Source organism: Nicotiana tabacum, chromosome 6 (assembly GCF_000715075.1).
Source record: "Nicotiana tabacum cultivar K326 chromosome 6, ASM71507v2, whole genome shotgun sequence".
Classification (NCBI taxonomy): domain Eukaryota; kingdom Viridiplantae; phylum Streptophyta; class Magnoliopsida; order Solanales; family Solanaceae; genus Nicotiana; species Nicotiana tabacum.
Window position 1 is genome coordinate 146,695,199 of NC_134085.1, and position 144,179 is coordinate 146,839,377.

The window sequence follows — 144,179 nt, forward strand, 5'->3', positions numbered from 1 at the left end:
ATCCTGGCCGTTGGATCAAACGAGACCTATGGCCAGGATCTATTCACTTAGGGAAAACGGTGTCGTTTGAGTTTTGGTAGTGGGTGAGACCGGGTAAGGTTGGATCGGGTCAAAACTGGGCGGGTTTAGGGGAATGGCCTAGGTCCGTTGGATCAAGGGGTTGGACGGCTCAGATCACCTTCCTTAGACGACGTCGTTTGGGGTCGAACGAGTGGCCTGATCGGGACCGTTCGTTTGAGTCAGATCAATGGTTCTAATCAGGGGTACTGATGCGACGTCGTTTGGGGGTCCTGTTGGGGCAGCCTGATTTGGACTGGGTTTTGGTGCTGGTTTGGGCCTGCTTTGTTTCATTTCTTCTTTGGCCCAAACCGGTTTTCTTTCACTCTTTTGCTTTCTTTCTTTTTTTTCATTTTTCTTTTAAAACAAAAATAAAAATAATAGATAATAAAACAACGAAATTAAAACTAAACAACAATGTAACATTTTAACACAATTATCACAAAAATATTTAAGTAAGTTAACTAAAAGCCTAGAACGAACGATGCACACATATATATATTTTTTTTTTTGAATTTTCTTTTACCGACACATAGTTTTGTATTTTTGTTTGATAGTGACTGGATGCAAAATGGGCAGACACACAAATGACCAACAACACATGTTATGGAAAGATCGAAAAATTGTACAGCGAAACCATTTGTCACTATTTTTATTTTCTTTTGGAGCGATCGTCCGTGAGGCAAAAATCACGTGCTTACATGGTGTATTATAGCTCATAAAACTATATTACCCACTCAATACCTCTCGGTCAGAGAGTGGTTTTGCCCAATTTGGATTTCTCAAGACCAAATGGGTATCTACCAAATCGATTGATACAAACTCAAGTCGGATTGTTACTATCTCTAGGTTGAACCCTTGAATTGGGTTAATTAGTTTCTCAATTGACATAATGTAACGACCCGGTCGTTTGTTCTGAGAGTTATAGCCTCATTTCCCCCATCTATGCTTCTTTATGTATTCTTCAGTTGTGTTGAGTTGGTAGGTTTAGGTTCGGAGTAGTTTTGGAGTGAAATGTACACTTAGTCTCTTAGTTAGAAAGCTAAGTTAGAAAAGTCAATCGGAAGTTGACTTATGAGTAAACGAATTTAGATTTGGATTTTTATGATTCAAATAGCTTCGTTGGGTGATTTTAGACTTAGAAGTGTATACAAAATATAATTTGGAGGTCCGTGGAGAATTAGGCTTGAATTGCCGAAAGTTGGAAGTTCAAAAGTTCTTAGGCTTGAATTCGAGGTTGATTTGGTGTTTTGGTGTTGTTTTGTGTGTTTCATAGGTTCGATTAAGTTTGGGTAATAATATGTGATTTGTGAAAAATATTGGTTCAGGTCCCGAATGGCTCGGGTGAGTTTCAGATATGTTTGGATTGTGTTGCGCTCGTTTTTCTTATGTTTCGACGTTGTTTATTCAAGCATAAATGATATCATATTGAACAAATGAGCTCTGATTTCTTTTTTGATTGAAGCATTAGATCTGTATTGTAATTACGGACCCGTAGCAAAAAGATTCGTCAATTTGGACATTGTATAAGGATTTTATGGTTATTTTACTAAGAATTAAGTTGCCAGATTTTTCAGATTAATTACGAAATTGTCACTGACTGCGTATTTAAAAATCTACATTATTTGCAAATATTAAAACCTACATATCTCATTCATTATAATGTCAAATTGAGTGATTCAAAAGCCTAACTTGACTATAATTTTACAATGAATCCATTGGAGGTATAAAATACGAGTTTCGAGATTATTTGATACGAGAAGCGAGGCAGAATAGCTGGCGGAAAAATATATAAAAAAGGGGTTTGTTCATTCGGTCATATTTTGAGTTGGGGAACTTGGATTTGGACGAATTTGGAGGCGATTTTCACCATATGGATTGTGGTAAGTGTTCTTTACTCAATTTTGGTTATATTTCATGAATCCATCATCGTTTTTGGGATTTGATTGATGATTTCAAAGTTAAATTGAGGGAGTTAGGGTTTGAGTTTTGGAGAGTTTTAAGTGAGGATTTAAGGGACCAAACAGAGTTCGATTTTGATAAATTTTATATGGTTAAACTCGGGATAGAACAAGGTTTATTATTCTACCATTTTTTACTAATTCCGAGACGTGGGCCCAAGGGCCGGATTTTGGCCGATTTCGAATTTTTAGCATATTTTGTAGTTTATATTGTGGAATTAGATTCTTTAGCACATGGTGATGGTATTAATATGATTATGGATAGATTCTAAGCTTTTGGAGATCGAGTCTAGAGACGAGGGCATCCCGGAGTAAGATTTTATGCGGTTGAGGTAAGTAATAGTTTTAACTATGGCCTTGAGGGTATAAACCCGAAGAATTTGATATCATGTCACTGTTCGGTGGTCATACCCATGCTAGGTGATGGGCGTGTGGGTGTATACCTCGAGGGATTGAGACTTGGTCCATCCCGTGAGGCTTTGAGGCCTAATAACCATCATCTGTGTTTACATAGTTACTTGTTGTTGAACTTGTCTGCCTTCATGTTAGAGATCATGCTTAGGCTTTATTCATGATCACATTATTTGTACTCAACCATAGAAATTATTGTACGTATTTACCTCAGTCTTTATTATTTGCTAATATGTTGTGATACTTGATGTGGGTTGTGTTCCCTTATTTGATGATGATGGTGAGGCTAGTGAGGTACATGATTGAGTAAGGCGGAGAGCCTGGTTGTGAGGATATTAATACCATATCGTGAGTTTTCCATGTAGCACGTGAGTTGACCGTGCGGGTCCAGGTATTGATACCATATCACATGAGTTATCCGCGTAGTACGTGAGTTGATCATTCAGATCCAAGTATTGATATGATGGCACGTGAGTTGTCCGTGCTTAGTGCTTGGGCTTTGGGAGCTCCTCCGGAGTCTGTACATACCCCAGTGAGCACAGAGTGTTGAGTATATTGAGTGTGGAGTGTTGAGTGTTGAGTGATGGAGTGACATTGTTGTGAAGTTGCATTTACTTTTGATGTTGCTCATTTATCTGTTAAATTTCTTTGTGGTATTTACTGAGTTATGGAATTTACCTGTTTATTCATGTTTATTTTTTTAAAATTGTGAAAATAAATAATTGGACTGTTTTACTTAGCTCGCCACTACTGCTCAGTTCCTTAGTTATTTTTGTTACTACTGAGGTGTTGTACTCATACTACACCATACACTTTATGTGCAGATCCAGGTGAGTTAGAACGTGGTGATTGTTGATTTCAGACCGGCTATCTGTGGAGGTTGCAAGGTAGTTGCCAGCGTCCACAGGACCTTGTTACTCCTTTTGTCATTTCTTCTTTTGGACAGTTAGACAGTTTATATATCTTAGTTTATAGTTTTAGACGCTTATGACTTAGTGACATCCCGATGTTTGGGGCTCGTTTCCATATTTTATATTAATTATATTTAGAGTTGATTTAGTTTATGAGAAATTCAAATATTGAAATAATTTATTAAATTCTTATAATCAAATTAGTAGTAATATTTTGGGAATAGGCTTGCCTTGTAACACGATAGGCGCCATCACGACCATGGTTAGATTTTGGGTCGTGACACCTAATTCCTTGTTAGCTAAGTTAACCTAGACTAGGTCCTTTTTTCTCAAGAAGAGACTAAGTCAAATAGACATGAATAGATGTTTGCAACCATTAATTCTATATTGAAGCATGAACTTAAGTTAAATAATAAACACTCAATCATAAACAAGCATAAAATTAGTCACCCATAAGGTTTACATACTCATGTTGGGTCACAACCCTAATAAAAATCTAGCTACTCATAGTAGGTGTTGAAGAAAACAAAGATAAAAAGATAATAAAACTCATATTGGAAGATTAAAATAGAGAAATCTAATGTTAAAACACCAAAATAAGCTAAAGTTCCTAAAACAGCAAAGAGAAACGACTACAGTACTTAAAAATATTCAAAACATGACAAAAATGACCCTCAGGAGATTTCTGCGGTCGTACAATTCCATGTGCGGTCCGCAAATTTCTTCATTTGTCAGGAAATGGAGGTCTGCGGCCACACATTTCTGAACTGCGACCGCGAGACAACTCTTCTGCAGTCCAAAACGCCTTGCGACCGCACAATTCTTATGCAGTATGCAATTCACAGAGGTTCTGGATTTGGTCATTTTGCACTCTCTCTGATCTTCAACTCTTAGCTCATCTTTGCGGCTGCACAATTCATGTGCGGTGCGCAATCTACGCAATTGTCTGCTAGAGTTTTCTTCTTCGTTTGCGGCTGCAGATGGAATCCTGTTGTCCGCAATTTCTTCTACGGCCGCAGAATTCCTTTTGTGGACCGCACTTTTATGCTTTTGTGCCTTTCATTGCTTTGCGTTTTGAAAACTCCTTTTTGAGTTGGATTTCATCTTGGGAGATCAACTTCCATCATTCCTGCAATGTTGCACAATTTGATCAGTTTCGGGAATAAAATTCAATGCTTTTAGGCTAAAACGAAAGCTAAAAGGCGCTAGTAAATAGTCAAAATCCCAACTTATCAGTGCAGACTGCACATGGAATTGTGCGGCCGCATAACCTCCCATGGGGAATTTTTGTCAGCGAATTTTGGACCACCATAAATAGATGGCAATCACATTTTTTTGGTCAAATTTTTAAGTTCATGCAGTTGCAGCCGTTATAATTTCCCATTTTAGAAAATTTGTGACCATTTTGGGATTAAAACATTATAGTTTATCATTTTAATGTTACATTATTAGTTTAATTAGTATTTCTTCTTTGTTTTCTTCATTTTCTACTATGAATAGCTAGACTCATACTAGGGTTATAACCCAACCCTAGTGTGTAAATCTTATGGGTATTTAATTTAATGCTTGTTTATGATTGGGTGTTAATTATTAGCCTTGTTTATGCTTTAATTTTAGAATTAATGGTTGCAAACATTGATTCATGCCTTTTTGACTTGGTCTTTACTTGAGAAAGAGAGACCTCGTCTACAAAAAACTTGGCTAACAAGAAATTGAGCTAATTAAAGTTTTGATTAACCTAATTAAAGGGTCTGATCTAGAGATAGGAAAAACCCGACTTGAGATCATATCAACTACTTAGCTTGATACTCATTTGGGCTTGAGAATACCAAATTAGAAAAACTCACTCTATGACCGAGAGGTATTGAGTGGGTAACTTAGAGTTGAGAGTTATAATACCCCGATCAATAAAACAAGTGTTAGCGTACTCAACCCATTAGACGAACACCTAGGTGAATGTCATATCCCTAGGCTTTTTAACCATTTGGTAAAAATAACAAAAATAATCATTCGCTTTCTAGTTTCTTCTCATTAGTTTATAATTGTTAGTGTTAGTTTAGAAGTAGAGAACAAAATCACTTGTTTGGAAGCACAATTTAGTTATTTCATTTGCTCTCATCAAGTGTATACCCTAACACCCATATTAAACTTCCTGTGAAAATTGACCCCGACTCTTGTTGGATACTATTTTTCCAATGACTGTTTCCACTCACTATTGAGTGCGAATTGGATATGGATCAACATTTACCACATAATTTATGGGGTGAAGCTCTATTAACTGCATGTTATATTTTAAATAGAGTGCCTTCAAAAAATATGCATATTTCACCTTATGAGATTTGGAATGGTAGAAAATCAAATTTAAATTATTTCAAAGTATGGGGGTATATCTTATTATAAGGTTCCTAATCATCATAGAACAAAATTAGGGCCTAGAAAAATTAAAATTATTTTTATAGGATATGCACAACATTCAAAAGCATATAGACTGTTAGATTTGGAATCTAATGCTATTGTTGAATCCATTCATGTTGAATTAGTAGAAAATACGTTTATAAAGGATACTTCGGATGAGCATTTAGTTGAACCAAATCAAACTGATGTTAGGTGAGTAAGAGGTCATACTCAGAAATTGTTAACAATGAGAAAAGTGACAATACTAAATTAGAATTTGCCAAGGCTTTCGATTTAGTCATTGCGAACTCGAGTTTTATGAAGCGGTATGAACATTTGATTACTTACCAAAGTTCGGTGGCGAAGACTCAGATTGACTATCTCCTCCTCAGGAGATGCAACAGGAGGTTGTGCGAGGACTGCAAGGTTATCCCAGGTGAGACCCTCTCGACGCAGCATAGGCTTTTGGTGATGGACATTTGTATTAGGATAAGGATGAAGAAGAGGTCAGTACAAGGACGCCCCAGGATTAGGTGGGGCGCCTTAACTAAGGATAAAGCTAAGGAGTTGGAAGGAAGGTTAGCGACAATGGGAGCTTGGAGAAGTAGTGGGGACGCAAACACAATATGGTCGACGACGGCGGACTGTATAAGAAAGGCGGCGAGAGAGGTGTTAGGCATATCTACGGGACACAATGGTGGCCACAAAGGGGATTGGTGGTGGAATGCAGTTGTCCAAGGTAAAGTGGAAGCAAAGAAGGCGGCTTACCTGCGGTTAGTAGGGAGCACTGATGAGGAGGAGAAGAGAGAGAACAGTCAAAGATATAAGGTAGCTAGGAAGGAGGCGAAGATGGCAGTGACGGAGGCTAAGATGATAGCTTTTGCTAGTCTGTATGAGGAACTAAGGAACAAAGGTGGGGAGAAGAAGTTATTCCGACTTGCTAAGGCGAGAGAGAGGACAACTCGGGATCTGCATCAAGTGAGGTGCATAAAAGATGATGACGGCAAAGTTTTGATGGGAGATGACCAGATTAAGAGGAGGTGGCAGACCTACTTTCATAAACTTCTAAGTGAAGAAGGGGATCAGGATATTATACTTGGGGAATCGAGGAATGCCGACAGTCACCATGAATTAAGTAATTGTAGGGACATTGAGATCGATGAAGTCATGGAGGCAATGCATAAGATGAGAAGGGGCAGAGCTACCGGGCCAGACGAAATTCCGGTTGAACTGTGGAGGTGTGTGGGTAGAACAGGCTTGGAATGGCTTACTGTATTGTTTAGTGTTATATTCAAGACTAATAGGATGCCTGAAGAGTGGAGGTGGAGTACAATGGTCCCGTTGTATAAGAACAAAGGTGATGTCCAGAGCTGTAACAACTATAGGGGCATCAAATTACTAAGTCATACCATGAAAGTTTGGGAGAGAGTGGTAGAAATGAGAGTGCGAAGGACGGTGTCTATTTCAGACAACCAGTTCGGGTTCATGCCGGGGCGATCTACCATAGAAGCTATCCACCTTATTAGGAGGATGGTGGAACAGTACAGGGATAGGAAGAAGGATCTCCACATGGTGTTTATTGATCTGGAGAAAGCGTACGATAGGGTTCCTAGGGAGGTCTTATGGAGCTGCTTAGAGGATAAAGGGGTTCCGGTTGACTATATTAGGGTGATTAAAGACATGTATGATGGAGCTAAGACTCGGGTTAGGACAGTAGGAGGCGACTCTGAACACTTTCCAGTTATTACGGGGTTGCACCAAGGGTCTGCGCTCAGGCCATTCCTATTTGCCCTGGTGATAGATGCACTGACTCATCATATTCAAGGGGAGGTGCCATGGTGCATGCTATTTGCTGATGACATTATTCTAATTGACGAGACACGAGGCGGTGTCAACAAGAGGCTAGAGATTTGGAGACATGCTCTTGAGTCTAAAGGTTTCAAGTTGAGCAGGACGAAGATGGAATACCTCGAGTGCAAATTTGGAGTTGAGCCGACGGAAGCGGGAGTTGAAGTGAGGCTTGACTCTCAAGTCATTCCCAAGAGGGGTAGTTTCAAGTACCTTGGATCGGTTATTCAGGGGATCGGGGAGATTGACGAGGATGTCACACACTGTATAGGGGTGGAGTGGATGAAGTGGAGGTTAGCGTCGGGAGTCTTGTGTGACAAGAAAGTGCCACCGTTACTAAAAGGTAAGTTTTATAGAGCAGTGGTTAGGCCTGCAATGTTATATGGAACTGAATGTTGGCCGGTGAAGAACTCACACATCCAGAAGATGAAAGTAGCAGAGATGAGGATGTTGAGGTGTATGTGCGGGCATACAAGGATGAATAAGATTAGGAATGAAGATATTCGAGAGAAGGTGGGCGTGGCCCCCATGGAGGACAAGATGCGGGAAGTGAGACTCAGATAGTTCGGGCACATTCAGAGGAGGAGCACTGATGCACCGGTGAGGAGGTGTGAGCGACTGGCTGTAGTGGGCACGCGGAGAGGTAGAGGGCGACCTAAGAAGTATTGGGGAGAGGTGATCAGACAGGACATGGCGCGACTTAGGATTACTGAGGACATGGCCCTTGACAGGGAATTATGGAGGTCGAGCATTAAGGTTGTAGGTTAGGGGAAAGTTGTGAATATTTCTACAGCACAATAGAGTGAGACTAGCTAGTTAGGAGTTAGACTAAGAATGTCATTGGTCGTCTATTGATGCAGGGCTTTACCTGCTAGTTTTACTATACCAGCCATCTATTTCGTATTTCGTATTTTGTATTTCATATCTCTTATATTGCTGTTATTTTATTATGCATTTTATGGTACTAATATATCGGCTCCTATTACCTTTTTGAGCTGAGGGTCTCCTGGAAATAGTCTCTCTACCCTTCGGAGTAGAGGTAAGGTCTGCGTACATATTACCCTCCCCAGACCCCACTTGTGGGATTATACTGGGTCGTTGTTGTTGTTGTTGTTGTAAGAAGTCAAAGAATTAGAATAGAAAACACCTCGATTCTGATTTTATTTCTTCAGATTCTATAATTTTTCTTATGGAAGTATATAGAACATCTATAAGTTAGAAAATGCCCATCTTGTTTAATGTAGAAGATAACCCAATAACATTCCAAGAAGTTATGGCTTCGAGGGATGCTGCTTTTTGGAAAGATGTCATCAATGATGAAATGGACTCAATAATGTCTAATAACACATGGATTTTAGTTGATTTGTCTCCTGGGTCTATACTTATAGGTTGTAAATGGGTATTTAGTAAAAAAAAATATTACACAGATGGTTCTATACAAAAGTTTAAAGCAAGACCAATTGCAAAAGGCTTCACGCAAAAGGAAGGCATTGGCTACTTTGATCATATGCTCCCGTAGCTAGAATAAAATCTATTAGAGTACTTTTATCTTTGGCATCTATATATGATTTGTATGTACATAAAATGGATGTTAAAACTGTATTCCTAAATGGAAACTTGAGTGAAGAGATTTATATGAAACAACCTGATGGATTTGTTCTTCATGGAAATGAACATAAAGTTTGTAAGTTGATAAGGTCTCTCTAAGGATTGAAACAAGCACCAAAGCAGTGGCATGAAAGATTTGATAGTATAATACTATCTAATGGATTCATACATAATCATGATGACAAGTTGTAACGACCCGAACCGTCGTTTCCTGTATTTTTGTCCCGTATTTCCCGTTAAATGCTTATTCATGTTTCAATATGTGTACTTGGTGAATTTGAGTCAATTCGGATCGAGTTTGGTATGAAATTGGACAATTAGTCTCTTTAAAGAAGAATTAGTTTGGAAAAAGTCAACCGGACGTTAACTTGTGAGTTAGAGGGCTCGGAATTGAATTCCGATGATTCGGTTAGTTTCGGGGGATGATTTAAGGCCTAGGAGCGCAATCGGAATTAATTTTGGAGGTCCGATGAAGAAATTAGCTCATTTTGGCGAAGTTAGTATTTTGGCGATTTCCGGTTGATAGGTGAAATTTTGATCCGAAGGTCGGAATGGAATTCCGAGAATTTCTATAATTTCGTTATATCATTTTGAACTTGTGTGCAAAATTTGAAGTCAATCGGACGTGATTTGATAGGTTTAGGCATCGGAAATAGAAGTTGGAAATTCTAACGTTCATAAAACTTGGATTGGAGGTTGATTCATGATTTTAGCATTGTTTGATGTGATTTGAGGCCTCGAGCAAGTCCATAATATATTTTGGGACTGGTTGGTATTATTGGTCAGGGTACCGGGGGCCTCGGGTGTGTTTCGGATGCCCAACGGGTCATTTTTGGAAGATTTTTGCCGTTTTGAGCATAAATGTAATGATCTAAAGGTTCATTTTTAGTTCTAGAGATCCAAATTTGATTTTGAGACTTCAAGAATTTAAATCATGAATTATAGGACTGATCTGAAAATTTTGGTTTAATTTCATCAAGTCGCGATTGGGTTTTTGACGTGAAATGTGAGTTAATTGTTTAACGAGCGAAATGGGTATTGAACTGGGCAAACAAGCTCCGAATTGAGTTTTGATTGAAGGTTTGTGTTCGTATTATTATTTGTGACTCATAGGAACAAAAATCATCTAATTCTGAGTTCGTATGATAAAGTTAGAACCATTTTAGTGAAAAATGGTTGTGCTGCAAATTTCTTTAAAGCTGCTGTATTTTCTGCAGCAGTGAACAGTACCCGCGCGTGAATAGTAACCGTGCGGGTGAACAGTGAACAATGACCTCACGCGCATGAACAGTGCCCTGCGTGAACAGTACCAAAAATTTCTGGACAGATTTAATGTCCAGCAGTCCGAGTTGGTCATTTTTTTTTACTTCCAAGCTCGGATTTTGGGCGATTTTTAGCAAGAAATCTTGAGAAATCTTGAGGTAAGTCACCTGTGATTATTTCTACTCTATAATATTGAATTATCATCGAATAATTCGACTAGATTACATGTTTTTTAGGAGTAAATTGAAGATTTAGGCCTAGGGATTTGAAAATAAGATTTGAAGATTTGAGGGGTCATTTGAACTCCGATTTTGGTAAATTTTATATGTACGAACTCGTGGCGAGACGAGAAATACGGTGATGTGACTTTCGTAATTTTTCGAGAAGTGGGCCCGGGGCTTGAGTTTTGCGAATTTCGTGAATTTCGATATTTTTCGAGTCTTTTCGATTGGGTTATATTCCCTTAGCCTATTGTAATGTATTCGTTGTGGTTTTGACCAGATTCGACGCACGAAGAGGTAAATTCGAGAGGCAAGGGCATAGCGGAGTAGACATTGGACCGTCTTGAAGTGAGTAATGATTTTAAATGATGCACTGAGGGTTTGAAACCCCGGATTGCACAACATACTGCTATGTTGAGATGAGACACGTGTTGTATGACGAGCGCGGGGTCATTTACTATTGGGGATTGTGACTTGGTCCATCCCAGTTGATAGTTTTACCGCGTAATTGATAAAGATTTATTGTTTTTTTACTATGATTGGGCTTATTGCCATATTTGGGCTTCGTGTCAATTATCTGAAATCTTTTGTGAATTTACATCACTATTTTCCTCACGAATTGAAATATTATTTGAACACAGTCCAATTGAATTATATTATTTTGTGAACTCAGCTATATTTATACTCAACTCGAGATTTAATGATATTTATAATGTTGTTGAGCTGAGCACTATTGTTTTACTGATGCCCAAGAGGCTTATGATTATTTTCTGGACTGATTGAGGCCGAGGGCCATACGTGAGGATATGTTGAGTGATGTGAGGAGGCTTTCAGGCCTCGAGTGTTATATGAGGAGGCTTTCAGGCCTCGTGTGTGATGTGTGAAGGCTTTCAGGCCTATTGATATTGTGCTTGGGCTGTAGGAGCCCCTTCGGAGTCTGTACACACCCCCAGTGAGCGCAGAGTACCCAGGTGAGTTGGGAGTAGGCCCGAGAGGCCATTGCTTGTGTGTGGTGAGTTGGGAGTGAGCCCGAGGGGCTGATGTTGTGTGCTGGTAAGTTGGGCAATATAATCTTAAATGCGGTGACTAAACGAAATATTAATATTTTACAAATTATCACAAATTAATCTTTTATGCCTGAATGATTAAACTTGTTAAGTATCTTATTAATGTAATGGGCTTGTGATAAAGTCACTTTATTATCTGCGTTTCTTTTATCCTTGATACCTAAGATTGTATTAATGTCATTCAAGTCTTTCATCTTAAAAATAGAAGTTAAATACTTCTTAGTTTCAGAAATTTAAAGCATATTCATACGAAATATTAATATGTCATCAACATAAAGACAAATTATAACTCCATATTCTTTTACAAATTTAGTCTAAACGTGATAATTTGTATTTACTCTAAATTTGTAAAAGAATATGGAGTTATAATTTGTCTTTATGTTGATGACATATTAATATTTCGTATGAATATGCTTTAAATTTCTGAAACTAAGAAGTATTTAACTTCTATTTTTAAGATGAAAGACTTGAATGACATTAATACAATCTTAGGTATCAAGGATAAAAGAAACGCAGATAATAAAGTGACTTTATCACAAGCCCATTACATTAATAAGATACTTAACAAGTTTAATCATTCAGGCATAAAAGAATCTAACACTCCGTATGACTCAAGTAACAAATTAACTAAAAATTTGGGAAGAACAGTGGCTCAAATAGAGTATGCAAGTGCGATAAGCAGTATGATATATGCAACATTATACTAGACCTGATATAACATTTGCAGTTTGTAAACTTTCAAGATTTACTAGTAATCCAAGTAATGATCATTGGAAAGCGATAATAAGAGTGCTTGGGTATTTTTAAAAAAATAAAGCTCTTGGGTATTTGCTATAGTGGTTTTCCTACCATATGGGAAGGATATTCTGATGTGAGTTGGATTATGAATGTTAATGATAGTAAGGCTACTTCAGGTTGGATATTCACTTTAGGAGGTGGTGCCACTAGTCAGGCATCCAAGAAACAAACTTGTATTTTTCGTTCTACAATGGAATCTGAATTTATTGCATTAGCAGCTGCTGGAAAAGAAGCAAAATGGCTGAAGAACATGTTACTAGTTATTAAGTTGTGGCCACAACCTATGCCAACCATTTTTATATTTTGTGATAATGAGACTCAAATGTGTGTAGCTCATAATAAAATGTATAATGGGAAATCAAGACATATAAGCATCATGAATGCTTATATAAGAGAGTTAATTACCAATGAAACTATAATTATAATATATGTGAGATCAAATAAAAATTGACTGATCCACTTACAAAGGCATTGCCAAAAGAAGCGGTACAACATACTAGTGAAGGAATGTGGTTGAAACCCTTAAATTAAAACACAAGTGATGGGAACCCAACTTTAAGTTAGTATACACTCTAACAATATAAGTTCAAAGGGTAATCAAGTTACTTGTGTTGTTTAAGCACTGATCTTAATTCCAACGTACTGCTTACTGTTATATGAGGAGCTACAAAATTGTTAAGTGCCTGTAATAATAGGGGTACAATGACAAACTCGAAAGTGCAAACTGTTACTTTGAAGAGGTTGAATTAATTCTAAATGGAATTAGCAAATATCTGAGTAACAGGGACATAAAGTCTAAATTCCACCTATATAAATATGAAGTGGTGCCGTTTGGAATAAGACTTAAAGGGTTAGTCTTATAAATATTCTTGAAATCACGGGTAGCACATGGCCATAAAAGTTGTCACGACCCAAAAATCGACCCGGTCGTGATGGCGCATATCATGAAACTAGGTCAACCGACGCAACTATCGAATCAACCATTTCCCAATAAAAGTTGTTTTTATACCATTTATAAATCAATAATCTCATAATGAAATTTTTTTAAAAAAAGAAAAATGCGGAATAATTACACAAGCCCGACATCGGGGTGTCACTAATCATGAGCATCTACCAAGGTCTGAATACAACAAAAGTCTAAAAATATACTAAATACAGTAATGAAAAAAAGGGTAAGTAAAGTAGTGCTGCGAACGTCGTGCAGTCACCTTGCTAACTCCGATGACTCCGCCTCTGAGCAATCAACACCCGCTATCGGGTTCCGAAATACCTGAATCTGCATACGAGGTGCAGGGAGTAATATGAGTACTCTAACCCACTAAGTAATAAGAGTAAATAAAGACTGAGCAGTAAGAAAATGCGTCAACCACATCATGGCACCACAGTGATTACAACCTGTTTCCAAATTAGGATACCACTCAAATCATTTCGTTAAACTCCCACTTCAGTAAAATCCTTTAAAAATTATCTTTCTAACTTTTCAATATAGGTTTAATGAAATATATATCTGAAAAATATGATCGGCCCCTTGGGCGAAACATAGTTCGTATATAGCCTCTCGACAAAACAGAAATTCATACCCATTTCATAACTTAAAACTTCCGTTTAAATGAAAGTTGCTTAAAGCATTTGTTCAACATTTTCAATAGGGCTCGGTCTAAATATGAGTGAAAGCAATAATTAAATCAACATATTCGATAGAAACTCACATTAAGGAGGAGTGATAAACACTAAGCTCATAACCATGCCCCTCAGGCAAGGATCACTCGTGTACATGTATATAGATAGCCCCTCGGGTAAGCCTCTCAGTCACTCGTGACTCAACTCTTACCAGTCAATGTTCACACTCAGCACTCACACTCAATAGGTACCATGTAGTAACCATTGCGACGTACCACCCGATCCATATATTGTTGCGGCGTGCAGCCCGATCCATATATATAGTCGACTGTGCTCACTGGAGGTGTGCAGACTCCAGAGGGACTCCTACAGCCCAAGCGCTATATCGCTGCGGCGTGCAGCCCGATCCATATATATATATATATATATATATATATATATATATATATATATATATATATATATATATATAGCGTGCAGCCCGATCCATAACTATATAATCCTCATAACCAGGCCCTCGGCCTCTCTCAGTCATTAACCTCACAATCAGCAGACCATCGATCTATCTCAGTCATCAACCTCACAATCAGACCTTCGGTCTATCTTAGTCATCAACCTCATGATCACTCTGACCATCAGTAAAACAGGGAACTCAGCCCAAACAATTTTTACATTTTAAGAAGTAAAGTGATAAAACCAAATTTAAATAATAAACAGGTAAAATATGACTGAGGATATGCTTTCAAAATAAATAGAGTGAGGAAAAATAGTGAAAGTACCCCTAAAGGTCTCAACAGGTCGGCTCAAGGCCCCAAACATGGCATACATACAAAATATAATATCAATTTCTAAAATATGGAATATCATAAGATTTTAAATCAAATACATGACTTAACAGTCGTACGGGATGGACCAAGTCACAATCCCCAACGGTGCACGACTCCACGCTTGTCATCTAGCGTGTGCGTCACCTCAAAGTAGCACAACGATGTGAAATCCGAGGTTTCAAACTCTCAGGACAGTATTTACAATCATTACGTACCTTGATCCGGTCCAAACTCTAGTCCGCGATGCCTTTGCCCTCACAAATCGACCTCCGGATGCTCCAAATCTAGTCACAATCACTACATAACTATTAAAATATGCTAAGGGAACAAAGCCCACTCGGAAATCTCCAATTTACATCAAAAATTCCGAAATTGCTCAACCCCCCGGGCCCACATCTCGAATCCGATAAAAGTCACATCAATAGAATCCTCATCCTCTCACGGGTCTATACATACCAAGAACATCAAAATCGGACCTCAATTGCCCCTTCTAAATTCCCAATTTATACTCTCCAAATCCAAGCCTTAATTCCCCAATTTTTAGGCTTTAATTTCCACATTTTCATGATTAAACAAGTAAGAATCAACATAGGATCGAGTATTGAGTTCAAAAATCTTACCTCCAGGTGTTATCTCTTGAATCTCTCTTCAAATCCTCTCAAAAAGCTCCAAAATCGCCCAAAATTGCGGATAATGGCTATTTAAACATTCTGCCCACGCATCAAAAACCTTCTTCGCGAACGCAGTCAACGCCTCGCGTTCGCGAAGCACAAAATAACTTTGACCCAAAATTACTCTTCATGATCGCGACCAGCCACTCGCGAACGTGATGGCTCCTCAGCTTGACCCTTCGCGATCGCATTACCTCTCTCGCGAACGCGATGAATAAAACACCTCAAGCCCAGCTGGCCAATTTCCTCTACGCGAACGTGGAGCTTCACCCGCGAACGCGATGCCCAAACAATCAGCCCTTCGTGAACGCGGAGCCTTCCTCGCGAACGCGAAGGCTAAAATTATAGCCTTCACCAGCTAACCCTTCGCGAATGCGAGGGCCTACTCGCAAACGCGAAGGCCATTTCTCTGCAACACTGATCAGCAATTTTCTGAAATTCCAAACAACATGCAATGGTCCGATTGACCACCCGAAACTCACCCGAGGCCCTCGGGACCTCAACCAAACATGCCAACATATTCCATAACCTCATTCAAACTTGTTCCAATCTTCGGAATGCTCAAAGCAACATCAAAACACCAAAATCACATCGGATTCAAGCCTAAGAATTCAAAGAACTTCCAAATTACGCTTTTGATCAAAAACCCAATCAAACCACGTCCGAATGACCTGAAATTTTGCACACACATCACAAATGACACAACAGAGCTACTGCAACTTCCGAAATTCCATTCCGACCCCTATATCAAATCTCACCTATCAACCGGAAAATGTCAAAATCTCAATTTCGCCAATTCAAGCCTAAACCTTCCACGGACTTCCAAAATGCATTCCGACCACGCTCCTAAGTCTCAAATAACCTAACATAGCTAACCAAGTAATAAAAATTCCGATCCGAGATCATATACAAACAAGTCAAATCTTGGTCAAACCTTTCAAATTTCAAGCTTCAAACTGAGAATTGTTCTTCCAAATTCATTTTGATTACCCTGAAAACCAAAATCAACGATTGACATAAGTCATAATGTATCACACGGAGCAAGTCATGCCCGAGAACTGGCGACCAAAGTATAAATATTCTTGAAATCATGGGTAGCACATGGCCATAAAAGTGCTAAAGCTCTATACTAGAATGTTTCCCTGCTTAATAATATTATGTGTGTGATACTTTCGGTTTGACAAAAAGAGTTACGGTTCAAATCTTTGGATACCAATAATTTCGTCCAACTTTAAGGTATTTACACTAGTGGAAAGTTCAAATCTACACAAGATACTTCCATTATACATGATATTATGATACATATACAAACTAGTGGGGGATTGTTACACATAGTTATGGAGGTAGTACATATATTATGCTAGATATAGCTTGTATATGTGGGGGCTTCCCACATCGGTGACTTCAAGTCACTTTTGAGGCCTTAAAAGGCTAAGCCCACTAAGTCATATAGAATGAGTATTTAACATACTTCTAAAAGTACGTGTAATATATATTATTTTATATATATAATTATATATCTAAATAACTTGGACTTGGGGCTTGGGCGAGGGCCGGGTCGGAGCTTTAAATAAACATTTTATTTTCGTATTTATCTTTATGGAGCAGTTTCTGATTATTTAAATTTCGAATTTAAATTTGAATTTTAAATAAAACAGACATAGTTGTTCGTATATGAGTGTGACTTTTCTGAAAAGTCTTCTTGAATTCTATAAATACAAGGACACCCCAGGAGCAGTGATATTCAATATACAAGTATAATTCTGGCTTTGTTGTATCCTAATAGAGAATTGCTTGTAATCCCTTAAAACATATACGGACAATATCTCTTGAAAGATAATGATCAGCTTTCACGCCACGCCTCAAAGCTATACTTCTCTTTTTATCTTATGCAATTTTTCTAACATCTAGTACTAAACAATAACAACATTTCATTTGGGGAGCAAGCATTAGGTCAATTTAACTAATTATGCTCGTATGGAGGCTACTCTCAGGCCTGTGAAGTACATACAAAAAAGGCATCAGAATTTGGCGTGATAGCCTTCGTCTGAGGAGCTAAATGTTGAGGCAGGGTGCTTGTGGTGTTGTATTGTCAGGGACTCAGAAGCAGAGATAAAATTATAGTTACTAGTTACGGCAAAATTTATTAGCTTTGGACAAAATTTTATATTTATGGAAAGAAATTCACTTAATATGTAAAAATAATTATTCAAAACTCGGTAAGCTATATTTCTAAAATTCAAAACTTATAAACTCAAAATTTTCTCTATTTATGTATATATGACTATAAAACATCAATTATAGCATAACAAAATAGATTTTGTTGAAAGAGACGGTGCAACAACAAGCAGGGCCGTCTCTACCCTTATCAGTAGTAAGGCTGGTGCCTTAACCTTCCAAATTTGGGGGCTCTGTTGTTTACAAATAATAGATTTATAAATATTTAAAAATAATATTTAGTACTTTTAATACAAAAATTAAAAAAAATTATATAAAAGGAAAGAATTTTTTTTAGATATATAAATAAAGTAACATTTTTTTCTTCTTGAAATAAAGTAACAATTTGATTTACTTAAAAATGGGTACATGAATAGTTCTTCCAACGTTTCAATTTGAGTAGAATTGACAATTCCATTTTACTCGTGCATTAGATAACGTGTAAAAATTTTACTCCCCTTTCCCTAGTTTGTCCATGTCAATCTTTCTTTTTCCCATTCTCTTTCATATTTCAAAAATCCATATATATTTTGTCTTTCTCTTTTATATTTTTACTCATCTTCGTTTCCAAGATTTCATTAGTTCAAGTGTTCAACAGTACTTTTAAGATTTCATTAGTTCTATACTTCTATTGTTCTATAAAATCTTACCTAAAATCAACAATGTTTCAAGAAAAAGATTAAATGAGTTGGCTATACTATCAATTGAAAAGGAATAATTAGTGAAAATTGATTATAAAAAAAATATTAACATCTTTGTATGTCAAAAAAAATAGAAGATTAGAATTCAAATAAAAATATAAATTATAATATTCTTTTAAAAATTTAAATCTCACATTAAATTTTAACTTTATAACAAGAAGCTATCACAATGTAGTCATTCGGTTTCCTCGGTCTGTTTAGTCGTAAAGGGAGGCCCAATAACAGTGCAAACCGGCCCAACCCAATCACCTATGTGTTTTTCAACTGTAGTAAAATGTGAACTTAGGAATTCACCACTTTACATTGTGCTATTGCTCGAAATGGTTTCCCTGTTGGAACCCATAGCTCAGCCACTACCATTACAGCTACTCCAGGAGTCTCTTGAATTCAGAGCTTCTAAGATTTCCTTTCACAAATCAAAACCAACTCGGCGACGTGATTTTCCACAACCCATCTCGACGAGCCCGGCCCATTTCTTTCCTTTGGACGACCTCGTAAATTCGAGCACCTATGCTTCAGCGCTTGAGTCCTGCAAATGTCCCAGGCTGGGTAAACAAGTCCATGCGCAAACGCTCAAAAATGGGTTTCACGGTCACGAGTTTGTTGAAACTAAGTTGCTTCAGATGTATGGAAAATGTGGCTGTTTTAACGATGCAGTTCTCTTGTTCGACAAAATGCGTGCTAGAAACTTGTATTCGTGGACAGCTCTGCTTAATGTCTATTTAAGTGATGGGCTTTTCGAGGAAGCTTTTGAGTGTTTTCAACAGGTTCGATTTGAGGATTTTGATTTGGAGTTTTTCTTGTTTCCGGTGGTACTGAAGATTTGTTGCGGGTATGGTGGAATTGAATTGGGCAAACAATTACATGGAATTGTCATGAAGTATGGATTTTCATCCAATATTTACGTCGGCAATGCTCTGATTGATATGTATGGCAAATGTGCGAGTTTGGAGGATGCAAAAAAGTTTTTGAGTAATATGTCAGTGAGGGATTGTGTTTCTTGGAATTCAGTTATTACAGCTTTTGCTGTCAATGGAATGTTAAGCGAAGCACATGAAGTTTTTAAGCAAATGTCTGCTGAGGACAATCTAACTCCAAATTTTATTTCTTGGAGTGCTTTGATAGGTGGATTTTCACAGAATGGATATGACGAAGAGGCCATTGAAATGCTTTACAAAATGCAAGCTGTTGGGTTCCAACCAAATGCCCAAACGTTGGCAAGTATACTTCCTGCTTGTGGTAGATTGCAAATGCTATATTTGGGGAAAGCAATTCATGGATATCTGGCCAGACATGAATTGATGTCTAATTCTTTCGTTGTTAATGGCTTAATAGATGTGTACAGGAGGTGTGGGGATATGGGAAATGCATTCCGTGTATTTTCAATGTTCTCGACAAAGAATGATGTCTCTTACAATACCATGTTAGTTGGATACTTTGAGAATGGAGAAATTTCAAAGGCTCAAGAACTGTTTTATCAAATGCAACGTGAAGGCAAATGGAAAGATATAATATCATGGAATTCAATGATTTCAGGATATGTAAACAACTCTATGTTCGGTGAAGCTTTGAATATGTTTCACAAGGTGATGTGGAAGGAAGAAATTGAAGCAGATACCTTCACCCTTGGCAGTGCCCTTGCTGCTTGTGCTGATATGGGTTTACTACGACGTGGGAAGGAGATACATTCCTGTGCCATTGTTAGGGGTCTGCAAACAGATGCTTTTGTTGGTGGGGCACTTGTAGAAATGTATAGCAAATGTTTGGATATTAAGGCTGCTCAGAAAGCTTTTGATAAGGTGAATGAGAGGGATATACCAACATGGAATGCTTTGATATCTAGCTATGCCCGTTCTGATGAAATGGTTAGTGTTGAATGCACTCTCGAGAAGATGAAAGCAGATGGATGTGATCCAAATATTTACACATGGAATGGTATTCTTGCTGGCCATGTTGAGAATGCCCGTAATGAGTCAGCTCTGCAGCTGTTTCTGGACATCCAGTACTCTGGTTTGAGGCCTGATATTTACACGATTGGAACAGTATTACCAGCCTGTTCAAGGTTAGCGACTCTTGACCGGGGAAAGCAGATTCATGCTTATGCAGTTAGGTGTGGATATGACTCAGACACCCACATAGGATCGGCTCTTGTGGACATGTACGCAAAATGTGGATGTGTCAAGCATGCTAGACTGGCTTATGATAACATTAAAAAGTATAACTTGGTCACAGAGAATGCAATGCTTACTGCATACGCTATGCATGGATATGGGGAGGAGGGAATTGATTTCTTCCGCAGAATGCTGGGGAATGGATTTATACCAGACGACGTAACCTTCTTGTCAGCTCTTTCATCGTGTGTCCATGCAGGTTTACTAGAGACCGGACTGGAGTTCTTCGACCTGATGGGATCTTACAATGCAAAACCGACATTAAAACACTACACATGTATGGTTGATCTTTTAAGTCGAACAGGTAAGCTTAATGAAGCATTGAAGGTCATTAAAGAGATGCCTTGGGACCCTGATACAGTGATCTGGGGTGCCTTGCTTGGAGGCTGTGTTATCCATAAGAATCTTGAGGTTGGTGAAACTGCAGCAAACAAGCTCATCGAGCTAGAACCAGGAAACACTGGGAATCATATCATGTTAGCAAATTTATATGCTTCTGTTGGAAGATGGGGTGATCTTACGAAAACAAGACAACTCATCAACGAGAAGAAAATGCACAAAAGTCCTGGATGTAGTTGGATTGAAGACAAAAGTGAAATACACGTATTTGTAGCATGCGATACATCCCATCAAAGAACAGATGAGATTTATGAAATACTAAATATATTGACAACACAAATAAAAGTAGAACATTAGAACGCATTGTACTTTTGTATAGAACAAATAATTTACAAAAATACACATCGTAAGATATTAATGTCACCAGATATTAATTGATCTTCCTCTTTGAGGATTCTCCATAGCCCATTAGTCGACCCTTGTTACAACTGTTGGTGAAATTGCCACTTCTCTGAGGCTTCTGCTCATTACATAACGACACAAGATGCTGAAAGCCTTACTTGTCAATAAAGGTCTATTGACTCCAGTACCCTACGAGCTTGAATGTGCAAAGCTGTCAACCTCTGTTCTGGATCAAGGGTTGAACCAAATTGACTAGCTGCCCATATCAATGATGCAGATTTCTCACCCAGAAACCGCCTTATGTCTTCATGAATTGTCGCCATGGGAGGCCTCTCCCTCCCGTTTACATGTCCAATCAGAAGCAGTAGAAATTCTCCACACTTAAGCCTGGTGAAATCAAATTTCTCAGAACCATGCAAGCAAAGTGGCGGAGAGAAATCTTGGATTTACGTTGGACAGTGTGCTTCATGGTTTAGCTTTATCTTATGTGTCAAAGGCCACCATAAAATTTTCTCAAAACTCTGTGTGTGTGTGTGTGTGTGTGTGTGAGAGAGAGAGAGAGAGAGAGAGAGAGAGTCGGGGTGGGGTGGGGGGATTCAGCTTGAACTTTATAAGGGGAGAAGGAAAGGGTCGATACACTAGAACTAGCATGCAGGATGATCTTGGATGAAAAGAAGTCACTTTAGTTAGAACACCATGCACATTGCAATTTGAAAGAGACTCTGTGTTATAATTTAGAAAACTGAGTTTGAAGAGATGAAGTACCTTAAATTTTCATCTACTTGTTTGTCTCTAATCAGTATAGCGACGTCTTCAATGCCATTGCAAGCCTCAAAATCCTAGTACGTCACCAGTCAATGTGGATAAAATCACGGGCTTATTTACTAAAGGAAGGAACAATAAAATAAAGTATACATCTTGTAACGCTAAAATAGATATGGAACTGCTTAATTTCTTGAACTAAGCCTATTTATTTAAAACCAGATTTATCTTTTATTTTGCATCCTTCAGTTAAATGAGGAACAATTCTAGATGCAGTCACTTCCTTTTTGGATTGTTTTATCAATAACTGAAAATAGGAAATATTTACTACCAATCTCCTTCCAAATGAATATTACAGGTAAAAAGAACTGGTTCTATATCACTTCTGTCAAAAGTAAGTCAAAAGAAAAGATATCTACCGCCTGATTGGCAGATGAATCCAGCATTATAGCAATCAATGCATCCAAGCACGCACCTTGTCCCAGTACTCCTCGGATTGATAGTATGTTCATCAAAACCTGCTTTTTTAATTATGAAGTAAGGGCGTTTTCATTAATAAGGCATCAAGCAGATGCAATTAAGTAGAAAAGATGTGCAAAAATTAGCTGCTCCAAACAAGAGTATAAAAAAACTATGCTATGACCAGGGAGCTAACAAAGTCCAAAAGTCATCAAGACCTAATAGGGGTTACATTGTTCCAGGAAAAAAGACTAACTAAACGTCTAGCTTTGAGGGTGAGCATAGGAACTGGGATTCCATCAGAACCTGCTTATTTCCAACCAAGTGAAATATATCATCATCTTGAAGTGCCTATTTTCATGAAAACATAAACTTCAATGATCTCCAAAGGTACTGAAAACAGAAAGCTAACCTCTTTTCCAACTACAAAAAGCAGCTATAAAATTGACATGGCAAGCATAATATTTCAGAATCATTTGAACAAGATTATAGTTTCCAATTTTCTGAGCCATGACTAGAAGGAGAAAGTCATCAGATCAAATTCTCTGAGAAGGCATAATAAAATAGGGAACTTTACCGGGATTGCCTTGTGTTGATGGGCCAAATCATTACTCTCGCGATGAAGCAGACAACAACCTTCCAGAACTCTAAGCGCTAGGGCAACTTCAGAATCAGTTGAAGGGCTGGTTATTTCCATAGGTTCCACAGTAAATATGTGGTCTAGGCTGGTTACGCTCTGGTCCTCTATATCTCTCAAGGAATGTTTGAATAGAACTGGAACCACTGTTGCATATGTCATGGTTAATAGCCAGGTCCATTTTCCAAATTAAACAAAGTAGTGTCAGAGTAAAAAATTTTATTATCTCCGTATACACCAGCATCAAAATAATGATAATAAGAACTATACTACTGAAAGTTTCAATCATTTAGCAGAAACTGGATGATTTTACCCTAAAATCACAAAATAAACATCAATGGAGAATGTAAATGTACATAAAGACAGCGGCATCACTGCCCCTAAAATTCCAAGATCAACAAGTTGTTGCCGCATTTCACAAGTATTGTGGCTTCGTCTGTATTCATCGGAAGTTTCACTCTTTTTGACTGTGAAGAAGTCAGAAAAGACAAAATTGTATCACTTGTTTTCACTGGAAGTTAAACAGTAAATAAACATGCTAGCTTTACATGCAAATACCAATTTTAACATAAAAGAGAAAAGAGAACTTCATAATAATAAACCATAACTCCTTAATTCCTATTATACTTCAGAACATACTGTAAAACCCACGAGTAAATCAGAAAGCGACGATCACAGTTCACCAAGTTATAAGTTTGAATACTTGCACCTAAATTCTCATCAATGCTGAACTAGCATTTCAACTCGAGAAGATATCAAACACTCTTTTGTAACCTGCTGATACAGTTGTGCAAACAATCATACAAAAAGATTGAAGCTAAAACAAACTGATTATGACAATAATACCGTCTGAAAGCTTTAGATTTGACACAAAACATTGTCGTAAGAAAATAAAATTCAGCTTAGATTTAATAATTTTGACAATCTTCTAATGAAGCTGACACAAAATGTACACGAGCTGCCTCCAAACCGAAGCCATATCCAATTCCACAAGACCTCATCTGAGGTATAAATGGTTTTCAAACTAGCAAAACTTCTTTTTTCCTAAATTCCTTGTAGCACATTTGACAGAAGATGAACCTCGATTTCATTTCCCCTATTTCCGATTAATGTCATTATCAGAATTTCCACATTCACAACTGCCCTAAGGTCAACTGACGTAACCAATTTCCCACGTCAAACTTTCGGCTAACCAATGGGAGATAAACATTCAGTTATATTCCCATAAATTGCTGCGACTGAGCATAAAGAAAACGAAAAATCATTAATCGGAGAAACCCTAGGGGTACAGAGAATGGAGGAAAACCTTGAAGATCGGGAATGGATTGGCTGTGACAGAAGAGGTTGATTGTAGTGTCGGACTCGGCAACGGATCGGAGAAACTTGAGGATGACGCGGAGGCCACGAATGCGGAGGAAGGAGAACTCTGCACGTGCATCACTGAGTCCTGTGCGCAGTGCGAGTGTCACCTCCCTGTATACTCTCTGCCTTTCAAGCGAACTGATTAGCTCCGTCACCGCTGACGGCGGAGATTCCGTCTGAGATTCAGAGTTCGAATCTTTGCTCCAAAACGGTGCTTTCAGATACATCCCTTCACTCCTCTGTTTTCGCTGTCTTCCACCTTTACGTTCAAGCAGAGAAATCTCTTTTCTCGTTTTTTTCTCTTTCTTTTGGCGGAATTTGGCCAATATTGTCCCTTTTGTTTGCTGGTACGTCTATTTTGGTCTCTCAAATATAACCCTGAGCATATTTAGTCCCTTAAGTAGTTAAGTATGCTAAGGTGGAATACATTTAGTCTCAATGACAAAATCTGCCCAAGATCAATTACGGGGTTAGTTTGAGAACTCACCGTTTTTTTAATTAAATCATCAAAAATATTTTATAAACCAACACTCACTAATAGTACAGAGCTGATAAATTTAAGATTTTAACGTTGAAACTTTTACTTTTAAAAATTTTGGTTGATTTTTCCAAAAAGAAAAGTTGAAATTTGAAAAAATAGAGCTGCCAAGATCACTTCTAGGCATATTATTGAAGCACGAATAACCGAATTGTATTATCACTTTTAGCCCGCACTAGAAACTATTTACATCCGGTAGCCGAAAAAAGTACATAAAATTTGTATAATTTTTATATATTAACATACAAATGTATATATATATATATATACAAAATAATATACAAATTTATATATTTTTTCGGTTATTGTTTTTACAGCGGTTATACGACGTCATTTTCTCATTGAAAACTAGCACATAAGGGGATATTTTTAAGGTCAAAATTTTAGAAGACATTATCTAAAAATGAGGAATTAAAGTGATAATTTGCGTTATCTAATAAAAGGAGAGGAAACGTTTTGTTTCAGAGCAGAAGATTTGCTTCATGAATCAGAGTTGGTTAACACCGTTAGTTTTTGAATACATTCGATCAGTGAGACTAAATGTGCTCCACTTTAGCATACTTAAGGGACTAAATATGCTCGGGGTTATATTTGAGGGACCAAAATAGACCTACCCTCAAAGATAAAAGACAATATTGGTCAAAAACTCTAATTATGTAGAGCCGAGTTAATTTGTGAAAAAAATCCTAAAACAGAGATAAATATTAAATAGTGTCGCAAAATGATTTTAACCAAAAATAATGGTAATAACACATGGACAAAAAAGTTCAAATGTCTACATTGGCATTTCAAAATTGGTGATTTTCTCGTAGAAACTAATCAACTATAGTCACTTATGTAACACTTCTTATTGTGAAACTACATGTGTACGAGTAAAATCAGGGATAATGTCTATCCCGATTTTCTGGTGAGAAAATGGAAGAAGGGCACGGATGCACGCGATTGTAATCGAGGTTAGAAATCCTTCATATCGAGATCAAAGAGTGAACGATGTGATCGTCATCGGGTATGGTAAAACGACGCGCCTTGAACCAAGAATGAGTTCTACGACATCGGGAAACATGGTGAACGGTTACACGCGACGGATAGAGGGCCGTGATATTCGCATCCAACCGGATATCACGGCGCGGATCTCACTCGATGTCGGTTATGGATCAGTAATTAACGGGAAATGAAGATTGTTTTACCTTTTTTAGACTTATGCTAGGAGTAAAACTTTCCTACTATATAAAGGTGAAGTTTTTCTTTTGTAACACACACTTGCGAATCAAAGCAATATAAGTTTATTTTCTGCCTTTTAGCTACAGATAAAGTTCTTGTTCACTTATTATGTTCTTCATTCACGGTTGGGCTCATACCGAGGGTCCAATCGAGGGCAAGGTCACTGTTCAATCTAAGTTCAGGCTTGGTCATAACATCGCAATTGGTTTGAGCACTTATTTCGTCTTTAATTCATTTATCTAATATTCTTAATTATTTGTGTTGAATCAAATCATGTATCCTTAAAACCGCGTACAAATTTAATTGTTATCCAATTTTGGTGTAAACAGTTTGGTGCCCGCCTGAAGCTCAGGATAATAGTGGTGATTTGATACGAACCTCTATAATACACCCTATTTTACGCTTGTTCTTTGAAGTCTTAATTTCAGGTCAGCCCAAAAATGTCAAACTCTCAGTTTGCTCATTTGAACGTTGACGCTGAGTCTGGACATCAAGGCGAAAATAATAATTTGGTGCACAGTAACGAGGTGCCTCCTATCGATCCCAATGGTGTCCCAACTGCCGACCCGATCGATGCTAACTCACAAGTGGTCATCAACATCAATGTGCCAACCAATCCCAAAAATAGTGTTCGCGGGGGACCTCGGCCAACAGCTCGAGAAACGCCCGAAGACGAAGGTGATAGGGTAAGCCTACGGCTAATTTTCGAAATATTGCAGGCTCAACATGCGGCAATAACATAGTTGCAAAATCAAAGACACGCCCCTAATAGGGTCGAGCCTAAACAATCCCGAGAAAGCACCCGAAGAAACAAACAAATCATCGAGAGACCAGGTGAAGCTGAAACCGGAATCAATCCTGAGGTAATGAAAATGCTTGAAGCATTGATGAAACGGGTAGAGTCAGGTGAGAAGAAAATTGAGGCTAATGATAAGAAGGCGGAAAAATACAATTCCAGGGTCGATTAGATCCCGGGAGTTCCCCCGATATTGAAGGGGGCGGACTCCAAAAAGTTTATCCAAAAGCCTTTTCCTCCTAGCGCGGCACTAAAGCCGATCCCAAAGAGATTTCATATGCCCGACATCCCCAAATATAATAGGACCACAGATCAAAACAAGCATGTGACCTACTATACATGCACAATCAAGGGGAACGACTTGGAAGATGATGAAATTGAGTCGGTATTACTGAAGAAGTTTGGGGAGATGTCGAGACCAGAAAGTCAGACCTTTTCAAGGTCAAATAAACCGACAACGAGAGCCTCAGAGAGTTTGTATCAAGGTTCCAGATAGAACGAATGGACCTACCTCCGGTTGTACATGATTTGGTCGTTCAGGCATTCACTCAGGGGCTTAACCCCCGAAGTTCCTTGGCCTCTCAACAGCTAAAATAAAATTTGGTAGAATACTCGACGGTAACCTGGGCTGACTTTTACGACAGGTACCAGTCAAAGATCAGGGTCAAGGACGACCAACTTGGGCCCCCTTTTGGATCTATTTACCCCATTAGGGCCAACGATAGATCTAAGAGAGCTATTGATCAAGAGCCAAGACCGGTCCGGGATCGGTATCAACCATACAGTACGAACCAAAGAGGGAACGAGTCCGGGCATCATCCTACAAGGAATGAGAAGTGAAACAATCGAGGGCCCGGTGACCGAATCCTGATGAGAAAAAATGGGTTTGATAGGCTGCTTGGGAGCAGGGAAGCACCAAGTTTGTCGGAATACAACTTCAACATGGATGTTGCTAGCATCATGTCAGCCATAGGACGCATTAAAAAGACCAAGTGGCCCCGACCTTTGCAGTCAGATCCTACCCAGAGAGATCCCAATTTGATGTGCAAATATCACGGCACTCATGGTCACATGACTGAAGATTGCTGATAGTTAAGAGAAGAAATTTCCCGGTTATTCAACAACGGACACCTCCGAGAATTCCCGAGTGATCGAGCCAAAAACCACTGCAGGAACACGGATGCCAACAAACAGGTCAAACAAGAGGAGCCTCAGCACTTGATCAACACGATCATTAGAGGAGTCGATGTCGCCCAAGGACCAATGATTAAATGCACTAAAGTATCCATCACGAGGGGAAAATGCACTCGGGATTATGTTCCGTAGGAGCCATTTCGTTCACCAACGAAGACACCGAGGGCATCGTACAGCCTTACAATGATACACTGGTAATATTCATACTTATCAATAAATCTCGAGTTAAACGTGTGTTGATTGATCCAGGTAGCTTGGCCAACATCATCAAATCAAGGATCGTAGAGCAATTGGGGTTACAGGACAAAATCGTGTCTGTAGTCTAGGTATTGAACGGATTTAACATAACATGCGAGACCACTAAAGGGGAGGTAACCTTGCCAGTAAACACTATCGGGACGATCCAAAAAACAAAGTTCTACGTGATCAAGGGGGACATGAGGTATAACGCTCTATTTAGAAGGTCGTAGGTCCATAACATGAAGGCGGTACCCTGGGCACAGGGTTAACCCCCGAGCTCAGGAAAAAATACATTGATTTTCTTAAAGCTAACATAGATTATTTTGCTTGGTCCTATCTTGACATGACAGGGATCCCACCGGAGATAACCACTCATAAGTTGAGTTTGGACCCGAAGTTCCGTCCGACTAAGCAGAAGAGGAGGCCACAGTTCGAGATCAAACATGAATTCATAAAGGATGAGGTATCCAAACTTCTTAAAATAAGATCCATCCGTAAAGTAAAATACTAAGACTGGTTAGCTAATGTAGTGGTAGTGCCTAAAAGGGAATAAACTAAGAATGTGTCTAGATTACAAAGGCCTAAACAAAGCATGCCCTAAGGATACTTTCCTTATGCCTAACATCGATCGAATGATCGACGCGACGGCAAGGCACGAGATACTCAGCTTTCTCGACGCCTACTCTAGGTACAACCAAATTTGGATGGACAATCAAGAAAAGACTTCTTTCATCACTAAATACGGCACCTACTGTTATAACGTATGTCATTTTGATTAAAGAACGCTGGTGCCACCTACCAATGCCTAGTAAACCGAATGTTCGAAGAATAAAAAAGGAAATCAATGAAAGTTTATATTGACGATATGTTGGTCAACGCCCTGCGAGCATAGGACCATTTGTAACATTTGCAGGAGACCTTCGACATACTAAACAAATACAACATGATGCTAAACCCAGAGAAGTGCACATTCAAGGTCGGATCGGGCAAATTCCTCGGGTTTATGGTATCCAATGGAGGGATTGAGATCAATCTCGACAAAATAAAGGCCATAGAGGACCTCACCATGGTGGACAATGTCAAGTCCATTCAAAGACTGACCGGTCATGTAAGCGCCTTGGATCGGCTCATCTCGAGGTCCTCGGACAAGAGCCATCGATTCTCTCGCTATTAAAGAAGAAGAATAACTTTTCTTCGACCTTGGAATGACAGCAAGTTTTGGAAGAACTCAAATGGTACCTATAGATTCCCACCCCTGCTGCACACTTTGAAGGCAGACGAACAAATGTACCTCTACTTGGCGGTTTTCGAGGTGGCGGTAAGTGTTGTATTAGCCCGAGAGGAAGAAGTTACACAATTTCCTATTTACTATGTTAACAGAACTCTAGGGGAGGCCGAATCAAGGTATCCTCACCTAGAAAAATTAGCTCTCGCTTTTCTAAGCGCTTATAGGAAGCTAAATCCGTATTTTCAATGCCACCCTATATGTGTCATAACCTCTTACCCATTGAAGAATATCATGCATAAACCCGAGCTTTCGGGCCGGTTGGCCAAATGGGCCGTGAAAATTAGCGGGTACGATATCGAGTATTGGCCTTGCATCGCCATAAAATCTCATATTTTGGCAGACTTCATGGCCAACTTTACGCTAGCCTTAAAACCCAAAGTCGAAAAGGAACTATTGCTAAACTTGGGGACTACTTCGGGAATCTGGACCCTCCTCATGGACGGTGCCTCCAACGAGAATGGGTCCGAGCAGGGTATCATATTAAAACCACCTATGGGAAAGATAATTAGGCATTCTATTAGAACTGTGAAATTGACTAACAATGATGCCGAGTATGAGGTCATAATTGCAGATCTAGAATTAGCTAAGAGCCTCGGGCCGAAGTGATCTAAGCCAAGTGTGACTCCCTTCTCGTGGTAAATCAAGTTAACAGAACGTTCGAAGTAAAAGATGAGCGGATACGTTGGTAGTTGGACAAATTACAGGTAACCCTACACCAATTTAGGGAATGGACCCTGCAACATGTACCCCGAGATCAAAACAATGAGGCCGATGCACTGGCTAACTTGGGGTCGTCGGTCGATTCCGATGAATTCAGCTCGGGAGTAGTAGTGCAACTAATGAACTCGGTGATAGAAGAAGGCCACGCCGAAGTGAACTCAATGAGTTTAACTTGGGATTGGAGAAACAAATATATAGACTACTTGAAGATATGAAAATTGCCTTCGGATCCCAAAGAATCAAGAACAAAGCCGCCAAATTTAGCTTGATCAAAAGGGCATTGTTCAGGAGGACTTTCTTTGGCCCACTAGCCAGATGCTTGGGACCGGGGAGACCGAATACGCCATGAGAGAAGTTCACGAGGGCACTTGTGGGAATCATTCGGGGGCAGAATCCTTAGTTTGGAAGCTAATCAGAGCCGGATACTACTGGACTGAAATAGAGAAGGATGCGAAAGACTTTGTATGGAAGTGCGACGAGTTCCAAAGACACACCCCAATGATCCATCAACCGGGAGAAATGCTCCACTTGGTCCTGTCTCCGTGGCCATTTATGAAGTGGGGAATGGACATCGTTGGTCCCCTGCCATGGGCATCCAATAAAGCTTAATTCATACTATTCATGACCAATTACTTTTCCAAATGGGTCGAGGATCAAAGCATTCGAAAATGTCCGAGAGAAAGAAGTCATTGTCTTTATCTAAGATCACATAATATGTTGATTTGGGATACCGGCCGAGATTATTTACGTCAATGGAAAACAATTCGTCGACACCAAGGTGAGCAAGTTTTTTGAAGATCACAAGATCAAGAAGATAATATCAATGCCTTATTACCCTAGTGGGAATGGGCAGGCGGAATCAACGAACAAGACTATACTCCTAAACCTACAAAAGAAGGTGACCAGTTCGAAAGGAAAATGGAAGGAAATCTTGCCCGAAATCCTGTGGGCATACCGTACGACTTCGAAATCAAGCACCGGGGCCACCCCATTTTTACTGGTCTGCAGATCTGAAGCCTTAATACCAGTCGAGGTGGGGGAACCAATACACAAATTCCAGTACGCTACCGAAGAGTCAAACGGCGCGGCCATGATTACTAGCCTAGAACTGTTGGACAAACGTCGGGAGGTCGCCATGGTCCGGTTGGCCACCCAGAAGCAATGAGTAGAAAGATACTACGACTGAAGAGCCAACCTCCTACATTGTTAAGTCGGGGGACTTAGTATTGAGGAGGGTAACACTACACACAAGGAACCCGAAAAAAGGGAAACTGGGCCCGAATTATGAATGGTCGTATCGAGTTATCAGAATAACCGGCAAAGGCTCATATAAACTCGAAGAGGGAAACAATATACAACTACCAAACAACTAGAATATGACACACTTAAAGTGGTACTATTGCTAAGGTACAAACTCAATTCCTTTTTAATTATGTTATAAATTGGACTAACGTATGAAAGTAATCGGCCAAGGACAGATGTGGCTATTAGGTCTAAAAGCATGTGTTGCACTCTTTTTTTCTTGAACTGAATTTTCCCCAAAGTGGGTTTTTCGGCAAGGTTTTTAACAAGGCAACCGTAAAACGTGCTACCTTAGATTTGAAGACCGGTCTTAGACCGGAATAGATGATCGTTTGCATCATAGCAATAGTATCCAAGCCCTCACTAGTTCCGCCTCGAATATTGGGGGTTGCTACCCCTAGGTTAAGATCTTTAGCAAGGGAAAAGAAAAATTTATGTGCTAAAAGCCAAGACTTGGTGGTTAGGATTCATTGTAAGGGTCAAACGGCCATATGAATCGTGCCCACATAGTCCACTCTAGCCACGACACAAGTTTTATGCGCCTTCGATCATGTGCCTTGCATATTAAGCAATGAAAGAAATTTCTAATTCCCTTACGCTTTGTTAGTGCGCATTTTGCTTCTTCGATCACTGATCCTAAAATCCCACGGGCTACCTCTGCTCGGGGACTGTCAAGCCCATGGGCTACGCCTACTCGGGAATTGTCGCCCCATGAAAATTCGAACGACCCGAGATACCCAATCCTGGAGGCACCAAACCTATTAGGCGGTGCCCAAATATGAAAGGTTATTGCCACCCTAAAAATTTCTCAGAGACGTCCGAAGTCCGTAACCAGAAAGTAAGGCCCTTACAAAAAATTGAAACCCGCTAAAAGTTTACCCTCTACAAAAATATCATCTAAAAATACTTAAGCATCTTAAAGCCATTTGGTTCTACCGAGGATTTGAATTGCAAGTAAATGCTGAAAAAGTAAAAGACACGGTATTGCCAAAACGGGAAAATTTTATATACTCTAAAATATATTTACAAAGGCACGATAGAACGGCCTCAAAATAAACAAAAAATATATATAAAAAAAATTTAAAAAGAACTAAGGCATCTATGCCTGGTCTTCACCAGGGCTCAACTCTTCGCCAGAACCATCGAAGCCTTCGGGACACTCAGGCTCATAGAGCTTTTTCGGGTGCCGCATATTCTTGTCCGAAGGCATCCCGTTCCGTGATGGCCGAGCTCAGTTGTGCCTAGATATCATCATTTAGTCGAGACCACTAATCAGCTTTAATCTTTGCCACCCGGAGTTGGTTTTTGGCCGATATCAGCTCCACTTTTGCAGCTTCTTTCTTTGAAGCCAACAGGTCCATCCTACCCTTCCATACCTCGGTCGTGGTATTGACCTCATCCATTACAACTCAAAACTAGTCGATCAGGTCTATCTTCTTTTGGACCTGCGAAGTTGTGTTGTTAGTCACCACGACTAACTTCTCGTTTTCAGCCTAAAAGATCTTTACCTTGTCAACCAGATTGGCGTGTTCCCGCTTTAAGGTCGAGGCTTCCTTCTAGGCTTTTTCCAGCTTGGTATGGAGAATCAGGAGGTCCTTGAGGGCCTTGTCCTGCTTCTCACTAAGAGCCTTATACATGTCCTTACAGACCTGCTCTTTGAGCTCGAGCTAGAGCTGGCTGATCTCCAAGTGGGACCGAAGAAAGCTTTCATTATGAAGCACTGAAACCTGAAAAAATGATGAAGTTATCAAAACAAATCTAAAGCTAAACAAGGTTCACAAAGGGGTGCGAAGGGTAAACGCTTACCCGGTTCAACGCTTATTGTGCCTCATTGAAAAGGCTCGACGTTCCCACTTCATTCATCTTCACCTGGTCCTCCTCGGTCACCAGGCATCGAAGGTAGCTAGTTATGTCTACCGGAGCGGACAGGACCCGGGCATCCGTCGGGATCGTAAGAACGACCATCCTCTTGTGCTCGGGGTCCATGCTTAGAGCGAGGAATTGCTTCACTAGTTTTGGGCTCGAACTCGGCTCGCCCGCTCTCGTTGGTGCATCCTTTTTAGGGCATAGTCTAGGCCCCGTGCCATCTCGATTGACTTTTCTTTGCCCATATAGGCCTCTTTGAGCATGGGTTCGGTGTAGGAGGGTGTTTCCACGATGTCAATGACACCAGCTACCTCCTTCGAGGACAGAAGCGGCTTCCCGAGAGGTCGCAACCTCCATATCTCTTTCTGCTTCCCGAGCTAGAGGGGGATCCACCTCGTGGTCATATTTACCGAGTGTTGCTTGTTCTCCCTCATTAAGGATCAACTCATGAGCAATAAAAAGGTCGTCATCCTCGTGCTCGTCCCTGAGTCAGTAGAGGTAATTGAAGTCTGGTACCCTAGACTTGGCACTCTTTTTAATTTTTCGGACCTGGATGGTCAGTTTCTTCTTCTTCTCCTCGGCGTTCGGGGAACCCAAGGACTTTCTTTTCATCTTCTTCTCCTCTTTTGCGGCAGCCCCGGGTTGTCCCAAAGCGGAGGGTTCGGCAAGCAAGAAAGGATCCTCGTCCTCACCAAACGGCCTGAGTTCGGTGGTCTTGGGCAAACCTATAAGAAAAAGGAGACTTAGCAATGCGCAAGCCAATAGTACAAAAGTAACTATTCGGAAAAGGGCCTCAATACGGGAACGAGCCTCCTATTTGCCCTTCAAGAGCTTGCACCATGCGCGCTCAGATTATGGAATTTGTTTGCAGATCCCCTCATTCCACTCATTGAAGCATGGAAGTGCATTAGGAACTAGGGCAACAGCTACTCGGCGACAAATATAGGCAATGAGAGAAAGAACAAAAAGAAATGACAAATACTCGAGAAGGAAAATACTCACGGGAAGCGCTACACTTCTGGGAAAACGGTAGAAACTCGGAAGGGATGAGGTCTTCGGTTTTCACCCAAACGAACCTCCCCTGCCATCCTCAATCTCGGTCCTCGTCGATGCTCGATAATGGAGCCTTGCTCGTGGATTTGCCCAAGGCACACCACGTACCTTTTGCAGAAAACAAAGACTATGGGGTCCACTGGGGCGAGCGTAAAGGGGTAAGTATAAACATTTAAATACCCCTCCACGTGAGAAGTGATGCCGTCATTGGATCCAGGGACGACCACATTCTTACCTTCTAGTTACAGTCTGCTCGGACTATGGGTAGAGTTTTCTCAGTAACAAAGCATATGTATCTCCATGCTTCTTTGCCTCGGTCCTATTGACTAGAGGCTTTCTCGATGTTGAAGTCGTTCCCAATAGAGCAGCCCCTAGGTACGAAGTTCTTCATGGGGGTCTCCTGAGCCACCTCGGGAACGACCACATCGACATCTGTGGCGGGGTGGGAAGATGAAGGAGCAGTTTGCTGAGGCACTGACTTGGAGGTTTTTGCCATCGTAATCTGGGAAATATGAAGGTTTGAAGAAAAATATGAAGGTTTGAAGAAAAATATGAAGGTTGGGTTTTAGATCCAAAGAAAATGTATGAGGATTGAAGATGAAGATATGAAGGTTCAAGGAGCAATGTATGAAAATTTGGAGGAGTTAAAAGCAATTAGAGAGTTCGGTGGTAAATTGTAGAATCGGAAAATGGAAGAAGTAAAAAAGGGTCGAAGCTTTTATAGAGGGAAAATAATCAGTGCGCGACGTTTCGCATTCGAGGACAGTCAACCGAAGATTGATACGAGTTCGAAATCAAAACAACGCGACTGATGGGACGTTTCAATTTACCTGTCATCTCGGTTGTAATGTACGAAGGAAGGAACCGGGGTTCATCTATCGCTTCTTATCGTTTCGGTAAACCTTCTCTCCGAAAAATGAGGGGACTATTTGTGTACGGGAAAAATCGGGGGTAATGTCTACCCTGATATTTTGGTGAGAAAATGGAAGAAGGGCACAGATGCACACGATTGTAATTGAGGTTAGAGACCCTCTATATCGAGATCCAGAAAGAGTGAACGATGTGCTCGTCATCGAGTATGGTAAAGCGACGCGCCTTGGGCCAAGAATGAGTTTTAAGACCTCGGGAAACGCGGTGAACGGTTACACGCGACGGATAGAGGGTTGTGATATTCGCACCCAACTGGATATCACAACGCGTATCTTGCTCGATGTCAGTTATGGATTAGTAATTAACGAAAAAAGGAAGATCTTTACATCTTTTAGACTTATACTAGGGGTAAAACTCTCATACTATATAAAGAGAAAGTTTTTCTTCTGTAACACACACTGTAACACGCAAATCAAAGCAATACAAGTTTATTTTCTGTCTTTTAGCTACTGATAAGGTTCTTGTTCACTTATCTTGTTCTTCATTCACAACTGTGCTCGAACCGAAGGTCCAATCGAGGGCGAGGTCACTGTTCAATCTAAGTTCAGACTTGGCCATAACATCGCAATTGGGTTGATAACTTATCTCGTCTTTAATTCATTTATCTAATATTCTTAATTATTTATATTGAATCAAACCATGTATCCTTAAAACCGCGAACAAATTTAATTGTTATCCAATTTTAGTGTAAACACCGCAAACCATCATAATTATTAGGTACTAGATAAAGTTTGATTACAAAAACAAAATAATCATAAGACTAATCATGAGACTATAATGATATCTATAGAAAAATATCTCAAGTTTTTTTTAATATACGTCAATAAAACACCATATCTACTCTAATTAAGATCCTAAAATAGAGCTTAGCAACATAATGTTCGATTACATTAGATTAATATATAAAACTTGTCTAATGTCTATGGAGCTTAGCAACATAACGCAAGCTTTCTTCAAAATAACACCTAAAATATTTGATGACATAAGATGTACTGTATAAAATTTGTGTAATGTCTATAGAACTTCGAAACATACCGCAGCTTTCTTCAAAATGCTATTGAACTTTTTTAGGTATTAATAATAATTATTGTTATTATAAATCTTGGTAGCCCAAGGGAAGCGGCTTCCGTGAACTAAGGAGTAATGGTCACAATCTCATATATAATATAATGTTAAATCATTGGAAAGTTAACTGGTTATGTTGTTATTGTTGCATTAGAAAGTTAACTGACAATTCCTGTTGAAGGCTCAAGATCACTGGTAGAACGATAACATTTCTATTTAGTCTAGCGAAATCTGTACGCATATTATTCTTCAGAAATAACCTGATTAATACTCTAATTAAAAATTAGCTATAATTTTAAAAGTAATCAAAATTTAGCATTTTTCTATATAAAAATAAAATTTGAACAAAAATACTATAAAAAATCCGAAAAAATTCCAGCATAATATGTTAGAGTTCAAATTTTTTTACATATAAGGTTTCAGCATAATGTGCTCAAATTTCATAATATGCTGGAGTTCCAACATAATATGCTAAAAGTTTTTACGCAAAAGCTCCATGATCCAGTACATTATGCTGGAACTTTTCGTGTTTCAGCTAGGGTGTTTTTGTCCAGATTTTATCTCGGCATAAAACAATGGCTATTTTTCAATGACTTTACAAATGTTGGCTATACTTCAATTACCAATGCGAAAACCAGCTAGCCCATGCTATTTTCACATTATTCTAAGAATCCTTTATCAAAACCAGACATATTTCTGAGTATTATTCTAATACAAAAAATCAGAAAATAGCTAGATTTATAACTGGTAATTGAAAAATAGCCACACTTTCAAAAGTAAATGAAATTTAGAACTTTTTTCATGTAAAGATAAAATCTGAACAAAAGCACAATTAAAAATTCGAAAAAATTTCAGCATAATATATTGGAGTTCGAATTTTTAACATATGAAATTCCAGCATAATGTGCTGGAATTTCTAAATGTACCGGAGTTCTAACATAATATGTAGGAAGTTTATATCCAGGAGCTCCACAATCCAGCATATTATGCTGGAACTTTCCATGTTTCAGCAAAATAATGTCTAATTTTTAATGACTTTGCAAACGCGGACTATTTTCCAATTACCGGTCCAAAAACTGACTAGCTCGTGCTATTTTCACTAACTTAATCGCAATGAATTGGTATTGGTTATATAAGGCTTAGGAATTAACTGAAATAAATCTAAAAGCAATATTACGGAGTATTAATTCAACGCGGATGGGTACTTGTTAGTTGCTACTTCTCAACCTTCGAATTAATTCAGAGGGGCATTTAGTTTAGGTGCATATAAATTGGCTTTTTGGTGCCTCTAACCGCTTGATCAAAAAACACAGAATTTTCAAAAAAGAAAAATCAAATATAATTTACATATAGAAGTATCTAAATTTGTTTCCATAATTATTCAGATTTCCTTACATACATAGTTCAAGAATCGAATCCAATACACTACAATGCAAATCTCCTTGCCGCGTATAGGGAACGGCCCAACCAGTTGGTTTAAACTCCTTATTTTCTATGGAAAACTAAATCCATATATATATATATATATATACAAACCTACATTAATGAAGCCTTCCCCCTAGAAGAAAGTTTTCAATGGATGAAAACGATTGGGATTTGTGGGCAATTGTGAGGAGTTGCTACAACGTCAACAGAGCTATTCCTGATGACGATGTGAGAAGTTGCAACAACGTTAATACCACTGCTCTTATCGATCACTGCGTCGATCAGGACACTAGCCATGGTAATTCTGCTGCTAACACAAACACACCAACTTTCTTTCCAGAACAAAGAGATTGGTTTGGTGATTTTAGTGACCTGTTCCCCCCAGAGAACGAGCATTGTTTTGGGTTAGATGAAGTTTGTTGCCTTTCCAAGAATGTGAATACAAATTCTAGAATTGAACCCCACAACCCAGAAAACAAAACTGAAACTATTCCAAACACTCCACTTGTTGTAGAACACGAGGAGAAGAACAAGAAGGCAAGAGGTTCAATGCAATTATCAAGAATTGAAGAAGGCAAGGCGTTTTCTTATCGTGGAAAGAGTACAGAAAGATATGAAATATTGACTGAGAAATTGAGTGAGGCAGATCAATGGAGATGGAGAAAGTATGGGATGAAGAGAACGGGTGGTTCGCCCTTTCTCAAGAGCTACTATAGGTGCAATGAAGTTGAAAATTGTCCAGCAAGAAGACATGTTCAGCAAAGTTCAACGGCTGCAAACAAGGTGGTTGTAACTTATAGAGGCCAACACATTCATCACCCTCCTCCTAACCAACACATTGCAATGGTACACACAAGCCAAAATGCTAATGCACCAGTGCAAGACCCTTCTTTTCCCTCTTCTACTTCTGCTTCTACTTCGTTATTATTCAACTAACTGCTAAGTTTTTGCAAGAGATAGAAAGATGGATTTTGTGCCTTAGTAAGTCAATCAGGATAGTTTCTAATTTGATTATTGTGCTTTAATTCTCCTTCCTCACTATCTTTTCTGAGCCGAGGGTCTCCCAGAAACAGCTTCTCTACCTTCTTATGGTAGGAGTAAAGTTTGCGTACACTCTAACCTCCCCAGACCCCACTAGTGGGATTACATTGGGTTTGTTGTCGTAGTTGTTGCGTGTTACACTGAATGACCCTCAATTTTGTATTGCATATTGCAAGAGGGCTCTTGCAACTGAAGCAGGATATTCTTCTAATCAGAATTTCTAGTACTATTACTTTCTTATGGTAATTAAGCTTTTTCCTTAACATCTCTATGATTTTTCTAGAATCATTAGTATCTCCTTTGTTCCTAGAAGGAGGATGAAGATGTTAGAATGTCCCACATTGGTTCAGGGAACGGGTTATTGTCTACTAATATAGTTTTAGGCAACCATGTCTCGAGAAGTAACGTTTGGAGTTGAGTTGGACCCCGTGCCATTTTCTTTATAAGGAACTAGTAATAGCTAAACAGATACTCAGAAGCAGGTAAGCTAAATTAACCATACAACACATAAAGCCCAGTCAACCTTTACGTGTTTTTCTATGTTAGCCGGTGCACAGCTATCTGATTTAGCACATCTTTTCTTTCTCAAGGGAATGAAAAATTCATTAGATCTTTGGTTTACTTATGCTATGTAGTCGATAAGAGATGACTGGAAGTCAACAAACTTGAAATTGCACTAAAAATAAAGAGAAACTCATAGTAATGACGAGGCATAAGCCTTACTTATAAGACAGATGTACCAAATGTTATAACTTCTGCATACTTCATTCAAGGACAAAAGTCAGCAATCACAAGAAAACCCTTTTAAAGGGCTCTCGGCTTGAACTTAGGGGCACAAAGGGTGCACTCTCTACCACAAGTATACCCTCCTCCTTCCTCCTCTTCTTATATCTACAACTAACCTCTCACCCGAGTTTTAAAGGCACTGCAGCCAGAGCGAACTCAGTCTTGGATCTACCGGCTTAATGCAGAGTGATTTCACAAAGTGTCACTGTGCAAGGGTGGGATTAAGAGCTTCTAGAAGCTTTGGTAATAGGAAATTTAAATAATCATAGCAAGCCGTCTGGCAGTCTCAACCCTTGGTTTCCTGTGACACCAAGAGAACTGGCTGATGCAGACATAATCAAAAACCTAAAATGTTCCCCTAAGGTTGGCATCTTAACATGCAATCTAGAGCGACCGTGTCCCACAATCAGCTCTGATTCATTGCAGAATTACCCCACAAAGTATCGGGGGCTCTTCAAAAACTATATACTGTTCAACGAGAATTGGGAACAAGGGCGGATCTCGAGTATGATATATGGGTTCCCGGGAACCCAGTAACTTTTGCGTAGATTCTGTATTTTTATTAAATATCTATTTGTGAACCCAGTTATTATTGTATATTAATATGAGATTGAGATAGGAACCCATAAACTTAAAATCCTGGATGCGCCTCTGATCGGGAATACAGATAAATTGAAAAAATGTATAGAAAATTGTTAACTAACAGAGTTGCGTATCAATAAATTTTACTATGAAATAAGAGATGGCAGAAATATTCAATTGAGCATTTGCAATTTTTCAGTTTGGAAAGTTCTGTACAGAGATATATATAGATAGGATAAACATTACTTACATTAAGTACTAGAGATAAAGAATCAATAATGAATTGGTGCCGGTCTACCAATTCTCTTTAACGATTTTAGATTTCTCAAGTATGAATTTCCCTTCCTTGTACTTCTGTGTTTGCTCATAAGCTCGTTCATATTTCCAGCCCAAAACCTCATTGCAATCCCCACAGTATACATCAGCAACAGTATGAAGACCAGTCATGAGATGTCTGTCTTCTTTAGCTCCAACGTTAATATTCATCACATGAGTAAACAGAAAAGCTCTGCCATTTCTTCCCTGAAAATCAATATTTGTTTTCTTTGGACGATTCTCAGAAACAAGATGACCACAAATAAACTAACTAGTTAAAAATTATCGGACACTTCAGCTTAATGTTAAGACTTGACTAATTCTTGAACTAAAAGAAAACAATAATCATTATTCATTACATCCCATGAAGGATGAAGTCAAGAAGTGGTCAAAAGCATCAATAAGAGTGAGCTAATTTCACCTTATTTTTCTTCGTTTCTCATTTAGTTTTTTCCTTAACTACGAGTGAAAGTCATCCTTTACTTTGAGTTCAAGACAAATGAGGGATTTAGTTAATAAAACTCATCTGAAAACACTGGTTTTAAGCTAATGAAAATTGGGAACTAGTACTGAGTAATAAGAGATCAGCACAAAGTTTGACCTCTACTCATTCCGAACAGGTGCAAGCATAATAAATAACTTTGATGTTCGCATGAAAATAATATTATTGCGACGTAAACCACCATATACAAAACACTAACAGAAAAGTACAGTATTTAGACATGAGAATAACTAAAAGTTAACAAGGCACATACGGAATCAATTACCTGAAACGCCTTAGAGACTATATCATCATGAAGAGAAACATGATTGTGACATTTATAGCAGCTGTACAAGCGAGGTCCGACCAATTCATCCATTCAACAAAAATCCAACGATAAATCCCTCACTGATAACTTACCTCAGAAACCCAAATGACCAAATCCTACAGGAAAAAGTTATACAAGGGAACTCAACAAAGGTAACAACTTTAACAAGAGGAGCAAAAGCTAAAGCATAATCCATCAATCTGCAGAGAGAAAGTAAAGAAAACAACAAAAAATTACCTTAGAAGAAAATGCAGACGACCCAGAATTCTGCTCTACAGGATAATAACAACCCCGGATAGGTTTAACTTGCACGGCCGTGATAATAACTTTTATACGGAATTGGGTGAAAGTATCAATCACGAAACTTGGAAAAAAAAATTAAGCTGCTTTGACAAAGACAGGATTACTTTTCATCAATTAACAATACATAAAATTCAAATTAAAATTTTAGTCAAGTAAAGAAAGCTACAAATTACAACAATTCAATATGTAGGATATGACAAGAATCTGAGCTGTAAAAACCGATACAAAACCATCACTGAGGACAATTAAGTTTGTTAAGAAAAAGCAGAAATGGAAAGAAAATGAGTAAAGGCTTTTTATTCTTTGCTTGGACTCACCTACCAATACGAAAATCAGATACCAAACAACTATTTTAATGCTTTGAATATTATACTAACCTGTTCAGTGCGCACTCATGTTCATACTTGCCATTCTTGATTAGAATTAAAGGGTAAGTTAATTAAGAAGATATGCTCCTGGTTTTGAGTTGATTTTGTTGGAAGAGGGAGAGTTCACTGTTGTATACAGCAGTTGAGTCATATCGTGGCCGCCCTGCCGCCCTCTCATTTTGGGTCGAATCTTTATTGGGCCGAACATTTATTTGATGGGTATGACTCATGAAAAAGGTAAAAATAGTACGGACTAGCCAGTATTCGGACTGGTCATTCAAAAATAGTCAATATTTGTAAAGTCATTAAAAAATAACCATTATTTTACTGCAACACGAAAAATTCCAGCATAATATGTTGGAGATCGGTGCACCTGAGTATGAACTTCTAACATATTATGCCGAAACTCCAACACGCGAAAAGTTCCAGTATAATATGTTGGACCGATATATTATACTGGAACTATACTGGAATTCCAGTACACTTATGCTAGAATTTTAGTATATTATACTGGAGTATTTTTCCGGATTTTGAACAGTGTTTTCGTTTAGATTTATCTTTAAATGAAAAATGACAAAAATTTTATTACTTTTAAAATTGTAGCTATTTTTGAATGATCACTTATAAATCTAGCTATTTTTGAATTTCTCTTGTGAACAAGCCCAACAATGGTCCCATTCTAACGAGTCTCGACTGATGGCGTTTTCTTTCTATTTTAATTATTTTAAAATATTTTCTAGTGTCCCAAATTGATTGTCATATTTTTTTAAAATTTTGAGTTGCTAAAAAATATGTTCACTATTTTTGAAAATTAAAAAGTTCTACAATTTTCAATATTTTTCTTATGTTGAAGATAAATATGTCATATCTAAAAGGAGGAGGGCATCAACTTATAAGATGCAATGTTCTACCCGAAGCCTATTGGTCCACCGAAAGAAACAAGCTGTGTTGATCCATTATCCAATTTTACCAAAACGAAGACCATCATTTTCAGCTATATTTCGGATCTTATACCTCATGGTCCACATATAATTAGACTTCCAAGTCTCCCAAGGTTGCTTAAAATGTTAGATTATCCACACTTTTAATGGAAGATATGGCATATAATTGATTAGACCACAAATATCATCTTATTAACCCTTCCTCATATATTAACAGTAAAACAAACATTCACGCTTCCAAATAATATTAAGACAGTTCTTGTATGATTATGCTTGCAATTAGACAAACTGCTTCTTGTATTATAAAACTTACCCAGTTATTACATATCAGGAGCAATGTAGCATGAAAAAAGAGAGATTAAAACTTAAAAGTAGGTTTTTAACGTCGATATTTACATGGCCAGAAATTTTATTAATTTACAGATGAGTACTGATCATCAATATTCTTTGAGAATTTTGGCAGTCTCGATAATGAAGCGGCCTTCCTTGTACTTTTGGGAGGGATCATAAGCTTTAACATACTTCCAACCCAACTCCTCCCCACACTTGCTGCAGAATATATCAGCAACGCTGAAGTAACCCGTCATTAGTTGTCTATCTTCCTTTTTCCCCACCACTACATTCATTGCATGCTTGAAAAGATATGCTCCTCCTGATTTTGCCTATGTAAATTAATTTATCAATTCAATTGAAATCAATATACAGTTAATAATCTAACCAAAAATAATTGTTTCGATCCAAAAAAAATGACCTTATTTTCCTCGTTAGTTGATTTAAGTAAAATGACGTTTTTCTATATTTAAAATTAATTTAACTTGAACTCTTCATTTTAACTTTGATTACAAATTATTATAAGTATACAAATATTGTGACATATTTAAAATACAAGTTTCAAATTTTTTATAGCCACATAGGTAATTTTCAAACCTATTAGTTTCAAAAATCTTACTTTATTTCTTTTTTTCTTAAATTTTATGTCAAGTCTAACTATAATTTAGGTGATATAAATTAAGACAGAGGAAGTGAAATTTTAGAGTAATTACCACAAAACGTTTAGAGAGAAGATCATCTCGAAGAGCAATCGGATTCCGGCAACTCCTGCAGCTAAACAAAGGGTGGCTGTAGGAAGCGTCCGCCATATTAATTAGTAGTTGAACAAAAAGATGACTAATATAGTACCGTACTAATTTATAAGGGGAAACAAAGAGAGAGAAGGGCTAATTTAGTTGAGTCTGATTATTGTATGTGACGCTTTTATTTATAGGAGTATAGGAAATGGAGGAACAAGTAAGAGGACATGACCAAATGCATAGCTTTATGCTGTGGAAAAGTAGTACTACTATACCTTCGCAAGGAAGATGGCTTTTTCTTGGCAACTGCTCTTGACAAGGATAGAGGATAGGGGTTGGAAACTTTGAGATGGAGACTTTTTTGTCTTTATTTGTGGAAAATGAAGACCTTAATGAATGAATGCTCAACTCCATTGACTTGATTTATTAACTTTATCTGCTTCAGTTTATATAATAAAGAAATATGATATACATTTTAAACATACTATAATTGTCACATAACAAAAAATAAGGAAATAATGTACTATCTCAATTTCAAAATTTCCCGTAATATTAGTGCAGTCACTAACTTTTGCCCTTGAGAAACAGAAGGTGAGCATAAAATTAAAGTCATGGGAAACCTCTCTATGGGATGTGCTCCACCTTCGTAAGCACAATCAGTGCTTTCATTTGGCAAATAGCATCAAAACTAGTCGACAATTCATTACAAAATAAAAATAATGAGAGCAAGGCCTAAATTAACAACTATTTATTTATGGAGAATATTATTTGGCATTATACAATTGTTGACAACCTCTTGAGAGGCCAACTCGTAGCAGCTCGCCCCTTGTCCCAAACAAAGTATACATCAAATGAGTCACTAAACCAATTTTAGAAGTAGGGCAATTATAGAAGGAACAGTGAGAAGAGACACTGACAGTCGACAAAAAAAAGGATGAGCAAGAGATGTGGTAGAAAATGCGCCCCCCCCCCTCCCCCACAAAAAAGAAAAAAAAAGAAAAAAGAAAATCAATAGAATGTAACACACAAACAATTTTTCTTCGAACTCTTCTTTTTTTACTCTACCTCTTTCATTCTTTTTTCTTGCCTGATAATGATGGAATTCGATCGCCATTTCACCATTGTAGCTCCTCAATTTTGACAGAAGAACAAGCAAATGAAGAAGAAAGAGATAAGTCAAAGAGTTCGGAGTCTTCGATGTGTTTGGCAAAGTTATCAAACAAAACAATTAAAGGGTTGATTGATAAAGAGCCACATGTTCAAATCGCAACGGGTTGATAAATATTTTGATTGATCAAATCAGAACCATCTGATTAGAATCCAAGGAAGACTAAAGAATGATAAATTCTGGAAGCTTCCCACACGGTAAAAGACTCTACATGTGAGAGGAATAAAAGTTGGTTAGGTTGTTATTTTTGTAGCCAATATAAACAATACACATAGGATAGACATCATTCTTTTTCTTTTCTTTACTAGAGATATAGTTTGTATTTATATACAGTCCCTGCAGAGATTAATTCATTCAATTCAATGAAATACACAGAAAATTTTCTCAAGTCTCGTCTATGATTTTCCAATATGGTATCAGAGCATTAGAGTAGTTCTCTAATTCTTTCTTTTCCAATCTAAGCTTTCATCATTATCATCATGGCACCTTCTTCAACTGTCGATGACACATCTTCAGGAACATCTACAGGAACAACTCTTGTTTCCATTGATACAACTCATCCATATCTTCTTCATGCCTCTGATGCTCCAGGAATGGTTCTAGTCAACACTCCCTTTGATGGACGTGGTTATCCTGGATGGAGGAGATCCATTTTGATCTCCCTTTCAGCAAAAAACAAGCTGGGGTTCATCGATGAGTCTTGTCCAACTCTAGCTCTCACTGCCACTGATTTCAAAACCTGGAGCAGATGTAACGACATGGTTACATCCTGGTTGTTGAACTCTCTCTCCAAGGTAATAGCTGACAGGGTTCTCTACTCAAAGATTACAAAAGACCTTTGGACAGATCTGGAGCATAGGTTTGGTCAACCTAATGGTGCTAAGCTATATCACCCGCAAAAAGAACTTGCAGATTTAGCTCAAGGTTCATTTGACATACCTGGTTACTTCACAAAAATAAAAGGTTTATGGGATGAGCTGGACACTCTCAACAGCAATATGATTTGCTCTTGCGACTATAATTGTGGTGGAAAACAAAAAATGTTTCAATTCAAAGAAAATGAAAGGCTCATTCAATTCCTTATGGGATTGAATGAGACCTATGGACCAACAAAAAGTAATATCCAAATGATTAACCCATTACCAACTGTTAATCATGCCTATTCCCTATTGATACAAGATGAGAACCAAAGAGAGAAACATGTCAACACACACTTCTCAGGAGATGGCTCTTCATTTCTGGCAGGAAGTCCACAACATACTACACAACTATCTTCAGGAAATCAGTTTAGCACACAGCAGAAAAATGGAAATGTTGCTAACAAAGGAAATAATGTCTACAAAGGAAATAGAAATGCTCAGATATGTTCCTATTGTAAGATGACCAATCATACAATTGAAAATTACTATAGACTCATAGATTTCCCAACCAATTTCAAGTTCACAAAGACTAAGAAATTTCAATGTCATGTGAGGGGAAATTCTGCTGCAGCTATGGATCAAACAAAGGGAGCTAACAACAACATCACTGAAGGTCCTTAGTTTGCACAACAATTGTCATCAGAACAATTCACACAGCTGGTTTCTCTCTTAAACCAGATTCAAGTAGGAAAACCTACTAAAGTTAATGCAAACTCAACAGCTGGTATATTCCTTACAAACTCTGTCTTTTATTATTCTTTAGCTAATTCAAATTCAAGTTCCTGGATCATAGATTCTGGAGCATCTGAGCATATGTGCTTTAATTCTGAGTCTTTTCAATTATGTTTCCCCTTTCTACTTCATTACTAGTCAAGCTACCTAATTCTTCAAAGGTAAGAGTCACTCATGCAGGGAATGTTTCTTTTTTTCCAGGGTTAGTTTTAACTAATGTTTTATATATCCCCAATTTCATATATAATCTACTTTTTGTTCATAGACTTTGCCATAGGTTCAAATGTCTCTTAGCATTCACTTCTTTTGGGTGTATTTTGCAGGGCCCTCTCATGAAGAGCCCTCAAGTTTTTAGTAAAGCTCAGGATGGTCTTTATCTTTTGGAGCCTAGTATAACAAAGTCTAGTAGTCACTCTTCAGCAACTGTAGTTCCTTTACCTAAAAAATGTCATTCTCATTCTGTTTCAGTTAGTTTACCTATTTCTGCAAGAACAAAATCTGATGTAAAGTTATGGCATGTAAGACTGAGGTATTTGCCTTTTCAAGCAATGAAATACATCAGTTCTATTTTATTTCTGCCCAATCTTGTTTGTTCTTGTGATATATATCCTTTAGCTAGACAATCTAAGTTGTCTTTCCCAATCAGTCAAATCAAATCTAAAGGCATTTTTGATCTAATACACATTGACACATGGGGGCCTTTTCGTGTTCCTACTTATAATGGTTATAAATATTTTCTCACGATTGTGGATGATTTCAGTCGAGGAACTTGGACCTATTTGCTGAGTACTAAGAGTAATGCCTTTCCAGTTTTAAAAGCTTTCCTTAGTATGGTGGAAATAGAGTTTGCTTCAAAGGTTAAAGTTATAAGATCAGATAATGCTTTAGAATTAGGGAAAGGTACATTAGAATCTACATTTCTGAATTCATAGGGCATTTTGCATCAAAGATCATGTGTGGCCACACCTCAGCAGAATGGGGTTGTTGAGAGGAAGCACATGCACCTTTTAGAGATTACTAGAGCATTATTATTTCAATCTAAGCTTCCTATTTGCTACTGGGGAGAATGTATTTTGACTTCTACTTTTCTTATCAATAGATTTCCTTCTAGGGTTCTTCAAGGCAAAACTCCTTATGAAATACTGTTTTCTGAGCCACCCTCTTTATCATTTCCTCAAATCTTTTGGATGTTTGTGTTATGTTTTCACTTTATCTCACAACAGGAGCAAATTTGAGCCTAGGGCAAAGGCTTGTGTCTTCTTAGAATATCCTACAGGGCAAAAGGGATACAAAGTGTTGGATGTGGAAACTAAGAAGGTTTTTGTTTCAAGGGATGTCAAGTTCTGTGAAGACATATTTCCCTTTTCCTCTTCCTCTTCTGACATTGCTTCACTTTTGTTTACCTCCCCTGCTCCCTCAGATAATTCTGCCCCTCCTACTCCATTTTATTCTATTTCTATCTCACACCCAAGCTCACCCCCCTCACCTGTACATTCTCCATTACCTTCACAACCTACTTCCCCACCTACTTCCCATATTTCTCCCATATTTCCTAGTCCCATCTCTCTTCTCCACCATTCACCCAGCCTGTTGGGCTCAGAATATCTCAGAGACCTAATTTAGGTACTAAGCCTGGACATCTAAATCATTATGTTTGCAGTTACGTATACCTCACTGATCTTACCACCTGTTGCCTTGCTACTACATGTACACCTCTTGTTTTTTCTTTTCATGCTCTCTCTACTCAGAGTCAGCATATTCTCACTTCTTCTTCACCTATCATGGAACCTACTAGTTATTCCCAAGCTAGTTCTCATGTAGGATGGAAACAAGTAATGGATGCAGAGAATTAGGCTTTAGAATCTAATAAAACATGGGATGTTGTTCTTCTTCCTCCTGGTAAGAAAGCTTTATCATGCAAGTGGGTCTATAAGGTGAAACAATATGCAGATGGGAGTATTGAGAGGCTTAAAGCTCAACTAGTCATCAGGGGTGACATACAAAGAGAAGGGATCGATTACACTGAGACATTTTCTCCTGTCGTCAAAATGACAACTATCAGGTATCTTCTCTTAGTTGCTGTAAAAAAGGAGTGGACTATTTCTCAATTTGATGTTAGCAATGCATTTCTCCATGGGGACCTGCAGGAAGAAGTTTACATGAAGTTTCGTGCAGGTTTGTCCCCACCTAGTCCTCACCATGTTTGCAAATTAAAGAAATCTGTCACGACCCAATCCCCGAACCCGGTCGTGATGGCGCCTCTCGCGGAAACAAGGCCAGCCAGACCAAAACAGAACACCTCTTTTAAACAGTTAATCATCATAAACAGTAGTAACATATAATATAATATTCATAAATTGCGGAATTTAACGATAATAACACCAGGAACCATCCCGACATAGCCCAAACCGGGGTGTCACAAGTCATGAGCTACTACAAAATCTGCTATAGGTCTACAAAGTACGAAATCTGATACAACAGTCTGAAGAAAACATAAATGATAGAGGATAATGGAGACAAGGGGCTGCGGACGTCAACAGCTACCTCGTAACTCCAAATCACTGCCTAGCCTGGAAGGAATCAGCGCTCAGGTGCGGCCTCTACTATACTTGAATCTGCACACACGGTACAGGGAGTAATGTGAGTACTCCGACTCAGCGAGTAATAATTACAAATAATGGCTGAAAGTATGAAAACACGTAAAAGCACAAAGCAATCCCATATCAAGTAGTAAAATCACTTAAAGCAGTAAATTAGTGAAGAAATCAAATGATATTCCTTTTTAAAACAAGTAAAACAGGTAATTTAACAGGTAATTAACAAGTAGAAATCCGCACCTCGGGCACAGTATCAATCGCTCAACATAGTATCAGCCCTTCGGGCTCACTCTCAGTACAGTATCAGCCCTCGGGCTACCTCACAATCACTCAGCATAATGGTCAGCCATTGTTACCTGACCAAATTGCATCAAACAGTGTTATTGTTACCACTGTTTCAAATCACATGGGTACTCGCGCTCGTTGTGGGTGTGCAGACTCCGGAGGGGCCCCTTACGGCCCAAGCGCTATATCAAGCCACCTCGTGGCATCATCACTCAGCATATCCTCACATCACTCAAACCACCACATGGCATAAATAGTATCTCAGGCCCTCGGCCTCATATCACTCAGCATATCCTCACATATGGCCCTCGGCCTCACTCAGTCCAGAAATCATCATAAGCCCCTTGGGCATTAGTAAAACAGTAGTTCTCAGCCCAAAACATGATGTAGAAATATCATTTAAGTTTCAAATCTGAGTAAAAGTGGCTGAGTTTGTAAAACAGTAGATATCAACAGGACTGAGTTCAAATAATAAGTCAAGCAGTAAGGAAACAGTGATAAAAATCCCCGAAGGGTCCAAATAGTTGGCACGAAGCCCAATTATGGCAATCAGCCCAAATCATGATGGTAACAAATGAATTTCAGTCAAATATTCGGTAAAATCATCAATCGGGATGGACCAAGTCACAATCCTCAGTAGTAAAAGATCCCACGCTCATCATCCAGCGCGTATCTTGCGTCAATATAGCACTACAATGTGCAATCCGGGGTTTCAAACCCTCAGGACATCATTTACAACCATTACTCACCTCGAACTGGCTAATTTTCTAGCTCGCGATGCCTTTGCCCCTCGAATTGGGCTCCACACATGTTGAATCTATCCAAAATCAGAACGAATACATCACAATATGCTAAGGGAACAAAGCCTAAGCGAAAACATTCGAAAAATATCAAAAATCTCGAAATTAGCAAAACCCGAGCCCGGGCCCACGTCTCGGAATCGGGTAAAATTTATATTTTCAGAATCTTCATACCCTCATGAGTCTAACCATACCAAAATTATCCAATTCCGATACCATTTGGTCATTCAAATCATCATTTTACATTAGGATTCAGGCCTAAGAGTTCCAAGAACTCTTAAATTATGCTTTCGATCAAAAGGTCTATCAAATCTCGTCCGAATGACCTAAAATTTTGTACACACATCCCAAATGACACAATGAAGCTACTGCAACTCTCGGAATTCCATTCCGACCCCTATATCAAAATCTCGTCTATCAACCGGAATTTGCCAAAATATCAATTTCGCCAATTCAAGCCTAAATCTTCTCTACAACTCCAAAACCCATTCCGATCGCGCTCCTAAGTCACAAATCACATCCCGAAGCTAACCGAGCTATCAGAACTCACTTATGAGCCTTCTAACATATAAGTCAACATCCAGTTGACTTTTCCAACTTAAGGCTTCTTAAAAGAGACTAAGTGTCTCATTTCTTACCAAATCCTCTCCGAACCCAAACTAATAAACTCGATCACATAAAACATGGATAACAAAGCATAAATAAGCTGAAATGAGGGAAATGGAGCGGTAACTCATGAGACGACTGGCCGGGTCGTCACAAAATCCCTCTATGGTCTGAAACAAGCCTCGAGGCAATGGTATGCACGACTTGCAGGGGCACTTAACTTTAAGGGTTTTTCTTCATCTCTTAATGATTACTCCTTATTTTTCAAGAAGACTAGTGATTTCATTTCTATTGTTGCCGTCTATGTTGATGACATTCTCATAACAGGAAATCATCCTAGTGAACTTTTTGAGCTCAAATCATTTTTGCATTCTGAATTTAAGATTAAGGACCTTGGTCGATTGCACTATTTCTTGGGTATGGAAATTTTAACAAAAAAGGAAGGGCTCATTGTCACTCAAAGGAAATTCACAGAGGAATTACTTACAGAGTTTGATTTCCCTGATCTTCCAATTGTTTCTTCTCCGCTGGATCTCTCCTCCAAACTCACTGCTGATTCTGGACCTCCTTTAGCTAGTGCCACTATTTATCGCAGACTTGTGGGCAAACTCAACTACTTGACTCATACTCACCCTGATCTTTCTTTTGCTATGTTGACTCTCAGTCAATATATGCAAAGTCCATGTCTTGGTCACTTCACTGCTGCTTTAAGGGTACTTCACTATCTTTGTGCAAATCCAAGGCAAGGTGTGTTCTTGAATGCCAAATCTTCCTTTTCTTTGTTAGTTGGGCTACCTGTCGTGACACTCGCCGGTCCATTAGTGGTTTCTTCATCAGTTTGGGTGGATCCTCTATCTCCTGGAAATAAAAAAAACAAGCCTCTATTTCTTTATCCTCTACCGAAGCTGAATATCGATCAATGAGATGACTAGTTGCCAAACTCACTTGTCTCACTCGTCTCCTTATTGATCTATCTCTTCCTCCACCCGTTCCGGTGCCCATTTACTCTGATAGCAAGGCTGTTATACATATTGCCCGGAACCCTGTTTTCCATGAATACACTAAGCATGTTGATCGCGACTGTCATTTTGTACGTCAACAATTCCTCTCTGGACTGATCTCTCTCTCATTTGTGCCTTCACGCTCACAACTTGCCGATTTGTTCACTAAGCCTTTGTCCGGTCCTTCTCACAAATTCATCCTTGGCAAGTTGGGGGTTTCTTCGATTTCCTCCAACTCGAGGGGGGATGATGGAATTCGATCTCCATCTCACCATTGTAGCTCCTCAATTTTGACAGAAGAACAAGCAAATGAAGAAGAAAGAGATAAGTCAAAGAGTTCAGAGTCTTCGATGTGTTTGGCAAAGTTATCAAACAAAACAATTAAAGGGTTGATTGATAAAGAGCCACGTGTTCAAATCACAACGGGTTGATAAATATTTTGATTGATCAAATCAGAACTATCTGATTAAAATCCAAGGAAGACTAAAAGAATGATAAATTCTGGAAGCTTCCCATACGGTAAAAGACTCTCTACACGTGAGAGGAATAAAAGTTGGTTAGGTTGTTATTTTTGTAGCCAATGTAAACAATACACATAGGATAGACATTATTCTTTTTCTTTTCTTTACTAGAGATATAGTTTGTATTTATACACAATCCCTATACAGATTGATTCATTCAATTCAATGAAATACACTGAAAATTTTCTCAAGTCACGTCTCTGATTTTCCAATAGATAAATAAATATGGACTTTCTATTTTACTTGAGTTTTCAAAAAACCCCGAGTCCATTACAAACTCTCTATTTGAGAATGAAGTGAACGATCATTGATTCGGGCTACTAAGATTACTTGAACAGTTGAAAGAAAGATTATACTATTAATATACTTTTTTGACAAGAAAAAAGGCTAAATTTTTTTTTCCACAAATAAATAGAATTTTATATTTTCCGTAAATTAAGTGTATTTTAGAATAGTCTTATTATTATTTTGAGTCATATCTCAAGAAACTAAAATATGACTTAAAGAAAGATTTTGAACTTTAATCAACATTCGAGTAAGAACTTTGAAACGGACCCGTGCATCCGAGATATTAACATGAATGGAACATCATCATATTAGCAAGAAGTGGTAATATAGAACAAGAAAATATTCCCTCCATTCACTTTTAGTTGTCTACTTTTGACTTTAAACTTCTTTTAAGAAAAAATAAATGAAGTAGTGTATACGGTCGAAATCAGGTATGCCCGATTTCACGGGTTCGAAGAGTCACTTCAAGCTCGAGTTCAGGATGGGTCGAGTTCGAGGCCGATGGACTAAGCCTGAGCTCGATGACAGAGTACAGGGCTCGAAGATCAGAGTATGCGGCGTGCACCGAAGCCGAGTATGACCAACCCTGAGATTATGAGTGAAATCAATAAGTCCATAAACAGACCTTTCAGGCAAAACACCACTCATATGCATGTATATATCTATCGCCCCTCGGGATAGCCTCTCTGTCACTTGTGACTCAACTCTTACCAATCAATACTCGCACTCAGCATTCACGCTCAATTGGTACCATATAGTAACCATTACGGCGTGCAGCCCGATCCGTATATCTCTCACAATAACTGAAATCAAAGTAACCGCTGCGGCGTGCAGCCCGATCCATGTATCGCTGTGGCACACAACCCGATCCATATAAATAGTCGACTGCGCTCACTGGGGGTGTGCAGACTCCGGAGGGGCTCCTATAGCCCAAGCGCTATATTGTTGCGGCGCGCAGCCCGATCCATATAAGTATCACTGCGGCGTGCAGCCCGATCCATATACATACATATACATACATATATATACATACATATACATACATATATATACATACATATACATACATATATATACATACATATACATACATATATATACATACATATAATATCAAGCCATCTCGTGGCATCAAATCTAGGCCCTCGACTTATATCAATGTCAGTATAATACTGCTGTGACGCGTAGCCCGACCCATATAAGCATTGTTGCGGCGTGCAACCCGATCCATAGATATATAATCCTCACAACTAGGCCCTCGGCCTCTCTCAATCATTTACCTCACCATAAGACACTCAATATATCTCAGTCATCAATCTCACAATCAGACCCTCGGTCTATCTCAGTAAAATAGGGAACTCAGCCCAAAACAGTTTCCACATTTTTAAGAATGAAGTGATAAAGCCAGATTTGAGCAATAAGCAGGTAAAACATGACTGAGGATGTGCTTTCAACCAAATAGAGTGAGGAAAGATAGTAAAAATGCCCCTAAGGGTCTCAACAAGTTGGCACAAGGCCCCAAACATGGCATACAACCCAAAAATATAATAATGTCAAACAATTAACTATCAAATACGCATTAAAATATTCGTTCGGGATGGACTAGGTCACAATCCCCGGCGGTGCTCTACCCCACGCTCGTCATCCAGCGTGCAAGTCACCTCAAAGTAACACAACGACGTATAATCCAGGGTTTCAAACCCTCAGGACAGTATTTACAATCATTACTTACCTCGAACCGGCTAATCCTCTAGCTCGCGATGCCTTTGTCTCTAAAATCGACCTCCGAATGCCTCGAATCTAGCCACAATAATTCGATTCAGTTAATAAAAATTATAGGAATTAATTCCATATGAAATTCTACATTTTCCATTAAAAATCCGAAATTGCACTCAAAATTCGCCCGTGGGGCCCACATCTCGGAACCCGACAAAAATTACGGAATATGAAACTTCATCCAACCATACCAATTTTACTAAAATCCGACATCAACTCGACCCTCAAATCTTCAAATTAAACCAAGAGGGTTTTCAAGATTTTCCCAACTAAAATTACCAATTAAATGCCAAAACTAGTAATAGATTCGGGTAATCTAACCAAATTTAATTAAGAACACTTACCCCATTGTTTTCTCTGAAAATCTCCTGAAAATAGCCTCTCCCCAAGCTCCAATTTGGTAAAAATGAAAAATGGGATTCGTCCCATTTTCTAGAACTTAACATTCTGTCCGGTACTGTTCACACTGTTCACGGCTGTTTGCGGGGTACTGTTCACAGGGTACTGTACACGGTACTGTTCACACAGGTGCGGTCATTGTTCACACATGCGAAAAATGCAGAAACTGCCTAGAAAATTGCAACAGCTTTTCTTTTAACTAAAAAGGCTCTAACTCCATCATACGAACTCGGAATTCGATGATTCTTGTTCCTATGAGTCACAAATAATAATACAAACATACCCTTCAGTCGAAACTCAATTCAGAGCTCATTTGCTTAGTTCAATACCCATTTCACTCGTTAAACAATTAACTTATGTTCCGTGTCAAAAACCCAATCGCAACTTGATGAAATTAGACCAAACTTTCCAGATCAGTCCTATAATTCATTATCAAAATTTTGGAAGTCTCGAAATCAAATTTCGATCTTTAGAACTAAAAATGGATCTTTGGATCATTACATGCTTATGCTCAAAACGGCAAAATCTTCCAAAAACTCTTCCAAAACTTATCTGAGACTCATGGGACCCCGACCAAACATGCCAACACACCCCATAACATAATTCAAACTTGTTCCAACCTTCAGAACACTCAAAACAACATCAAAACATCAAATCACCCTCGGATTCAAGCCTAAGAATTCCAAAACTTTCGAAATCCGAATCCGATCAAAAAGTCAACCAAACGACGTCCAAATGACCTGAAATTTTGCACACACATCAAAAATGACATAACGAAGCTATAGCAACTCTCAGAATTCCATTCCGACCCTCGGATCAAAATCTCACCTATCAACCAGAATTCGCCAAAATATTAACTTTGCCAATTCAAGCCAAATCCTTCCACGGACTTCCAAAATGCATTCCGATCGCGCTCCTAAGTCATAAATCACCCAACGAAGCTATCCAAATCATAAAATTTCCGATCCAAGCTCATATACAAATAAGTCAACTCTTAGTCAGACCTTTCAAATTCAAAGCTTTCAACTGAGATTTTTCCTTCAAATTCATTCCGATTTTTCCTGAAAACCAAAACCAACGATCTACATCAGTCATAATACGTTACACGGGGCAAATCATGCCCGAGAACTAGCGATCAAATTGCAAAAGTTCAAATCGACCGGTCGGGTCGTTACATCTACAAAGCCTCTAGGATTTATTTTGACATCGAATGGGATAGGGTACCGTCCTACCCATAAACATGTAGCAAAACTCTGACACAATGACTTATAGACTCGGCTGCACTTCGAATGAGGTGGAGTCTTACCAATCCTTCGCTGAATGCTAACCTCGCCTACTATGAGGGCTCGTCAAACTGATTGTCTATACCTACAGGCATGAAAACAGCATCCCCAACAAAAGAATGTCAGTACGAATAAGGTACCGAGTGTGTAAGGCAGAACTGAAACATAACAGTAAGTCAACATTAATTAAGGACATAGAATAAATGACTCAACCTATAAGTCTAGATAGCTCTGTAAATAATGAAATATTTCTAGTATCATTCATATGCGTATAAATATCATGTAATGCATAGGTTTGTACGTACATAACATCATCAAGCCTCTGAGGGTATCCCATCATATCATTTCAGCCACTGTAGGTAACATCATCATCGTATACTACCTGATCAGGTGGTGGTGCGTATATAACGCCGTAACCTTTTCCCATATCTCATATATATATATATATATACTGTCACACCTCCTTTTTCCGCACCCGGGGGGCGCAGGGGGAGTTTTTTCCAATTAAAGGACAATCGAAACGGGATTCGTTTATTTATTTCAGAGTCGCCACTTGGGAGATTTAGGGTGTCCCAAGTCACCAATTTTAATCCCGAATCGAGGAAAATAATGACTCTATATTATAGTCTACAGATTTCCAGCCTCTCAAAATAATTTGAGTTACCAACAAGCCCATATTCAAATGATTAAACCCATATGTTAAAATTAGGACAAGTCTAAATCATTGAATACACAGGTTTTGGATTTTAGAAAACACTCCCCATTCTCACAAGATAGAAACGACCACAATTTTATATTCCAAATGGGTATACTTTGATCCACATAGGCTATTACTTCGGATGATTAACTAGCCAAACATTTCTCTACTCTTGCCACCTAGATAAATGACTTATGAGTCATTTGGCTAAGGAGTGGCTTGTTGCCACGTGGGGGTGGGGTGAGAAATTTTAATCTTTATCCACTTATTATATAATTAGGTGATGTCCCGTTATCCGATAATTAATCAATTACCCGCATAATTAAGTATTTTCTCAAATTACTTAAAATTCTACTTACTTTTAACACTATTTAAGCTAAAATAATTTTTTCCCCGGGTAGTTCAGACTTGAAATATTCTAATTCAAAAAAGTTAATTTCCAAATTACTCACAAAGTTCAGTTGATAGATATGCATGTACCCAAGGCTGTTTAATGATATTGTACCCATTACGTGGTAAAAATGATGCTTATGTAAGTGTTTGAAGTAGGGAAAAATAACAAAATGATGTAAATACAGTACTTACGTTTATCTTGTGATCAGAACATTATTTATGTTTATTTAATAGCAACCAAAAAAATAAAACTAATTTTATACTCCCTCCAACATAGAAAAAATTCCATTCCTACCAGTACTTGCATATGCAAAAGGGAAATCAACATGGAAATGAAAACCTTTCCGGAGCAATCATGTCGAAGACATTTATCTGAAATTGTCATGCTGCAGCGCCATTGCAGGTTCAAATATACAATTTCCAAAGAATATATTTCTGGAAATTTGCAACTAAAATGACAGTTTCTTAAGAACATAAGTAGAAAAGAGGCGTATGAACAAGTAGCACATAATTTTTCTTAATCTCATATAAAGAGTACAAATTTTTCGTACACTTTAATTTTTAAAATGGTAAAAAGATAATCTTCTTTTCTTGTGAGAAAATAATTTCTATTTTTACAATAAAGAAAATCTCATAAACTATATCATATTATGTGTAAAATTTAAAGCATATTCGGAAGTAGTACTATTAATAACTATATAAAATAATATTTTTTTTTAAAATTTTACAAAAATATTCCACTCGAAATACCACATCAAACATATATAACGGTGTGAATGTGTTTAAAATCACGGGATATAACATCCTTCCCCCCTTTAGAACATTCGTCATCGAATGTTAACTCTTAGAGATTTTCAAAACTTCCACTAGCGTCTTCTCTGTAACTAAACTAAAACCCAATCTCTCTCTGAAGTCGGCTGTTCACAACCTTTTCTACTTGAGTATCTCGTATCTTCTTCATCTTTACTTTACTTTCATCTTTCTTCAGTTCTACGATAAACAAAAGTTGCACAAGAAGAGACAGACCATGAAAAGGAATTGGTGTAGGAAAGAGTTAAGGTAGCTCTGTGATGAGTAACTTGTATATTCCCCTTAATAAATAATTCTCAATTCTCTTTTTCATAGTAGAGCAGCAATTTATACTCGATAATGAAGACCGACCAACTCAAGAACCAAATAATAATAACAGAACTAACATATTTTGTGGGGAATCAACTAGATACTGAAAGAACATGGCAACAATAGCACCATTTTTTTTTATCATTAGAGCATCTTATATGTCTTGCTATGTAAGAATAAATACACTAAAAGCTTACTACCACAAACAGAGAAAGACCAAAGAATCATGAAAATATTCTACTTGCGAACCCTGAATAGAGCTGATGGCAAATAATGGACCAAAAATTAAAGCCATTATATATTTTGGAAAACTAAGTGCAAATGTAACGAACAATAATCCTAGAGAAGTCATACATTCTAATTACATGATCATACTATTACAGAAGAGCTGCAGAGAAAATAATATTGCGATTACATGGAACAGCGAGACACGCTGCATGTTGCCATGCCAAATTCCGTTTGCGTAAATTCAACATTTCCAAAACCCCTCCCTCTAACGTAGGTGGAGATTGCTCCCTAAAACTCTACCATAATACCTGTACCTCTGGTGCATACAAAATTTGGCGAAAATTTCATATTTATCTGTTACAACTCAGCTTTATGGCACGATCTGGAAATAAAAGAAGGGTAGCATTTCCTAAATGCCCTATAGCTTCTCAATTATAAATGTGGCGCGCAACACACCCATAAGTGAGACTCTACTAGGCACGACTTTGTAGACTCCCTAGGACACAACCCGCTCTAATACCACTTTGTCACACCCCAACCTTGGGAGGCGTGGCTGGCACCTAGTGCCGTACTGGCCCGAGCGAACCACTCAGTAACTCATGATCATTCGACCAAAACTTGAACATACATAGGTCGAGTTAGCTGAACTCATTCCTTTCGTAACTATTATGGGCCCACATGGCCACAACTCTTAATGTACAGCTGTACGTGGAAAACACTGCATATCTAATTTTTTTTAAAACATGAATACATATGGACCGTCAAGGCCTCTGATATACTGTACAAAATAAACCTCTATCTACAAAGCCTCTAAGGTTTTTTAACATCAAATGGTTCAGGGTACCAGCCTCCTACCCATAAGCATGTAGCAAAGCTCTAACACGATGGTTTATTGAATCGACTGCACTCCGAATAAGGTGGAGTCTTACCGATCCTTGGTTGAATGCTAACCTCACCTACTATGAGGGCTCGTCAAATAGATTGTCTATACCTACAGGCATGAAAGCAGCGTCCCCAACAAAAGGACGTCAGTATGAATAAGATACCGAGTATGTAAGGCGGAACTGAAACATAACAGTAAGTCAACATTAATTAAGGACATGGAGTAAAGGACTCAACCTATAAGTCCGGATAGCTTTATGAATAATGAAATATTTCTATGTCAAGACCCTAAACCCGGACCCGATCGTGATAGCGCCTCTCGTGAAGGCAAGGCCAACAGACACTTCCCATTTTTCATTTATTAACAATTAAGCATTTAGAAACAGTCTAAACATGAATAAATAAACCAAAGTTTAAGCAAATGATAGTATAATATGAGGAATACAACCCAAACACAGCTCGATATCGGGGTGTCACTAGTCATGAGCATCTAGAAAAATGGAATAGTCCAAATATAACTACAGAGTTTAATATAGAAAACTAAGAACATGAAGGACTAAGATAGGGAAGAGCTCCGGGCTGCGAACGCCAACAACTACCTGGAGACTCCTCGGATCTGCCTGAGCCGGAAATGATCAACACTCGGGAGCGGGACCAGATACGCCTGAATCTGCACACAGGGTGCAGGAAGTAAAGTGAGTACTCCAACTCAGTGAGTAATAATCATAAATAACGACTGAAAGTAGGAAATCACGTAAGGCACAAAACATGCTATAATGAAGCAGTAAAACCATTTAAAATAGTAAAGATAGGTAAAATCCTTTAACTAATTTTAACTTCATGAAAAGCCTTTTTCAACAATTAAACAGGTAATTGACAGTCAATTATGAAAATAAACACATAAAGGTTCGCCCCTCGGGCACAATATCAACAAATCCGCCCCTCGGGCAACATCTCGGAACAATACCAGCCCCTCAGGCAATCACATAGAACAATACCATCCCCTCGGGCTCAATCTCACATCACAATGGGTACCCGCGCTCACTGGGGGTGTACAGACTCCTAGAGGGGCCCCTTACGGCCCAAGCGCAATATCAAACCATCTCGTGGTATCATCACTAGGCCCTCAGCCTCATATCAATCAAGCCACCTCCTGGCGTACATATCTCAGGCCCTCGACCTCATAATCAGTATCAAATGTTTCCTCACAACATAGGCCCTCGGCCTTACTCAGTCAAAATCCTCACAAGCCCCTCGGGCAACAGTAAAACAGTGATTCTTAGCCTAATTATCATTTAAAAGATCATTTAAGTATTTAGAACATAGTAAACATGGTTGAGTACGAAAACAGTGAAATATATCATGACTGAGTTCAAATATAAAGTTAAAACAGTGAGGAAATACTAGTAAAAATCCCCGAAGGGTTCAAGTAGTTGGCACAAGGCCCAAATATGGCATTCCGCCCAAATCATGATGATAGCAAATAGATTTCAGTCAAATACGCGGTAAAATGGTCATTCGGGACGAACTAAGTCACAATCCCCAATAGTGCACGACCCCACGCTCGTCATCAATCATGTATGTCACTTCAATATAGCAATACGATGTGCAAGTCCGGGGTTTCATACCCTCAGAACATCATTTACAATCATTACTCACCTCGAACCGGTCAAATCTCTAGCTCGCGATGCCTTTTCCCCTCGAATCGGCCTCCACTCGCGTCGAATCAATCCAAAATCATAACGAGGACGTCAAAATATGCTAAGGGAATGAAGCCCAAGCGAAAATAATCAAAATATGACACAAATTCTGAAATTACCAAAACCCGACCCCTGGGCCCTCGTCTCGAAATCCAATAATTTTTACATCAATAGATTCCTTATCTCCCTACGAGTTCATACATATCAAAAGTTCTTAAATCCGACCTCAAATGGTCCTTCAAATTCTCAAGCAAAGGTCTAAGTTTTCAAGCCCTATTTTTCCCAATTTTAGCCCTTAAATTCCCTTAATCATAGCTCTAATTCGTGAAATAATATTATAGGAATGAGTTTTAGGTCCAAATTCCTTACCTCAATGAAGTTCCCTTGAAATCCTTCTTCCAAATTGTCCAAAAAGCTCCCAAGCCGAATTAGAAATGGTGAAAATAGCTCAAAATCGTGAAGGACACAATTTATACCTTCTGCCCAGGCATTTTCGCATTTGCGTCCAATATCTCGCTTCTGCAGTCAAACAACCGCATCTCTGGTCCTCACTTAAGTTACCAAAACTGCATCTGCGGTACATTTCTCGCATCTGTGCCTTCGCAGGTGCGGTCCCACAACCGCATCTGCGGTTCCTGCCAACTCCTCCAGATTCCGCTTCTGCGACATCTCTTTCGCATATGCGGCATCTCACCTGCGGTCCCCAATCCGCAGGTGCGGAAATACCAGAAGCAGCAAAAGTTTTGCAGCTCCCCAAAGTCTTAAACTCCCTGTCAACCATCCGAAGTCACCCCGAGGCCCCCGGGACCTCGACCAAAAGCACAAACATATCCTAAAACCTTATTCAAACTTGTACCAATCTTTAAAACACCTCAAACAACATTAAATCAACCAAAACACATCAGATTCAAGCCTAAGTTTCCAAAATCTTCCGAATTCCACTTTTGATAAAAAACCCAACCAAACCACATCCGAATGACCTAAAATTTTGCACACACATCCTAAATGACACAACGGAACTACTGTAACTCTCAGAATTCCATTCCGACCCCTACATCAAAATCTCACCTACCAACCGGAAATCGCCAAATATCAACTTCGCCAATTCAAGCCTAAATCTACTTCGAACCTCCAAAACTCATTCCGATCGCGCTCCTAAGTCCCAAATCACCTCCCGAAGCTATCTGAACCATCAGAACTCATATCCGAGCCCTCTAACACATAAGTCAATATCCAATTGACTTTTCCAACTTAAGCTTCCTCAAAAGAGACTAAGTGTCTTAAACCTTACCAACATTATTTCAGATTCGATCCGACCAACCTGATACCACATAACACGGATAAACAAAGCATAAAGAAGTAGAAATGGAAAAAACAAAGCGACAACTCATGAAACGATTGGCCGGGTCGTCACATTCTAGTATCATGTATATGCATATAAATGTCATGTAATGCATAGGTCTGTACGTACATAATATCATCAAGCCTCCGAGGGCATCCCATCATATCATTTCAGCCACCGTGGGCAACATCATCATCGTATACCTGCTGATCAGGTGGTGCTGCGTATATAATGTCGTAACCTTTTTGTATATCTGAATATCTCTGTGAATCATTTAATATTATAATGTCATGCATATACATATAAATGTCATACCATGCATGGGTATATGCGTTCATAACATCATCAAGCCTCTGAGGGCATCCCATCATATCATTTCGGCCACTGTGGGCAACATCATCAATGTATACCAGATTATCAGGTGGTGGTGCGTATATAATGCCGTAATCTTTTTCCATATCCCATATACATATATATATGCATATATAACATCGTCTGAGTCATGGGTAAATGCACATGTAAATGAATGCAATGCATGAGCAGTTCGAAACTAAAATCTCTCGGAATGTCATAAAATTCAATATACCTTTCGGATAAACTTTATCAAATACGTATTTTTCTGAGACACATGAACAGAAGATATAATAATAATTCGCATGAGGAATCAAGAATATAGACACCCCTAGTATTTCTATAAATAGAGTCATTTATGAAATTTGTATATTTTGCTCGTTTCATTCGTATTATTTGGATCATGTCAAAAAGAAAGAAAGGATAACCTTAATATACCTGAGTCGATTCTCTTGACAGTCTCTCCAACACATGTCTTTTACATAGAACACATAACGACGGATCGAGCAGGCAAAAAATATGTATTATATTCTTAAATTAAAATCAACTAGAACTTTTAACTAGATAATTCTTCACTGTGTAGCCACCATAGGCTGTTGATACTGCCTTCGCTATTTACAGATTTGGAACTTCATCAGGGGCACATTTTCATACAGATACAAACTAATAACAAAAAGAAAGGAAGGAAACTCAAGTAATATAAATCCTACAGATTTCCAGCCTCTCAAAATAATTTGAGTTACCAACAAGCCCATATTCAAATGATTAAACCCATATGTTAAAATTAGGACAAGTCTAAATCATTGAATACACAGGTTTTGGATTTTAGAAAACACTCCCCATTCTCACAAGATAGAAACGACCACAATTTTCTCAAATTAGATAATTAGGTGATGTCCCGTTATCCGATAATTAATCAATTACCCACATAATTAAGAATTTTCTCAAATTACTTAAAATTCTACTTACTTTTAACACACTTTAAGCTAAATTAATCCCCCCCGGGTAGTTTACGCTTAAAATATTCTAATTCAAAAAAGTTAATTGCCAAATTACTCACAAAGTTCAGTTTGATAGATATGCATGTACCTAAGGCTGTTAATGACATTGTACATATTAAGTGGTAAAAGTGATACTTATGTAAGTGTTTGAAGTAGGAAAAAACAACAAAATGATGTAAATACAGTACTTACGTTTATCTTGTGATTAGAAAATTATTTATGTTTATTTACTAGCAACCAAAAAAATAAAACTAATTTTATACTCCCTCCAACATAGAAAAATTTCCATTCCTACCGGTACTTGCATATGCAAAAGGAAAATCAACATGGAAATGAAAACCTTTCCGGAGCAATCATGTCGAAGATATTTATCTGAAAGTGTCATGCTCCAACACCATTGTAGGTTCAAATATACAATTTCTAAAGAATATATTTCTGGAAATTTGCAACTAAAATGACAGTTTCTTAAGCACATAAGTAGAAAAGAGGCGTATGAACAAGTAACGTATAATTTTTCCTAATCTCATATAAAGAGTACAAATTTTCGTACGCTTTAATTTTTTAAAATGGTAAAAAGATAATCTTCTTTTCTTGTGAGAAAATAATTTCTATCTTTATAATAAAGAAAATCTCATAAACTATATCATATTATGTGTAAAATTTAAAGCATATTCGGAAGTAGTAATATTAATAACTATATAAAATTATATTTTTTTAAAATTTTACAAAAATATTCCACTCGAAATACCACATCAAACATATATAACAGTGTGAATGTTGTTAAAATCACGGGATGTAACATCCTTCCCCCTTTAGAACATTCGTCATCGAATGTTAACTCTTAGAGATTTTCAAAACTTTCATTAGCGTCTTCTTTGTAACTAAACTAAAACCCAATCTCTCTCTGAAGTCTCGACTGTTCACAATCTTTTCTACTTGAGTATCACGTATCTTCTTCACCTTTACTTTACTTTCATCTTTCTTCAGTGCTACGATAAACAAAAGTTGCACAAGAAGAGACAGACCATGAAAAGGAATTGGTGTAGGAAAGAGTTAAGGTAGCTCCGTAATGAGTAACTTGTATATTCCCCTTAATAAATAATTCTCAATGCCCTTTTTCATAGTAGAGCAGCAATTTATACTCGATAATGCAGACCGACCAACTCAAGAACCAAATAATAATAACAGAACTAACATATTTTGTGGTGAATCAACCAACTACTGAAAGAACAAGGCAATAATACTACCATTTTTTTTATCATTAGAGCATATTATATGTCTTGCTATGTAGGAATAAATACACTAAAAGATTACTAACTCAAACAGAGAAAGACCAAAGAATCATAAAAATATTCTACTTGTGAACCCTGAATGGCTGATGACAAATAATGGACCAAAATTTAAAGCCATTATATATTTTGGAAAACTAAGCGTAAATGTAATGAACAATAATCCTAGAGAAGTCATACATTCTAATTACATGATCATACTATTACAAAAGAGCTGCAGAGAAAATAATATTGCAATTATATGGAACAACGAGACACTCTGCCTGCTGCCATGCCAAATTCCGTTTGCGTAAATTCAACATTTCCAAAACCCCTCCCTCTAACGTAGGTGGTGATTGCTCCCTAAAACTCTACCGTAATACCTGTACCTCTAATGCATACAAAATCTGGCGAAAACTTCATACTGATCTGTTACAACTTAGCTTTATGGTACGATCTGGAAATAAAAGAAGGGTAATATTTCCTAAATGCCTTATAGCTTCTCAATTATAAATGTGGCGCGCAACACACCCATAAGTGAGACTCTACTAGGAACGGTTTTGTAGACTCCCTAGGACACAACCAGCTCTGATACCACTTTGTCACGTCCCAACCTTGAAAGGCGTGGCTGGCACCCGGTGCCATACTAGCCCGAGCGAACCACTCTGTAACTCATGATCATTCGACCAAAACTTGAACATACATAGGTCGAGTTAGCTGAACTCATTCCTTTCGTAACTATCATGGGCCCACATGGCCACAACTCTTAATGTACAACTCTAAGTGGAAAACACTGCATATCTTAATCATTGTTTTCTTAAAACATGAATACATATGGGCTGTCAAGGTCTCTGACATACTGTACAAAATGAACCTCTGTTTACAAAGCCTCTAAGATTTGTTTTGACATCAAATGGGACAGGGTACCGGCCTACTACCCATAAGCATGTAGCAAAGCTCTGACACGATGACTTATAGACTCAGCTACACTCCGAATGAGGTGGAGTCTTACCGATCATTCGCTGAATGCTAACCTCGCCTACTATGAGGGCTCATCAAACTGATTGTCTATACCTGCAGGCATGAAAGCAGCAACCCTAACAGAAGGACGTCAGTACGAATAAGGTACCGAATATGTAAGGCAGAACTGAAACATAACAGTAAGTCAACATTAATTAAGGACATAGAGTAAAGGACTCAACCTATAAGTCTGGATAGCTCTATAAATAATGAAATATTTCTAGTATCATGCATATGCGTATAAATGTCATGTAATGCATAGGTCTGTACGTAAATAACATCATCAAGCCTCTGAGGGCATCCCATCATATCATTTCAGCCATCGTGGGCAACATCATCATCGTATACCAGCTGATCAGGTGGTGCTGCGTATATAATGCTGTAACCTCTTTCCATATCCCCCCCACACACACGCACACACAGACACATATATATATACACACACACACTTATATATATACGTATATAACGCCATAACATCATCAAGCCTCTGAGGGCATCCCATCGTATCATTTTCGCCATTGTGGGCAACATCATCTTGGTATACCAGCTGATCAAGTGGTGATGCATATATAACGCTGTAACCTTTTCCCATGAATGCATATATAACGCTTGTAAATGAATGCAATGCATGAGAAGTACGTAACTAAAATCTCTCGGAATGTCATAATATTCAATATACCTTTCGGATAAAATTTATCAAATACATATTTTCTGAGACCCATGAACAGAAGATATAATAATAATTCACATGAGGAATCAAGAATATAAACACCCCTAGTATTTCTATAAATATAGTCATTTATGAAAGTTGTATATTTTACTCGTTTCATTCATATTATTTGGATCATGCCAAAAAAAGAAGGGATAACCTTAATATACCTGAGTCGATTCTCTTGACAATCTCTCCAACACACGTTTACAAAGAACACATAACGACAGATCGAGCAGGGAAAAATCCGTATTATATTCTTGCATTAAAATCAACTAGAACTTTTAACTAAATAATTCTTCACTGTGTAGCCACCATAGGCTATTGATACTGCCTTTGCTATTTAAAGATTTGGAACTTTATCAGGGGCACATTTTCACACGGATACAAAATAACAACAAAAAGAAAGGAAGGAAACTCAAGTAATATTGATGCTACAGATTCCCATCCTCTCAAAATGATTTGAGTTACCAACAAGCCCATATTCAAATGATTAAACCCATATGTTAAAGTTAGGACAAGTATAAATCATTAAATACACAGGTTTTGGATTTTAGAAAACACTCCCCATTCTCACAAGATACACACGACCACAATTTTTATATTTCAGATGTTGATCCACATAGGCTACTACTTGGGATGATTAATTAGCCAAACATTTCTCTAGTCTTGCCACCTAGATAAATGACTTATGAGTCATTTGGCTAAGGAGTGGCTTGTTGCCACGTGGGGGGTGGGGTGGGAAATTTTAATTTTTATCCACTTATTAGATAATTAGGTGATATTCCGTTATCCGGTAATTAACCAATTACCCATATAATTAAGAGTTGTCTCAAATTACTTAAAATTCTACTTACTTTTAGCACACTTTAAGCTAAAATAATTCTCCCCCGGGTAGTTCAGGCTTGAAATATTCTAATTCAAAAGAGTTAATTGCCAAATTACTCACAGAGTTCAGTTTGATTGATATGCATGTACCCGAGGCTGTTTATAGCCTGTTTGGCCAAGCTTCTCAAGAGAAAAAAGTGCTTTTTTCCCAAAAGCACTTTTTTTTTTCTAATTTGAGGTGTTTGGCCAAGCTTATTTGGGAAAAAAAGTGCTTTTGGGAAGAAGCAGAAGCAGTTTCAGAGAAGCAGAAAAAAGTAGCTTCTTTCCAAAAGCAGAAGCAGAAGCAGTTTTGGCTTTTCTTCTTACCTAAAATACCCTTAACAAAATATAGTATACACCAAAATAACCCTTAAACCTAATACTTAGGATATTAATTTATAAATATTTCTTCTTATTTTTAGGAAAACTTTCTAATATATAGTGACTTTAGGGGTGAATGCTTTTATATTTGTTGAAAGAATTTTAATATATTAAACTTATATTAAAAGAATTAAGTACTTTTTAATTTTATTTTCATATTTTACTTAAATAAAATGATTTTTTTAATTATTGCATGTAATAATAAAATTTTGATATTATTTATTTACTTATAATATTAATTATTAAGTAAATCTATTCATGTCCTTATTCGTAATTTGACACTTAAAAGAACTTTCTAAAAAGCTTGGCCAAACACAAATTATTTCTCAAAAGTGCTATTCAGACTGATTAGCCAAACACAAACTGCTTCTCTCCAAAAGTACTTTTTTCAAAAGCACTTCTCAAAATAAGTTGATTTTTCCAGCTTGGCCAAACAGGCTATTAATGACATTGTACCCATTAAGTGGTAAAAGTGATGCTTATGTAAATGTTTGAAGTAGGGAAAAACAATAAAATGATGTAAATTTAGTACTTACGTTTATCTTGTTATCAGAACATTATTTATGTTTATTTAATAGCAACCAAAAAATAAAACTAATTTTATACTCCCTCCAACATAGAAAAATTTCCATTTCTACCAGTACTTGCATATGCAAAAGGGAAATCAACATGGAAATAAAAACCTTTCCGGAGCAATCATGTCGAAGACATTTATCTAAAACTGTCATGCTCCAGCGACATTTCAGGTTCAAATATACAATTTCCAAAGAATAAATTTGTGGAAACTTGCAACTAAAATGACAGTTTCTTAAGCATATAAGTAAAAAAAAGTGTAACGACCCGATCGATTGTTTTGAGCTTTTGCACTTTGCTCGCTAGTTATCAGGAATGACTAGCCCCGTGTTATGTATTATGACTTATGTAAATCGTTGGTTTTGGTTTTCACGGTAATCAGAATGGATTTGGAAGAATAGTTCTCAGTTTGAAGCTTAAAATTTGAAAGGTTTGACCAAGTATTGACTTGTTAGTATATGATCTTGGATTGGAATTTTTATGATTTGGTTAGCTCCGTTAGGTAATTTGGGACTTAGTAGCGTGATCAGAATGTATTTTGGAGGTCCGTGGAAGGTTTAGGCTTGAATTAGCGAAATTGAGATTTTAGCGATTTTCGGTTGATAGGTGAGATTTTGATATAGGGGTCGAAATGAAATTTTGGAAGTTGGAGTAGGTCCGTTATGTTATTTGTGACATGTGTGCAAAAGTTTAGGTCATTCGAACGTGGTTCCATAGACTTTTTGATCGAAAGCGGAAATTGGAACTTTTCGGAATTCTTAGGCTTGAATCCGATGTGATTTTGGTGTTTTGATATTTTTTGAGCGTTTCAAAGGTTGGAACAAGTTTGAATGAGGTTATGGGATATGTTGGCATGTTTGATCGAGGTCCCGAGGGCCTCGGGTGAGTTTCGGATGGTTAAACGTATCAATTTTGGACTTGGCAGTTTTTGCTGGTTTTTGTTGCAAACGATTTGTTCTTCGCGTTCGCGGTCAGGGACTCGCGTTCGTGAAGGGTGTTCTCTAAGGTGTTGAATTATGTTCTTTGCGTTCGCGCTTTGAGTGTCATGTTCGCGATGTATTGATGTTGTATTCTTCGCGTTCGCGCTTTAGATGTCGCGTTCGTGTAGTTATGTCCCTAGTGGGTATCGCGTTCGCGTGGCTTTTGTCGCGAGCACGTAGAGAAATTTTGGGATCCGGTATTTTTATTCGTCGCGGATGTGATGGTTTCCCCACGTTTGTGAAAGAGGAAGCCTGGGCAGCTTTATAAAGTACTCTATTTCGAGGATTTCAGCCATTTTTGCATATTTGGAGCTATGGAGCTCGGGAGAAGATGATTTTGGAGGGGATTTTCAGAGAATGGATTGGGGTAAGCGTTCTTCACCCAAATTTGGTTTAATACCATGATTTTGTCTTAATTTTTATCATTTAACTTGGGAAATTGGGATGAAAATTTGAAGAAAAATTGGAGAGTTGAATTGGGGATTTGAGAGGACATTTGAGGTCTGAGATGTTCTTGGTATGTATAGACTCGTAGGAGGATGAGGATTCTATTGATGCAATTTTTTTCGGGTTTCGAGACGTGGGCCCGGGCATCGGGTTTGGCCAATTTCGGGATTTTTGAGTTAATTCGATTTTTTTTTGCTTGGGCTTTGTTCCTTTAGCGTGTTATTAATGATGTGGAACTGATTTTGGTTAGATTCGGAGTAATTGGAGACTGATTCGAGAGGTAAAGGTATCGTGGGCTAGAGTTTGGACAAGATCGAGGTGAGTAATGATTGTAAATGTTGTCCTGAGGGTATGAAACCCCGAATTTTATATCATTGTGCTATATTGAGGTGACGCACACACTAGATGATGAGCGTGGGTCGTGCACCGTTGGGGATTGTGACTTAGTCCATCCCATGTGAATGTTTTACTGCGTATTTAATTGAAAACTGTTTACTATCATCATATTTTGGATTGAATGCCATATTTGGGCCTCGTGCTAACTGGTTGGATCTTTAGGGGTTTTTTACTGCTATTTCCTCACTGTTTTGATTTTATATCTGTACTCAGTCATGCTATATTCTACTATTTTTCATAACTCAGCCATGTTTACTCTGTTTTAACATTTTAAATGATATTTGGGCTGAGCATTATGTTTTACTATGCCCGAGTGGCTTTTAGAGATTTCCGACTGAGTAGGGCCGAGGGCCTGTGTTGTGAGGATTATTATGGGATCGAGATGCACGCCGCAACAGTGTTATACTGATTATGATTATGAGGCCGAGGGCATGAGTTGTACGCCACGAGGTTGCTTGATATGAGGCCGAGAACCTATTGATTATGCCACGAGATGGCTTGATATTGTGCTTGGGCCGTAAGGGGCCCCTCCCGAAGTTTGTACACCCCCAGTGAGCGCGGGTACCCATTGTGATATAAGATATACGAGGGGCTAGTGTTGTTCCATGTTATTTCCCGAGGGGCTAATTCTGTTGACATTGTGCCAGAGGGGCAGATTTTATGTGTTTATAATTTCTAGCTGCTTCTCATTTACTTATTTAACTGTTAAAAATGTGTTTTAAAGAAGCTTATTCTGAACTAAGGTGTTTTCATGAGATTTTACTGTTTCATTGCCTTTTACTGGTTTTGCACTACTTCTTTATAGCATGTTGTTGTGCTTTACGTAATTTCTTATCGCTCAGTCTTCATTTATTATTATTACTCACTGAGTTGGAGTACTCACTTTACGCCCTACACCCTGTGTGCAGATTCAGGAGCTTCACGTCCCGCCAGTGAGGGTTGATTGCTCAGCAGGCTATTCAGAGTCCACTAGGTAACTGCTCTGCGTTTGCAGCGGAGTGTCTCTCCCTCCTATTTTATTTCCCTTGTCATAGTTATGTAATAGATTGTGTAAACTCTTTTAGACTTTTTTGTTGTATTCAGACCTTAGTAGATGCTCGTAACTTTTGAAACCCGGATGTCAGGCTTGTATATTATTTCTGCACTGTTTATTTAGACTTATATTATGAAACATTGTTTAAAATTAAAGGCTTAAACATGATTCTTATTAATAAACGGTTAATTTGGGAGTTGTGTCTGCTGGCCTAGTTTCACGATCGGCTCCATCATGACCGGGTCAGTTTTAGAGTAGTGACAAGTTGGTATCAGAGCCTAGGTTACATAGGTCTCACGAGTCATGAGCAGGTTTAGTAGAGTCTCGCAGATCGGTACAGGGACGTCTGTACTTATCCTCGGGAGGCTGCAGAACCTTTAGGAAAAACTTCACATTCTTGAATTCTTATCGTGCGTCCTTGATTCTGCTTGAAATGTAACTCTTTGAATTCTTTCCACACATTCGTATGCGCGCACGAGCGCTTAATATCAGATGTGCATCGATGGCTTGTGATTCCCTAATCGAGGGGCGAGATGTGATCTCTGTGTGTTGATGTTGGGTCAGTCTGGAGGACTTGAGGCCAGGTTTTTGCCTATAGCTTGAGCACTGAGGCGTGGATTGTGTGAGCACGTGCTTTTAGATTTGTATGTCCGATAGTGTCTCTATTGGTGGGAGTGATGACTGGATAGTTGAGTATGATGTGACTGCAAGATGTGTGTATATGATTTGAACAAGACGAGAAGGGTCTGCTTGGGGGTAGTAAGAACTATTTGGTGCTTGATTTCCATCTTGATTTGATGTATAGCCCGAGTTATGGGAGTGTGAAGAATCTTTTCATGTTTTCTAGTTGAGGAGTGAAGTAAATTTCATGTTGCGATATGAGTTCAGGATCAAGAAGATTAAGTGACTGCGTAATGTTTATGATGGTGGAAGGGTGTAAAGAGATGTTAGTTTGAGGCAAAGCAAGTGGGTTATCTCCTGCGGGTGTTCTGAAGTTTGTGCGATCCTTATGTTGTCTGTTGGAAGATCTCATTTACTAGTAAAATATGTGTGATGCGATTTGAATTTGGGTCGCTTAAGAGAGTAGGTTTAACTGTTACGAGAGTGAATGTGAGATTTGCAGAAGATTTAAAGTACTAGATGGTCTGTGTTTTACGAGCTTATGAAGGATTGAGTTTAATCTCACTATGGTATTATGGCAGTAATAGAGTATATGCATTATGAGTTATTGTGTGTTTTGATCTATGGCTTCGAGCCAAGTGGGGGAGTCTGCTATTGATTAGTTGGTTGCATGGTTATGTACTATGTTGGTTTCAGTTTGAGGCGTACTAGTGAATCAATTGTGGCTTGTAAAGGTTGAGATTGAGAATGGTTCGAGTAAAGGGAATTTTAATAAAGGTTATGTTATGATTTATGGGTATACGAGAATCATGGAATGACTTGAGTTGTTATGAGTAAAGTGTGTATGGTGCATAGAACATGAAGTTTCTTGGTTGCATTAAGGTGAGGTTACATTCGGCGGTGTCGGAGTGCTAATGCAGCACAAGTCATCCGGTCCATTTGATCGGTATAATTACACTTTGAGTAGAGTGGAGGGCTCTCGGAAATGGTTCTAATGGGTTCAAGATTTTACACATAATAATTGGAGATTTTCAGATTGTATGTTTGTCTAGAAACTAAGGTTTGCAATGGAGGGTATCAAGACTTGTGGCATTTCTATACCAATTATGGGATTCTATATATTAGTATCAGGAAGGTGAAGGTAATGACTTTGGATTCGCAGGAAGTCCTTTCAGGGTAGGTATTTTGAATGTGGTACTTTTGGGAATATTTAAGAGAGTATTCAACGGCTTATGAGCCTTAGACGGTGTGGTTTTATGCTTAGGTCTCATATGGTGAGTCTGGGTTGAGGAACTATGGTGTTACAACAAGAAAGAGTATCAAGTTGAAGGTAAATCAGAAGGAAACTTGGATAGATGGGTGTCACGACCCCAAATACCAGTCGTAATGGCGCCTATCACATTACTAGGCAAGCCAACTAATCAATTTACCATAACCCTTTTTCCTTTAACATTTAAGCATTTCCTAAAGCAAGTTTTAAATACCAAATTCATTATAAGCGTTTAAGCAACAGAAATATGCGGAAGTCAAGATAACAGGGAAGCTACATAGCCCCAACAATCTGGTGTCACGAGTCTAGAGCCTCTAATACAAGTTTGATTACCTAAGACATCAATAGTCTAGAAAATGTGGAAAATAATAAGATAGGAGGGAGAGAACAGAGCTGCGGACGCCAAGCAGCTACCTCGAAGTCTCCGTCAAATGCTGAAACAGCTGAAAGCCCTCACTCGGCCGCTCGGGCACCTAGATCTGCACACAAGGTGTAGGGAGTAGCGTGAGTACGCCAACTCAGTAAGTAACTAAAGTAAATAAGGACTAAAAGCAGTGACGAGCAGTTCAAAACATATAGCTTAAAAATCAATTCCGTCATAAAAATCATCATTTCCATTTTAAACATTGAAATCAATTGCTTAGCAATATATCCAACAGAGGCTTATTTAAAAGAAGAGTGAAATTAGTGAAAACATCCTAATAGGGCCCCTCAGGCAAGGAATCACTCAGAATATGGCCCCTCGAGCAACCTTTCAGTCACTCGGTTCATTATATCTCATAATAATAATACAAATCATAGTAACCGCTGCGGCGTGCAGCCCGATCCATATATTTATAGTCAACTACGCTCACTAGGGGTGTGCAGACTCCGGAGGGGCTCCTACAACCCAAACGTCATATCGTTGCGGCGTGCAGCCCAATCCATTATATATATCGCTGCGGCGTACAACCCAATCCAATATATATATCGCTGCGGCGTGCAGCCCGATCCATATAAGTATTGCTGCGGCGTGCAACCCGATCCATAAGTCACATATATACAAATATCCTCACAATTAGGTTCTCAACCTCTCTCAGTCATTAACCTTACAGCCACTCGGGCTTATCAATAGAGATTAGGGAACTCAGCCCAAACAGTCCTCACAATTAAGAGTAGAGTGATAAAATCAGTTTTAATCATTTAATCGGGTAAAACAATACTGAGGATATACTTCTAGCAAGTGAAGTGAGGAAAATAGTCAAAATTCCCCTAAGGGTTGCTATAGGTCGGCACAAGGCCCCAAACATGGCATACAACCCATAATACAATATAAATATCCAAAATACGGGATAACATAATATTTCCAAATCAAATACGCGACATAATAGTCACTACGAGACGGACCAAGTCACAATCCCTACCGGTGCATGCCCACACGCTCGTCACCTAGCATGTACGCCACCGCATTTATAAAAAACTAGTCAAATACCGGGGTTTTGTACCCTCAGTTCCAGATTTACAATGGTTACTTACCTCAAACCGGTGAAAATACTACTCTGCAACTCCTTTGCTACTCGAATCGGCCTCCACTCACGTCGAATCTATTCAAAATTAGAATCACGACATAAAAATATGCTAAGGGAACGAAGCCCAAGCGAAAACAATCAAAAAATACCAAATTCAAATTTTTTTTACATCAACGAATTCCTTATCTCCCCGCGAGTTCATACATACCAAGAACATTAAAATCCATCCACAAATGACCCTTCAAACCCAAATGTTTGGTCTTCAATTTCAAGCCCTAGTTCTTCAATTTTAGGCTTAGATTCCATGATTTTCTAGGTGAAATTCACCTAATAATCGAGTTTCTAGACCAAGAATCTTACCTCCGAACGTTTCCCCTTGAATCCCTCTTCAATGTCCTTCAAAAATCTCCAAAAAACGAGCAACTATGGAGGAAAATAGACCCACATTCGTGGACAAGACGACCTTTTAAACATTCTGCCCAGGACTGAAAATCCTTCTTCGTGAACGCGGTCAAAGCCTCGCGTTCGCGAAGCACAAAAATTTCGTTGACCAAATTCTTCTTCGCGAATGCGATCCCCCCATCGCGAACGCGATGCCTCAGCTTCACCAACCTACGCGAACGTGATCCAGACTCACGCGAACGCGATGCCTACCAAATCCAGCACTTCGTAAATGCGGGACTACCCTTCGCGAACGCGAAGGCCAAACATGACGCCTCCCTTTCTAGCCTTTCGCGAACGCGAAGACCAAATCACCTTCAATAGCCGAAACCATTTTTCTACAATTTCTCTTAACTCAAAATGATCCATTCAACCCTCCGAAACTCACCCCGAGGCCCCCGGGACCTCAACCAAAGGCACCAAAATTTCCTAAAACCTCATTCAAACTTGTTCCAATCATCAAAACACCTCAAACAACATCAAATCACCCAAAACACCTCGGATTCAAGCCTATGCTTCTAAAATCTTCCAAATTCCGCTTTTGATCTAAAACCCAACCCAACCACATCCCAATGACCTGAAATTTTGGACACATATCCCAAATGACACAACAAAACTACTGCAACTCTCGGAATTCCATTCCGACCCCTATATCAAAATCTCACATATTAACCGAAAATCGTCAAAAATCTGATTTCGCCAATTCAAGCCTAAATCTGCTCCGAACCTCCAAAATTCATTCCGATCACGCTCCTAAGTCACAAATCACCTCCAGAAGCTATCCGAACTATCAGAACTCACATCTGAGCCCTCTAACACACAAGTCAACATTCAGTTGAATTTTCCAACTTAAACTCACTCTAAAGAGACTTTTTGCCTCAATTCTTACCAAATCCTTTTTGAATCCTAACCAATCAACCCGATGGCATATAGAACCATAATAAAAAGCAATTAGAAGCAGAAATGGGGGAAACTGAGCGGTAACTCATGAGACAACTGGCCGGGTCGTCACATCCTTCCCAACTTAAACAAACGTTCGTCCTCGAATGAGTCAAGAAACATACCTGAAGCCTCAAATAGGTGAGGATATCTACTCCGCATCTCCCGCTTGATCTCCCAGGTAGCCTCCTCCACGTGCCGGCCTCTCCACTGCACTTTCACTGAAGCTATATCCTTTGATCTCAACTTCCGAACCTGACGACCCAAAATAGCTACTGGCTCCACATCATATGTCAAATCATCATCCAACAGAACCGTGCTGAAATCCAAAACATGAGACGGATCCCCAATGTATTTCTAGAGCATAGAAACATGGAATATCGGATGCACACTCGACAAGCTGGGTGGCAAAGCAAGCTCATAAGCCACCTCCCCAATCCTCCGAAGCACCTCAAAAGGCCCAATGAACCGCGGACTCAATTTCCTTTTCTTCCTAAATCTCATAACACCCTTCATGGGTGAAACCTTCAATAGAACCTTCTCGCCAACCATGTAGGAGACATCTTGAACCTTCCTATCAGCATAACTCTTTTGCCTTGACTGCGCTATACGAAGCCTCTTCTGAATCACCTTCACCTTCTCTAAAGCATCCTGTACCAAATCAGTCCCCAATAGCCTAGCCTTACCAGGTTCAAACCAACCAACTGGAGATCTACACCGCCTACCATACAAAGCCCCATATGGAGCCATCTGAATACTCGACTGGTAGCTGTTGTTATAGGCAAACTCTGCAAGCGGTAGAAACTGATCCCATGACCTCCGAAATTAATGACAAAAGCATGCAACATGTCTTCCAATATCTGAATAGTGCGCTCAGACTGCCCGTCCGTCTGAGGATGAAAAGCTATGCTCAGCTCCACCTGAGTACCCAACTCTCTTTGCACGACCCTCCAAAACTGCAAAGTAAACTTAGTACCTCTATCTAAAATGATGGAAAATGGGACAACATGCAAACGAACAATCTCCCTGATATAGATCCCTGCCAACCGCTCTGAAGAATAGGTAGCACACACAGGAATGAAGTGTGCGGACTTGGTCAGCCGATCCACAATCACCCAAATAGCATCGAACTTCCTCAAAGTCCGTGGAAGCCCAACAACAAAGTCCATAGTGATCCTCTCCCACTTCCACTCGGGAATATCCATCTGCTAAAGCAAGCCACCCGGTCTCTGATGCTCATATTTCACCTACTGACAATTAAGACACCGAGCTACAAATCCCACAATGTCTTTCTTCATACTTCTCCACCAATAATGCTGCCTCAAATCTTGATACATCTTGCGGCACCCGGATGAATGGAATACCACGAGCTATGGTTCTCCTCCAGAATCAACTCCCGAAGCCCATCCACATTGGGCACACATATCCGACCCTGCATCCTTAACACCCCATCATCACCAATAGTCACATATTTGGCATCATCGTGCTGAACTCAGTCGCTAAGGACAAGCAAATGCGGATGATCATACTGGCGCTCTCTGATGCTATCATATAAGGAAGACCAAGAAACCACACAAGCCAATACCCGGCTGGGCTCCGAAACATCTAACCTCACGAACCGATTGGCCAAGTCCTGAACATCAACTGCAAGAGTCTCTCCTCAACTGGAATGTATGCCAAACTCCCCATACTCACCATCTTTCAGCTCAAAGCATCGGCCACCACATTGGCCTTTCCCGGATGATATAATATAGTGATATCATAATCCTTAAGCAACTCCAACCATCTCCGTTGCCTCAAGTTAAGATCCTTTTGTTTGAACAAATGCTGAAGACTACGATGATCAGTGAACACCTCACAAGACACACCATACAAGTAATGTCTCCAATCTTCGATGCGTGAACTATGGCAGCCAACTCCAAATCATGAACATGGTAGTTCTTCTCATAGGGCTTCAACTAGCGAGAAGCATAAGCAATAACTCTACCCTCATGCATTAACACACAACCAATCCCAACTCTCGAAGCATCACAATACACGGTATATAAACCTGAAGCTGATGGCAAAACCAACACCTGGAGCTGTGGTCAAAGCTGTCTTGAGCTTCTGAAAGCTCTCATCACACTCGTCTGACCATACAACTGAAGCACCCTTCTGAGTCAACTTGGTCAAGGGCGATGCGATAAATGACAATCCCTGAACAAACCGGCGATAATAGCCTGCCAAACCAAGAAAGCTACAAATCTCTATAGCTGAGGACGGTCTGGGCCAACTCTAAACCACCTCTATCTTCTTCGTATCAACCTGAATACCCTCGTTGGACACCACGTGCTCCAAGAAAGCCATTGAACTGAGCCAGAACTCACTTTTGGAGAATTTTGCATAAAGCTTCTCCTCCCTCAATCTCTATAACACAACTCTCAAATGCTCCGCATGCTCCTCCTGACTACGCGAATACACTCGAATATCATCAATGAAGACTATGACAAACGAATCAAGATAAGGCCGGAACACACTGTTCATCAAATGCATGAACGCTGCTGGGGCATTGGTCAGCCCAAAGGATATCATCAAGAACTCATAATGACCATATCGGCTCCTGAAAGTCGTCTTAAGAATATCTGAATCCTTGATCTTCAACTGGTGATAGCCCGAATGGAGATCAATCTTGGAGAACACTCTCGCTCCCTAAAGATGGTCGAATAAATCATCAATGCGAGGCAAATGATACTTGTTCTTAATTGTTACCTTGTTCAATTGCCTATAATCAATGCACATCCTCATTGTGCCATCCTTTTTCTTCACAAATAGAACTGACGCACCCCAAGGTGACACACTAGGCTAAATAAACCCCTTATCAAGGAGTTCCTGAAGTTGTCCATTTAACTTCTTCAACTCCGTTGGTGCCATATGATACGGCGGAATAGAAATGGGCTGAGTGCCCGACACCAGATCAATACCGAAATCAATATCCCTATCCGGTGGCATGCCCGGTAGGTCTGCAGGAAACACATCTAGAAAATCCCTCACAACTAGGACAAAATCGATACTAGGAGCCTCAGCTCCAACATCCCTCATGAAGGCTTGATACGAAAGGCACACCTTCCCAACCATACGTTGGGCCTTTAAGAATGAGATCATTCTACTGGGAACATAATCGGTCAAGCCTCGACACTCGATCCATGGCACACCCGGTATAGCCAATGTAACTATCTTAGCATGACAGTCCAGAATAGCACGACACGGAGATAGACAATCCATGCCTAAATGACATAAAAATACACCATGCTCAATAATAATAGATCCACTTGGGTCTCTAGACCCCCAATAGTCACCACACACGATCGGTACACAGTCTACAACAATGGTATCGCCCACCGGGGTAGATACATGAACAGGTAAGGCAAGAAACTCACAGGGCGTATCCAAATAATAAGAAAAATATGAGGACACATAAGAAAAGGTGGAACTAGGATCAAATAATATAGAGGCATATTTGTGGCAGACTGAAACAATACCTGAAATCACGGCATCTGAAGCAGCAACATCTGATCTACCTAGAAGGGCATAGAAACGAGCCTGACCACCACCTGATCGACCTCCCCCTCTAGGGCAGCTCCTGGCTGCCTGATCTCCACCCCTAGCTGGCTGGGCGGGTGGTGAAGTAACTGGAGCAGAAGTCGAGGGATGATCCCTCTGCTGAGACTGACCATCAGGAAGACGAGGACACTTCCTCCTCATATACCCAAACTCTCCACACTCATAACAACTCCTCGGTGCTGGAGATGGGGACTGAAGGGAACCCCTAGCACCGGAATGACCAGTAGAAGGACCTGGGATGGAGGAACCCTGGACTGATAGAGCACGAGACGAGTTCTGAGCTGGAAGGGCACTAAGTGATGAGTGGCCCTAATGAGAACTGTGAAGCCATGACCTGATGATGCTCCACAGTTACCTGGGCAAGCCGAATGTGCCTGCTTGAATGAACGACCTCTGCCCTACTAGAACTGACCCCTCGAAGGAGCATTGCTAAAACTACCAGATCCCCGAGGCCTCTTGGCCTCCCTCTCCTCTCGCTCCTACCAGCGAACCGACTCAACTCACGGGAAATATCAACAACCTCCTCGAAGGTAGCACCTATCACCCTCTCCCTAGTCATGAGAATCCAAAGCTGGTACGTGAGGCCATCAACAAACCTCCTGATCCTCTCTCGATTTGTGGGAACCATCCAAATTACATGGCGAGCTAACTTAGAGAACCGCATCTCATACTGCATCACCGCTATCTCCCCTTGATGCTGCTGCTCAAACTACCTGCGTAGCTCCTTTCAGCATGATTGTGGTACATACTTCTCTAAGAAGAGAACAGAGAACTGCTGCCAAGTAAGGGGCGCTGCACCAACAAGCCTAGACCTCTCACACACCTCCCACCAAGTGAAGGCAGCCCCAAAAAACTGAAAGGTAGTAAATGCCACACCACTGGTCTCAAGAATCCCTGCTGTACGAAGCATCCGCTGGCACTTATCCGAGAAACCCTGGGTATCCTTTCCCTCTGCACCGTTGAATGTCGGGGGCTGGAGTCTACCAAACCTCTCAAGTCGACGCTGCTCATCATCTGTCATAACTGGTACCACAAACTCCTGAGCTGGTGCAACCGGCTAGGATAGAGGTGCCCATGGTGTCTGGAGTCCCTTTACAACTTGCTCAGGTGTGCGAGTAATGGAAGTCTGGGTGCCTCCCCCGGCCTGAGAAGTAGCTGCGACCGTAGTAACTAAAACCGCCTGAGCCAAACTGGTACACACTGATAAGATCTGAGCTAAAGCCTCCTGAAGGCCTGGAATCACAATGGGCACAGCTGGTGCCTGAGTTGGTGCTGTTGTAGCGTCCACAACTAGGACCTGATCCTGAACTGGGGCAACTGGTGGATATGCAGGTGCTGCCCTAGCTGCTCTGCCCCTACCACGGCCTCGACCGCGTCCTCGGCCTCTGGTGACCCCAACTGGTGGAACGGTGGCCGTCCACCCTACCTGGTAGCACGTGTCCTCACCATCTATGAGAGAATAAGATAACAGAAGTTTAGTACTCGGATCAACAAATTCACACGACAAGAATTTCAAGAATATGAAGTTTTTCCTAAAGGTTCTGCAACCTCTCAAGGATAAATACAGACGTCTCCGTACCGATCCGTGAGACTCTACTAAACCGGCTCATGACTCGCGAGACCTACGTAACCTAGGCTCTGATACCAACTTGTCACGACCCCAAATATCGGTCATGATGGCGCCTATCACATTACTAGGCAAGCCAACTAATAAATTTACCATAACCCTTTCTCCTTTAACATTTAAGCCATTTCCTAAGCCAAGTTTTAAATACCAAATTCATTATAAGCGTTTAAGCAACAGAAATATGCGGAAGTCAAGATAACAGGGAAACTACACAGCCCCAACAATCTGGTGTCACGAGTCTAGAGACTCTAGTACAAGTCTGATTACCTAATATATCAATAGTCTAGAAAATGCGGAAAATAATAAGATAGGAGTGAGAGAACAGGGCTGCGGACGCCATGCAACTACCTCGAAGTCTCCGTCAAATGCTGAAATAGCTGAAAGCCCTCACTCGGCCGCTCGGGCACCTGGATCTGCACAGAAGGTGTAGGGAGTAACGTGAGTATGCCAACTCAGTAAGTAACTAAAGTAAATAAGGACTAAAAGCAGTGACGAGCAGTTCAAAACTATAGCTTAAAAATCAGTTATGTCATAAAAACCATCATTTCCAGTTTAAAATTGAAATCAATTACTTAGAAATATATCCAACAGAGGCTTATTTAAAAGAAGAGTGAAAACAGTGAAAACATCCTAATAGGTCCCCTCGGGCAAGGAATCACTCAGAATATGGCCCCTCGGGCAGCCTCTCAGTCACTCGGCTCATTATATCTCATAATAATAATAGAAATCATAGTAACCACTGTGACGTGCAGCCCGATCCATATATTTATAGTCGACTACGCTCACTAGGGGTGTGTAGACTCCGGAGGGGCTCCTATAGTCTAAGCGTCATATCGCTGTAGCGTGCAGCCCGATCCAATATATATATCACTGCGGCGTGCAGCCCGATCCATATAAGTATTGCTGCGGCATGCAGCCCGATCCATAAGTCACATATATACAAATATTCTCACAATTAGGTTCTCAACCTCTCTCAATCATTAACCTCATGGCCTCTCGGGCTTATCAATAGAGATTAGGGAACTCAGCCCAAATAGTCCTCACAATTAGGAGTAGACTGATAAAATTAGTTTTAATCATTTAAATGGGTAAAACAAGACTGAGGATATACTTCTAGCAAGTAAAGTGAGGAAACTAGTCAAAATGTCCCTAAGGGTTGCTACAGGTCGGCTCAAGGCCCCAAACATGGCATATACCCCATAATACAATATAAATATTCAAAATATGAGATAACATAATATTTCCAAATCAAATACGCGGCTTAATAGTCGCTACGGGACGGACGAAATCACAATCCCTACCAGTGCATACCCACACGCTCGTCACATAGTATGTGTGCCACCACATTTATCAAAAACAAGTCAAATACCGGGGTTTTGTACCCTCAGTTCCAGATTTACAATGGTTACTTACCTCAAACCGGTGAAAATACTACTCCGCTCTGGGTTTCCCCCTCAAATCGGCCTCCACTCGCATCAAATCTATTCAAAAGCAGAATCACGACGTCAAAATATGCTAAGGGAATGAAGCCCAAGCAAAAACAATCGAAAAATACCAAAAAATCCTGAAATTGGCCAAACTTGACCCCCGGTCCCACATCTCGGAATTCGAATTTTTTTTACATCAACAGATTCCTTATCTCCCCACGAGTTCATACATACCAAGAACATCAAAATCCATCCACAAATGGCCCTTCAAATCCCAAATGTTTGGTATCCAATTTCAAGCCCTAGTTCTTCAATTTTTAGGCTTAGATTCCATGATTTTCTAGGTGCAATTCACATAATAATCGAGTTTCTAGACCAATAATCTTACCTCCGAACGTTTTCCCTTGAATCCCTCTTCAATCTCCTTCAAAAATCTCCAAAAACGAGCAACTATGGAGGAAAATAGACCCATATTCGCGGACAAGACGACCTTTTAAACATTCTGCCCAGCCCTAAAAATCCTTCTTTGCGAACACGATCAATACCTCGCGTTCGCGAAGCACAAAAATTTCGTTGACCAAAATTCTTCTTCCAGAACGCGATCCCCCATCGCGAACGTGATGCCTCAGCTTCACCAACCTACGCGAACGCGACCGAAACTCACGCGAACGCGATGCCTACCAAATCCAGCCCTTCGCGAATGTGGGACTACCCTTCGCAAATGCGAAGGCCAAACATGAAGCCTCCCTTCCTGGCCCTTCGCAAATGCGAGGGCCCTATCATGAGCGCGAAGACCAAATCACCTGCAACAGCTGAAACCATTTTTCTGCAATTTCTCTTAACTCAAAATGATCCATTCAACCCTCCGAAACTCACCCGAGGCCTCCGAGACTCAACCAAAGGCACTAACATTTCCTAAAACCTCATTCAAACTTGTTCCAATCATCAATACACCTCAAACAACATCAAATCACCCAAAACACCTCGGATTCAAGCCTAAGCTTCTAAAATCTTCCAAATTCCGCTTTTGATCTAAACCCCAACCAAACCACGTCACAATGACCTAATATTTGCACACACATCCCAAATGATGCATCGAAACTACTACAACTCTCGAAATTCCATTCTGACCCATATATCAAAATCTCACCTATCAACCGAAAATCGCCAAAAATCCGATTTCGCCAATTCAAGCCTAAATCTACTCCGAACCTTAAAAACTCATTCTAATCATGCTCCTATGTCCCAAATCACCTCCCTAAGATATCCAAAACATCGAAACTCATATCTGATCCCTCTAACACACAAGTCAACATCCGGTTGACTTTTCCAACTTAAACTCACTCTAAAGAGACTTTTTGCCTCAATTCTTACCAAATCCTTTCCGAACCCTAACTAATCAACCCGATCACATATAGAACCATAATACAAAGCAATTAGAAGCAGAAATGGGGGAAATGGAGCGGTAACTCATGAGACAACTGGCCGGGTCATCACAATAGGATAGCTTGGTAGTAGGTTGGATCGACATGGTAATGGGTATGATTAGTTCTTTGGGTGTTTATGAGGTAATAAGTTTCTACAGGTGTTTTGTGGAAATGATCTTAGGTTTTTATGGCTTGTGTAGCTTGGTTGAGTTAGAGGAGTCAGTCCTAATGGTTTAGTTTCGTGCAAATAGAATTCGGAGAGCTCTTGATGGTTTCTACCACGGTTAGAGATGTATATTTTCTACTGGCGTGAGGAGCATGATATGTATAGTGATTTTATCCTAGATGGGGGTCAAATGGAAAGTCTTGGCTAGTTGAGTACGTAGTTGCTTGTGGCTCGAAATGGATATGAAGTTCTCATGTTTACCCTAGGATGGTATGGTATATGCGGTATGATGTGTAGGATGGAGATCGACATGTGTAAGGTCATGGTTCAGTTTTGGAAGAAAGGTCACAAATCCTTAGGTGGCATGGACAGTTTCAGATGACTAGATAAATGAAATTCACTGATTGGTATGGCTTGATGAGGGTATACGTTTTAGAAAAAGGGTAATGTGATTGAGTTGATGATACTTCATTAATATTACGACGCTCTCTTGATGGATCGACTGCTGATATTCGAGTTTTCTTGGTAGCACAGAAGAACTATAGGAGTACCTCTCGTGGGATGATTGGGTATTAGAGTTATGCTGTATATTCAGATAGCGAAGTTGGGATCGGATATGGTGATTCGCGTGCTATATGGATTTGGAGACAGGGAGTTCTCATAGACAAGTTAGGTCATGGTTGTGGACCATATCGGTCTTGTGTGGTAATTATGGGAGGTTTAGAGGCCCGAGTGGATCTTTGTTGTTTGGTATGTTAGGTTTTAGAGGTGATACTGGGTATAGACTGGTTGTTTTAGTATTGTGTCATTCTGGACTATTACGCTAAGACAACGACATTGGCTATACCGGGAATACCACGAAGTGAGTGGCGAGGTCCGACGAATTATGTTGTCAGTAGGGTGGTTTTATATTTTGAAGATTTAGCGGATGGTTGGGAAGGGTTGTCTTTCTTAATTGGCTTCTATGATGGATGGCAGTGTAGGGACTTCTACCATTGATTCAGTTCTGATGGTGAGGGATTTTTCGGATGTGTTTCCTACTGTCAGGCATGTTGCCGGTCAGGGTTGTTGATTTCGGTATTGATTTGGTGCCATGAACCGTATCGTATGGCACTAGCGGGGTTGAAGGAATTGAAGAAGCAGCTTCCAGAACTCTTGGTAAGGGGTTCATTGGTAGATCAAAATGGATGTGTTTTCTACATCGAGTCGGCTTCATTGACTTCGAGTCGTATTGTTGAGGGATGTATTGATTCGATTGTTATTGAGCTTATTAGTGATCTGGGGAGATCTATGAGTTACTTTTTTGTGTTGCGAGGTATTGGGATTTGTTGGTTATAGGCACATGTGGTGCAGTCTTATTGGGTTCTCTTAGTGGAATTCGAGCGGAAAGAGCATTGGGTTTTGCTTGGCGAAGGGTGTATCGGTTGTGCCCCCTTCAGGTTTGTGTAATGTTATGTCAATTTTTTCGATGTGGTTATGATGATTTGCTTTGGTTCTAGACATCAAATTGCGCGTGGTTGTTGATTTTGAGCATAGTGACTTGAGGCGATTCATTTGGATCAGTGTTTGAATAGGATCGCGCATTGCAGCGAGGTTAGGTGGAGGTATAATCCTTCGGGTTAGATTCATGCATTCTATTTCTATGATGTGTGATGAGCTCTCAGCATTTTGTTGTGGTGGTAATGTCGAGCTTGCGGTACAGCTCTCTCATTTGAGTCATTCTCATGATTTGAGTATGTTCGGATGGTTGCTTATTGGTGCGTGGATTGCATTGTGGTTTTAGATAGTATTGATATGTCATGTCACCAGTGTAGTTGTGTTGGATTAAATGAGATCGTTGGGGACCTGGAATGAATACAAACGGATTCGGTTTCAGCATGTTGGAAGGATAATATCGAGGTTCAGCTTAAAAATTTACTATAGTTCTTGCCAAAGGAGAGGGAGCTTCATGAATGGTTGGTTTGAGAAATGATTATGAATCTACGTGTTTCTTTTATCATTGGCAGTATACAGAAGTGTTGGAATGAGGCTTTATTTGATAAGAGGCTTATTATCAAAATTCAGATGTTCTGAGCAACGACTGTGATCAGAAGTTATCGCTACGAGTGTTGGAGTTATGTGGTATATTATGTAATGGCATTTGAGTCTACTGGTATGGTTTGTTTCAGCTTGTTCAGGCTTATTCAAAGTATAGATGTGAAGTACTGATCTTGTAGATGGTTTCAAAAGTGGAAGTGTGGTTCTAAGGTTTATGGGTTAGGTTGGATTGTGAAATTTCAGTTACATTGTGTTATCAGACCTATATGAGATAGGGTGACGTGGGATCACCCCGGGGTATGTGCATGGTAAGGTTTCACAGCGATTTGATAGTTTTCGGAACAATTCTAGGCATGTTCGAGGACGAACGTATGTTTAAGTGGGGGAGGATGTAACGACCCGACCGGTCGTTTTGAGCTTTTGCACTTCGCTCGCCAGTTCTCGGCCATGAATAGCCATGTGTGATGTATTATGACTTATGTAAATCGTTGGTTTTGGTTTTCAGGGTAATCGGAATGGATTTGGAAGAATAGTTCTCAATTTGAAGCTTAAAATTTAAAAGGTTTGACCAAGTTTTGACTTGTTAGTATATGATCTCGGATTGGAATTTTTATAATTTGTTTAGCTCCTTTAGGTGATTTGGGACTTAGGAGCATGATCGGAATGTATTTTGGAGGTCTGTGGAAGGTTTAGGCTTGAATTGACAAAATTGAGATTTTGGCTTTTTCCAGTTGATAGGTGAGATTTTGATATAAGGTTCGGAATGGAATTCCGGAAGTTGGACTAGGTCCATTGTGTCATTTGTGATGTGTGTGCAAAATTTCAGGTCATTCGGATGAGGTTCGATAGACTTTTTGATCGAAAGCGGAATTTGGAAGTTTTTGGAATTCTTAGGCTTGAATCCGATGTGATTTTGGTGTTTTGATGTTGTTTTGAGCGTTCCGAAGGTTGGAACAAGTTTTAATGAGGTTATGGGATATGTTGGCATGTTTGGTTAAAGTCCCGAGGACCTTGGGTGAGTTTCGGATGATTAAACAGATCAATTTTGGACTTTGGACTAGCAGTTTTTGCTGGTTTTTATTGCAGACGATTTGTTCTTCGCGTTCACGGTCAGGGACTCGCATTCGTGAAGGGTGTTCTCTAAGGCGGTGAATTCTATTCTTCGCGTTCGCGCTTTGAGTGTCGCGTTCGCGATGTATTGATGCTGTGTTCTTCGCGTCCGCGCTTTGGATTTCGAATTCGCATAGTTATGTCCCTAGTAGGTATCGCATTCGCATGGCTTTTGTCGTGAACACGTAGAGAAATTTTGGGAGCCGATATTTTTCTTCATCACAGATGCGATGGTCATCCTGTGTTCGCGAAAGAGGAAGCCTGGGCAGCTTTATAAAGTACTGTATTTCGAGGATTTCGGCCATTTTTGCATTTTTGGAGCTATGGAGCTCGGGAGAAGACGATTTTGGAGGGGATTTTCAGAGAATGGATTGGGGTAAGTGTTCTTCACCCAAATTTGGTTTAATACCATGATTTTGTTTTAATTTTTATCATTTAACTTGGGAAATTGGGATGAAATTTTGAATAAAAATTGGAGAGTTGAATTGGGGATTTGAGGGGCCATTTGAGGTCCGATTTTGATGTTCTTGGCATGTATAGACTCGTGGTAGGATGAGGATTCTATTGATGTAATTTTTTTTGAGTTCCGAGACGTGGGCCTAGGGGTCGGGTTTGGCCAATTTTGGGATTTTTGAGTTAGTTCGATTATTATCGCTTGGTCTTTGTTCCTTTAGCATGTATTAATGATGTGGAACTGATTTTGGTTAGATTCAGAGCAATTGGAGACTGATTCGAGAGGAAAAGGCATCGCGGGCTAGAGTTTAGACCGGATCGAGGTGAGTAATGATTGTAAATGTTGTCCTGAGGGTATGAAACCCCAGATTTCACATCGTTGTGCTATATTGAGGTGACACACACTAGATGACGAGCGTGGGTCGTGCACCGTTGGGGATTGTAACTTACTCCATCATGTATGACTATTTTACTGCATATTTGATTGAAAACTATTTGCTATCATCATGTTTTGGGCTGAATGTCATATTTGAGCCTCGTGCCAACTGTTTGAACCCTTAGGGGATTTTTACTGCTATTTCCTCACTGTGTTGATTTTATATATGTACTTAGTCATGCTATATTCTACTATTTTTCATAACTCAGCCATGTTTACTCTGTTTTAACATTTTAAATGATATTTGGGCTGAGCATCATGTTTTACTTTGCTCGAGTGGCTTTTAGAGATTTCTGACTGAGTAGGGCCGAGGGCCTTTGTTGTGAGGATTATTATGGGATCGGGCTGCATGCCGCAACAGTGTTGTACTAATTATGATTATGAGGCCGAGGGCCTGAGTGGTACGCCACGAGGTGGCTTGATATGAGGTCGAGAGCCTATTGATTATGCCACGAGATGGCTTGATATTGCGCTTGGGCCATAAGGGGCCCCTCCCAAAGTTTGTACACCCCCAGTGAGCGCGGGTACTCATTGTGATATGTGATATAGCCCGAGGGTCTGGTGTTGTTCCTTGTTATTGCCCGAAGGGCTGATTCTGTTGACACTGTGCCCAAGGGGCTGATTTTATGTGTTTATCTTTTCTAGCTGCTTCTCATTTACTTGTTTAACTGTTAAAAAGGTGTTTTAAAGAAGCTTATTCTGAACTAAGGTGTTTTCATGAGATTTCACTGTTTCATTGCCTTTTACTGGTTTTGCACTGCTTCTTTATAGCATGTTGTTGTGCTTTACGTGATTTCTTATTGCTCAGTCTTCATTTATTATTATTACTCACTAAGTTGGAGTACTCACTTTACTCCCTGCACCCTGTGTGTAGATTCAGGAGCTTCAGGTCCTGCCAGTGAGGGTTGATTGATCAACAGGCTATTCGGAGTCCACTAGGTAGCTGCTCGGCGTTCACAGCCTAGTGACTCTCCCTCCTATTATATTTCCCTTGTCCTAGTTATGTAATAGATTGTGTAAAATCTTTCAGATCTTTCCATTGTATTCAGACCGTAGTAGATGCTCGTGACTTGTGACACACCGATGTCGGGCTCGTATATTATTTCCGCACTGTTCATTTAGACTTATATTATGAAACATTTGTTTAAAATTAAAGGCTTAAACATGATTCTTATTGATAAATGGTTAATTTGGGAGTTGTGTCGGCTGACCTAGTTTCACGATAGGCGTCATCACGACCGGGTCGGTTTTAGAGTCGTGACAAAAGAGGCGTATGAACAAGTAGCACATAATTTTTCCTAATCTCATATAAAGAGTACAAATTTTCGTACGCTTTAATTTTTAAAATAGTAAAAAGGTAATCTTCTTTTCTTATGAGAAAATAATTTCTATCTTTACAATAAAGAAAATCTCATAAACTATATCATATTATGTGTAAAATTTAAAGCATATTTGAAAGTAGTAATATTAATAACTATATAAAATCACATTTTTTAAAATTTTTACAAAAATATTCCACTCGATATACCACATCAAACATATATAACAGTGTAAATGTTAAAATCACGGGATGTAACATCCTTCCCCCCTTTAGAGCATTCGTCCTCGAATGTTAACTCTTAGAGATTTTCAAAACTTTTGTCTTCTCTGTAACTAAACTAATACCCAATCTCTCTCTAAAGTCTCAACTGTTCACAACCTTTTCTATTTGAGTATCTCGTATCTTCTTCACATTTACTTTACTTTCATCTTTCTTCAGTGCTACGATAAATAAAAGTTGCACAAGAAGAGACAGACCATGAAAATGAATTGATGTAGAAAAGAGTTAAGGTAGCTCCGTGATGAGTAACTTGTATATTAACCTTAATAAATAATTCTCAATGCCCTTTTTCATAGTAGAGCAGCAATTTATACTCGATAATGAAGATTGACCAACTCAAGAACCAAATAATAATAACAGAACTAACAGATTTTGTGGGGAATCAACTAGATACTGAAAGAACAGGGCAACAATAGTATCATTTTTTTAATTATTAGAGCATCTTATCTGTCTTGCTATGTAGGAATAAATACACTAAAAGCTTACTACCATAAATAGAGAAAGACCAAAGAATCATGAAAATATTCTACTTGTGAACCCTGAATAGCTAATGGAAAATAATGGACCAAAATTTAAAGCCATTATATATTTTGGAAAACTAAGCGTAAATGTAATGAACAATAATCCTAGAGAAGTCATACATTCTAATTACATGATCATACTATTACAAAAGAGCTGCAGAGAAAATAATATTGCAATTATATGGAACAGCGAGACACTCTGCCTGTTGCCATGCCAAATTCCGTTTGCGTAAATTGAACATTTCCAAAACCCCTCTCTCTAACGTAGGTGGAGATTGCTCCCTAAAACTCTACCGTAATACATGTACCTCTGGTGCATACAAAATCTGGTGAAAACTTCATACTGATCTGTTACAACTCAGCTTTATGGCACGATCTGGAAATAAAAGAAGGGTAACATTTCCTAAATACCCTATAGCTTCTCAATTATAAATGTGGCACACAACACACCCATAAGTGAGACTCTACTAGGCACGACTTTGTAGACTCCCTAGGACACAACCCGCTCTGATACCACTTTGTCATGCCCCAATCTTGGGAGGCGTGACTGACACCCAATGTCGTACTGGCCCGAGCGAACCATTCTGTAACTCATGATCATTCGACCAAAACTTGAACATACATAGGTCGAGTTAGCTGGACTCATTCCTTTCGTAACTATCATGGGCCCACATGGCCATAACTCTTAATGTACAACTGTACGTGGAAAACACTACATATCTGAATCATTTTTTTCTTAAAACATGAATATATACAGGTCGTCAAGGCTTCTGACATACTGTACAAAATCAATCTCTATCTACAAATCCTCTAAGGTTGTTTTTGACATCAAATGGGACAGGGTACCGGCCTATTACCCATAAACATATAGCAAAGCTCTGACACAATGGCTTATAGACTCAGCTGCACTCTGAATGAGGTGGAGTCTTACCGATCCTTCGTTGAATGCTAACCTCGCCTACTATGAGGGCTCGTCAAACTGATTGTCTATACCTTCATGCATGAAAGCAGCGTCCCCAACAAAAGGACGTCAGTACGAATAAGGTACCGAGTATGTAAGGCGAAACTGAAACATAACAGTAAGTCAACATTAATTAAGGACATAGAGTAAAGGACTCAACCTATAAGTCTGGATAGCCCTGTAAATAATAAAATATTTCTAGTATCATGCATATGAGTATAAATGTCATATAATGCATAGGTCTGTACGTACATAACATCATCTAGCCTCTGAGGGTATCCCATCATATCATTTTCAGCCACTGGGGGCAACATCATCATCGTATACCAGCTGATCAGGTGGTGCTGCATATATAATGTCGTAACCTTTTTTCATATTCCATATACATATATATACATATATACGCATATATAACACCATAACATCATCAAGCCTCTGAGGGTATCCCATTATATCATTTTAGCCACTGTGGGCAACATCATCATGGTATACCAGCTGATCAGGTGGTTATGTGTATATAATGTTGTAACTTTTTCTCATATCCCATAAACATATATATACATATATATGCGTATATAATCTGGTCTAAGTCATGGGTAAATGCACATGTAAATGAATGCAATGCATGAGAAGTACGTAATTAAAATCTCTCGGAATGTCATAAAATTCAACATACCTTTCGGATAAACTTTATCAAATTCGTATTTTTTTAGACCCATGAACAGAAGATATAATAACAATTCACATGAGGAATCAAGAATATAGATACCCCTAGTATTTCTATAAATAGAGTCATTTATGAAAATTGTATATTTTGCTCGTTTCATTCGTATTATTTGGATCATTCCAAAAAGAAAGAAGGGATAACCTTAATATACTTAAGTCGATTCTCTTGACAATCTCTCAAACACACATGTTTTACAAAGAACACATAACGACGGATCGAGCAGGGGAAAATCTGTATTGTATTCATGCATTAAAATCAACTAGAACTTTTAACTAGATAATTCTTCACTGTGTAGCCACCATAGGCTGTTGATACTGCCTTCACTATTTAGAGATTTGGAACTTCATTCGGGGCACATTTTCATACGGATACAAAATAACAACAAAAAAGAAAACTCAAGTAATATTGATCCTACAGATTCACATCCTCTCAAATTTGAGTTACCAACAAGCCCATATTCAAATGATTAAACCCATATGTTAAAATTCGGACAAGTATAAATCATTGAATACACAGGTTTTGGATTTTAGAAAACACTCCCCATTCTCACAAGATACACACGACCACAATTTTTATATTTCAGATGTTGATCCACATAGGCTACTACTTGGGATGATTAATTAGCCAAACATTTCTCTAGTCTTGCCACCTAGATAAATGACTTATGAGTCATTTGGCTAAGGAGTGGCTTGTTGCCACGTGGGGGGTGGGGTGGGAAATTTTAATTTTTATCCACTTATTAGATAATTAGGTGATGTCCCATTACCCGGCAATTAACCAATTACCCGCATAATTAAGTATTGTCTCAAATTACTTAAACTTCTACTTACTTTTAACACACTTTAAGCTAAAATAATTTTTCCCCGGGTAGTTCAGGCTTGAAATATTCTAATTCGAAAAAGTTAATTGCCAAATTACTCACAGAGTTCAGTTTGATAGATATGCATGTACCCAAGGCTGTTTAATGATATTGTACCCATTAAGTGGTAAAAGTGATGCTTATGTAAATGTTTGAAGTAGGAAAAAACAACAAAATGATGAAAATACAGTACTTACATTTATCTTGCTATCAGAACATTCTTTATGTTTATTTAATAGTAACCAAAAAAATAAAACTAATTTTATACTCCCTCCAACATAGAAAAATTTCCATTTCTTCCAGTACTTGCATATGCAAAAGGGAAATCAACATGGAAATAAAAACCTTTCCGGAGCAATCATGTCGGCGCCATTGCAGGTTCAAATATACAATTTCCAAAGAATAAATTTCTGGAAACTTGCAACTAAAATGACAGTTTCTTAAGCACATAAGTAGAAAAGAGGCGTATGAACAAGTAGCACATAATTTTTCCTAATCTCATATAAAGAGTACAAATTTTCGTACGCTTTAATTTTTAAAATAGTAAAAAGGTAATCTTCTTTTCTTATGAGAAAATAATTTCTATCTTTACAATAAAGAAAATCTCATAAACTATATCATATTATGTGTAAAATTTAAAGCATATTCGGAAGTAGTAATATTAATAACTATATAAAATTATATTTTTTTAAAAATTTTACAAAAATATTTCACTCGAAATACCACATCAAACTATATAAAATCATACAAAATTCCATGTCATCGAAGGCGACATGAGATATAATGTACTACTCGGGAGGTCATGGATCCACAACATGAGGGCAGTATCTTCGACCCTTCATCAGATGATGAAATTCCAAACAGTGGATGGTGTGAAAACGGTTTACTGAGAACAACACGTTGCAAAGGAAATATTTGCAGTCGATGAGGTGACAACGATACTAGTGCCTTCGACCTCAGTAAAATTATGCATCAAAGATAAGCAGGTAGCCAAATAGCAATCACCGTCCCTAGCCTCGACCGAATCGGAGGAACAAGTAATCGAAGAAGAAGAAGAGGATTTCCTTACTCCTCGAATTTTCGTTGTTCTCGAAGAGTCAGATGCAACAAAGTCAACGGTTGAGGAACTGGAATAGATCATACTGATCGAGTACATGCCCGAGAGTAAGGTATACCTGGGAACGAGGTTAACCCCCGAACTCAGGAAAAAACTCCTTCATTTTCTTATTGATAATATGGATTATTTTGCTTGGTCCCATTTAGACATAACAGGGATTCCACCAGAAATAACAACACACCGGTTGAGCCTCAACCCCAGGTTCAAACCAGTGAAGCAAAAAAGGAGGCCCCAGTTCGAGGTGAAGCATGCATTCATAAAGGATGAGGTAACTAAACTTCTTAAAATAGGGTCCATTCGGGAGGTAAAATATTCCGAATGGTTAGCCAATGTAGTTGTAGTCCCTAAGAAAGGGAAAAAACTTAGAATGTGCGTAGATTATAAAGATTTAAACAAAGCATGCCCCAAAGACTCTTTTCCACTGCCTAACATCGATCACATGATCGATGCCACAGCCGGCCACGAGATCCTTACCTTTCTCGATGCGTACTCCGGGTATAATCAAATTTAGATGAACCCAGAGGACCAGGAGAAGACCTCATTTATCACTAAGTTTGAAATATATTGTTACAATGTAATGCCCTTCGGGCTAAAACATGCTGGAGCTACATACCAACGCCTAGTTAACAAAATGTTCGAGGAACAGATAGGTAAATCAATGGAAGTTTACATTGACGATATGCTAGTTAAGTCCTTGAGTGTAGAGGACTATTTGACTCATTTGCAGGAAACATCCGAAATCTTGAGAAAGTACAACATAAAGCTTAACCCAGAAAAATGTGCCTTTGGGGTCGGCTCGGTCAAGTTCCTCAGCTTCATGGTATCGAATCGGGGAATCGAAATAAACCCCGACAAGATCAAGGCCTTCGAAGATATCATTATCATAGATAGTGTGAAAGCTGTACAAAGGCTAACAAGCCGGATAGCCGCCTTGGGCCGATTCATCTCGAGGTCATCAGACCGAAGCCATATATTCTTTTCCCTACTCAAAAAGAAAAAGGATTTCTCCTGGACCCCGGAATGCCAGCAAAAATTGGAGGAATTGAAGTGGTACTTATCGAGCCCACCTCTACTTCACACTCTGAAAGTAGAAGAAAAGCTTTACTTGTATTTAGTAGTGTCCGAGATAGCGGTAAGTGGGGTACTGGTTCAAGAAGAGCAAGGTACGCAGTTCCCTGTCTATTACGTAAGTCGAACTCTAGGAGATGCTGAAACTAGATATCCGCACTTAGAAAAATTAACACTTGCATTAATAAGGGCATCTAGAAAGCTAAAGACATGTTTCCAGCGTCACCCGATATGTGTGTTAACCACTTATCCTCTCTGAAATATTTTGCACAAGCCCGAGTTATCAGGCTGATTGGCCAAATGGGCCATCGAACTTGGCGGGTACGATATCGAATATCAACCAAGAACAACCATCAAGTCTCAAATATTAGCTGACTTCATGGCTGATTTTACACCAACCCTCGTGCTCAAAGTAGAGAAAGAACCTCTGCTAAAATCGGGTACATCATCGAGGGTATGGACCCTCTTCACGGATGGTGCCTCAAATGTGAAAGGATCCGGGCTTGGCATCGTTTTGAAGCCACCTACAGGTAGCACCATTAGACAATCTATTAAAACTTCTAGGTTGACTAATAATGAGGCAGAGTATGAGGCCATGATTGCAGGTCTCAAGCTAGCTAAAAGCTTGGGAGCAGAAGTCATTGAAGCCAAGTGCGATTCTCTGTTGGTGGTAAACTAAGTAAATAAAAGCTTTGAAGTTCGAGAGGATATGATGCAAAGGTATTTAGGCAAGCTGCAGGTAACCTTGCACCTCTTCAAGGAGTGGACTCTAGATCACGTGCCTCGAGAACAAAACAGTGAGGCCGATGCACTTGCTAACTTGGTGTCATCGGTTGAAGAAGATGTGATGTTCTAAACGTCAATACCACACAAGAGGGGGTGATTTGTGTGGTACCCAATTTTCGCTTTAGAAGAACCTGGTTCTTCTAGGTGTTCTAACTATTATTGTTTGCGGAATAAAGAGTACATAAAATAAAGAACACAGAGATTTTTACGTGGAAAACACCTGGCTCAAAAGGTGAAAAAACCACGACCTATTACTCAGTAGGATTTTCCCAAACTTCCACTAAAATCACTGAGCCAAAACAGTATTTACAAAAACACTTTGTAAACCTAAGGATTAACTCTAATCCCGTTGTGGCACACAGCCTCAACTGTTGCGACAACTTCAAGTTAGCTTATAACTTGAACACTCAAAGTACCTAATACAATTGCTTCTATGAAAGCTGAAAGGCACAACTTTAAACCACCTACTATAATTGAACTAGAATAAGAAAAAACACAATGGAACTGGTTCTTCTATCTCGTTCAAGTAGCTTCAGGAGTGCACACTCAAATCTCACACAAATTACTTGCAAAATTGCCTTTCTCTTTTGCTTTCAATTTAGTTTAACTTCTGCGTTCGTGCAATACCTGTAAAAGAGAACAATCACTGTCATTTAATAGGTTAGAAGTCAGAGTTTGATTGGGACTCAATTTCTGATCTTCTATCGTAGTTGAGTCCTTGAAGATATCAAACTCTAACACTCTTTTTATCCTGATTCTGTTCTCTTCCTATAAGGAGACTTTCTCTCCTTATCCAATATGCAACTTTTTCGATCAGATCAGGAGATATTACTGCTTGATCAGTAGGACTTATCTCCTTCACATGCATCTCACTTGTGTAGGTTGATCATGCCAGTGCTTCACAAGATGGACCTAGTCCATGACTGAGTTCATTTGTCATTCTTCAAAACTTCACCTGTTCTTGGGCCAACAAGATGATATTCTCCCGGGGATTGTCATCCAATTATTATGATCAGTGGTCGAGGAAGGTCATGCTGAGATAAATTCTACAAGTTGGACTTAGGATTGGAGGAATAAGTATATCGAATATTTGAAATATGGAAAGATCACATCGAATCATAAAGAGTCAAGGGCTCTACGAACCAAGGCTGCTATGTTCACATTGGATGAAGATGGAACATTGTACAGGAGGACGTTCGATGGACCATTGGCGGTATGTTTAGGGTTGGGGGAACCGATTATGTTATACGAGAAGTCCACGAAGGCACTTATGGGAATCACTCCCGTGCCCAGTCCTTGATTCGCAAAATTATTAGAGCATGATATTACTGGGATAGCATGGAGAAAGACACTAAGGAGTTTGTTAGAAAATGCGATAAATGTCAAAGGTTTGCACCAATGATTCATCAGCCCGGAGAGCAACTTCACTCAGTCATGTCCCCGTGGCCTTTCATGAAATGGAGAATGGATATCATCGTCCCTCTACCAACGACCCCAATTAAAGCTAAATAATTCATTCAACCGGAAACAGGCACAGGGACCACATCATGTGTCGATTCGGGATACCTGCCGAAATCGTATGCGACATCGGCAAATAATTCATCTACATCAAGTTAATGGAGTTCCTCGAGGTACACAAAATAAAAAGGATTTTATCAATGCCATATCATTCAACCAGAAACGGGCAGGCCGAATTAACAAATAAGACTATCATTTAAAATTTGAAGAAAATGTTGAACTATGCTAAAGGGAAATGGAGAGAAGTTCTGCCCGAGGTTCTTTGGGCATATCGAACAACATCGAACTCCAGCGTGGGGGTAACCTCGTTCTCCCTAGTATATGGCTTTGAGGCTCTGATTCCAGTCGAGGTTGGGGAACCCAACACCAGATTTCGACATGCACCGGAGGAATCAAATAACGAGGCTATGAATACTAGCCTCGAGTTATTTGATGAAAAACGAGAAGTTGCACTTGTTCGGATGGCCACGAAGAAGCAAAGGATCCAAAGATATTATAATAGAAGGATTCAGAATCGAGGACTGGACTTAGTTTTACGGAAAGTCACCCTCAATACTCGATACCCAAATGAAGGAAAATTAGGTCCGAATTGGGAAGGACCATACCGAGTCATTGGAGTTATCGGTAAAGGATCTTACAAACTTGGCACGATGGAAGACGAACAATTGCCAAACAATTGGAATGTATCACTACTCAAACGATATTACTGCTAAGGTATGACCTTCTCTTTTTTCCATTTGAATTTAAGACTAACTCATTGCAGGTGTTCGATCGAATATGTCGAGGGCACCTTTCTACACAAAGACCTTAGGATTTGAAGCACGCGTTGCACTCTTTTCCCTTAGATCAAGTTTTATCCCAAATGGGTTTTCTGGCGAGGCTTTTAACGAGGCAACAACTATGTGCTACCTAAGGAGAAATCAACAATATCCAAGGCTTCTTTTTAATTAACCTCGAATATTGGGGGGCATCACCCTCGGAGGTTATATTTTCGAGGAAAATACTTCACGCCAAAGAGGGCATCGATAGGAAAACTTTGTAATGGGCCAAGCGGTCAGATGAATCGTGCCCATATAGAATAGTCGAGCCCCGATGGCAAAACATGTACGCATGTATCAATTATTCAAAGAAACATTCTTTCTATATCAAAATACTTTATGTCTCAAAGAAATTTGTTACTATATGAACATCATACTTGTGATTCTATGAGAAACGACTCAATGGCCAAAACGCGAATACACCTGGAATACTCGGGGACTGACGTCGACAGTCAACACATTCGAATATCTAAACTCAAATTATAATACCTCAAAGAGGCATCCCCCGACTCAAAGTCCAAGGCCATCATACTCGGGGACTAACCTTTCAGACAAGTTCGAAAGGTTATCGGGAAACAAGTCTGTCATGACCCTAAACCCGGACCCGGTCATGATGGCACCTCTCGTGAAGACAAGGCCAGCCGACACTTTCCCAATTCATTTTAAAGTAATTAAATAATACAAATTAAGTCTTAATCATAATAATAATCCCAAAATATGGTGAATAATACAATTTGCGGAAACAACACTGCCCGACATAGGGGTGTCACTAGTCATAAGCATCTATCAATATAATACAAGTCTGAAGGGTCTACACAACTATTACAGAATCACTAACAAGAGAAAAGAAATGAGATAAGGGGGAGAAGCACGGGGCTGCGAACGCCGAGCAGCTACCTCGTGAACTCCAGAATATGCTGGAAGCTCTCAACCCTCGCCAGTAGGACCTGATGCGCCTGAATCTGCACACGGGGTGCAGGAAGTAAAGTGAGTACTCCAACTCAGTGAGTAATAATCATAAATAAAGACTGAGAAATATGAAATCACATAAGGCACCTCACAGGCTATAAGGAAGCAGTAAAAGCTAATAAAAAACAATGAAACAATGAAAATATGTAAAGTCATTCTAGTTCAATTTAAACTTCATGAAATGCCTTTTTAAACAATTAAGCAAGTAAATGATAGGCAACTAGGAAAGATAAACACATAAAGGATTGCCCCTCGGGCACAATGTCAACAAACTCCGCCCCTCGGGCAATATCATAGAACAACACCAGCCCCTTGGGCTATATCTCACATCACAATAGGTACCCGCGCTCACTGGGGGTGTGCAGACTCCTGGAGGGGCCCCTTATGGCCCAAGCACAATATCAAGCCATCTTGTGGCATCATCACTAGGCTCTCGGCCTCATATCAACAAGCCACCTCGTGGCGTACAATCTCAGGCCCTTGGCCTCATAATCATAATCAGGTGTTTCCTCACAACATAGGCCCTCGGCCTCATAATCATAATCAGGTGTTTCCTCACAACATAGGCCATCGTCCTTACTCAGTTAAAATTCTCACAAGCCACTTGGGAAACAATAAAACATGATGCTCAGCCTAAAATATCATTTAAAATATTATTTAAGTGTTAAAGCAGAGTAGACATGGCCGAGTTATGAAAATAATAGAATAGCATGATCGAGTATAAGTATAAAGTCAAAACAGTGAGGAAATATCAGTAAAAATTCCCTAATGGTTCAAATAGTTGGCACGAGGCCCAAATATGGCATTCAGCCTAAAACATGGTGATATCAAATAGTTTTCAGTCAAATACGCGGTAAAACAGTCATTCGGGATGGACTAAGTCACAATCCCCAACAGTGCACGATCCCATGCTCGTCATCTAGCGTGTGCGTCACCTCAATATAGCACAATGATGTGCAATCCGGGGTTTCATACCCTCAGGACAACATTTACAATCATTACTCACCTCAATCCGGTCCAAACTTTAGCCCGCGATGCCTTTGCCCCTCGAATCGGCCTCCACTCATGTCGAATCTATCCAAAATCAAAATTACGACGTCAAAATATGCTAAGGGAAAAAAGCCCAAGCGAAAATAATCAATTTATAGCAATCCTGAAATTACCAAAACCTGACCCCCAGGCCTACGTCTCGGAATTCGATAAAATTTACACCAATACATCCCTTATCTCCCTACGAGTTCATACATATCAAATGTACCAAAATCCGACCACAAATGATCCCTCAAATCCTCAAGACTAGGTCTCCAATACCAAGCCCTATTTTCCCCAATTTTAACCCTTAAATTCCATTAATTACAGCTCTTATCCATGAAATAATACCATAGGAACGAGTTTTAGGTCCAAAATCCTTACCTCAATGAAGTCCCCTTGAAATCCTTCTTCAAATCGCCCAAAAAGCTCCAAAAACTGACTTAGCAATGGTGGAATAGCTCAAAAATCGCGAAGGAACTAATTTATACCTTTTGGCCCAGGGATTTTGCAACTGCGGCCAGATTCCCGCTCCTGTGGTACCGCTTTTGCGGTCCATGAAACGCATCTCCGGTCCTCACTTAAGTCGCCCAGCTTCGCATCTGCGTGCTAAATCCGTACCTATGCCATCGCAGGTGCGGTTCCTTGACCGCTTCTGCAGTTCCAGCACTCCTAGCCCCTTTCCGCTTCTGCGACCACAATCTCACTTCTGCGAGACCGCACCTGCGGTCCTCTAGCCGTTGGTGCGGTTATGACAGCAATGGGAAACTTCAGCTGTCACAACCAACTCCAAATCTTTCTGCCAACCATCTGAAATCACCTCAAGGCCCCCGGGACCTCAACCAAAAGCACCAACATATCCCATAACCTTATTCAAACTCGTTCCAACCTTCGGAATGCTCAAAATAACATTAAAACACCAAAATCACATCAAATTCAAGCCTAAGATTCCAAAATGTTCCGAATTCCGATTTTGATAAAAACCCAACCAAACCACGTCCGAATGACTTGAAATTTTGCGCACACATCCCAAATGACATAACGGAACTACTGCAACTCTCAGAATTCCATTCCGACCCCTATATCAAAATCTCACCTAACAACCGGAAAATGCCAAAAATCCAATTTCGCCAATTCAAGCCTAAATCTACTCCGGACCTCCAAAATACATTCCGATCACGCTCCTAAGTCCAAAATCACCTCCCGAATCTATCCAAACCATCAGAACTCACATCAGTGCCCTCTAACCCATGAGTTAACATTCGGTTGCCTTTTCCAACTTAAGCTTCCTCAAAAGAGACTAAGTGTCTCAAACCTTGTCAAAACCTTTACGAACCCGAGCCAACCAACCCGATCACATATAGAACCGATAGACAAAGCAATAAGAAGCATAAATAGGGGAAACAGAGCGGTAACGCATGAGACGACTGGCCGGGTCATCACATTCTCCCATTCTTAAACAAACGTTCGTCCTTGAACGAGTCAAGAAACATACCTGAAGCCTCAAACGGGTGAGGATATCTGCTCCGCATCTCCCACTCGGTCTCCCAGGTAGCCTTCTCCACGGGCCGACCTCTCCTCTGCACTTTCACTGAAGCAATATCCTTTGATCTCAGCTTTCGAACCTGACGACCCAAAATAGCTACTAGCTCTACATCATAAGTCAAATCATCATCTAACTGAACCGTGTTGAAATCCAGAACAGGAGACGGATCCCCAGTATACTTCCGGAGCATAGAAACATGAAATATCGGATGCACACTCGATAAGTTGGGTGGCAAAGCAAGCCCATAAGCCACCTCTCCAATCCTTCGAAGCACCTCAAAAGGCCCAATGAACCGAGGACTCAATTTACCCTTCTTCCCAAACCTCATAACACCCTTCATGGGCGAAACCTTCAACAGAACCTTCTCACCAACCATGTAGGACACATCTCGAACCTTCCTATCAGCATAACTCTTTTGTCTCAACTGTGCTGTACAAAGCCTCTCCTGAATTACCTTCATCTTTTCTAAAGCATCCTGCACCAAGTCTATCCCCAATAGCCTAGCCTCACCCGACTCAAACCAACCAACTGGAGATCTACAATATGGAGCCATCTGAATACTTGACTGGTAGCTGTTGTTATAAGCATACTCTACAAGCGTTGTGCTCAACTCCACCTGAGTACCCAACTCTCGCTGCACTGACCTCCAAAACTACGAAGTAAACTGAGTGCCCCTATCTGAAATGATGGAAACTGGGACACCATGCAAACGAACAATCTCCCGAATATAGATCTCTGCCAACCACTCTGAATAATAAGTAGTACACACCGGAATGAAGTGCACGGACTTGGTCAGCCAATCCACAATCACCCAAATAGCATCGAACTTCTTCAAAGTCTATGGGAGCCTAACTACAAAGTCCATGGTGATCCGCTCCCACTTCCACTCCGGAATATCCATCCGCTGAAGCAAGCCACCCGGTCTCTGATGCTCATTTCACCTGCTGACAATTGAGATACCGAGCTGCAAATCCCACAATATCCTTCTTCATTCTTCTCCACCAATAATGTTGTCTCAGATCCTGATACATCTTCGCGGCACCCGGATGAATGGAATACCGCGATCTATGGGCCTCCTCCAGAATCAACTCCCGAAGACCATCCATATTGGGCACACAAATCCGGCCTTGCATCCTCAACACCCCATCATCACCAATATTCACATCTCTGGCATCATCGTGCTTAACTCTATCCCTAAGGACAAGCAAATGCAGATCATCATACTGGCGCTCTCTGATGAGATCATATAAGGAAGACCGAGAAACCACACAAGCCAATAACTGGCTGGGTTCCGAAATATCTAACCTTATGAACCGATTGGCCAAGGCCTGGACATCAACTGCAAGAGGTCTCTCCCCAACTGGAATATATGCCAAACTCCCCATACTCACCGCCTTTAGGCTCAAAGAATTGGCCACCATATTGGCTTTCCCCGGATGGTACAATATAGTAATATCATAATCCTTTAGTAACTCCAACCACCTCCGCTGCCTCAAATTAAGATCCTTCAGCTTGAACAAGTGCTGGAGGCTACGATGATCAATAAACACCTCACAGGACACACTATACAAGTAATGCCTCCAAATCTTCAACGCGTGAACTATGGTAGCTAACTCCAAATCATGAATGGGGTAGTTCTTCTCATAGGGCTTCAACTGACGAGAAGCATAAGCAATAACTCTACCCTCCTGCATCAATACGCACCAAATACCAACTCTCAAAGCATCACAATACACGGTATATAAACCTGAAGCTGATGACAAAACTAATACTGGAGTTGTGGTCAAGGCTGTCTTGAGCTTCTGAAAGCTCTCCTTACACTCTTTCGACCATACAAATGAAGAACCCTTCTGAGTCAACCTGGGTCAAGGGCGATGCGATAGATAAGAATCCCTGAATAAACCGGCGATAATAACCTGCCAAACCAAAGAGGCTGCGAATCTCTATGGCTGAAGATGGTCTGGGCTAATTCTAAACCGCCTCTATCTTCTTTGAATCAACCTGAATACCCTCGCTGGACACCACGTGCCCCAAGAAAGCCACTAAACTGAGCCAAAACTCACACTTGGAGAATATTGCATAAAGTTTCTCCTCCCTCAATCTCTGCAACACAACTCTCAAATGCTCCACGTGCTCCTCCTGACTACGCGATTACACTAGAATATCATCAATGAAAACTATGACAAACGAGTCGAGATAAGGCCGGAACACGCTGTTCATCAAATGCATGAATGTTGTTGGGGAATTGGTCAGCCCAAAAGACATTACCAAGAATTCATAATGACCATATCGAGTCCTAAAAGTTGTCTTAAGAATATTCGAGTCTCTGATCTTCAACTGGTGATAACTTGGACAGAGATCAATCTTAGAGAACACTCTCGCTCCCTGAAGCTGGTCGAATAAATCATCAATGTGAGGCAAAGGATATTTTTTCTTAACTGTTACTTTGTTAAATTGCCTATAATCAATGCACATCCTCATAGTGTCATCTTTCTTCTTCACAAATAGAACTGGTGCACCCCAAGGTGACACGCTAGGCCTAATGAACCCCTTATCAAGGAGCTCCTAAAGCTGCTCATTTAACTCCTTCAACTCCGCTGGTGCCATACGATACGACAGAATAGAGATGGGCTGAGTGCCCGGAACCAGGTCAATACCAAAATCAATATCCCTGTCCGGTGTCATGCCCGGCAGGTCTGCAGGAAACACATTGGGAAAATCCCTCACAATTGAAACGGAATCAATATTGGGAGTCTCTGCACCGACATCCCTCACAAAGGCTAGATATGAAAGACAACCCTTCCCAACCATACGTTGGGCTTTCAAGAATGAGATTACTGGGAACATAATCAGTCAAACCTCGCCGCTCAATCCGTGGCACACCCGGTATAGCCAAAGTCATTGTCTTGGCATGACAGTCCAGAATAGCATGACACGGGAATAACCAATACATGCCCAAGATAATATCGAAATCCACCATACTTAATAGTAAAAGATCCACTCGGGTCTACAGACCCCTAATAGTCACCACACATGACCAGTACACACGGTCCACAACAACAGTATCGCCCACCGGGGTAGATACATGAATAGGTGAAACAAAAGACTCACAGGGCGTACCCAAATAACGAGCAAAGTATGATGACACATAGGAAAAGGTGGAACTGGGATAAAATAATATAGAGGCATCTCTGTGGTAGACTGAAACAATACCTCTAATAACAACATCGGAAGCAATAACATTGGGTCTAGCTAGAAGTGCATGAAAAAGGGCTTGACCGCCATCTAATCGACCTTCCCCTCTAGGACGGCCTCTAGCTGTCTGACCTCCACTCCTAGCTGGGTGGGTGGGTGATGATGAAGTAACTGGCACTAAAGCCGATGGCTGATCCCTCTGCTAAGATGGACCCACAAGATGATGAGGACACTGCCTCCATATATGACCCATCTCTCCACACTTATAACAACTCCCGGGTGCTGGAGAAGGGGACTGAAGGGAACCCCTAGCTCCAGAATGACTAGCTGATGCATCTGGCATATAAGAGCCCTGAACAAATGGAGCACGAGACGAACTCTAAGCTGGAAGGGCACTAAGTGATGAATGGCCTTGATGAGAACTGTGAGAACCATGACCCGATGACGCCCCACGATAACCTGGGCGAGCTGGCTGAGCATGCTTGAATAGACAGCCTATGCCCTGCTAAAATTGACCTCTCGAAGGAGCACCACTATAACTACTAGATCCTCGAGACCTCTTGGCCTCCCTCTCCTCTCGCTCCTGGCGACAAACTAACTCAATCTTCCGAGAAATGTCTACAACCTCCTCAAAGGTAGCACCAGTCACCCTCTCCCTGGTCATGAGAATACGAAGCCGATGAGTGAGGCCATCAACAAACCTCCTAATCCTCTCTCTATCTGTCGAAACCAACCAAATAGCATGATGATCTAACTCTGAGAACCTCATCTCATACTGCGTCACAGTCATCTCTCCCTGATGCAACCACTCAAACTGCCTACACAGCTCCTCTCTGTGAGACTGCTGCATATACTTCTCCAGAAAGAAAATGGAGAACTGCTGCCAAGTAAGGGGTGTTGCACCAACTAGACTACACCTCTCAAAAGCCTCCCACCAAGTGAAGGCAGCTCCAGAAAACTGATAAGTAATGAAAGCGACCCCGCTGGTCTCCAGAATACCTGCTGTACGAAGCATCCTCTAACACTTATCCAGGAAACCCTGGGCATCCTCGCCCTTTACACCACTGAAAGTCGTAGGCTGAAGTCTACCAAACCTCTCCAACCTACATTGCTCGTCCTCTGGCATGGCAGGAACTACATAGTCCTGAGCAACTGCAACCGTCTAGGCTGGATGTGCCCCCGGTGTCTGAAGTCCCTGCACGACCTGCTCAGGTATGCGAGCGGCGGGAGTTTGAGTGCCTCCCCCGGCCTGAGAAGTAGCTGCGGCTGTAGTGACTGAAATCGCCTGAGCTAGGCTAGTGCAAACTGATAGGATCTGATCCAAGGCCTCTTGAAGACCCGGAATCACAATAGGCACAGTTGGTGCCTGAGCTGGTGCTGCTGGAGCATCCACAACTGGGACCTGATCCTAAACTGGGGCGGCTGGTGGATCTGCAGGTGTTGCCCTAGCTGCTGTACGGGCCACACCCCTACCCCTACCACGACTGCATCCTCGACCTTTAGTGTCCACAGTTGGTGGTACTGGTGGTCATCCATCCTGACCGGTAGCGCGTGTCCTCACCATCTATGAGAGGATAGAATAACAAAAGTTTAGTACTCGAATCAACAAATTCGCACTACAAGAATTTCAAGAATATGAAGTTTTTTCTAAAGGTTCTACAGCCTCTCAAGGATAAATACAGATGCCTCCGTATCGATCCGCGAGACTCTACTAAACCTGCTCATGACTCGTGAAACCTATGTAACCTAGGCTCTGATACCAACTTGTCACGACCCTAAACCCGGACCCGGTCGTGACGGTGCCTCTCGTGAAGACAAGACCAGTTGACACTTTCCCAATTCATTTTAAAGCAATTAAAAAATGCAAATTAAGTCTTTATCATAATAATAATCCCAAAATACGGTGAATAATACAATTTGCAAAAACAACACTATCCGACATCGGGGTGTCACTAGTCATAAGCATCTATCAATATAATACAAGTCTGAAGGGTCTACACAACTATTACAGAATCACTAACAAGAGAAAAAAATGAGATAAGGGGGAGAAGCACGGGGCTGCGAAAGACGAGCAGCTACCTCGTGAACTCCGGAATATGCTGGAAGCTCTCAACCCTCGCCAGTAGGACCTGATGCGCCTGAATCTGTATACGGGGTGTAGGGAGTAAAGTGAGTACTCCAACTCAGTGAGTAATAATCATAAATAAAGATTGGGAAATATGAAATCACATAAGGCACCTCACAGGCTATAAGGAAGCAGTAAAAGCTAGTAAAAACAGTGAAACAGTACAAGTATGTAAAGTCATTCTAGTTCAGTTTAAACTTCATAAAATGCCTTTTTAAACAATTAAGCAAGTAAATGACGGGCAACTAAGAAAGATAAACACATAAAGGATCGTCCCTCGGGCACAATGTCAACAAACTCCGGCCCACATGCAATATCATAGAACAACACCAGCCCCTCGGGCTATATCTTACATCATAATGGGTACTCGCACTCATTGGGGGGTGTGCAGACCCCAGTAGGGGCCCTTTACGACCCAAGTGCAATATCAAGCCATCTCGTGGCATCATCACTAGGCTCTCGGCCTCATATCAACAAGCCACATCATGGCGTACAATCTCCTACCCTCGGCATCATAATCATAATCAGGTGTTTCCTCACAACATAGGCCCTCGGCCTCATAATCATAATCAGGTGTTTCCTCACAACATAGGCCCTCGGCCTTACTCAGTCAAAATTCTCACAAGCCACTCGGGCAACAGTAAAACATGATGCTCAGCCCAAAATATCATTTAAAATATTATTTAAGTGTTAAAGTAGAGTAGACATGGCTGGGTTATGAAAACAGTAGAATATAAAATGACCGAGTACAAGTATAAAGTCAAAACAGTTAGGAAATATCAGTAAAAATCCCCTAAGGGTTCAAATAGTTGGCACGAGACCCAAATATGGCATTCAACCCAAAACATGGTGATAGCAAATAGTTTTTAGTCAAATACGCGGTAAAACAATTATTCGGGATGAACTAAGTCACAATCCCCAACAGTGCACGATCCCACGCTCATCATCTAGCGTGTGCGTCACCTCAATATAGCACAATGATGTGCAATCCGGGGTTTCATACCCTCAGGACAACATTTACAATCATTACTCACCTCATTCCGGTCCAAACTTTAGCCTGCGATGCCTTTGCCCCTCGAATCGACCTCCACTCGCATCGAATCTATCCAAAATCAGAATCACGATGTCAAAATACGCTAAGGGAACAAAGCCTAAGTGAAAATAATCAATTTATAGCATAAATCCTGAAATTACCAAAACGTGACCCCCGGGCTCACATCTCAGAATTCGATAAAATTTAAACCAATAGATTCCTTATCTCCCTACGAGTTCCTACATATCAAATGTACAAAAATCCGACCACAAGTGGTCCCTCAAATCCTCAAGACTAGGTCTCCAATACCAAGCCCTAGTTTTCCCAATTTTAACCCTAAATTCCATTAATTACAGCTTTAATCCATGAAATAATACCATAGGAACGAGTTTTAGGTCCAAAATCCTTACCTCAATGAAGTCCCCTTGAAATCCTTCTTCAAATCGCCCAAAAAGCTCCAAAAACTGACTTAGCAATGGTGGAATAGCTCAAAATCATGAAGGAACTAATTTATACCTTCTGGCCCAGGGATTTCGCATCTGCAGCCAGATTCTCGCTCCTGTGGTGCCGTTTTTGCCGCATCTGCAGTCCTCACTTAAGTCGCCCAGCTCCGCATCTGCGATGCTAAATCCGCACCTATGCTATTGTAGGTGCGGCTCCTTGACCGCTTCTGCGGTTCCAGCACTCCTAGCCCTTTTCCGCTTCTGTGACCACAATCTCGCTTTTGCGAGACTGCACCTGCGGTCCCCTAGCCGCAAGTGCAGTTATGACATCAATGGAAAACTTCAGTTGTCACAACCAACTCCAAATCTTTCTGCCAACCATTCGAAATCACCCTAAGGCCCCCGAGACCTCAACCAAAAGAACCAACATATACCATAACCTTTTTCAATCTCGTTCCAACCTTCGAAACGCTCAAAATAACATTAAAACACCAAAATCACACCAAATTCAAGCCTAAGATTCCAAAATCTTCCGAATTTCGCTTTTGATAAAAAATCCAACCAAACCACGTCTGAATGACCTAAAATTTTGCACACATATCCCAAATGACATAACGGAACTACTGCAACTCTCGAAATTCCATTCCGACCTGTGTATCAAAATCTCACCTATCAACCGGAAAACGCCAAAAATTCAATTTCGCCAATTCAAACCTAAATCTACTCTGGACCTCTAAAACACATTCTGATCATGATCCTAAGTCCCAAATCACCTCTCGAAGCTATCCGAACCATCGGAACTCACATCCAAGCCCTCTAACCCATGAGTTAACATTCGGTTGACTTTTCCAACTTAAGCTTCCTTAAAAGAGACTAAGTGTCTCAAACCTTCTCAAAACCTTTCCGAACCCGAGCCAACCAACCCGATCACATGTAGAACAGATAGACAAAGCAATAAGAAGCAAAAATGGGAAAAATGGAGCGGTAACTCATGAGACAACTGGTCGGGTCGTTATAAAGTCCAAGAGACACACTCGAAGGCTATGGCCATATTAAAGACTACGGTCATATAAAAAGGCTACGACCGAAATAATGCAGCTCAGAGACGTTCGACTTCCGCCATAAGTTAAAATCCTTCAAATACTTTGAAAAACCAGTTAAATAAGGCTACCCTCGGCAAAGAAAATAAAAAAGGGCTTCGATAAAATCAGCCCTCGAATAATTTGAAGGCTTTGATAATATCAGCCTTCGAAAAAGCCTCAAGAGGTACTGACACAAACGGGTTCTAATCAATTGAACCGTCGTAAAATCCAACGGGTACGAAAAACGCATGCTAAGGCATAAAGAAATTTTCACTAAGTCTTTTAGCCGAAAAGAGGGAAAAATTATAGCCATTTTAGAGGCCGAATTGGCCCAACTTAAAGAGCCTAAGGGCAAAAACATATAGAGTTCGAGACCTTGCTCTCACTCAACTCGGACCCAAGAGTCCCATCATCCTGAGCTCGCATCAAATCGACTTAAGCACAACTTGAGGGTTATAAAAAAACTTTAAGAGGTATTCTATTATAAGTTGAAAGATCGCCTATTGATCACTAAAAAACCTAAAGGTTTGTTCTATTCGAAGTCCGAGCCAGTACTCACTTGATTATTGAAATTATAACATTAAAAAAATTTCACAAAATGAAGACAAAGCAGAATTCAATACAATCGGAGATGAAGTGGAAAAAAAAGGAATTCCTTATATTTATAAAAGGTATCTACAGTGCCCACGAGGGGCCTTGTCGCACACCCTTTTTTCCATCCGTAGAGAGAGGTCCGAGTTTCGACATTCACGGGGCGTAATAACTCATTTCCTTTTGGGAATTGGGTATTTGAAGAGTCGCCACCTAATGAGTTATGGTGCATTAGGGCACCTAGTGTGACTAACTCTTGGTTTGGTTTGCATTACCAGAGATTAGGGTAATGGCTCAAAATGACCTCGAGGGGAAGGTGTTAGGCACCCCTCTTGGTCCACAACTGTGGGTTCCGGCCAAACTTATATTTACTAATTAGTCCATTAATCAAATAAATAGTTGAATCAAATAGGTTGCAAGTAAAGCACATTGGATGACTCAAATAAGATAACGATTTTGAAAAAGTTGTGTAAAACAAAGTTTTAAATAGAAAAAGAATTTTGGAAAAAGAGTAGTCCTAGTTTGGTTAGCCTATAGGATCGCCCCACACAATGTCCGGTAAACACTTCTCAATGAGGGGCTACACGTGACATTAGCGCGTAGTCATCATATCTCATATTTACCCTTCCCATCCCTTTAGTGGTCATTTAAAACGAGTGTTGGTCAGCGATCTCTATTGTGTGTTGTTACCCATCCCTTCTTAATGGTCCTGGAGGGATTTAGGACCTCTACCTATAGGTGGTTCTAAACAGACCCCTAAGGTTTAAAAGGTGAAAATACTAAGGCGACAAGCAATAACACATAGGACTCTTAGCAAACAAGAACATGAAGGAGCAAATAAGAGGCTTAGTTTACCTCCACAGATAAGGCATGTAAACAGCACGACTCAAACACAAATAAAGGCCTTTTTGTTAAACAGTATCCTAAGGCATGATGTATGAGTGAATATACAGAAGACAAGCAATTTATTTTATAAACTCAGAAGTAATGACCCTAACAATTGCCTACTGATTTTCAAACCTGTTAAACCAGAACAACATTAAGTCATAGAAACAATTTCAGAATTGCAAGTTTTGGAAATGCCCTACAGGCTTGCCTATACAGGGAATACTGATGACTACATTTTATATAGTGAAACAAGACAGGTTTTGAAACGGACTCTTTAATCCCTATAGGCATGCTGTCTAATTATAAATTGAGGCAGTTTTTGAAAGAGCTCGTTTCAGGAAAATAGACCATTAATTAAACCAGTTTAGAAGTGAGCTAATCGTTAACCGGATTGATTTATTTTAAAACTAAGCTAGTTTAGATCTATAGGCAGAATTCTGGTGTTGTTCCCTATAGGCATGATATCTAATTTTAATACTGATTTTAGAAACTTACAGGCATGATGACAATTGAAAATAATGTAAACACTTGTTATAACAAAAGCTGGATTGAATTATATCATATAGGCATGGCATCTACTTGTGAAACTGATTTAAGACCTATTAAACATTATTTCTATTATGGAATCAATTGAGACCTATAGGCATGATTTCTAACATAACAAGATACAAAAGTCCTATATGCATGGTTTCTACTTATAAAGGCAAACACATCAAATTGTAAAGTCCTATAGGCATGGTTCCTACCCGTATTATCCCACAAACATGTAACTACCCACCCTTTTCACTAGTCACCCCAATATTCGTTATAAATTATTACAGACCATATGAATGAATTACATAAGTAAATAAGAAAATAAGAAGTTATTCTATAGGGAGCCTACAGATAGGCCCAGATTTCCAAAGCCTCCAATAGCCTCAAATGCCTCAATTCCATAGACAACGTCATAGTCTAGGTGCATCAAAGTTTCCTAAGGATCTCAAGGATCCCGGGCAGTGCTTACACCTAGGCTTAGTAACCAAATTGAATAAGTGCAGTGTGGAAGGTTCAGCCTCAGTATGCCAGAGTTTAGAGGATTCTCAAGATGAGGCAGTACACACATTGGATGGGGCAGATTCTATTGACTTAGGAGTAGAGTGGGAGTGCTTGACACAGTTTGAAAGGTTTTAGTAGGAAAACAGTATTGACAGAATACTTGAAAATAATTTTGTGAAACAACAGAGGAGTTATTCAATGAGATAGTTTTGAAAAGAGTAGGGTAGTCAATAAATAATAGACCAGTCTTAAAACCCTAGCAAGTTCAGCATTACACATAGAACAAAGAAAGTTTAACACCACAAGCCTTCACACAGAGGTAAATGGGAATTGGGGACAGGGGAAACACATAATGGTAAACACACAGTAGGCAGAAGTCTTTGGAATTATGCTCAAAAACACTGTTTAGACATAGTCATAGAATCAACAATGCTTAAGGGAGTTTAGTATAGGATCCACATGTTTTGATCAATCCCACAACCATACCAGTTTAGGAGTGCAGACTACATAGAGGGGAGGGGTAACATGTTCATACTTATCCTAAGGAAGGGGAGTACATAGCATGCTAATCATGTAATCATATTAACTGCAAGTTTCACAACAAAATCATAAGTAAAAGCAAACTAGAAACAAGATGAACTGAAGCAATAAAAGAACCATATTATTTTGGAACTTGAATTGAAATTAGAACATACCAGTAAAGAAGACAGTGAGCAAAAGTGAAAGAGTAGGAGAGCACAATAGTTAGCCTTAGCTTGCAGCCAGTTAACTCAAAATAGTAGCAAATAGCACAAAAGAGAGAGTAGAAAGTTTAAGTGTGTGAGACAGAGTTTTTGAACCAAAGTGTTCGTGTGTTTGTGTTAATGAGAGAATGTGTATATATAGTAGTTCGAAATTAGATAAAAATATGGTAAGAATCATAGTAGCATAGTAATTATGGAGCTCAGAATTAATTAGAGCAAAATCAGGACAAGTACTCCCTTAAGTTAAGGGAATTAATTCAAACAGTAGGAACAAGTAACAAATAAGGAAAGAAATTAGTGTATGACTAATAAGGAAAGATTCAAAATTAGTAAGTATAGGGTAAACAATTAGGGCTAAGTTCAGATCACTCTAATTAAGGAAATAGCCAGTAAGAATAAAGTACCACAGTAGACAAGGTAGGCGAATCAGTTAATTTGAATAGAAGAGGTAGAAATTGAGGGTTTAAAGGAAGGTCTTTCAATCAAACCCAAAAAATAGGGAATCCAGAATCAATCAAAGAGGGAGTGATGATTCTATATTCATCATATAAATAGAGAAGATAAGAATAACCAGACATAGCAAATATGCAGGTTAAATAATATCAATAGAAAGAGGCAAGTCTGAACAATCAAGATGGACATAAGCATATAGAGGTGATATAAGTTAGGCTAAAAACTCAATAAAAACATATTTGAAGCAAGATAGTCACAGAAACTCAAACAAGAAACGAACAGTCATGCTAATATACAGAACCAAACAAAGAAGTCTAGAAAATTAGAGCTTTCAACATAGGCGAGTTGAAAAGGTAATAAAATCATAGAATCAGTCGAAATATGCAAGAGATGGAAGTTTAAACATAAGGAATCAGTTTAAACAAAGTTTTAAAAGGAGTTCCGAAAACCCTAATTTTAGAAGAAGGTGAAAACCCTTTGAAATCGATGATTCTTGTAAAAGAGTCCTAAGAATAGTGTAAAATACTAAAGAAACAAACTCAAATCATTTTAAAATTGTACATATAGAAGATGTAGGTAGAAATTAGGGTTATAGAAGACACTCAAATAGAGATAAAGGAACCTCTCTAGAATCCCAAGGATCGTATCAAGCACAACATGATTTTGCTTGAAATCACACTGAAGTAGCCAAGAACAGACAAATAGCAAACCATATATGCAAGTCGACGTGGCCCAGGGCCCTTGAAGACCTTAGAGAAGGCAAGCATAGCATTAGAGGAGCCATTGGAGGCTTAGGAGTTGAAAGGAGATCACCGGAGAAGATCAGAGAAGAAGGTCGGTAGTTGAAGGAGCTAGGGTTAGGTTGAGTGGTTGAGAGAGGAGAGGAGATGAGAGAATACAGAGGCGGCGGTATCTGAATAATGAGCTAGGGTTAGGGGTCGTTGGAATTAAAAATGGTAAGAACAGACGAGGGTCGTTGATCTTTTAGATCAACAGCCATGATTTAATATGGCTTTGGGTCGGGTAGGCAGGTTCAGGGCATGGGTAGGGTATTTTTAATACGAAATTGGGCTGGGGTTGGGTTTAAATTGGGCTACAATTGAAATGCAAATCTGGCTATATTTTAAATAACCAATTTTCCCTATATAATTTATAATAAATAATTTTTGAAAAATAATTTTGTGTACTAAAATGATTTAAAATAGATATTTAATATTTTAAAAATATAGGAGATCAAATTTACGCATATAAATGTAATTATATATTAATGAGGCTAATATTGCAATTATATGCAATTTAGCTTTAAAAATACAAAAATGCAATTATAAAAATGCATAAAAATATCTTAACCATATTTTGGCATAAATATAGAAATTATATTACTAAATCACCACAACACTAATTTGAGGGATAATTATTGGGGATTTTATGAATAAAAGGGAAGGAAATAAATCAATTTAAATCCTTAAAATTATGGGAAAAATTATAAAAACCTTGTGCATGCTTATATATGCATATATATGTTATTTTGAAGGTATTTATGCATATAAAAAATATAGAAAAAATTGAATATCAACAGCTGCCCCTCTTTACCTAGGAAGGATAAAAGAGTTTTTGGGTAAAGAAATGATGGCGAATTTTGATCGGCGGGATATTTTGAAGGACAGAGGCCGGACTCTTGTCTTTGAGTTGCCTACATATCCTTGGTTTTACAGGAATCAGGACATGTGTAGTTCTGGACTCATCGACGGAATATGCCGATGAAGTCATTGCGAGAATGGACACGAGGTGCCGAAGCGGCTATAGTGAGTAGTTAGGGTTCAGGACTGTTGAAGGAATTGGAGCGAGATCACTCCTTCTAGGATGGTGGTTTCTTACTGGTTACCTGCATATAAAAGATGCTACAAATGTATTTGTGAAAATTTAAACATGATGCAAATTCCCTTTGGACCATGAAGGTTGTCTTCAGACGGTTAAAAGATGACGTCATGGGCCATGAATTGTTTAGTGAGGGATTCATAGGCCATGAAATGATGTTCTCGGGCCATGACAATGGTGCCTCCAAACCATGACGCCTTTGAATAATGATATGCGAATTTGAGGGATCCTCAGGCCATGGCATGCTATCATCCGGCTATGCGGATGATGCCTTTAGACTATGATGCTTTTGGATAGATTTGCGATATTTTAGTCCATGATATGCAATAGTCATGATGTTATCAAGACAATGATAAGTCTTGTGAAATGGAGGGCAGAGCTTAGCCCGATTGGAACAAATAGATAGTAAAATAGAGCAATATTTGTGCGAAAAGGGACAGTGCTTAGTCCCATGCGAATGTGGAGGAAAGGATTAGCCTCATGTAGGTATGGAGGCAAGGATTAGCCTGCAAATATGGAGTCAAGGATTAAACTCATGCAAGATGGAGTCAAGGATTAAACTCATACGAATGGGGAGGCAGGGATTAGCCTCATGCAAGTATGGAGTCAAGGATTAGCCTCATACAAGATATGGGGGCAAGGATTATCCTCATGGAGTCAAGGATTAGACTCATGCAAACAGAGAGTCAGGTATTAGACTCATGTAGGTATGGAGGCAAGGATTAGCCTCATGTAGGTATGGAGGCAGGGATTAGCCTCATGTAGTCAAGGATTAGACTCATGCATACAGGGAGGCAAGGATTAGCCTCATGCAGGTATGAAGGTAGGAATTAGCCCCATGGAGTCAAGGATTAGACTCATGCAAATAGGGAATCAGGGATTAGACTCATGCAGGTATGGAGGCAGGGATTAGCCTCATGGAGTCAAGGGTTAGACTCATGCAAATAGGGAGTCAGGGATTAGACTCATGCAAATGGGGAGGCAAGGATTAGCCTCATGCAAGTATGGAGGCAAGGATTAGACTCAGGCAGGTATGGAGGCAGGGATTAGCCTCATGCAAATATGGAGGAAAGGATTAGCCTCATGCAGTTATGGAGGCAAGGATTAGTCTCATGCAAGTATGGAGGCAGGGATTAGCCTCATGTAGTTATGGAGGCATGGATTAGCCTCATGCAAGTATAGAGGCAAGGATTAGCCTCATGCAAATATGAGGGACAGGGATTAGTCCCATGCAAAGAGCGAGTAGCAGATAAGAGTAGTGTATTTCTTAGCTGGAGATGTATTCGATGTCTGATGGCCTGATTGATAGTGAATTATCTTTGTGTATACATGTTTTACGAGTTCTATCATTACGTCAAGTGTGCCTGCGTTCAAAGAAAAATTGTAAATTTTGTGAGGGGAGGTTGGTTCTTGCTTCATCTTCCGACCTTGCTCTACTCCGTTCTGAAAGCCTTTTGCGTTCCCTTAGGTGACACCTGACTATAATGGAAGTAGAGTTTTCGAAAATATGCAATATTCTTTTTAGAAAAAATAGAGTTGTTTTAGAAACGTATTAATATATTAAGTAATTTTGATGAACTAGTGACTGTGACACATCTCAAAGACGTTGCAGCTCTCTTATGGAATTTTGAGGGTCCTCCTCAAAATTCTACCCCAGTTTGGTAGATGATCCTTTGGCTATTTGCGGATAATAGGCCTTGCTGAACCTTCTTCGGAATTTTGAGAATCCTTCTCAAAATTCTGCCCCAATTTCTTAATTGATTACTGACCCTCTGACACATGTTGGCGCTAGCTGGATTTGCTCCGGAATTTTGAGGACCCCAGTTTCTAATCTTGGGGGAAATGAAAATTTTTTATTATAATATGACCGAACCCATAAGGCTGCCTACGTATCCCCTCTTAAACGGGTATCAGGTCAAGCGTAGTTCAATTACATCAAATGAGGAAATGTAAAATATCTAAGAATAGTATCTCTTGACTGCGTCTGAATTGATCGGTTTTGGCCAGACTTCTCCGTCCATTTTTGCAAGTATGAGTGCTCCTTGCGTTAGTACTCTGTGAACCGTGTACGGACCTTGCCAGTTGGGAGAGAATTTACCTTTGGCTTCATCTTGATGCAGGAAGATTTTCTTCAATACCAGCTGCCCTGGTGCGAACGGTCTTGGTTTGACTCTTTTGTTGAAAGCTCTAGACATTCTGTTCTGATAAAGTTGACCGTGACACACTGCATTCATTCTCGTTCCATCGATAAGGGCCAATTGTTCATAACGAGTCTATATCCACTCTGCATCGCTAAGTTCAGCTTCTTGTATGATTCTTAAAGAAGGAATCTCCACCTCGGCTGGGATGACAACCTCGGTACCATAAATCAATATGTAGGGAGTTGCCCCAGTTGATATGCAACTGTGGTGTGGTACCCTAACATCGCAAAGGGTAACTTCTCATGCCACTGTTTGTGGTTTTCTACCATTTTCCTTAGTATCTTCTTAATGTTTTTGTTGGCGACTTCTACGGCTCCATTCATTTGAGGTCTGTAGGCTGTGGAATTATTATGCTTGATTTTGAAAGTTTCACACATAGCTTTCATCAGATCACTATTGAGGTTTACGACATTATCAGTGACAATGGATTCAGGAATACCGAATCGGCAAACAATTCGATCCTTGACAAAGTCCACGACGACTTTCTTGGTCACAACTTTGTAAGATGCAGCCTCTACCCATTTTGTAAAGTAATTAATGGCTACCAGAATAAACCTATGCCCATTTGAAGTAGTGGGTTCGATTGGACCAATAACATCCATTCCCCAAGCGACGAATGGCCAAGGTGAGTTTGTTGCATTGAGCTCATTCGGCAGCACTTTTATCATATTGGCAAGCACTTGACATTGAAAGAATTTGTGAACATACTGAATGCAACCCGTCTCCATGGTCATCCAGAATAACCTGCCCTAAGTATCTTCTTAGCCAAGATGAAACCATTCATGTGTGGGCCACAGGTCCCAGCATGCACATTCTCAAGTATCTTAGAAACTTCCTTTGCGTCAACACATCTTAGTAGGCCCAAATCGGGAGTTCTTATGTACAAGTTCCCCCACTATGGAAGAAGTGATTTGACAATCTCCAGAGCGTGCGTTTCTGGGTGTGATTTGCGTGCTCCGGGTATTCTCCTTTTGATAAGTATTCTTTGATGTCATGGAACCAAGGTTTCTGCTTCTTCCTCGACATGAGCACAGTATGCCAGCTGATTATGGATCCTCACCAGAATGGGGTCAATGTAGTTCTTATCTGGATGTTGTATCATGGATGACAAAGTGGCCAATGCATCGGCAAACTCATTTTAAATTTTAGGCACATGTTGGAATTCTACCTTTGTAAACCTCTTTCTCAATTCCTGCACATGGTGCAGATATGGAAATATCTTAGAATTCTTGGTGGACCACTCTCCTTGCACCTGGTGCACAAGCAAATCTGAATCACCGATTACCAACAGCTCTTAAATGTTCATGTTGACTGCCATGTTGAGCCCTAGTATACAAGCTTTATATTCTGCCATATTTTTGGTGTAAGAAAATTTGAGTTTGGTAGATACCGGATAATGCTGACCCGTTTGTGATACCAGAACTGCTCTGATGCCTACTCCTTTGAAATTTTCGGCTCCGTCAAAGAACATCCTCCAACCGTCATATGCTTTAGTAATGTCTTCTCCTACGAATGATACTTCTTCATTAGGAAAATACGTTTTCAAGGGTTCGTATTCTCCTCCCATCGGATTTTCAGCAAGGTGATCTGCCAATGCTTCTCCCTTGACCGCCTTCTAAGTTACATAGACGATATCGAACTCACTTAGCAGTATCTGCCATTTGGCCAACTTTCCAGTCGGCATAGGTTTCTGAAATATGTACTTTAAAGGATCCATCCTGGATATGAGATATGTAGTGTAGGCACAGAAGTAATGCCTCAACTTCTGGGCCATCCAGTTCAAAGAACAACAAGTACGTTCGAGCAGAGAATACCGTGCTTCATCAGGTGTAAACTTCTTACTCAAGTAATATATGGCTTGCTCCTTCCTTCCCGTCTCGTCATGTTGTCCCAAAATACATCCGAAGGCTCCATCCAATACGGACAAATAAAGTAACAAAGGTCGTCCCGGTTTTGGCGGGACCAGAACTGGTGGTGTGGACAGGTACTCCTTGATCTTAATGAAAATTTTCTGACAATCCTCTGTCCAGCTTGTTTCAGCATCTTTCCACAGCATTTTGAAGATAGGTTCACATATGACTATGGATTGTGCTATGAATCGACTGATATAGTTGAGACGCCCCAAGAAGCTCATCACATCCTTTTTGCTCTTAGGTGGTGGTAACTCCTGAATAGCTCTGACTTTAGATGGATCCAGTTCGATCCCCCGACGATTGACGATGAATCCCAGTAACTTTCCTACGGGAACCCTGAATACACACTTTGCAGGGTTCAATTTCAAATTGTACCTCCTTAGCCTATCGAAGAACTTCCTCAAGTCTGCTATGTGATCTGCGACCCTCTTGGATTTGATAATGACATCGTCCACATACACCTCAATTTATTTATGTATCATATCATAGAAGATAGTTGTCATGGCTCTCATGTAAGTGGCTTCAACATTCTTCAAACCAAATGGCATCATCTTGTAACAATATACACCCCATGGTGTAATAAAAGTTGTCTTCTCTGCATCTTCTTCATCCATCCAAATCTGGTGATAACCCGCGAAGCAATCTACAAAGGATTGGAGTTCATGCTTGGCGCAGTTATCGATCAGGATGTGTATATTTGGCAGTGGAAAATCGTCCTTAGGACTTGCTCTGTTTAAATCTTGATAATCAACACATACTCTGACCTTCCCGTCCTTCTTCGGAACCGGCACAATGTTAGCTAACCAAGTCGGATATTCAGCTACCCTGAGAACATTGGCTTTGATCTGCTTGGTAACTTCCTCCTTGATTTTCAGGCTCATGTATGGTTTGAACTTTCTGAGTTTTTGTTTTACTGGCGGACACATGGGATTAGTAGGCAACTTGTGAGCTACTATGGAAGTGCTCAAACCGGTCATGTCATCATATGACCATGCGAAGATGTCCTCATATTCCTTTAGGAAACGAATGTACTCTTCCTTTTCTGTTGGTGACAAGTGAATGCAGATGAGGGTCTCCTTGATGGTCTCGGTGTCTCCCAGATTTACTAGTTCGGTTTCGTCCAGATTGGACTTAGGCTTATTCTCAAAATTTTCGACCTCCTTGACAATTTCCTCGGGTATCTCGTCTTCCTCATCTGAACCATTATTCTCATGTTGTGTTGCCTCATTACATGTCACAGTCACTGGTTCATCAGAAAAAGTAATAATAACGTTGTGGAAAGAAAAAAGTGTAAAGATAGTAGTGAATAATAAAGAGCAAATTCATTTGATTAAAACTTGAAAAATGGTTCAGACAAAGCACGGCTCGATGAATCGGGCATTTATTTTGAAACAAGGAAAGCTTAAAATGAAACTACAGGAAATCTTAAATGCCTAGAATGGCTATAAAGGTAAATTCTGCCAAGCTACGGAGGGACTCGGTGGGCTCGAGATGGTGTGGCGGTCCAGTTTCTGAGAACAACTCCCTTTGCCACAGTCTTAATAGTGAGGCCTTCTTCCTCTTCTTCCTCCTCCTCATCAATTATGGCACTACAGTCCATGTCCTCATCTTCCAAGAACAAATTCTTCAACCCAGCTAGTGCTTCTTCCTCTGCAGTTCCCCATATTGTGTCAGCCTGGTGGAAAGCTTGTTCCAAAAGTGGCACTGGCTGCTCAAGAGGGTAATACGGTCCATACCATGGAGGCAACCAATTCTTGTACTCTTGCTATGTGTACTAGTATCCGAGCCCAAAAGTGGTACCATAATTTTTTAGTTGTATTGGTTTGGTGATGCCCTGGAGGTTCTTTTCCAAACCTTTGCTGGATTTATATCCGGACCATGCTAGGATGTTTTCTATTTTGCTACTCCACCACTTATCCTTCTCAATGGCATTGAACCGTTCGATGTGATGATAGGTTTCCCCTCTTAGCCTTCTTCTATGTCCTATGGCCAGTATGGTTTGACTGGTGTAAATGGGGTTACTTCCATATCTGTGAATGATTACCTCTTGACGATTCCATTCAAACTTCACGGCCTGATGTAGTGTGGAAGGCACGGCTCTAGCAATATAGATCCATGGCCGGCCCAACAAAAAATTATATGAGGCTGGTATGTCAAGCACCTGAAATTCAACGTCGAACCAAGTTGGCCCCATCTACAATCAAAGGTTGATTTCCTCGATCGTGGCCCTCTAGGACCCATCGAAAGCCTTTACATTCATGCTTCCAACCCGTATCTCATGGAAACCTTTGTCTAACCTCTTCAGAGTGTCCAATGGGCAAATATTTAGGCTCGAACCTCCATCAAGCAGGACCCTAGCAATGAACTTGTCTTCAAATTGCACTATGATATACAATGCTCGATTGTGATTCAAACCCTCGGGCGGTAGCTCATTTTTGTGAAAGATAATCTTATGGCTCTCCAGCACTTGCCCAACCATGTTGGTCATTTCTCCACCAGTGATGTTATTGGTCACATAAGCCTCGCTCAGCACTTTCATTAAGGCATTCTTGTATGCCTCTGAATTCTGCAATAGTGACAGGATAGATATTTGAGTAGGGACTTTGTTCAGATGGTCAACAACAAAGTAATCCTTTGCTTGAACTTTCCTCCACAGGTCATCTGGCCCGGTCTCAATGATAGGATGCCTAGTAGTGGCCTCCTTACTTGAACATCCCAGGTGTTCAGGTGTATAGACTCTTCCAGTTCTAGTCATTCCTTATGCGGCATCAGATTCTTCTATCTTAGTCTTCCCTTTTCGCCGAGTCTCGGCAACATAATCCCAGGGTATTGCTTTTGAGTTGAATGGGGGTGTGGTTGACATTGTCACAGTAAAAGGTGTGACCACTTCTACTTCAAATAGAGCGGAGGTGGCTGCGGGTGTCACACCTCCTTTTTACCTACACCCCCCGGAAGGAGTGTATAAGGGAGTTTTTCCAATTTAAGTGACATTATTCGAAATGGGATTATTTTATTTATTTCAGAGTCGCCACTTGTCACACCTCCTTTTTCCGCGCTCGGGGGGCGCAGGGGGAGTTTTTTCCAATTAAAGGACAATCGAGACGGGATTGGTTTATTTATTTCAGAGTCGCCACTTGGGAGATTTAGGGTGTCCCAAGTCACCAATTTTAATCCCGAATCGAGGAAAAGAATGACTCTATATTATAGTCTGCATACCAGAAATCCGGATAAGGAATTCTGTTAACCCGGGAGAAGGTGTTAGGCATTCCCGAGTTCCGTGGTTCTAGAACGGTCGCTCAACTGTTATATTTGGCTTATTTATCTGATTTTTAATACAATATGAACTTATGTGCAAATTTATCTTTTAACCGCTTTATTATTATTGTTTTTACAAGAATGTGAACATCGCTTAAAACACGTCTTTGGACTGCGCCACATGAAATGCACCCACAATCCGGAACGCATTTTATTTGATGTTTTGAGATTTGGATTTGGGTCGCATGAAATGCACACCCGAGCTTAAGAAAGTAAATTATTAAACGCGCGCCTAAAGAGACTATCGCGTTATTATTTTGCGGAGGCCATGAAATTCGCTAAACGACCCTCCCGAATTCTAAGTAATTTTAAACAAGTATTTACTGAGGGCCCCGCAATTTGTGTTTTTATTCGGCGAGGCTCGTCTCCTTCTTATTTTTTAAGGGATTTGCAACGTCATGGAAATGCATCTCGGGCCACGCCATAATCAATATACCCGTGATTAGAGACACATTTCGAGTCCGTTGAGATTTAGATTTGGGTCACATAAATGTGCACCCGAGTTTAGGAAAATTAAATTATTAAAGGCGTGCCTAGAGCAACTAGCGCATTATTATTTTTGGGGTAGGGCCGTGAAATTTGCTAGACGGCCCGTCTCGGAATCTAAGTATTTAATATATACATTTAGAGGGCTCCGCAATCTGTGCATTTTTCATTTGGCGAGGCTCGTCTCATTTTTATTATTATTATTATTTTTTTTATATATAAAAGGGTAAGCCTAAACCAACTACAATTCTCTAATTTGTTTGTCTCTAAAAGGAAACACTAACTCATTAATTTAACAATGGATGGCTAGTAGGATGTATGACTAATAGAGAGTGTTTTAAGCTTGACAAACTATAATTAATTATGAGCATACGTTAGAACTAACCCATGTGGCAACCAACAGGATAATGACTAGCAAAATCTTGATAGGACTTATTAAATCAATCCGGCTACAAATTCGGCAAATTAGTCACGATCATGAAAAAAAACTTTTGCACAACTTTTCGTCTAGCACGCCAATTTGAGATAGCAGTAGCATAAACACAAAAAACTAAAACTCGATAGATTTCAACAAAAATTTCAACATAACATGTGTTCGAGCTCGGACATGATAGTAGCCGATATCTACTCAAATAAAGATTAGAAACTAACCTCTAATGACAAACACTGCTGGAGGTTTACAATTCATTTATCGAACCGAAATGGAACCATAGTCAGCGAGATGACAGCAAACGAAACCAACGAACTAGAACCTCACATCGGCACTCGAACGGACTTCGAACGGGAAGCCATAGAAACAGTCCTCAAAGCTCAAACGGAATAGCTCGCACCATAAACTCGAACGCGAAGGGACGGAGGATGGGTCATGGCTGCTGTTGATGTTTCCAGGTGATCGTTTGGATATGAGGGGTTGAGCTGTTGGTCGTGGTCAATGGTTATAGCGTTGATGGAGGTGGTGAGACGGAGGGTTTGGACGACAGTGGGTCGACGGAGAAGCTGGAGGGAGTTGGGTTGCGACGGAGTTTGGGAGGAGACGGGCTCGTCTGGTGCTTGGTAGTGCACGCCGGTGGTCGACGAGGGATTTTCCAGTAGTTTTTTTTTTGTTTTTTCAAAGAAGACGGAGGAACAGTGGTTTGTTGATGGTGTTCGGTCGACGGTGATGGGGGAGCTGGTCGGGACGGAGTGGTCATTTGGTGGTGGTGTTTGGTCGACGCAGGCGAGGCGGAGGAGGGTCAGCTTGGCCGGGACGGGGTGGTGGTGTCCGGTGGTAGTTTTGAGACGGAGAGGGTGGTTGGGTAACGCAGCAGCAGCTGCCGCTGCTTGACCTGGAATGAGGGTGGCGTTGGAGGAGTGGTTTCACGGTGAAGGGGGGGTCCGGTGGTCGTGAGGCCGGTCGACAGTAGGGTTTTTCTCTTCTTCCTTTTGAGGAAGATGATCAACAGTACACCTTTTCTTTTTCGTTTTTTTTTTCCTTTTTTCTCTGACCAAAAGTCCAAAAATTCCTCCTCAGTCAAATGTGTTAGTCCGTGTATTTGACATGGTTTGCCCAGAAAAATGAGCCCACGCGTGGTGGGATTCAAGGCATATGTCCCCCACACGTGGTGGGGTTCTCCATGTGTCCTGGACACGGTTTATTATGGGCTAGGTCCGAAAATTAGGCCTAAAACCGGGTAGTTTGAACCCGAATATTATTCTTTTGCCCGGACCCGAGAAATAGAAAAACGTTGCTTAACTAATCCTATGTAAGCAAAATAACTACCAAAAATAAGACTAGTATTTAACAAAACTATATCTTTTTTTTTTTAAAATATTTTTAAGGATTTAAAATAGCTACAAAATATTAATAAAACTATTTTTTGTAATTTTCGTAAATATTAAGATAAAATATGAAGTAATATTTTTGTATTTTTCAAAGTTTAAATAACTATAAAATATTAATAAAACTAATTTTTGTAATTTTCGTTTTTTTAATAAAGACAAAAAATATGAAATAATATTTTTTTTGTATTAAAACGACTTCAAAAAATTAATAGAATTATATATATTTTTTGTAATTTTCGAATTTATATAAAGTACCAAAATAAAGTACAATTTTTTTTTTTTGTATTTTTCAAGTTTATGAGAAATACATAAACTAAAATTATATATATATTTTTTGTGATTATTTTTCTTTTTGCAACGAAATAAAGTAAAAATAGTTAAAATAGCTATACTAGTCCTAAATTAGATATTTAAGCTTAAGAACGTAAAAATTCCCGGGGAGGGTCAAAAATCACGTGCTTACACCACTTGGGATATTTTAATGGTGTCCCAAGTCACCAGTTTCAAATCCTGAATCGAGGAAAGATTGACTCTGTTATACAGTCCGTGAACACAGAAATCTGGGTAAGGAATTTTGTTAATCCGGTAGAAGGTATTAGGCATTCCCGAGTTCCGTGGTTCTAGCACGATCGCTCAACTGTTATATTTAGCCTATTATCTGATTTTAAAACAATTTTGAACCTATGTGCATTTTTAAACTATTAAACCGCTTTTTAAATCACTTGATTTATTCGTAAATAAAGAATTGAGTTACGCGTACGTATACTCTTTCCCTTTGGCGCGTCAAAAATCATGTCACGCGAACGTGTCCATAATTAATAACGCTTTTGTTTATTTAAGAAAATTTTAGTTGAAGCTGCGCGAACGCATCCCTCGAGTCTTTTTTTTAGAGTTAAATTTGCAATTATGTACGCAAGCGTACACCTAATCACCATACTAATCTAAATCGGTTCTAAAGCAAACTACGATCATTCAAAATAACAAAAGAAATTTGCGGAGGCCATGAAAAATTCAATTGATGGCACACCCGATTTTAAAAGACTTAGTATTAATTATCTGAGGGTCATACATTTTGAGATTTTATTTGGTATGGTGCACATCGATTCTAGTTTTCTAAAGGAAATTCAAACTACACTTTTGAGGGCCATAACTACATCTTGCCTAATATGGCGCACTTTCAAGAGCCCAATTACTTAATTAAGGAAAGGCTTAAAGAAATTATAATTACTTTCGTCTAAAGTTTAAACTTAATTTGAAGTCGCCTAGGCCTCTACTTGACCAATTGATCTATTTGGCCCAAACGATATTGAATACATGACTGAATTTGCAATGTTCGAATTTAATGCTTAGTCTATTCCCAGCAGACGCCTTCAAATAAATTTAAATCAAACAATGACTCCTGCTTGAACAGTACATTGCTCTGGGCTTCCCTTTTAAAAGACATTATGTAAATAACCAAGCCAAATTTCATTTTTTTTAAAAAAAGATACACATGCTTATTCCTGCTAAGTGTCCACATATTTGCACCAGTTAGGATAGCAACCATGAAACTTTCATCCCTTAACTAAGTGGTCAACATTTTCGACTGAATATATCCACACCATTAAGGATCAATATGACAAACTGAGAGTACAAAAGAAACAGCAGATGCTTTTAACCATAACAATCTTCTAGCTTCTAAGAAAAAGAATGACTAGCAAAATCAGCAAGACTCATGAGTTTCCAATTAGTATTAAGCTTAAGAATCAATACACAAAACAGAGGGGCTCACTCCAGTCGAACACACGATCCATCTGAAATCTAGAGGCTATTTTCATGGCTTAATGCTTATTAACAACTTGAACACATATGAATTCATTCTCAAATTCCCACATAGAGGCTTGACATGCCTTAAACAATATTATTTTAAAGTTTAAAGCAGTCCGTTCATTTACATAGAGTTCAAACAATATTATAACCCCAGTATTCTGAAATTATACACTAGACTAAATAACTACATCACACTAAGTTGTTAACATGAATCAACACTTAACACAAACCAAAAGTTAAATCAAACGAGATGAAGCATCTCATTCACATATAATGGTAAGAATTAACAATAGCCACATCAGAACTTTAAGAAGTCTATTCAAATTTCAACTTGAACTTCCAAAGCTCCCTACATGCTAATCAATGCTCAATTCCATGATAAGTTTTGATAATGTACCTGGATATTACAAAAGGAAAAAGGGATGATCACAGTAAACAGCAGCAGCAGTAGCATTCGACACCAAAAAATGAACTAGCAGACTAGTTTTGAAACCAATTGATGAGATACAATAGTCCAGACCCTAATTTCAGTCTCAATGAATCAGCAGACCCCGAACCAGACTCGAATTAAACCCTTTTTAGTATCAGCTAACCAGAAATTGCTTCCATACTAGAGAAAAACTTCAGAAAATACCAAATGAGCTCAATGAAACAGTGTTTTTTCCTAAAATTCTGCAACCGTTTCTGATTTTTTTTTGATTTCTCTCTCGTAGCTCTCTTTTCTATCAATGTATATCACTCTCTATTTTTTAGTATTTTTCAGAAAGTGTTCTTCTTCTTTTCAAGTATTTCAGAATCTCTCTTGTCCGTCTCTCAAGACTTCTCAAGTTCAGCCTTTTTATAGGCATTCATTTTAGTGTATCCTCCATTATCAATTCACCTTTTCATTTTTAACTACCCACTAGCTTAGTGCTTTCTTAATTTAAACAGCTATTGCAATCCTAACCCTACCACTATTAGAATCTTCTTAAGTAGTTAAACACTTGAATTACACTTATATTAATCAGTTCTTATCAACATAATTAAAGAAGTTAAACCAAACTATTGAACTAATCCTAATTATTCTGACTAAGTGATTAACGAGATACAATTTCACAGTCTTAAAACAAGCTGATATCCTAATTATATGAAACAAATCCACAAAACCAAATCTTAAAGAAACAACAGTGAACAGAAATAATTTATACCAAAGAACTGATTGAATTTCAATTGAAATTGACCAGAAAAAGAAAAGGAGACGAGGAAGACGAATATCAGAATAATACTAATGAAAATAAACAAAAACTAGGAAAGAACTCACTAGACAGGCTCAAACTTGGATTTGGCACTCTGAATCAACCCAAAATAATACCAAACGTTTGTTCCTGATGCAGAACAAACGAGCGTTATTATTTTGTGATGAAGCAAGCTTGAATAAGCCCAGAAATCCAACCAAATGATCTTTCATGCACTGGTCGGAATTTTAGGGTTCTAAGGCCCAAACTCAGATTCAATATTTGAGGAGTTCTGGATACATTCAAGGGAAACTAATGATATATTGCGCATGAGGGGGTTGTGGAGGTTATGGGGTGTTAGTTTGGGGTCGATTGGGTAAACTAGGGTTTGGGTTCGATCTTTGATCTGAAATTTGAGGTATTCCAGGGATATTTGAGAGATAAGTTTGTGGATTCGGAAAGAGGGGAGTGAGGGGATTCTATGGTGTAAAGATGGGTGATTTGGGCCACCGGAACCGCCGTGAGGCGATTTTCGGTGGGCGGAAGGCGGCGGTTCATGGTGGCATTATATTGGGTATCTGAAGAGATTAGGGGAATGAGATGGGAAGGTCCGGGTTTGAGGGGGTTGATATATTGAAACATTTGATTTAATTAGGGCCGTTGGATGATTGGAATCCAATGGCTCTGATTAAATCGTAAATGGGAAACAGGGTCATTTTGGTTTCATGGGGCAAGACCGGTTCAGGGCGGGTCAGGATCGGATACGGGCGATGGGGTGAAGTTTTGGTCGTTGGATGTAGATGAATGGACGGTTGAGAGTTGTTGAAATCGAAACGACGTTGTTTTGTCCCTATACTACGTCGTTTCGCTAGTCTCAGAGACCTGAAAGTTTGGATCGGGTGAAACATGGTTTTTGGGCTGATTTTGGTGGGTATTTGATTTGGGCCTGGGATTTTAAATTAAATTGGCCCAACTTCTAATTTACTTCTCTTTAATTCTTTTTCTTTTCTTTTCTTCCTTTTTTTTCAAAAAATTAAGACTAAAATCCTAAATTAAATTATAAAACCAAATCATCCTATCAAAAATACTACTAAATTCTAAATAATAATTATTACACATAATTATATCAAATTAAAAGAAAAATTGCAAAATTTTGACATTAAACACTAAAATGCAAAAATACGTTATTTTTTGTGAATTTTTCATTTTTGTAAAACAACATTTTACTAAATTAACCAAAAAATGTAAAATCAAATCCTAAATGTAGATGCTATATTTTTTTTGTATTTTTAATGCATTAATAAAATTAGATATGCACACAAAGATATGCAAACGATCAGAAAAATCGCACAGTAATTTCTAGAATAACACATAATTAAAGAAAAAACCTAATTTTGGGAATTCTTTTGGAGTAATTCGTGTGAGGCAAAAATCACGTGCTCACAGCTGCCCCTCTTTGCCCGGAAACACGAAGAGTTTTCGTGCAAAGATAAAGTGAGCGGATACGAGCGATTTTTGCCCGTTTGAATACTCCGTGGGAAGCATTTTTTGAAAGATTTGACCAAACCTCTGCTTCAAAGGTTTCCTACATATCCTTGGCTATAAAGGAATCAGGTCAATGTAGTTCGGGAAGTTTCGGTAGCTGGGACTACCATGAAGCTATGATTTCACTGTTACTGATGATGTTGCTGATACTGCTTACTGACCTCCTTATTACACCATGACAAAATGAAGAAGCTAGACTAAGCTATAATATATGCTTTACAAAGATTTATTTTCAAACTTGATCTTGTGACTGTTGTTGCCTTGTTGACTTGTATTTTCTTCAGAAGTTCCTTTGTTGCTGACTTGAATTGTATTTTTTGAGATGCTTTCCCTCTCTTCCAGGCGGGTACCTGATTACTGAACCTTTTAAGTGTCTTCCTTTGACTATTGTTTCCTTTCCTCTGTTCTCCAGGCGGGCGCCTGATTACTTGAAATTTGAATTGTATTCCCTTGCTCTCCAGGTGAGCACCTGATTGCCGAAACTTGAAGTGTATTCCCTTGCTTTCCAGGTGGGCACCTGATTGCTGAAGCTTGAATTTCATTCCCTTGTTCTTCAGATGGGCTCCTAACTGCTGAAACTTGAAATGTATTCCCTTGTTCTCTAGGTGGGCTCCTGATTTCAACAAAAATAGACAAAACAAAGAAAATTTTTTGCCCCAATTTGGTGGCTGTGCACATATGTGAGTGTAAACTAAATTATGTTACCAAATATCAGTAAGAACTTGAAAGCTGAAACTTGAAATGTACTCCCTTGCTCTCCAGGTGGCCGCCTGATTGCTGAAACTTGAACTATTGTTCCTTGTTCTCCAGGTGGACGCCTGATTGCTGATACTTCAACTATTGTTCCTTGTTCTCTATATGGACGCCTGATTGCTGATACTTCAACTGTTCTTCATTGTTCTCCAGGTGGATGCCTGATTGTTGATACTTCAACTGTTCTTCCTTGTTCTCCAGTGGACACCCGATTGCTAGTACTTGGTCATGCTCTTATCTTTAACATCCGCATTGTTCTCCCTATTCTTTAGATGGGCACCTGACTTCAACAAAAATAGACAAAACAAAAGAAAATTTTCTGCCCCAGTTTGGTAGCTGGGCGCATCTGTGAGTGTTAAGCTGAATCATATTACCAAATATTACTAAGAATTTGAAAGCTAGGTCCCATTATCCAGGGGGATCCCGACAACTCTTAACTAAATGACAATTTCAAAGCTAAATTATATCTACTGAAGGTATGTCTTATGCTAAATCTTGTTATCCAAACCAGTTTTAAACTACGTCCTATTATTCAGGAGGGTCCTGACAATCAAAAATCAAGTCTTATCTTAAGGGTGACAATTTTACGGCTAAATTGTACTCTCTTATAACAACACTTACTTATCTAGTGGAATGCTTAAAGTTATGTCCCATTATTCAGGTGGGTCCTAAAAACTCTTATGCGAACTTTAAAGCCAACTTATATTCCTTTTGGTGCACATTTGTCCTATATTTACTACTTATGATCGTTTTGGAGTTTAACCTAGGTCCCATTTTCCAGGAGGGTCCTAAAATTTCGAATTGAGTCTTGTCTTAAGAATGAAAACTTCATACCAATTTATATTTTCACGAAGTAGAGCTTATGCTAGATCTTGTACTCATGAATGTTTTGAATTAAAGCTAAGTCCCATTTTCCATGAGGGTCCTGAGAATTCTACGATCAAACCTACATGGTACTTGTTTTCCTTACAGGGTGCTTCCTGAAAAAAATGCCATCTTTGCCCCTGTTTCAAATCAAAGAAAATCTTGTCAGTTTAAAATGTGGCAGTTAGTTGTGGCATTCTTGCTGGGGGTGATTTTCTCTTTTCCATGCTTTGCTTCGTCCGACTGCCTTGAATTGGTTGAAAAGACTGTTTTGACCTTCTGATTGATCCTTGACTGCAGGATCCCCCAACTATTATTCTCCCCTCCTGACCTTTCTGCCTGAACCCGTACATCTCCCACGACATTACTGAACCATTCCACCGATATAACCTTTGCTTACACCATATGCCCCATTTTTCATCATATTATCTTTGGCATGTTCTAGACGCATTTTGCTTTGTGCAATTTTGAATCTGGTAGTACACTCTGACATTCCTTCTTATTTGTTGAAATAAGGCTAACCTTGGAAGAGCTTTAGAGGAGTAAAATTAATAGTAATGAAATGCAACGATTTTGAGAATTAAGAATAAAGAGGAAAATCCAAATTTGGATGACTATTGGAGATAAGAAAAGAAACTTATCTGAGTGGATTCACTGGCACCAATGATCATGATATGCATTTTGGATTAATCAACCCATTCTATTTAACCAATCTCCTTTCCAATTATTTTACTTTGTTCTCCAAGATTTCCACAACCCAATTTTACTTTCCGCCAACTTACGGACCTTGTTCGACTTGCAGCGCCCTGAAGGGTTTTTACCGGCAAACTTCTCTCATTTGTTTGTTCCTTAACTCCTTGTCACCTTATGGTGCCTGCAAAGGTTTTCACCAATAAGACTCTCTCATTTCTTTTCTCTCGGTTTTCGTCGCCTCATGGTGCCCTTGAGGGTTTTTACCAATAAGACTCTCTCATTTTTTGATATCTCTTGCTTAAACTGGAGTGTTGCCCCTGATATGAATTCTTTTTGCATTGCTTGACTTGGCATCTCTCGAAGACTGATCAGGAGGTCTTTCTTTGGACAATAATGTGGGTTCTTGGAATGTGTTTGGAAAGAAAAGGGTATAAAACGGGCTCAAAACAACTTCAAAATAGGTTAAATTACAAATTTTGGAATCACATTTCTTATTACATTCACAACTTCTGCCCCAGTTTCTTGCTTGGGGATCTTTTGACTTTTATTTACTATGATTGAGTCGTAAGGCTGCCTATGTATCCTTAACATGAATCAGGTCAAACATAGTTCACACTTGAATTTCCTTGTTGTTATACTTTCTCTTTTCTCTTTTCTCTCTTTTTCGTTATTGATTCCAAAAGAGGGGTATGAAAGAAATAAATAAAGATCAAAAGGGGGAACAAAGGGTAAAGTGTTTAGATAGCAGAACAAATTGCCTTCGTCATTTCAATCTTCGAAACAATGCCAGGTACAAACAATCAACAATTATAACAAAGAAATCATACATAATATCTCTTGACCGCATCAGAATTGATAGCCATGTCTATGTATTTTCCTTCGATATCTGTTAAACATAAAGCACCATTGGACAATACTCTGGTTATAATAAATGGCCCTTGCCAATTCGGGGCGAACTTGCCTTTTGCTTCAACCTAATGTGGAAGGATACGTTTCAGCACTTGCTGACCCACTTCAAACTTTCGGGGACGCACCCTTTTGTTATATGCTCTTGCCATTCTCTTTTGATATAACTGGCCATGACATACTGCTGCCAATCTTTTTTCATCAATCAAGTTCAACTGCTCCAAATGGGTTTTGACCCACTCATCATCATCAATCTCAGCCTCACCGACAATCCAAAGGGAAGGGATTTCAATTTTTGCAGGTATTACTGCTTCAGTGCCATATACCAACAAATAAGGAGTTGCACCTACCGAAGTACGGACAGTAGTGCGATATCCCAACAACGCAAATGGTAATTTTTCATGCCATTGCCTCGAACCTTCTACCATTTTCCGAAGTATTTTCTTTATGTTTTTGTTGGCTGCCTCGACTGCTTCATTCGCCTTGGGATGATATGGGGTAGAATTGCGATGTGTAATCTTAAATTGTTGACATACCTCTTCCATCAAGTTACTATTAAGATTAGCACCATTATCTGTGATGATTACCTTTGAGATTCCGAATCGATAGATGATATTTGAGTGAACTTTTTTTTACCACTACTTTCTTGGTCACCGATTTGAAAGTTTTGGCCTCAACCCACTTGGTGAAATAATCAATGGCTACCAGATTGAACCTGCGTCTGTTGGATGCTGCTAGCTCAATTGGTCCTATGACATCCATGCCCCAAGCAACAAAGGGCCATGGTGCTGACATTGTGTGCAATTCTGATGGTGGAGAACGAATCAAATCTCCATATACTTGGCACTGATGACATTTGCGCACAAAACTGATACAATCTCGCTCCATGGTGAGCCAATAATAACCTGCTCGGAGAATTTTCTTTGCCAGCACATATCCGCTCATATGTGGTCCGCAGACACCCAATTGTACTTCGAACATGACAGTCGTAGCTTGTCTAGCATCTATACATCTTAATAATTCAAGGTCTGGTGTTCTTTTATACAAAACTCCTCCACTTAAGAAGAATCCACTTGCCAACCGTTGAGTCATTCTCTTTTGATCCCCCATGGCTTGTACTGGATATATCCACATTCTGATGTACTCCTTGATATCGTGGAACCATGGTTCGCCATCAAGTTCTTCTTCAATCATGTTACAATAAGCATGCTGATCTCGGACTTGAATATGCAGAGGATCGACATAAGCTTTGCCCGGATGGTGCAACATTGATGCTAGGGTAGCCAAAGTATCGACGACCACATTATGGACCCTTGGAATATGCCTGAACTCCACTGATCGAAACCGTTGACAAAGATCATGCAAACATTGTCGGTACGGTATGAGCTTCAAATCTCGCGTTTCCCATTCTCCTTGAATTTGATATACCAGAAGATCCGAGTCTCCCAAGACCAAGACTTCCTGGATATCCATGTCTGCAGCTAGCCTTAGACCCAAAATACAGGCTTCATACTCAGCCATATTGTTGGTGCAATAAAACCGAAGTTGAGCCGTAACAGGATAGTGATGCCCTATTTCAGAAATAAGCACAGCTCCTATTCCGATTCCTTTCATGTAGGCAGTCCCATCAAAGAAAAGTTTCCAGCTTGGTTTTTCAATTTGCTCCAGTTCATCGATATGCATCACTTCTTCATCGGGAAAATAAGTTCTCAATGGCTCGTAATCTTCATCAATCGGGTTTTCGGCCAAATGATCGGCCAATGCTTGGGCTTTCAGCGCAGTCCAGGTCACATAGATGATGTCAAACTCTGTGAGCAAGATTTTCCACTTCGCAAGTCTTCCTGTCGGCATAGGCTTTTGAAAGATATACTTCAACGGATCCAAGCGTGAAATGAGGTAAGTAGTGTAGGATGACAAATAATGTTTCAATTTCTGAGCCACCCAAGTTAGGGCACAACATGTCCTTTCCAGATGAGTGTACTTAACCTCATAAGCCATGAACTTCTTGCTAAGATAGTAGATGGCCTGTTCCTTTCTACCGGTGATGTCATGCTGCCTCAGTACACAACCAAATGAATTTTCCAAGACTGTCAAGTAAAGAATTATAGGTCTCCCTGGTTCTGGCGGAACCAGCACGGGTGGGTTAGACAAGTATCCTTTTATCTTATCAAATGCTTCTTAACACTCATCAGTCCACTTGACCGCAACATCCTTCTTCAGCAACTTGAAAATAGGCTCACAAGTTGTCGTGAGCTGAGCAATAAACCTGCTGATGTAGTTCAACCTCCCTAACAGACTCATCACTTCAGTCTTGTTCCTCGGGGTTGGAAATTCTTGGATGGCTTTGATCTTTTATGGGTCCAACTTGATGCCTCATCGGCTGACTATGAACCCCAATAGCTTTCCGGATGGAACACCAAATGCACACTCGGCAGGGTTAAGCTTGAGGTTGTACCTGCGAAGTCTCAGGAAGAATTTCCTCAAATCCCCAATGTGGTCGGCCTGATACTTTGATTTTATGATAACATCATCCACGTATACCTCAATTTACTTGTGTATCATATCATGAAACACAGTAGTCATTGCTCTCATGTAAGTTGCCCCAGTATTCTTCAAACCAAATGGCATTACCTAGTAGCAGTAAGGCCCCTATGGTGTGATGAATGTCGTCTTTTCTGCATCTTCTTCATCCATTAGAATCTGATGATACCCTGCATAGCAATCCACGAAAGATCCTATCTCACGCTTGGCACAATTATCGATCAAAATGTGGATATTGGGTAGTGGGAAGTTATCCTTCGGACTTGCTTTGTTGATATTGCGGTAATCGACGCATACTCTGATCTTGCCATCCTTCTTCGAAACAGGCATGACATTAGACAACCAAATAGGATATCGAGTGACCTGAATAACCTTTGCATCCAACTGCTTGGTGATTTCTTCTTTAATTTTCACACTCATATCAGTTTTGAATTTCCTCAACTTTTGCTTGACGGGAGGAAATGCTGGATTAGTGGGCAATTTGTGGACAACTAAATCAGTGCTCAAACCCGACATGTCATCATACGACCATGCAAAAACATCTTTATATTTGATGAGTGCTTTGATTAACTCTTCCCGGATCTTTGGCTCGAGATAGACACTTATTTTAGTCTTTCTGATATTATCTGTCCCCCCTAAATTGACAGTTTCTGTTTCATTCAGGTTGGATTTGGGTTTTTCTTCGAAGTCAATTAACTCCTTACTAATCTCTTCGAAGGCTTCATCTTCATCGTATTCTGATTCGTAGTCACAATCTACTTCTTGAACTATTATTTCGAAATTAGATTGATTTTTAAGACTGGCTTGAGGATTTCTCATGCATGCCATGTCATTAGAACCAGCATAAAAAGAACTGTACGTAAAAGAAAAGAAAAACAAAAGAAAAACTATCAGGAATGATAAAGAAAGGGAAACTGCATTTCATTGAATGATGAAAGATAACAAGGTTTGCACACTTCAAATAGACTGAAAGATAAAAAATCTGGATTACAACCCTGGAATAACCCAGACAAACTGAAGGAAACTCAAAATAAACTACCAAGACTCCTTCCGAGTGGGGAGAGGAGTAGCCTTCCAATTATTAAGTTTTGTTTTTGGCCCGACAAATTGCACTTCCGCATTGCTAGACCCCTCTCCAATTTCCACCATGTTCACACTATCGAACAACTTCTCAAATCTTTCAATTAACTCCTTTCCAGGATCAATCACAGAACTGGGAATTGCTGTTACTGGGCGACTTCTGGTACCGAACTTGACAAATGATTTGGAAAAACGTGGGAGTGGCTTTGAAAGGACCCATGCCTTCTATTTTAGCTTTCTGGCCTTTCTTATGTCTGTGGCAGTGGGATTGAATCCCAAACCAAATGTTCCCAAGTTTTCAGGAAGGGACACCGGCTGTATGATGCCTTGCAAAGATGAGCGCAAACCTTTACCGAGTACAAAATCATTTTTCAACATCTCATAGGCTACCATGATTGATGCGGTAGTTATCTTTGGATTTGGGATGTATTTCCCCTCCAGAACTTTATCTACCAACATCGTGTCAGAAACCTGGTAGACCCATGGTCCCTGGTCATCTTCCACTTTAAGGACCGGTACAGTGGCATTGCTGCGAGCACATAAACTGTCTTCCCCATGCACAACTATTTCTCGTCTATCCCATTCAAATTTGACTACCTGGTGTAGTATTGATGGGACTGCTTTAGCGGCGTGGATCCATGGTCGACCCAACAGCTAATTATATGAAACAGCTATATCCAGCACCTAAACTCCATTGTGAACTCAACTGGCCCTAGCGTCAGCTCCAGCACTATGTCCCCAACTGAATCTTTACCTCCGTCGTCAAATCCCCGCACGCAAATATTGTTCTTATGGATCCTCTCATCTTCTATTTTCAACTTGCTTAGAGTGGAGAGAGGGCATATGTTTGCTCTTGACCCGTTGTCAACAATACCTGGGTTACAACAGAGTTCTCACATTTTACTGTGAGGTAAAGAGCTTTGTTGTGCTCAGTACCTTCTACAGGCAATTCATCATCGGAAAACGTGACTCTGTTTGCTTCGAAGATTTTGTTGGCTATTTTTTCCAAGTGATTCACGAAGATCTTATCGGGAACGTGTGCCTCATTCAAGATATTCATTAAAGCTTGACGGTACTCATCCGAATGGATCAATAATGACAATAGGGAAATTTGAGCAGGCGTCTTTCTTAATTGTTCCACGATAAAGTAGTCCTGTAACTTCATCTTCCTCAAGAATTCTTCTGTTTATTCTTCAGTTACGGCCTTTTTTACTAGTGCTGGATTATCTTTAGCTCTTCTCAACTCCTCGGGAGTAAAACACCTTCCCGAGCGAGTCAAACCCTATACTTCAAAGATTTCTTCTTTAACTTCCTTCCCTTTGTACATCACTGTTACCCGTTCGTAATTCCATAGAATAGCCTTGTTGTTGATTATTGGTAACTGGGTTACCGGCTTGATAATAACCTGATCTGCGCGGGCACCTTCCACGATTATGACGGGTTTGTTGGCCCCCTGGTACAATCACCTTCACCTCTTCCTGTTTCGTTGTAACTTTGCTTAAAGACCTCTTTTCAACTGCCACAGATGGCTCAACACTCTTTTTGCTTGGCTTGATCACCAACTTCTCACCTGCTGATTGTCCATCTGTCTTGACTCCACTAGACCGAATCATCATGACGGTCTGTGATGGCTTCTTGGGCTCTCCCTCCGCATGCACTATTTCGATCATATTTGCCTCCCGATGGGCTGGCATTGGATTCTTGTTAATATTGGGCGCCTCGGGAGCTTGAACTTCAATTCTATTGGTATCAATAAGCTCTTGTATCGCACTTTTCAAGTGCCAGCACTTTTCTGTATTATGACCCGGAGTACCAGAACAATACATGCAGCTGATAGTATAGTCAAGATTCTTTGGAGGAGGATTTGGCAGTTTGGACTGTATCGGCCTTAGCATATCTAGCTGTTTTAGCCTGTGGAATAGACTAGTGTATGATTCTCACAACGGAGTAAAGGTTTTCTTTTTCTGCAACCTTTCACCCTTAAATGCTTAACTAGGCTGGAAACTTGGTCTGGGAGTGTTTTGGTAGGCTCATGGATGTGGATAAGTATTTTGTAGGATGAGAGTACGCCATTGAGTGTGGGCAGGAGGTTGGTTGTATGCTTGTGCATGGTGAACGTAAAAATGAGGTTCTGGTGGGGGATAGTAGTATTTGGGTGGATTGTGGTGATAAGTTTGTTGGTGGGGTCAAGGTTGATTGTAGTGGTAAGGTGAACCTCGGGATCCGGACCAAGTTCCTGAATCAACCATTGCTGCTTCCTCTCTCTTCTTCTTCCCAATCCCTCCTATGCCACCCTAAATAGCCTGAGTAGTCACTTTGATAGCCGAATAGCTCATGATTTTATTCGACTTGAGGCCTTCTTCTACCATGCCCCCATCTTTACCACTTCGTTGAATGACTTTCCCACAACTGAGACCAAATGGCCATAGTAAGTAGGTTCCAAAGCCTATAGGAAGTAATCTACCATCTCACTTTCCTTCATTTGAGGATCTATTCTTGCTGCTTGCTCCCTCCATCGGAAGCCATATTCTCTGAAGCTTTCACTATGCTTCTTCTCAAGTTTAGTCAAGGACAGTCGATCTGGAATGATCTCAAGATTGCATTGGAAGTGACAAGCAAATGTTTGCGCCAGATCATCCCATGTGTACCATCTCCCATGGTCTTGGCGGGTATACCATTCCAATACTGATCCACTCAAACTCTGACTGAAGTAAGCCATTAACAATTCATCTTTTCCTCCAGCTCCCCTCATCTTGTTGCAAAAATACCTCAAATGGGCTACTGGATCGCTGTACCCGTTGTATAGATCGAACTTGGGCATCTTGAAACCTGCCGGTAATTGCATATTCGGGAACAGACATAGGTCCTTGTAGGCCATGCTGACTTTCCCTCCCAACCCCCGCATGTCTCTGAATGATTGTTCTAAGCTTTTAACTTTCCTGAACATCTCCTCCTGTTCGGTATTTTTGACTGGTTTATCAGCTTCTATCGGGAGGTCAAAACGAGGAGTATAGGAATGGGTTTCTGGAGCTTTGAAAGTGGGCTCCGAGGGGTAGTATTGGTTGTCTTAGGCCTGGAACATAGGCTCGCTAGGAGATTTGTGGAGTGTAGCTAGTGGAGGTGCTACGAAGACAGGAGTTACTGGTGGAGGAGTGTATAGAATTGGTTTAGGGGGTGGAGATTGTGGTGTATGAGAAGTGGTGCCCCGGTAGTGTTGGTAAATGGGAAAACTCGGGGATAGATCTGTGACAGGATGATCCTAAGTTTGAGCCGGTGGAGGAGTGAAGGTAGGGTTAGCCAGGTAGGAGGATGGCGGTTGTCTTTTAGCCCAATCCTGATACATTTCGGTCATTTGTTGTTTTAATTTGTACATCTCTTCTTTTATGGTGTTAACGTCCAACTCTTCAACTTCAATGACACTGGTGTCTACATCTGGGATAGACATGATTATTTCTCCTTTGGATCTGGTTTGGTAGGGGTGGGTTGCCAGTATGCTTAGGTGTACTAACTGCTTGAATTCTGGATATAACAACCAAACTTGTTAGTGATTAGAGTTTTAACAAATAAACAACCACACATAGAGATGCAATGCACCTAGGAAATTAGTCATTTCTACCATGTATTTGCTCGGTTGCTTGTGTCATCCCAGCTTTTCCTGACCTTTCCCTTTTATTGTCACTCACGCCTATCTTTTATTCCCCTCCCCTTTTTTTCATTTTATTCTTTTCTTTTGGTTGTGGTCGAATCTTATGAAGATTGCCTACGTATTATGACCCTGCATGAATCAGACCGAGCGTAGTTCTGGTAGAAACAATTATTATTATTTTTATTTATTTTAACAAACGAAACAGTACAAAGATAGAAATGACATTACATTTGGACAACACTTTAAGAAAATGGTTTAAAAGACTCGACATGTACTCAAACTAAAACATGACTATTATATGAAAAGCTTCAACAACTATGACTATGTTTCACTCCACAATCTTTTGCTTTCAATCACTGGAACATCTGCTCATGGAGGAGCTTGACCCGGCTGACCCCCTAATGTACGGTACATCCTCTCTAACTCTACTGCAAGATGCCGGGCAAAAGTAGGTGCATGCACCAAGAACCTTTCATAACCCATCCTCTGGCAGTTCACATAACTTTGAGAAGTATAAACGGCCAAATCATGGATTTGTGCTCTGAAATCTTGGAGATTTTGGTCTTGGTTTTACAATTGTTGTTGGCGAGTGGTGGCTATATCTCTTATGTGGCACTCGTGATCTAAAGCCGACTCCAATTGAGCCCCAAGTCTGGCATGCTCGAGTCTTGCCTGTGCTATCTCCCTATCAATATCTGCATGCTGATGTTCTCTATTGTACCTTCTCATTTCTTCCAATTGTGCATGGAGCTGAGCCTTTGAACGTATCCAATGATCCTTCTCTTTCTCGAATTGAGCCATTTCTTCTTCAAATCTCTTTACTTGGTGTTTTATACTAGATTTGGCCTCCTCATTCAACTGTATGATTTTTTCCTTAGCTTTATCCAACACCTTTTTGGTTCTTCCCAAAATGGAGTCATAATCTTGCATCATTTCCATCAGATTGGAAATGATTTTTTGATCTTTCCAACTTCTCACTGGCGCTTCAGAGGCTTTCTTCATCTGTTGAAACTGAGCACGGAGAGTTTTATTCTCGCAAATCAGACTCTTCTTTTCACCTTCTGCTTCTTGTGCTTGTAAGTCTTTCTCTAAATTGAGGTTCCTCAGGCTTTCTTCTAAGGTATGAATAGTTGCTTTGTACCCCTTTTCCTTTTAACCCCAAGCCAACCATTCTTGGATTTTGTCATCAAATGCTTGAACATGTAGTCTTTTTATGGGCCTTCTGTGATCGGGTTCTGGTGCATCATCCATATAGGATCTTTTCTCAAACCACCTAGCATAACCCGAATTTATCTCACCTTTTGTAGGATCTGGAACTTGGGTGTCATCTTTCAAGTATCGACAACCATTCCAAATCCGTTGGATTAAAGCCTCAGGGAGTGTGGCTTCGGGGTGTAGCTCAATTACTTGCATACTCAAATCTTCATCATCAGGCACCACTTGGTATCTCCCTAGCTGTCTTAGAACTCTCTGCGGCACATATGGCCAGACACTTCTTAAACCCAACAATAGCAAATAACTCTTTAAGGTTGACATGTGCATCACCTCTCTTACCGGGATCCATCCCAAAGTCCACTCAATTTGACTTGCCATTAAAGATCTTAAATGGGATATCCAGGCTTCCACCCCTTCTGGAGATTTATAATCTTTTATTCTTTCTTCATAACTCTCAATGAAATTGTCCTTGCTCGGACCATACTGCATGAACTTGGGGTGATGTCGGAGATGTTTAGTCAACCATATTTGCAGCAAAATATTGCACCCTTCGAAGAATTTTGCCCCGGACTTACACAAAGTCAACGCCCGATAAATGTCTGAGAGAATGATCGGGGCAAGAGTGTGATGTTCTTTGGTAGTGAGGACTTGTACGACTCTAGCTATGCGAATATCAATCGTCCGCTCTTTGTTTGGGAAGACCATGACTCCCAGAAAAGCCACCATGAAAGTGCAGCGATGGTGAATCTGCTAGGTGTCCTTATTTTGTTTGTTAATAAGGCCCTTTTCATGAATTTCAAATCCATCCGGCTTTCCGAACCTTGAATATAGGAAGTTGAAAGAACAACACCCTTTGACAACGTTGCTTTTTCTGATTTGATTACTGATATTCAGAGGACCAAAGAATCGGTGTACAGAGGGAGCCTTTGGGAATATAAGATTCTGGTTTCTCAAATCTCCGTCAAAATCGGAATATCCAGCTACTTCTTCTAATGTGGGAGTAAGCTCGAAATCATAGAAGCAAAAGACATTGTGAACAGGGTCCCAAAAAGTCACTAGTGTCGTGATCAAATCATCGCGTGGTTTAACTTTCATAATATCTGTAAGAGCTCCCAAATACTTAATGACCCATTTCTGACCATCTCCTCCTAATTCATACCACCACATCTGAAGCCGAAATAGAAACTAATCTACATCTGTGAATGGTGGGTTTTGGATGGTGCTCATTTTGTACCTGTGAGTGATTTTATTTTTAAAAACCAAAATCAAGACTCATTTTGAAAAAATCATCAATATTTCTAAAATAATTCATAAAAAAAACATTTCGATGAAGAAGATTTAAAGACTATGTTTGCTAACCGGCCAAATTTTTTTTTTCTTTGAAAAAAAAGCGACCAAAGGCGGTTGTTCTTGCAAAAACAGTCTCCCGGTGCCCTTTTGGGGACATTCGGCATATTTTGGACAATAATGGCATCGCCTTACTTATGACAACACAACGACATTTATTTACCCACATTTTTATTTATTTATTATCTATTTCCTTTTCTTTTAAAAAAAATAGTTGGGCCCGATGTGGGTTGCCTACGTATCTCACGTCCTGCGAGAATCAAACTTACGTAGTTCGTAATAATAGAACTATTTTTAAAAGAAACACAAAATTTCCTTCTCTTTTTTTTTCAAAATTTCGACAGAATTTCAAAATATTTTGGAAATTATTTTTTTTTTTTCGAAAAACAACCAATTTTCTTTCTCGGTTCTCACATTGATTTTCCTTTTCTAACTTTTTCCTATAAGCTGGTCAAAT

The 144,179-nt window shown here is 39.7% G+C and overlaps 6 protein-coding genes across 6 annotated transcripts; 3 read left to right on the top strand and 3 right to left on the bottom strand.

The window, feature by feature from the left end:
* Nucleotides 1-18,859: 18,859 nt before the first annotated feature.
* LOC107763105 (pentatricopeptide repeat-containing protein At2g13600-like) lies at nt 18,860-21,548 on the top strand. The gene has a single exon (XM_016581543.2). The coding sequence runs from the start codon at nt 18,896-18,898 to the stop codon at nt 21,440-21,442; it is 2,547 nt and encodes an 848-aa protein (XP_016437029.2). The 5' UTR covers nt 18,860-18,895; the 3' UTR covers nt 21,443-21,548.
* Nucleotides 21,300-25,021, bottom strand: LOC107763106 (uncharacterized). Its single transcript, XM_016581544.2, has 5 exons — nt 24,652-25,021; nt 23,286-23,491; nt 22,669-22,767; nt 22,253-22,326; nt 21,300-21,874 (listed from the first exon to the last, which is right to left on the bottom strand). The coding sequence occupies exons 1-5, from the start codon at nt 24,932-24,934 to the stop codon at nt 21,649-21,651; spliced, it is 888 nt and encodes a 295-aa protein (XP_016437030.1). The 5' UTR covers nt 24,935-25,021; the 3' UTR covers nt 21,300-21,648.
* A 13,474-nt stretch (nt 25,022-38,495) lies between these two features.
* LOC107763103 (WRKY transcription factor 22-like) lies at nt 38,496-39,281 on the top strand. The gene has a single exon (XM_016581542.1). It carries the CDS (start codon nt 38,496-38,498, stop codon nt 39,279-39,281), a length of 786 nt encoding a protein of 261 aa, XP_016437028.1.
* Nucleotides 39,282-40,915: 1,634 nt separating this feature from the next.
* Nucleotides 40,916-42,730, bottom strand: LOC107763107 (protein yippee-like At4g27745). The gene is made up of 4 exons (XM_016581545.2): nt 42,559-42,730; nt 42,116-42,261; nt 41,837-41,994; nt 40,916-41,276 (listed from the first exon to the last, which is right to left on the bottom strand). The coding sequence occupies exons 3-4, from the start codon at nt 41,927-41,929 to the stop codon at nt 41,049-41,051; spliced, it is 321 nt and encodes a 106-aa protein (XP_016437031.1). The 5' UTR covers nt 41,930-41,994; nt 42,116-42,261; nt 42,559-42,730; the 3' UTR covers nt 40,916-41,048.
* A 1,039-nt stretch (nt 42,731-43,769) lies between these two features.
* On the bottom strand, nt 43,770-44,812 carry LOC107763108 (protein yippee-like At4g27740). Its single transcript, XM_016581546.2, has 2 exons — nt 44,534-44,812; nt 43,770-44,152 (listed from the first exon to the last, which is right to left on the bottom strand). The coding sequence occupies exons 1-2, from the start codon at nt 44,627-44,629 to the stop codon at nt 43,928-43,930; spliced, it is 321 nt and encodes a 106-aa protein (XP_016437032.1). The 5' UTR covers nt 44,630-44,812; the 3' UTR covers nt 43,770-43,927.
* Nucleotides 44,813-46,207: 1,395 nt separating this feature from the next.
* On the top strand, nt 46,208-52,591 carry LOC142182097 (uncharacterized). The gene is made up of 7 exons (XM_075256027.1): nt 46,208-47,261; nt 47,519-47,541; nt 47,704-47,909; nt 48,604-48,868; nt 49,129-49,212; nt 49,315-49,555; nt 51,996-52,591. Exons 1-7 carry the CDS (start codon nt 46,208-46,210, stop codon nt 52,589-52,591), a joined length of 2,469 nt encoding a protein of 822 aa, XP_075112128.1.
* Nucleotides 52,592-144,179: the final 91,588 nt, after the last annotated feature.

What these genes read in the sequence shown, in the direction of transcription:
- LOC107763105 (XM_016581543.2), top strand. Translation starts at nt 18,896, where the DNA reads ATGGTTTCCCTGTTGGAACCCATAGCTCAGCCACTACCATTACAGCTA.
- LOC107763107 (XM_016581545.2), bottom strand. Translation starts at nt 41,929, where the DNA reads ATGGATGAATTGGTCGGACCTCGCTTGTACAGCTGCTATAAATGTCAC. An exon ending in TAGTCTCTAAGGCGTTTCAG is followed by an intron (nt 41,277 to 41,836) that starts GTAATTGATTCC and finishes ATTGATTTTCAG; the next exon opens with GGAAGAAATGGCAGAGCTTT.
- LOC107763103 (XM_016581542.1), top strand. Translation starts at nt 38,496, where the DNA reads ATGGATGAAAACGATTGGGATTTGTGGGCAATTGTGAGGAGTTGCTAC.
- LOC107763108 (XM_016581546.2), bottom strand. Translation starts at nt 44,629, where the DNA reads ATGGCGGACGCTTCCTACAGCCACCCTTTGTTTAGCTGCAGGAGTTGC. An exon ending in TTCTCTCTAAACGTTTTGTG is followed by an intron (nt 44,153 to 44,533) that starts GTAATTACTCTA and finishes TAATTTACATAG; the next exon opens with GCAAAATCAGGAGGAGCATA.
- LOC142182097 (XM_075256027.1), top strand. Translation starts at nt 46,208, where the DNA reads ATGGCACCTTCTTCAACTGTCGATGACACATCTTCAGGAACATCTACA. An exon ending in CAAGCTCACCCCCCTCACCT is followed by an intron (nt 48,869 to 49,128) that starts GTACATTCTCCA and finishes CTCTCTACTCAG; the next exon opens with AGTCAGCATATTCTCACTTC. An exon ending in CTCATGTAGGATGGAAACAA is followed by an intron (nt 49,213 to 49,314) that starts GTAATGGATGCA and finishes TGGGTCTATAAG; the next exon opens with GTGAAACAATATGCAGATGG.
- LOC107763106 (XM_016581544.2), bottom strand. Translation starts at nt 24,934, where the DNA reads ATGTATCTGAAAGCACCGTTTTGGAGCAAAGATTCGAACTCTGAATCT. An exon ending in ATCCATTCCCGATCTTCAAG is followed by an intron (nt 23,492 to 24,651) that starts GTTTTCCTCCAT and finishes CATATGCAACAG; the next exon opens with TGGTTCCAGTTCTATTCAAA. An exon ending in CAAGTAGATGAAAATTTAAG is followed by an intron (nt 21,875 to 22,252) that starts GTACTTCATCTC and finishes TGATTTCACCAG; the next exon opens with GCTTAAGTGTGGAGAATTTC.